We start from the raw sequence: 144,179 nt of genomic DNA, 5'->3' as shown, positions 1-144,179 counted from the left end.
TCGAATTTCAAACAAACATTTGTTTAATCATCTACTGTCAAACTATGGCCCCCTCTTTAAGTGGTCTTTTTGTAACACCATGGCTCCTCAGAGAGGGAATATATGCATACATCAACAAAGATTAGAAGACTAGAAAGACAGTAAAATCTTAGTATAGGTCGCATCTCTTGAGTGGTAGTATGGCAAGTGATTTTTATGTTCTTCTATGACTTTTTCTAAATTTTCCAAAATTTTCTAAAAATAAATACATCCTCCTTTTGAAATATGAAAATACTTACTTTTAAAAAGATAGAATTCTCCTTCTACTCCATCTCCTCATAATTCCCCGCTCCCATCAAGAACCTGAAGCCCTGATGTTGAAACTCCTCTTTCTTCTCAGACACTATTCCTTTTTCAAGGGCATAAACACTTTTAATGCCTGTCATCAATGCACTTAATCTTTAATTTTGCAACTCAACATTAAAATAATTTACTACATATTTCTGAGTAACTTTGCAATTATTCTAAAGCTTTTCATGACCCTCCTTTTTCAAGCAAGGGAGATGGTGTAGGTAACATCTGACAGGTGGAAAACTCAGTATTTTTGTCGGACTTTTCAGGCCTCAGGGTGTAAAAGTTAGTTTTGAGAAATAAAGTATCTTATCTTCCTCCCCTTAAAAGATAGTAAGCCATTTATGAGTTCTATGCTTTATCAGGTCAAGTGTAGGAAGTCCTTATGCTGAAGCCCTTCTTCTAGCAATAATTAGTGGGTCAGTTGTCTCTTAAGGCCACCTCTGATTCATGATCATAAAACCATGATGCTGAAACAGCATTTCAAAAAGTCACAGACGTAGTTCTGCCGGCAGAACAACAATGGCTCATCTTCTTTCTATCCCAAAGATGATTTAATCTTTTCCTTTATTTATTTCATTTGTCTATTTTCCTGTGTATACTCTTTCCATGAGAAGCATACCTTTTCCCTTCTAATGTCAGAATTGTATGGCTGACAACAAAAGACACGTAAAATGAAAGAGTAAAATAAAAATAGGAGTTAAAAAGTCAAGGATTGAGGAAGTTACAAATAAATAGTAATAAGTTTGTAATTAATTAACGTACGCCAACACAGGAGACATAAAAGACACGGGTTCGATCCCTGGATCAGGAAGATGCTCTGGAGGAGGGCATGGCAACCCACTCCAGTGTTCTTGCCTGGAGAATCCCATGGACAGAGGAGCCTGGCAGGCTACAGTCCATAGGGTCCCACAGAGTTGGACACAACTGAAGCATCTTTAGCACAGCACAGTACATCTTATAAACACATTTTTAGTCAACTTATAAGTAAGTAGTATAAGTTACAAATAGGGCTAGGAAGAGGAAAAGGCTTATAAAGGCACAGGTCTTGAAAAACTATAGAGTTGTTACAGTTGAGCTTAGTTTCACTCTAAACTGCCTGCAATTAAAGCTAAAAGAAAGAATCAGTATAATTTCATTTTACTTCATTAATTCAGTGGGGGATTCTATAGTAGATTAGAATCCACTATCAGTTCAGTTCAGTTCAGTTGTTCGGTCGTGTCTGACTCTTTGCGACCCCATGAATCGCAGCACGCCATGCCTCCCTGTCCATCACCAACTCCCAGAGTTCACCCAAACTCCTGTCCATCGAGTCGGTGATGCCATCCAGCCATCTCATCCTCTGTCGTCCCCTTCTCCTCCTGCCCCCAATCCCTCCCAGCATCAGAGTCTTTTCCAATGAGTCAACTCTTTACATGAGGTGGCCCAAGTATTGGAGTTTCAGCTTTAGCATCATTCCTTCCAAAGAAATCCCAGGACTGATCTCCTTTAGAATGGACTGGTTGGATCTCCTTGCAGTCCAAGATACTCTCAAAAGTCTTCTCCAACACCACAATTCAAAAGCATCAATTCTTCAGCACTCAGCTTTCTTCACAGTCCAACTCTCACATCCATACATGACCACAGGAAAAACCATAGCCTTGACTAGACGGACCTTTGTTGGCAAAGTAATGTCTCTGCTTTTGAATATGCTATCTAGGTTGGTCATAACTTTCCTTCCAAGGAGTAAGCACCTTTTAATTTCATGGCTGCAATCACCATCTGCAGTAATTTTGGAGCCCCCCAAAATAAAGTCTGACACTGTTTCTACTGTTTCCCCATTCTATTTCCCATGAAGTGATGGGACCAGATGCTATGATCTTAGTTTTCTGAATGTTGAGCTTTAAGCCAACTTTTTCACTCTCCACTTTCACTTTCATCAAGAGGCTTTTTAGTTCCTCTTCACTTTCTGCCATAAGGGTGGTGTCATCTGCATATCTGAGGTTATTGATATTTCTCCCGGCCATCTTGATTACAGCTTGTGCTTCTTCCAGCATTTCTCATGATGTACTCTGCGTATAAGTTAAATAAGCAGGGTGACGATATACAGCCTTGACATACTCTTTTTCCTATTTGGAACCAGTCTGTTGTTCCATGTCCAGTTCTAACTGTTGCTTCCTGACCTGCATATAGGTTTCTCAAGAGGCAGGTCAGGTGGTCTGGTATTCCCATCTCTTTCAGAATTTTCCACATGATAAAGCAATTATTGAAATTTAAAAAATGGCAGAAAACCTGTGACAGATAGGCAATTGTTTCTCCAGGCAAGAGTACTGGAGTGGGGTGCCATTGCCTTCTCCGATGAAACTAAATATAAATTCTATTATTAAGACTAAAAAATTGTTACCTTTTAACCAGATAATGGTTTAAATAATCTTTTGATTTTTCTCTGTAGATTATTTACCAGTCTTCCCTAATGGCTCAGCCATAAATAATCCACCTGCACTGCAGGAGACATAGGAAGACAAAGGTTCAATCCTGGGGTCAGGAAGATCCCCTGGAGGAGGAAATGGCAACCCAATCCAGTATTCGTGCCTGGAGAATCCCATGGATTCTCCTTTATGTAGATTGTTTAGATGGTTTATTTCCATTTTGACTTTAGGAGAATTTTTTTCTTTTCTGACAGTGTCCTAGTAAAGATTAGGGTTTAGGAAATGTTAACTAAAGTAAAAATATTTAACAAATTTTATTACAATTAATGTAGTTTAAATAATTTTGAATTATCCCTTACCCCTTCCTTCCTAAGGCTGTTTAGTCTCTCAAAACTGCAGAATTTAGACCTGAAAGAAAGGACTTTAGAACTTTTCTAGTTCTATCTCCTCATTTAGCAGTACTGGTCATATTTTCTTAGTGAATTAGTCTCTGAAAATGCATAAAGTACAATTTTCAGGTTTAAAAAAAAAGTGACTCTCAGATAAACAAAAAAATTAACATGCATTAAAGATTTTACTCAACTTGTTAGTTAATAGAGGAACTAGGAATTCTCTGGTAATCCAGTGGTTAGGACTCTGCTTTCACACTGTGACCTGGGTCCAATACCTGGTCAGGGAACTAAGATTCCACAAACCACCCAGTGAGGCAAAAAAATAAAAGGGACCAGAAGGATATTAAAATCAATACAAAGGGCAAATGAGAATTGACAAAGGCAGATGAATTGATTTCTGTCTCAGGTATAAAATTGGTTAATCCTTTAGCAGGGCAACACACCATGAACTACAGGATTCTTTTCATTGGTTAGAAATTACATGCATCTCTGCAAGATGAATAAAGTCAATCTTCGTTATTTGCAGATTCCATATCTGTGAAATTCTGCTCATTAAAACTTATTTGTAACTCTCAAATTAATATACTTACCACACTTTTGTGGTCATTTAAGAACATGCACAGGGCAGTGAAAAATTTGAATTGCCTGATGTGCATGTTCCCAGCTGAGGTTAAACCAAATGACATTCTGCCTTCTTGGTGAAGCTCTCACACTGTAAACAAATGTCTTTTTTGTGGTCTCAAAGTGCCATGGTTTTTACATTTCTGTGGGTTTTTTTGTTGGTGATTTCACTGTTGAAATGGTATAGTGCTCAAGTGCTGTCTAGTATTAGTAGAGCAAGCAGGCGTTAGTGTACCTTATATGTGGTGTGTATTAGATAAGTTTTGTTCAGGCCTGAGTTACAGTGCTGTCAGCCATGAGTTCAGCGCTAATGAATCAACATTATGTATGTATATATTAAATAAGGTGTTTCAAATATGAAAGGAGATTATATATTGATCAGTTAATGAAAATGTTGTAACCAGGAGCTCTCAGGAATTTAACATTGTATTTCCCATAAAAGCAATAGTTCTGTGTGTGTGCTAAATCACTTCAGTTCAGTTCAGTCGCTCAGTCGTGTCTGATTCTTTGTGACCCCATGAACCACAGCACGCCAGGCCTCCCTGTCCATCACCAATTCCCAGAATTCATCCAAACCCATGTCCATCGAGTCAGTGATGCCATCCAACCATCTCATCCTCTGTCGTCCCCTTCTCCTCCTGCCCTCAATCTTTCCCAGCATCAGGGTCTTTTCAAATGACTCAGCTCTTCACATCAGGTGTGTCCAACTCTGTGCAACCCTATGGACTGTAGCCCGCCAGGCTCCTCTGTTCATGGGATTCTCCAGGCAAGAATATTGGAGTGGGTTGCTATGCCATCCTCCAGGAGATCTTGTCATCCCAGGGACTGAACTTGTGTCTCTTTTGTCTCCTGTATTGGCAGATGGGTTCTTTACCACTAATGCACCTGGGATGCCATAGTCAGTATTTGCTAGTTCAGTGTTCACAGTAGTGCTATAGAACATTACCAGGAATAGTGAGACTCAGCTGTTTATTGAACTCTACAAGTTAATCCCTGAGAGTTATAAAACTCTCCTGGAACTAGGAAGTCAAACCCAGCACTGGACTGCAAGAACACCTGATAACACTTTTCCTTATTTCCATATTTCAGATAATATTTCTAGCAATATTTAATTAGCTTGTAAAATGCCTTGACCCCACTTGAGTTCTCTGCTGTTTTCTAAAGTTGCGAAACACAAAGCATTTTGATCAGTACTATGTGGACTGCTTTTTCTCACTTCTAACTCCAGAGATGCACTGTCTTCTAACATATAAAATCCAGTCTCCTGTGCTTTAAACATCATCACTTTAGTTCATATTTAATCTGTCGTTCACCGACTTAAATCCATTTCTGCTATTCCTAGTGTTTGGGAAACTTACATTTCAGTTATACAGTTATATATGATATGATTATCGTATTTTGCTCTCAACTCAAATATAAGATGGCAAATCAAACTTTTGCAATCCCTTAGATGGGTTTCCTTTTGGACGTTTAAAGGACCTTATTTAGGAAGTTTTGTTTAGGATAAGAGCCATCTGGCTAACTTAAAAGACCTGCTATATAGCATCAGAAGACAATTCATCAAGTTCTGCCACTCACTAGTTGTGTGTTGCAGGTAAGTCATGTCACTGCTCTGTGTCTCAGTTTCCTTGTCTCAATCTCAGTCTCTAAAATGAGGTTGAGAGCTACCGAACTTGTTTACCTCCCAGTATTTTTTTAGCAACCAGCTACACGTGCATAAGGCAGACAAAGTCTAACCTAGTTCCTGGGATCAGGCAGTGACATTTAAGCTGACACTGGAAGAAAATAAGGAGAAAGAAAGGGTAGCTTGTGAAAAGTCTCATCTGGAAGACAGAGTGTGAGGCGGACCCTCAGACTGCAAATCCAGTGTCACTGGAGGGCTGAGGAGGCCAAGGGTGAGGCTGGACTGAGACATGGGCTTGGTAACTGCCTTGAATATTCTTCAAGTCATTCCTTTGTTAAACAATTAAAAATAATCAAATTAACAAATCCCCTCTTAGATGAACATTTCCCTGCTTATTTTGGTCTATCTTAAAATTGGGATAGTAATCTAAGGGCTCCTAGTCTAGCTTTTCCAATTCCTAGCAGCGGTCATCAATTTTTTGCCATAAGTTGAAGAATATTTGTATATCTTTCGTTAAACAAGAGTAAGAACATATGAAAAGTAAGCAAGAATACCACTGACATCTCCTGCAATAACTCAATGAGATATTATAAGATTCCAACCAAATTTTAGGAGGAATTCCTAGTGACATAGTACAGGTTTTGACACTATTTTACTTGGTGTGGCAAATGACAAGCACACTTACACTCAGTGGAGATCTTAGCAGGCAGAAACTGGCCAATCCATTTTAGAAAGCAATGTTGTACTTTAAATTCAGTAAGCTGAATGCACAAATATACCGCTGCACTGCCATGAACTGAATTATGTGGGAAAACCTAAGGGTTCAGCAACAGCTTCCAATCAATCATTAGGAAGTTGTGTTGCCCTGTGAAAGGTGAGCTTGTGCCTGCAAATTAAAAACAAAACAAAACTGTTTAAACATCTGGCCTCACAACATAATCATACAAGTCTTCTAAAAACAGATTGGCATAAATCAAGCTGGAGAAATTGGGCCTGTAGTTAGAGAACACTTCTATTAAAAAATGGCTCCTTCTAAGGGAAATCTGAAAGAAAAAAGAAAGCTTTCATCAGGACCATGAGACACTTCATTATTCCCAAATCTAACCAAACCTATTTTAAATAGGAGTCATTTAAAGCAACTTGTGCTTACTGTGAATGTCTTTAGACTATAAACCAATTCCTACAGTGTTTAACAAAGAAAGACATATTGTTAACGGTGATGAATATGCTAACAAATTTTGAAGGAAGGAAGATTAGACAACCACATCTTACCACATCATCTGATTTTGTTAGAAAAATATTCTTCACATGTTATCAGTATCTTAAATGTTTTAAAAATGGGTCATATATAGGAGCAATGCCAGTTTGAGATCTTAAATGTAAGCTCTAATTGTAAAATGTGAATTTCAGTTTTAAGCTGTGGCTACTCTATGACCAAGGGTTCATGACTCTGAAATAACTATCTCTATTTTAACTTGAAGTGGTTTGTTTTATAAGAAAATAACTGCAAAGTTTCAGTTAAGGAACATAAAATGTTTAGTAGTACTGTATAAGTTAAAAGGCGTATAGTATATAGTAGCTTTTTTAAGGCTATGTTCCATCCAAATCCAAAAAGCTTAAAATATTTTACCATAAAAGTCACATTATACTATTTGGCTATTGCAGTTTCAAAAAATGCAAAATAAAATGCCATGTTATTCTACAGAGACAAATATACCAGTTCCTCAAATGAACATATTGATTGCTCATCACACTTAGCTCTGAGTCTCCTGTCAGCCAAAGCATGAAGAAAAATACAAGTTATGTAATTCTTACCATATGACTAAAAGAAGCATACTATTCCTTCAGGCAATCTTTTCCTGATACTAAAGTCTAAATGGAATTAATGTTTATTTTCTATCTTATGTATGCTGGGGAATTTACATACATGTTATGATTTTATCCTCTCAGTGGACATCATCATAATCTATTTTTTCCACTCTATGAAGTGTAGGTTCAAATCTAGGACTGCTTAATTCCAAGGCTTATGCTTTTTCCATATTTCCCAAGTTCTTTGCACTGAACACTTTAAATCCTGCAATGGGTCAGGATCCATCTTAAGAACTGTCCTAGGAACTCAGCAGCATTCTTCGTATTGTCATTTCTTCTATTTAACCTCTATAGAAATTAAGGACATACTTTTTTGTTGTCGTTGTTTGGCAGCTCTGAATCTTGGTTGTGGCACGTGGGCTTCTCTAGCTTCAGTGAGCAGACTCAGTTGCCCAGTAGCACGTGGGATCTGTTTCCTGACCAGGGATCAAACCCACATCCATTGCATTGGAAGGTGGATTTCTTAATCACTGGGCCACCAGGGAAGTCCCAAGGACATACATTTTTAAAATGCCTTACTAAGGTTCTGTTCTGGGCAAGATAGCACTATTCAGTCTGTTTCATCCACTGAATACTGCTATGAAATCTAGATAGAACACATGGAACAGCTATTTTAAGGCTCTTGAAAAGTAAATCATAGTAGATAGATTGGAGAAGAAGATAAGAACTGAAGGATCACTGAACTGATGCTGACTTTCCAATTTTTATCCCTCTAATATTTCCTAGCCTGAACTGAAGGCAGCCCCAAATCCAAAAGTATGATCGAAATTTGTAGCCTGAACCCAACCAGGTCAATTACCCACTAAAACAAAAAAAATCAACATTCTCCATAGGATTTCAAAAGACCCAGAGCCCTATAATATTCAAAATATCCAGAGCACGATCCAAAATTACTCAGCACTGAAAGAACCAGTAAAGTCTCAACTCACATTGGAAAAGACAATCAATAGCTGCCAACACCAAAATGGCAAATACATTAGAGTTATATGACAAAGTATTTGAGGTAGCTATAATAAAAATGCTTTAAAAAGTAAGAGTGAGCAGTCTTGAAATACATAGAAAGATAAAAATTCTCAATAAAGAAGTAGAAAATTTAAAGGACCAAATGGAAATTTTACAGAGAGAACAAGAAATGTTCCCTGTGCTCAAAGTGCTTGTGATCTAACTGGAAGGATAAGAAAATTTTAAGTTACAGAGATCCAAATGAACAGATTGAAATCCATTCATAGATTTCAACAAACTCAGAGCACTTACTAAGACACTTAAATCATAACAATACCTTACGGAAAGTGCTCTGACAACATGCTGAAAGAGCAGAAGGGCCAGATGGAGGGAGTGGTCAGTCCTTGGGGGGAGGGGATAGAAAAAGATTATCGTAGATGTCCTATTTAGGATGAGATTAGATCAAGAATGTCAGAGACTCCACAAATCACTATTTTTTGCTCTTATACAAGTCAGGATGAAAGCACTGCATAGCTGGTATAGAGAGTCTGCCATTTCAAACTGACTGCAACTTTCTACTTCACCGTCCCTAACTTATGGTGGGAACCTTAGCCAGGATGGAGTTATAGCCATCCTGTGTGCTAAGTCGCTTTAGTCCTGTTGGACTCTTTGTCACCCTATGGACTGCAGCCTGCCAGGCTCCTCTGTCCATGGATTCTCCAGGCAAGAATACTGGGGTGGGTTGCCTTGCCTTCCTCCAGGGGATCTTCCTGATCCAGGGATTGAACCTGCATCTCTTACATCTCCTGCATTGGGAAGCCGGTTCTTTACCACTAGTGCCACCTGGGAGGCCCCTTTAGCCATCCTAGAGACGTTCTAAGTAGCAGGAAGGAAGAGACAAGCAATGCAAAGATTTTACCCGCTATTTTTGTTTTGAAGGAAGATTTCCTGAAGCAGCCACTGATATATTATTGGCCAGAACTTAGTCACATTGTCACATCTAGCTTTGATGGAAATTGTGAAATTTTGTCTTTATTTTGGACAGCCAGATTTACATCTAAAATCTGGGAGTTATAAAACTCAGGGAGAAGACAAGAACAGCTATTAGGAGACACCCCGGGATGTTTGATACAGCAGGTTTCGTGTTGTAACCATTTGAACTTCTCTGGGTTTCTAATCCTTCCCTTTTCTTGGTTACTCTCCTGCTTCAAAGGCCTCTCTATCTCTCCTAACTGGTTTCTACTTGATTTTCAGTTCATTTCAGTCGCTCAGTCATGTCCGACTCTTTGCGACCCCATGAATCGCAGCACGCCAGGCCTCCCTGTCCATCACCAACTCCCGGAGTTCACTCAGACTCACGTCCATCGAGTCGGTGATGCCATCCAGCCATCTCATCCTCTGTCATCCCCTTCTCCTCCTGCCCCCAATCCCTCCCAGGATCAAGGTCTTTTGCAGTGAGTCAACTCTTCGCATGAGGTGGCCAAAGTATTCGAGTTTCAGCTTTGGCATCATTCCTTCCAAAGAAATCCCAGGACTGATCTCCTTTAGAATGGACTGGTTGGATCTCCTTGCAGTCCAAGGGACTCATCTGCATGTGTAATGACCATCTAAAACTTAACATTGGAAACTTATAACTGAGCTCCTGAGCCCCTTCTTCACCCTCCTAATATTTTATCCCACCTTCCACGTCTCAGTGAGTAACTCAGGTAAAAACCAGGCATCACCCTTGAGTTCTTTCTTCTCATGGTACACGTCCTGTTCACCGTCACACCTGGTTTTCTCTTCCCTTGAAGTGCCCAGAATCTGACCACTTCTCACCACTATGGCCTCTTTATTCCAAGCACCACTATCTTCTGCTGTGATCATTACACATGTATTTATTTAATAGAGTAATATCCCCTCTTATTATTCTGTTTTAGACTTTTCTGTCATAAATTTCATAATCATTTTAAAAATAGTATAGACAGAAAGTCCCACTAATATTTCAGTTTCAAAAGTCTTAAGCCTATAAAGTTGGGGAGAAATAAAATCTTACTTTTAATCTCTCCACTCAGGAATATGGCTTCCCCCCCCCATATTATTAAAGCCTTCTTTTATCTTTCAGTTGATTTATAGTTTTCTTTATTTATGTCACACATTTCTCTTGTAAATTTGTCCTGAGGCATTTCATGTTTTAGTTACCATTGTGGGTGACCTCATTCTTATCATAATGTTTTCTAGTCTACTATTGCTGGTATATTTGTCAAATGACTGGAGGGAATCATCGAATAGGTGGTGGTAGCCTGTAATTTATTTTTTGGGTGGTATTTGAAATTCAAGCTTTTGAAAAAAAAATTGAACTTAAGTAAAAGTCAATGACATGGAATATACAACCCTAAAAGTAAAGTATAGTCATTTAGACTGAAGATTTAAAAATCTATGTTCCAGATGTATGCATTTGTTAAAACTTGTCAAGTGGTACATTTAAGATTTGTGCCTTTCACTGTGTGTAAATTTTACCACACACACACACAAAATCCCTAAACAAATAGGCAGGCTGAAGTGTTTAGAGGTAAAGTGTGCTGATGTCTGCAGTTTACTTTGAAGTGCATTAAAAAAAAAAAAAAGGAGATGGATTGGTGGGTAGATAGACAAATTGATAGGTAAATGTCTATAAGAAAGCAAATATTGCAAAACAACAATTATAAAGTCTAGGTGGTGAATACATGAGAGGTTACTACAGTTTTATCAATTCTGATATGTTTGAAATTTTTCAAATAAAATTTCTGGAAAAAAATTCCTCATATCAACTACACATTTTGTTAAAATATCTTGGGCTTCAGTAGTGGTTGATATCTCAGTGGTTTTACCTCCAACAAAGAGAACCTCTGCCATTTGTGGCTTGCCATTTGTTTACTAGTGGTGAACTAAAAACATCTTTGATTTTCTGTTCTGTGTTTCTATTCTAAGACACTTATAATTAACACTGTTGGGAGCATAATGTCATTGCACCCAGTGCTATTTAGTGCCAGCAAGCAGCCGAAACACAGCCTTCAGGCTTCATGGTGGGTTGGCTCATTATCCAAATACAAGGATGCAAACATACTGTAGCTGCATTCAGAAGACTAAATTAGAGGGCAGTGGCTTTAAATTGTAGAATGAATCACAAGCCAAGCTTGTTCAATCTGTTTTTCATATGTTAGCAACCAAGATTTGAAATATTACTCCTGGCTTTCAACATTGCTTTCTTTTCCTTGTAAGATTAATAACAGAATAAGCTAAGTTGAACTAAACGAGGTGTGACAGAGCCTCCTAACCCTTTTCCCAATTTATCAGAGTTTCCAGGGATGGATGGGACAGGTAAGTTTTCATAACTGCTTTTTTTTTTTTTTGGTATTATAATCCTATTAATTCATATTGACCGTAATTCTGAATTTTCTAGTCTTGTTTGCTGTTTTACAAGTTTGTGCTTAAAAAAAAAAAAGTAGTGAAAGTCTTTATGCAGCTATCTTAGATGTAGCAAAGAGATAACATAACATTTTATAAAAATAACCAGATACCACCCTCTTCCATCTCTCACTCATGCCTAAGGTTAACCAGTTTAGGTGTAAAATATATCACAGGTAGAAATATAAATTCTGAATATATATGGCATGATATCCTTTTGTCCAAACAAAAGGAGCTGATAAGAGATTATAAAACTTACTTTGTGACTCTAAGCCCAACTCCTACCTCCAGTTTATAGGTAAGATAAAGACTGTTGGAGGTGAGAGTTACTTTTGGAAATAGTTATTAGAGCCCTGTGCTTTAAAATCTTCCCATCTGACTCCCACCTTAGATAACAGGTATAAGAGGATGGCTCAGAGAACTTGCCATGGGTCTTCAGGTGTCTGGAGGACCTGGAAACTGACTTGTACCTGGAAAAGTCTAAAGATAAAGGCTCGCTAGAGCTGCCCCTGGTGAGAGAGTGAGGATTGAAGGCTCTAGTGGGAATGGCCGGTACTTTCAGGATTTGGTGGAACAAAAATGAGTATTTCCAGTGAAGCAGACTGGACATCACATCACACATGCTGTTCAGCATGAGTTGTCTTAAAGTGTCTTCATTCTAGAAGCCTGTCTGCCTGACAAGATGGCCCTGAGAGGAAGAGTGGTCTTGGGGTGTAAATTGAGAAGCAAGAGCTTATAGGAACAGTGGTGGGGTCAACTGAAAGATGCTTGCCCACGTCTGGGAACAGTGCACTGGGGACCTCTAGCAGGGAGTCTTCAACAGCCCACAAAACATCCCTGAAGAGAAAGAGCCAGAAACTCTGCCTGTCTTAGGCAGAGGGCCTAAAGCCATGTGGCAAAACAATTAGGGAAATGGTAGAACATGTAGAGAAAAACAGACTCACTACAAGTGTCCAAGGGAAAGTCACTCTGTTGTGTCCGACTCTGCAACCCCATGGACTATACAGTCCATGGAATTCTCCAGGCCAGAATACTGGAGTGGGTAGCCTTTCCCACTCCAGTGGGAAAGATCTTCCCAACCCAGGGATCGAACAGATCTCTTGCACTGCAGGCAGATTCTTGACCAGCTGAGCCAGACGGGAAGCCCACAAGTGTCTTCAAACCTCAATCTGTTTAAGAACTGTGGAGGAGAAACGCTTTAACTAAATGAAGGATTAAAGTTTTTGTTTTGATCAAATCAAACTTTTAAGTCATAATAACAAGACCATGTGATAAAACCTCAAAGCTATAAGAAAATCATTCAGATCTGCCCATGATAATGTCATGGGGAAGAGGGTCTTACTCAGTCATATTTGAAAGACAGTAAGAAAAATAAAGCTATTTAATAATTTTGCCCACGAAATCCAGCTAGTTCATAAAGATGATACATGAAGAATAAGCCAAACACATGTATCCATAGGAATTTAAAACTGAGGTGGATTTTATTATTACCTCAACGACTCACTGGCTCGCCATGTGCGAAGACTATACTTCCCTACTCACTGATGTCAAGCTTGACCATGTTACTTGCTTTGGCCAATAAAATAGGAGTGGGAGTTATGTACAAAACTTTTAAGCAAAAGCTTTAAGGGTCATTACATGACTCCCCCAGCATTCTTCTCCCCCTGCCACAAGAATGGCATGTCCCAGATAGAGGCTGCTTCAGTCCAAAGTAAAGAGCATGTGAAGCCGATCCACAGCCAACCTGTAGTCAACATGAAATATGAGGGGGAAATGAATATTTTGTTGTAACCATTGATATTAGGGGCTTGTTTTCTACTGCAGCATAACTAACCTAAGCCAACTGATACTTAAAATATTTGGTAAAACCAAAACACAAGCTTATAAAAAAGTTAAATAAAAATATAAAGATAAAATAAAGTAGATTGTGATATAAGCGCACTGACAAACATTATGAATTTGGAGAAAGGAAAGATGGCATAATATTGAAATGGTCAAAGTTGTTCTTAATCCTGAAAATTGGAAATAACAGTCAAATACAACATAATGCTATTAGGTCATTAAATATTATGCTATAGAGGAGTCTTTAAGGGCAGAGGAAGAGATCCATGTTACAGTGTTTAGGTTTTTTTTAAAAAGTATGTTAAAACCCCAAATATACAATATGAACCTCTTTTTGTAAATAAAAAATGTTTTCTCTTCTCTCCCACTTCATTAGGAAAAAGTGGAAAATTATCCTAAAACACTACCAGTATTTATCTTTGAGTGATGGAATTATAAGCTATATTTTAACTTTATTCTCTTTGCTTATATGATACAGAGAAGGAAAATATTTTAAAATAAAAAAAATACAGTAAGAATGAGAAATACACAAAGAAACAGGAAGAGTGTCTGAGCTCTGGTGATAGAAATGACAATGTAAAGGAAGCTACAAGAAGCTTTATAAAAAGAATTGATAGGAACTTGGTTCACCAGCCTCTGAAACTCTCCAGGGCTTCAGCATCCATTCATGCTGAAGCAGTTTTAGGTCAACATACTGAGATCCTTGAGATTTGTTACTTTCTTCATGTTTCTCAAATGCAGGCTCCATATTCTCATCCCAATTAATACTCATCCATCTGTTCTTTTCTCTCTCATTTTTCCTCTCTAATCCTCTCTCTATTGTAAATAAACTCCTGCACATCATAATCTGTTGCAAACTCTTGAGAAAACAGTGTGCCTTTCACAGAGTAGAAGATCACTAGATACGTGTGTGTTGAATGAGTACTTTTTCCCTAGTGTTATTTCACTGGATACCTTCATCTTTGCTCCGTATTCTCCAGCCATTGCTTCTCATCTTGTGCTCCTATTCTAAGTAAATGGTGCCACCACCCACTTAGCTGTCAAAGCCTGAAGTCTGAGAGTGTCCTTGAGTCACCATCCATTTGCCAGTCCTATCAGTTCTGTCTCCTTCAAGTCTGTCAAGCCAGTTTTCTTCCCACATCTTTTCTGCCACTGCCCTTGGTTCAGGGATTCAGCATTTTTTCCCTGAATTATGGCATTAGCCTTGCCTCCAGATTTTTCCTCGCTCATTTCATTCTTATTCCCTGACCAATCTTACGGTGATTTATTAAAAGTGCAATTCTGATAAAACACTGCTACTGCTACTGCTGCTAAGTCGCGTCGTCAGTCGTGTCCGACTCTGTGCGACCCCATAGACGGCAGCCCACCAGGCTCCCCCGTCCCTGGGATTCTCCAGGCAAGAACACTGGAGTGGGTTGCCATTTCCTTCTCCAATGCATGAAAGTGAAAAGTCAAAGTGAAGTCTTTAAAATCTATCAAAGGCTTCCCTGAGAGTTCTGATAAAAAACCAAAATCTGTAACATGGTAAGTGAACAAAATTCTTCACCATCAGGCTTTTAATTATCTTTCTTCTTCTGCCAAACTGTGATACTCCACACACACTGAAAAATGTGCAGTTCTTGAAACACAACTTGCTTTCATTTATCTCTTATCTCTCTCTGCCTAGAATGTTCTTTCTCTCATTTTCATCCTCTTCTTCTCATGAGCAAAACCTACTCGCACTTCCTGCCTAAACTCAACTTAGGCATCACCTTCTTTGTGAAATTCTCCTTAACTAGAATTTTCTGTACTTACTTTATTCTTCCAAACCATCCCTGCCTATTTCAAGTATAGCACCTTACACCATACTGGGATCTTTTTTTTTTTTTTCCTGTGACTTCCCCACTGCAATATAAGCTTCCCCTTGGAGTCACCAATCATGTCTTATTTATCATGTACTTGGCATAAAGTCGATGCTCAAAAAAACATTGATGTCAAATGTAGTGATTGATAGAGTATGAAGACTAAGCAGAATGGAGAAGTCCAATTTGACCAAAGTTTTTATACTAAGTGATTAGTAGAACTAAGGTGCTGAGAACATATAGGGGAGTTTGGAGGCAGTTAGTTTGAGAAGAAGGCTGATGCCCTGACTTTATACATGATGAATTTCATCTGACAGTATCCAAATGAAAAAGACAAATATGGACATTTTCCTACATAACCACCATGCTCTTACCCACACAGACCCATGGCAAACATACCACATGGGGGACAGGTGGGCACAGCTAATTCCTCACTGGAGTGGCAGGCAGCATCCAGGGCACTGCAATCTCCCATGATCACTCAGAACTGAGTATGAAGGGGATAGGGTTAAAATAGATACTATCTGCTTATATGAGCAAAAAAAAAATGCTACAAACTTAAAACCAATAAAAATGCAGATGAAAGTAATTCTCCCCAGAGTGTACTTTATTATGTAATTTTAGCATCTTGTTAATATTTTAAATTTCCAAAAATGGATAAGAAGAAAAAGCAATCTCTAAAAGTTCAAAAAGAATTAAAATGAATGTTTCATTGCTTTAAACTATATATCAAGTTGGTGATATAACTACATTGAGAAAATAATTACTTCAAGTTATTAATCCAGCATTTTGACTGTATGTCATCAATGGAATATATTCTAGGAACAGATAGAGCTTCAGAGAAATCACAGACTTCATGCATTAAGTAGTTTTATTGTTAACAGTACTATTATTTTGCAGCTGTCTTTTATATTGCAAGATAAAGCAACTAGCTATGTTAATGTTGTTAGGAGTCAAGATTTTCCACAGTACTATATATTTATATATCCCTGTAATGTTAAATTTGAATTGGAAATATCAGTATGTGCCTGTGATTTTTTTTTTAAGTTTAAAGAAATATGTGTTTCATAGCTCTGACCACTGAAAAGGCCTAGATGTAATGACAGCACAGATTGTGACCTTTAAATATCATTTCCCACTCAAGAAGACAAGGCTTCTTGAAGGAATGAGTGATTCCAGATCTAAGACCTGAGATATGTGTGTGTGTGTGTGTGTGTGTATCATATATGTGTGATTATTGCCAAGAAATATGATTATCAAGCATGTCCTAGATGATGAGGTCCTGAGTTTAACCAAAAGATATGAATTTGTAAAGTCAGAATGCCTCTTTATTATTTGGAGAGGTGACGTGAAACTACCAAATAAACTGGGTATTTCATATTCACATTCTCTATCTGTGGACAGATCTTGGGAAACCCAATTATAAGCAGAAGTAGCATGAGGAGTACCAAGCCCAAATGAGTAGAGTTAGTTGGATAGTCATAGCAGATGTTACCAAGCCATACTCATCTGAAGCAGACATCTCCACCAGGTGACTCTTACACCCCTGTAGCGTGGAGTGGGTTCTTGTGCTCTGCTTACCTGGTATTGCAGTGTTACGGACCCTTGGCCTCCATTCACTCTCTACTCACTCTCCCTTCATTATTTTCTTCTGGTCACTCCTCTCCCCACAAGCAAGCTCTTTCGATGTGGTGAGATTATCAACTCTTAGGAGCAAAAGACCAGATCTATGGGTTGTCCCACAGATGTTAATGCACAACATAGTTGCCCACATTTCACAAGAAAATACAGATTTCTGGCTTGTCTCATGGGAAAAAGGAATTGGGTAACAATGAGCTGGAGTAATAGGAGCAGCATGAAATCCCCATTTCACCACGCAACCACCCAGCCCACATCACTCGTTTCTGTCCCCTGTCTCGCTGCTGTAGGCACTGAGCTTGCAGCTGTCATTTTCAGGGGCCTCTGTAGAATCAGTCACTCTTTTGAGCCACTGCCCTTGTTCAGTAGCTAAGTCTCAGAAAGTAAGCTTTCTTCCTAGAGTCTAGCTTCAAGGCCAGAGCAGGCTATCTCCCTGTTGGTCTACTGTCTGCATTTGTACCATCTACTGATGAGCTGGTTAAAGCCATGAAACAGAGTGACTTTACTGAAGAGAAAAAAACTGAGGCCTGAGCCTGGGGGAAACCCACAGCAGAAAAGTGAGAGAGAAGAAGCCTCTTTAGAACAAGATTCCCATTTGCTCTTTTTGTTCTTTTTAATCTTTTTTTTTTCTTTAACAAAATTTCCTGCTTACAGAGTTAAGAATCAGCGCTCCTTCTGGAGCAAAGTGTCTGAAGTCAGAAGCCCTGAAGCAAATCTGTAATGTGAAGTTTCCTCGCTGAGTTTTGCACACACTTACTGTGTCACACACACATGACTGACACAGGCCTGCGCTCTGGTACCTCTGTGTTTAAGTAGTGCACAGGCTGAACCCCAAATTATTCTTGGTCCCCATTGCAGATATTAGCCTGTGTTCCATTTTTAACTCTGATGGAGACACGTACACTGGTTGTCCAGGAGACAGGAATCTGGGCAACCCAGAAAGAGTGCCCTGAGTAAGGGCAAATTTTGTTTCTCTGTGATCCTGCTCACTCAAGCCTCCAATCTCACCCTCTCCTTCCCTCCCTCTCCCACAGAGACCCACAGTGAACACATCACTGAGGGGAGCAGAGCTGATCCTCACGAGTGGCAGTGCCAGGACAGTGGAGACCCCCTGACCTCCCCTCATCTGTGTGTTGATTTCACTGTTTATGTTTCATCAGCTCAAAAGAGCCACACCTACCCTCTCTGACTGGGTCAAATCTCATTATCCCATTAAACACTCAGTTCTGAAGGCCAGTCCTTAGTCAAACTTCTCCAGGCAATTGTCCCGTGTATTTATGTTTGATTAATGTCTGCTTCTGTCACTACAAGGGACCATGTCTGCTTTGTTTGTTGATGTATATCCAGCATATACTTCCTCTCAGAGTAGACACTTGACAGCCACTGCATAAGTGAATAAATTCTAGGCCATCGGCACTGGAAAGGACTTCTGGTGGCATTTGGTCTGCTTTCCTCATTTGATGAGTGAAGTGAAGCAATTTCCCCAGGTCACATGGATTTTCAGAAAGACAGCGTTAAGTAGTAGTTAAGGCCACGGATTCTGAAGGTACAGTGCCTGGATTCCTAGCCAGGTTCTACCTTTACTGGCCCACTAAGTTAATGTCTTTGTGCCTCAATAGCCTCATCTGGAAAATGGGGGTATTTATGAGGATTAAATGGTTGTGTGTGTGTGTGTGTTTGCTCAGTTGCTCAGTCACGTCTGACTCTTTGTGACTCCATAGACTGTAGCCCACCAGGCTCCTCTCTGTCAGTGGAATTTTCCAGGCAAAATACTAGAGTGGATTGCCATTTCCTCCTCCAGGGGATCCTCTTGACCCAAGGATCGAACCCACATCCCTTGCATCTCCTGCACTGGGAGGTGGGTTCTTTACCACTGAGCCACCTGAGAAGCCCCAAAGTGGTTTTTATAGAGTGCTTAAAATTATACTTGGTACACAGTAAGCACTATATGAGGGCTTGTCAAAAAAACAGAAGCTGGGATAGGACCAAAGTCTGTGTCTCTTGATTCCCTAAATGCTTTTTACAAAACTGCCTGAGATTACTTTGTTATTGGGATAGACCAGTGCCATACAGTTGAATTTTCTGCCATGATAGAAAGGCTCTACACTGCCCAGTATGGTAGCCTGCTAGCCACATGTGGCTACTGAGCACTTGAAATATGGCTAGCATGATAGAGAAAATTAATTTTATTTTAATTAATTAGAATTTGAATTTAGACTCAATGAGGGACAGTCAGGAGTTGGTTGCTTGCAGCAGCCAAGTCATCATGGCTGATGGAATTAGTGTCTGGCTACCCTGGGAGATCCTTCTGAGCATGAGAAGCTCAGTGTCTTGGAAGCCAAGAAATTTCCCACATCTCTGTTTTGGTCAGGCCTCCCCGACCGGGCACCTGGCATCCAGGCAGAGCTGCTATTCTGTCAGGTAGCTGTGCAGGTTGGCTTCCCCCCAGACCTTGGTTAAATAAACACATCTTTCCTTTTTTAGGGCCATACACTGCAAATTTTAAAATATCAGTTTACGGATAAACAAAAACTTTCAAAGCTCTAATATAAATCTTTTATTCAACTGGTTTTGGAATATATATTCTTCAAGAACACTTAAAATGCTTCTTTTGGAGAACTCCTTTCCCGTACGTATAGATATCTATTGCCATTAAAAAAAAAAAAAAATCAAGAAAAAGCAAGACCTCAACTGGTTGGATTCCAAATTAAGCTACAGCTTGAGCTAAAAATAGCTTGCCAGTGTTGAGAATCTGTTCTCTGAATTTAAATGGCTTCCTCACTCCCAGAGGACAGCATTCACTGTGTTCTGTGGCAGGATTGAACTTTGGGAAAGCACACTTCATGTTTTCCCTGGATTCATTTCTGCTTTGGGCACAAAGCAGAGTGAAAGTAACCGACCATAGTTTTTGGTTCTATGCTACATGTTGTTATGTGTAATGAACATAAATATCTATAATGTAGTAGGAGGTGTGTATGTGTGTGTGAATTCAGCTTTGTATTGATACTTCTAAAGGTATGCCTAAAACCTGAAGGAAAATTCTGAAGTAGGTTTTACCTTTTTTTTCCCCAACCGGTGTTATCATTTACTGTATAAAATTTATCTTCTAATTATCACTGAAAGACTCTGTTCTCTTTAATTTCAAGAACAATCTTTGTTTTGTCTCTGGAATTCTGAGAGAGCTTTCCATGTAGCAGTGAAGACTAGAAAAGAAAAATAAGTTGGAGACTCAATATGTGGCAAAAATTTTATTTCAAAAAGGATTGCATTACATACACTTAAAATTTTTTCAGTACCACAGAAAGTCAGTATAAGGCATTTATCATGCATAGAATTTTTTTTCAAGTTTTCATTTTTGTCAGTTATTCATGATGTTTTAAATAATCAAGGAATTCTAAAAACCTTGTAAATTATTTTTGGGGATGAGCCCCTCCGCATATGTACACACCTCAGTTGCCTCCAAAGTCCTCCTCCTTCACTGTCTTGGCCACACAGACCATGCGTTTTAGAAGTAATAGCCATGTTTCCTGACATTAATCTTTTTCTTCCCGCCTACCTCTTTTTAAAGATGTTTGAAATTTCCAGTACTTTTTCTTATTAAAAAAGCAGGGCATGGGCTTCCTTGGTGGCTTCAGTGATAGAATCTTCCAGCCAATGCAGGAGACACGGGTTAAATCCCCGATCTGGGAAGATCCTACATGCTGCAGAGCAACTAAGCCAGTGCACCCCAGCTATTGAGCCTGTGCTCTAGAGCCTGGGAACCAAAACTATCAAAGCCCAGAAGACCGAGAGCCTGTGCTCTGCAACGAGAGAAGCCACCACAGTGAGAAGTCCGAGCACCACAACTGGAGAGTAGCCCCACTCATGGCAACTAGAGAAACGACTGAGCAACACTGAAGACTGAGCACAGCCAAAAATAAATAAAGAAAATTATATAAAAGTCAGGCATGTAAATCAAAAATTCAACTGATTCAAAAATATAAAATGAAAGACCTCTGAAATCTCACTCCTCTAAGAATAACCATAGTTACACTTTGATATTTGTACTTCCAGATCCTTCCTACTCTGTCTGCTCCTGCCTGATTTTCACTGGCATGCAATTGATACTTCATTCGATTCATTTTTGGGGAACATCTATGCAGAATAAGGGGCTTCCCTGGTGGCTCAGTGGTAAAGGATCTGCCTACAATTCAGGAGACTGTGGGTTCAATCCCTGGGTCAGGAAAATCCCATGAAGGAGGAAATGGCAGCCCACTCCAGTCTTCTTGCCTGGGAAATCCCATGGACAGAGGAGCCTGGTGGGCTCCATGAGTCCATGGAGTCTCAAGAAGAGTTGGCTATGACTGAAGTGACTAAACAAAATCAGCAGCAGCAACATGTTAAATAAGGCTTTATTCTGGGGAAGGATTATGGCAGATCAATCAGAACTAGTTGGCACCCAGAGAACTCATAGAGGAGCCAAAACACAGGTTAACATGAAATGCAGAAAATGAAAAGTGCTGAAAGGGAGACTCCATACTTTGGGAGCTCAGCTGAGAAGAGAGGCTTTCCGTCAGGGACGATTGGCACAGGTTTCCTGGAGGAAGCTGCATCTCGGCTGGCTTCTGAGATATAGATGTGACATGGACACGTAGAGGTAGGGAAGGGCAATTCTAAGAGTAGGAACCAGGAAGACTACAGACAAAGAAGAACATACCTCAAGCAAAACAACTTATGATGAACTTTACTTAAATCTTAGAAGAAGCAGGACTTCTGGGTGTCCTGTGACTAAGATTCCATGTTCCCAATGCAGGGGGCCCAGGTTCAATCAGTGGTCAAGCAACTAGATCCCATACACCGCCAACTAAGAGTTTGCATGCCACAATTAAGACCTTGTGCAGCTGGATAAATTTTTTTAAAAAGACATGGAAGAAGCCTAGAAATGTGGTGGGAAGGAACCCTCTTAGTCATCATGACTTAGATTGGACCTACTTTCAAGCCATGGAGGAAAATAAAAATTTTAAGACGAGGGAACAAGATAGTGTGTTATGGATTGAATTGTGTCCCTGTCCCTCCCCACCTCACCAAATTCATGTGTTGAAGTCGCAACCTCCAATGTGACCTTTAAGAAAGTAATTAAGGTCAAATGAGGTCACATTAATGAACCATAATCCAGTAAGGCTGGTGTCCTTAGAAAAACAGATACCAGGAGTGTGCGTGCACAGAGGGAAAGGCCAGGTGAAGACAGAGCAAGGAGGTGGCCACCGGGAAGCCAGGAAAACAGGCCTCACCAGAAACCAACCCTGCTGGCACTTTGATTTAGAATTTCAGGCTCCAGAACTGCAAAAAAAAAAAAAAAAATCTGTTTAAGCCACTCAGTCTGTGGTATTTTGTGGAGGAAGCCCTAACAGACTAATAGTTAAGCATATTTGGTTTAGAATATTTCTTGGTTTTTACTGAAGAATAGGCTCTAGAATGGTCACATCTTAATATGATGAAGTTGTCCTTATCGCTTCATGCTTTGCTCCTCCATTTAGACAAGACGGACACCATTGCTGTGTGTTATTTAGTATGACAGCCAGATATTGAATACTCATTCATATTTTCAGCACCTGAGTTCTGTACAAATAATCAAAGGTCACAGTCTTAGCACACTGAGTAATTTTATAATTTTAGGTAAAATGGCTTGATAATAAAAATAATAGCAATAAAATCAACATAGCGGTTAATAACACCGCTTATAGTGCTGCAGACGCTATTTTAAGTGTTCCTTGTGTACTGACTCATTTAATCCTCCCAGCAATCCTGTCAGGTAGTTACTATTATTATCCCCATTTCACAGATGCGGAAACCAGACATGGGGGTTAACTATTAATAACTCATCCCAGGTTTTACAGCTGGGAAATGCAAACTGGGACTGATACAGCTAGAACTGACCTAGTTTACCTAGACATTTGTCCGTGTAATTAGCATCCTGATAGGAAGTATTGCCACTTGACAATGTGTTGAGGATGACTTGCTTATTTTCAGAGGCAACTCAAAATTTAAACTGAGTATAAGTTCTGTGATGAAACTATGTGCTGTGTGTGATGTTGTGAGTCTAAGGCAAGATATGAGTATTTAGCTTCAAACTGAATCTAAACTTTCTTTGCCACTTTCTGATACCAACGTTGGCGTCACTCGGTCTGCACTCAATATTTTTTCATCCTTTCTGAAACAATGGGAGAAGTTTTCTGGCCAATATTTGGCTTCAAATTGTGAAAGTCTTGGCTGAGAACAACTAAAAATCCTCCTCAGTATCACTGAAAACATATTATAGTTCAATTTGCAGATATGTGACGAAACAGTCCTCACAATTCTAATGTCTAAACAAAAACTGGAGTTTCTGGGCCCACAATGCTGAGGGCTACCTTTGGACCCTGGAAGGCCTTTCCCTAAAGCTCTGAGTGATTTGCTGACCTCTCTCCAGACATCTCTATTTCATTCTCTCCAACTCAACACTGTCTCTGCTATCTTTATTGCAAAAGTTTGAACTGTGCTTCTGTGCCAAGACCCTGTCAACTTACACTCTAGACTGAATTTTCTTAGTCTGGTTATATAAATTTTGAAAAACAGAGAACAAAATCTCTCTTTTCTATGTCAAGTAGTTCCTTAGATGATAAAGAAATCACAGTGTTGTACATATATAGAAGATCCTCCGTAAACAGTTCTGAGCTACAAAGAAATTATCTCTGATACAATTCCCAGTATTCACAGCAGCAACAAAAATTTAATTTTATTTATGAATGGTACAAATGGATATTGTAAAATGCATAAGAAGGCTTATGGGAATCGGGAGGGGAAATCTGTGAAGAGTTTTCCATCCCAGAAGCTAAGAATGCTGTGAATTTGTACATTGTTCTGGGAAAAGGGTCTTTAGCAATTAAAGAGTTAAGCCTGGAGTGAGGCAGGCAGCAGCTGGAGGGAGTGTTTATAGAGTAAGGCAGGAAGTGTGGAGTCCAGGACTTCTGCTGGCAGGAAGAGGTAGAGGAGAGGGGAGGGGAGGAGAGCCTGGAGGGGAGGGAGGATTTTTAGTTGTTGACAGCCTGGAAGACTTTCACAATTTGAAGCCAAATATTGGCCAGAAAACTTCTCCCGTTGCTGCAGAAAGGATGAAAAGACACTGAGTGCAGATTGAGTAATGCCAAAGTTGGTAGATTCAGGCCTTGTGCCCAGAATACATTTGGGACTTCCAGCATTTGAATGGACCTACATGGAAGTAGGAATTGAGATGCTTAAATATATAGAAACACATTGATAAAGCATTCTTAAATAATAATTGCAACACCTAACATTTATTTAGCAATTTTTATATGCCAAGAGCTGTATTAAATGTTTTATATTTATTATCCTGTTTAATTCTTAAGAACCCTATGAGGAAAATCCCTGTTTTAGAAAGTATTCCTCAGTGAGGCTTTCAAAGTTAAATAGTTTGGCCAAAGTATAAATTTAAATAGTATTGAGACTTCCCTGGCCATCCAGTGGTTAAGACTCATTGTTCCCAATGCTAAGATTCCACTTGCCCCTTGGCACCGCCGCCCCCCCAAAAAGGTACAAATTTTTAAAACTTATAAATATGATAGTCATAAAATGCATAATGTCCAAGATTTGCTGACCTAATTTGTGATGGAACCATCTGGTTCAGAGGGGAGGACAGAAGATTGTAGTGTGCACTTGCAACTTAACAATCTTCTGGATATTAACATCTACTCTTAAAGACTTGGAACCCTAATCAGTAAAACATAGTAAGTCAAAATTGCATTCCCCTAGACAATTGGGTGACCTCAGGTGGACTTATTGGACGATGTTGTCTCTAGCACTATCCGATGGAACTTGCCATGATACCGGAACTGCTCTATAATTGCACTGTCCAGTAAATAACCAGTGGTCACATATAGCTAGAGAGCACTTGAAGTGTGACTACTATAATTGAGGAACTGAATCTTAATTTAAATTTAAATAGTCACACCTGACTAGTGACCTCTGTATCAGATTATGTTAGGTGACACTGCCCTCCTCCCCTTTTTTGACATGACTCTTTGACTTGAAAGAGCACGGTCTGCAGAATCTGCACATGATTTGGATAAACAGTAAATATTGAGAGGCACTTTTTTTAGATGATACTGACAGAAATTGTCTATTTTTTAAAATTACAGTTGATTTACAATGTTGTGTTAGTTTCAGGTGTAAGGCAGTGTTTGTTGTTTTATGCTTTGAAAAGCGCTGCTCCAATCCATTCTCTCCTAGAATGCACTTTCTAAAAATGGCAAAAGTGGTATTATCGATCCCATTTAACAGACTGGTAACTGAGGGTCAGCTGTTGAAGACAAAATGATTAGTGGTAAAGTGGGATTTGGACCCAGGTGTGTCTGGTTGAAAGTTTGCAACCTCAAATGCCTACAGAGGCCAAGGAGGGCAGACAGATGGGTCAGGAGCTTTGGTTATAAAACAGACTAAAGCAACTAGTCTGGATCTGGTTGATTACAGTTTCAGAATTGCCAAATCACATCTTGTAATTGTTCAGGAAAATCCATAATTCCGGACTCTTGTGTATGATATTTCTGATTTGACCCCTGTATGGACCAACTAAAACAAACTTTCAGTCCTGATACTGCCCACAGGCCACCAGTTTTCAATTCTAATGAGAGTGCAACAGTGGGAGAGATTTCCTCTTTGCACAGCTGCATCTACAGTTACCTGAGATCGTGGGTTTGGCCTTTCCAGTCCTTTTCAGGCTGAATCAAGGGCTTCTCACAGCAGCGACCCTTTTAATATTTGTCACATATCTCTGCTGCTGCTGCTAAGTCATTTCAGTCATGTCTGATTCTGTGCGACCCCATAGACGGCAGCCCACCAGGCTCCCCCGTCCCTGGGATTCTCCAGGCAAGAACACTGGAGTGGGTTGCCATTTCCTTCTCCAATGCATGAAAGTGAAAAGTGAAAGTGAAATCACATATCTCTAGATGGTTATTAACATATTTGTCTTCTCAGCTAGATTGCAAGTCCCTGGAGGGGAGGAACATCGACTCAGCTATCTGTTGCCTATATAATACTGCAAACAGAAAATATTTAATACATGTTGCTTGAATGAATATGTATGAAAATTAGAAGCTTAAATAAATACAGCATTAATGGGCCATTTCTTCATTTTCACTTTAAAAATTAATTTTATTTATTTTTGACTGTGCTGGATCTTCGTTGCTGTGCAGGCTTTTCTCCAGTTGCAGGGAGTAGGGGCTACTTTATAGTTGCATTGTGTGGGCTTCTCATTGTGGTGCATCTCTTGTTGTGGAGCACTGGCTCTGGGGCGAGCAAGCTTCAGTAGTTGGGGCTCTCAGGCTCTAGAGCACAGGCTCAGTGGTTGTGGTACACAGGCTTAGTTACTTTGCCCGGCATGTGGGATCTTCTTGGATCAGGGATTGAACCCATGCCTCCTGCATTGGCAGGTGGATTCTTTATCTCTGAGCCACCAGGGAAGCCCCATTTTCATTTTAAATTTCTTTTTTTAATGTTATTTATTTTTTAATTGAAGAATAATTGCTTTATAGAATTTTGTTTGTTTCTGCCATATATCAACGTGAATCAGCCATAGGTATATGTAGGTCCTACACCTCTTGAACCTCCCTCCCCATCCCGCCCTTCTAGGTTGTTACCCTGTTTGAGTTCCCAGAGTCATACAGGAAATTCCCATTGGCTGTCTATCTATTTTACATATGGCAGTGTATGTTTCCATATTACTCTCTCCATACATTGCACCCTCTCCTTCCTCCCATCTTCTCCCCTCCATTTGCATAAGTCTGTTCTCTGTTGCCTGTGTTTTCACTTTAAATTTCTGTGGGCCAAACTGATCTATTTCTCTGTAGTGATGTTGTTGTTGTTATTGTTTGTAAGCCTAGACTCAGACAATAATTCAGAAATAATCTCAAAGTAGTAATGGCAACTATCTTTTTATTTTATTCTTATTAAAAAGTTTTTTTGGCTACCAGTTTTTTTAAAAAGCTTGCTGTGCTTAAGGTTCTTTCTGTACATTAGCTTAATTCCCTCCAATAAGCCAATGAAGTAAACATTGTCATCTCTATTTTATAGAAGAGAAAACAGATTCAGAATTGTTAGGTCATTTGTCCAAGGGCACATAGCTCTCATCTCTTTTGCTTCCCAGTATTAACACTCTGTGTGGAGAAGGCAATGGCACCCCACCCGGTACTCTTGCCTGGAAAATCCCATGGATGGAGGAGCCTGGTGGGCTGCAGTCCATGGGGTCGCTAAGAGTTGGACACGACTGAGTGACTTCACTTTCACTTTTTCCACTTTTTCACTTTCATGCATTGGAGAAGGAAATGGCAACCCACTCCAGTGTTCTTGCCAGGAGAATCCCAGGGGCAGGAGAGCCTGGTGGGCTGATGTCTATGGGGTCACACAGAGTCAGACACGACTGAAGTGACTTAGCAGCAGCATTAACACTCTGTGAGCTCTGCTCAGTGACTCACAGTGCATTTTAAATCTACCTGGTAAAGTTAATACATCTAATCCCTTTCCTTTGGTGGAAAGGCAGTGAGTGGAGGAGGAAGGTGAGCCAGCGGAGTTCCCTGGGGCTGGGGCTAGTGGTATGAGACTCTCTCAGTGGGTTCAGTCTGCCAGTATTAAGCAAACCAGGCAGTGCAGAGCTGATGTTGGTGAAGACTGGTAGGAGGTCTAAGAATGTCACTGTAAAAAGGAGGGCTAGAAAAAAGAACCCAGCTAGAAAATCTGTGAATAATAGGAGCTTAGGGAAGCACATATTGTATCGGCAGCAAAGAGTCCGTTAGGTTTTCTTTACATGGTCTCTGAAGTTTGATATTTGGGAAAGTCACAGGAAGGCACAAACTCTGTAATATTCCAGAGCAGTGCCAGACCCTAAAATAGGGGCTCAATCATGCTCAACAATTGATTAACTGTCATAAGTTTGCTTGTAAGGGATGCACTAATGGATGTTTCTTACCTTTAAAATTCAAGCAAAGCAGACGTTCAGAAAATTTGAGAAAGCCAACACAACCCATTGGTATTTCAAATTGTAACTTTCTCCTCCCCGCCCAATTCCCACACCAGCAATTTCTCAACCCCATGAAGATGTTAGCATTCAGCATCTATTAACCCATACATTTGTTTTAAGGACCCATTTGCACACTCTCCCGAAATGCTGATCACTCTCAAGGAAGGTATTGTGGACTTGGCAAAGTTCCAAAATAACCCAAGGAGACAGAATGACCTCCAGGGGTTTGGACTTTGAGTCCTGGGCCTCTAGTGGCGACTCAGGAAAGTGGTATGATCCCATCCCATGAAATGAGGAGAGGCGTGTACGCAGAATTTTCCATCAAACTCCATAGCAAAAGGGCACATGATTTGAGGCTTGACTCTTATAATTCTAAGATGTACAAAAAAGAGATATACTACAGTCTTACAAACTTGGTGCTAAGTTTATGGAATCTTTTGCCCAACAAGTGGTTCAGGCTGAAAATAGAAATTGTCTCAAAAAAAGGTAAAAACCTCAAGAGGTGTTTGAGGACAGATTTGTTTCGCACCCTCTATAATTGGCATCCAAGAGGACAAGCATGCTCATAAACAAAAAATCCTGTATCTCATATAAAACATTGAAAAATGTTTGTTCACACATAAAAAGATTTCTGCATCTTGCAAAGATCTCCTTAGAAAATGACTTTTGTTTCATGTTTGGACTTCATTTTAAAGGTAAATAAATGAATTTCAATAATGCCAAAATATACAGACTTAAAAGTATACAATAGTAAGAACTTATTTTGAAATAAATGAGCCATTAACAGAAATAGAATATTGAAGTTCATGCCAGCATGTAATTTTCTAATATTAGGGTGACTTCATTTCAAAACATAATGAAGTTCAACTGAGCTGAAATGAGTTCCTTCTCAACCCACAGTGGTTTATTTATTGCTGCCACAAAATAAAAATATACTTGTCAACGTGGAAAGTTGTAACATTTATATGCTTTTTATTGATGGAAAACTTAGAATTAGTGTGACATGACAAATCTGTCCCATTAGAAACATGTCAATTAATCATACTGATTGATAAACCCAAGTATTGTTTCTTAAGTTTTAAAAATCACATACTTTCCAAGGAACCTGAAATCTTCCTTTTTGAAACAGATCTCAATTTTTCCCATGCCTGCCTTTGAGGTAAACTAAGTCTTTCTGTTGACTTTACCAAAAATGATTTTATAAAAAATGACTTTTTTCCCCAGGAAAAAATATACGGCATATGTAAAAGCCTGTATGCAGTTTTCAAATAACTCCAGTCATTAAAAGCAGAGCTGCAAACACAGGACTGGGCAGGGGTGGGAGGGATTAGGGGAGTCCTTTTCTATACAGTGAAGTTTGGTTCTCTGTGAAGTCGAATTTCATCAAACTGAATGTGTTATGAATTTTAAATATATTGGATGCTAAAAGAGAAAAAATAAATATGCTGTCCTTTCTCGTGGCCCTGTCTTTAGATGTATCTGGTCATTACCTTGGCAACCCTTACAAATGGCAACTGACGTCAAGAGAAGAGGAAAAACACCGCTGAGAGCATACACTCCATGCATTATAGATCATCCTGAGGCCTCAGGCCCTTGCAGGCACTAAATGGCTTTGAGATGAGCACAAGCAATCTCTCATTTTACAAACATTCTTCATAAACTTTTTAAGGACTTAGAGATCTGAAAAGAGCATCTTCGAGTTTTTAATTTAAGCAAAATACAGTTCAGCTATTAGCTTAGGTGTTCTGACTCATGATAACTGCCAAGCCCACTAAAGTGTTTGTCACTAGTAAATCTTAAAAACGAACGGAAGCTGCTTTTTCCTTTTAAGAGTTTTCCCCCCCCCCCAACTTTCATTATGAAAAAGTTCAGATCATCAGAATTTGAAAGAATTTTACAGTGAACACCTGTATACTCATCACCCAGAGTCCTCCATTACCATTTAACTTTACTGGCCTAGTACATACCTGTCTGTCTGTCTGTATGTCTATCCACCTGTACATTCATCCATCCCCTTATATATACTGTAATCCATCTAATTTTTGATGCATTTCCAGCATCAAAATTACAGACATGAGTGTAGTTCTAGCCAGGAGTTTTAACCACTGGAAAACCAGGGAAGTTCCTATAGGTTTTCTTTTGATACAACATTTACAGTGACATGCACAAATCTTAAATGTACATTTGCCAGAGGTTTGAACAGTGCATACAAAGTCCCATCAAGATATACAGCAGTATTGTAATCACAGTGCCCATGTGACTCTTTCATTTAGTTCCAACCCCCAGCCACCCTCCAGAGGCAACCTCTCTTCTAATTTCTGAATTAGGGCTTTAGCCTAAATGAGGGCTTCCCCAGTGGTAAAGACTGCCTGCTAATGCAGGAGCTGCAGTAGATATAGGTTCGATTCCTGGGTGGGGAAGATCCCTTGGAGGAGGAAACGGCAACCCACTCCAGTATGCTTGCCTGGAGAAATCCATGGACAAAGGAGCCTGGTGGGCTATAGTCCATGGGGTCGCAAAGAGTCAGACATGACTAAGCACACTTACATACTTGACCTAAATGGGAAGGAAATCCAAGGAATAAGGGATATATGTATCCATATGACTGATTCACTTTGCTGTATGGTAGAAACTAACATGACATTGTAAGGCAATTAAACTCCAATAAAATAAACAAACAAAAATAATTTTAAAAAAGAGCCTTGTATTAGGTCTTATTACCTCTAAGAGCCTTTCCTCCTGAACTGTCCTAAGGACTTCATCCGTCCTTCAGATTACAAGTGTACATGTTCAGTGACACATAATACTTGCATAGCCAGCATTTATTTTTCTTCTTTTGTAGCTTTCCCCTGACTGCTACCATGTAATCACAAAACCTCTGCTCTAGTGATGAAAGGCAAGATCAGAACAGGCTGTGTAATTTTTTAGACTCAGTGCAAAATGAAAATGCAAGGCCCATGTTCAAAATTAATTAAGAATGTCAACATAGTGACAGCCAAGCATTAAACTAAATACAGGGCCCTTCTAAATGCAGGGCCTTTTCGACTGCCCAGGTTACACACTTGTGAAGCTGGCCCTGGTCAAAGATTGAACAATTGTTACAGTGCCGCCGATTGATCAAAGTGTTGTGCAGCCAAGCTGGGTTGTGGAGCTACTCATTTAGAAGTTGAATGGTGAGCGGAGGTCTGGGAACCTGGCAAAGGGTCAGAATAATCCACAGCAGAGAAGTACTTGGGGGATTCTAGCAGCAGTTATATATATAACAATATATATGGATGTATCAGGGTTTCAGCCTTGGAGATGGCCCTTCTGCTGCCCTCTGGCTGCAGATGTCCCTGGCAAGTGAATCTGGCTCAGTCTTTCTTTGTAGCCTACTCTCCCTGAGTCATGAAGGAGTCTTGTAACCCAAGCTAGACTAACTGGAGATTTTCCCTATGGTTTTTGTGCTTAGAGCTGCAGAGGCATTACCTTCCCAGCCTCTTCCTTACTTTTATTTCCACACTGTGCCACCTTGAACCAGGGATGGAACCCATGCCCCTTGCAGAGGAAGCATAGTGTCTTAACCCCTGAACCAGGGAAGTCCTGTACTGTAATCTTATAAGAGAACCAAAGTAAGATTTTTCAGGGTTTTGATTAATTTCAGAATTAAGTAGCACAGGTTTTATAGATTTATGGTCCATTTGCTCCAGGCTCTCTACACATAATATTTTTAAAATAAGCTTTGTTTTTAGAGTAGTTTTTTGTTTCATAGCAAAATTGAGCAGAAAGTACAGAGAGTTCCCATATACCTCCTGTGCCCACACATGCATAGTCTCCCCCACTATCAACACTGTGAATTACAGGGGTAAATTTGTTATCATCAATGAGCCTACTTATCACCCAAAGTCCATAGCTTACATTAGGGCTCACTCTTGGTATTTTGTATTCCATGACAAATGTGTGACGGTGTGTATCAAACATTAGAGTATAATACAGAACCAAAATCCTCCATGTTCTGCCTGTTCATCTTTTCCTCTCCCCTCTTCCTTGGCAACCATTGATCCTTTCATTATCTCCATAGTTTAGACATTTCCAAAATGTAATACAGTTGAAATCATATAGGATATTACCATTGTAGATTGGATTCTTTCACTCAGTGATGTGTATTTAAGGTTCTTCCACATCTTTTCATGGCTTGTAGCTCATCGTTTTTAAGTGCTGAAGAATATTCCATTGTCTAGATGTGCCATGCTATATTTAACCATTTACCTAATGAAGGACATCTTTGTTGCTTCCAAGTTTTGGCAATTATAAATAAAGCTGCAGAAAACACCTGTGTGCAAGCATTGTGTGGACATAAGTTTCAACTCATCTGGGTAAACACTAAGGAGCCACAATTGGTGGATCATATGCTAAGACTATGTTTAATTTTATAAGAAACTGTCAAACCGTCTCCCAAAGTTGGCTGTACCATTTTGCATTCCCACCAGTAATGAAAGAAAGTGCCTGTTGCTCCACATCCTGCTAGTATTTGATATTGTCAATGTTTTGGATTTTGTCCATTCTAATGCATGTGTAGTGATTTTAATTTGCAATTTTAAATTTAATTTGCAATTTCCTAGCAGAGACATTACTTTGCCAACAAAGGTCCGTCTAGTCAAGGCTATGGTTTTTCCAGTGGTCATGTACGGATGTGAGAGTTGGACTGTGAAGAAAGCTGAGTGCCGAAGAACTGATGCTTTTGAACTGTGGTGTTGGAGAAGACTCTTGAGAGTCCCTTGGACTGCAAGGAGATCCAACCAGTCCATTCTGAAGGAGATGAGCCCTGGGATTTCTTTGGAAGGAATGATGCTAAAGCTGAAACTCCAGTACTTTGGCCACCTCATGCGAAGAGTTGACTCATTGGAAAAGACTCTGATGCTGGAAGGGATTGGGGGCAGGAGGAGAAGGGGACGACGGAGGATAAGATGGCTGGATGGCATTACCGACTCGATGGACGTGAGTCTGAGTGAACTCCGGGAGTTGGTGATGGACAGGGAAGCCTGGCGTGCTGCAATTCATGAGGTAGCAAAGAGTCAGACATGACTGAGTGACTAAACTGAACTGAACTGAACTGAATGATCTATAGTGTTGAACATCCATCTTTTCCTATTCTTATCTTGCATCTGCATATCTTTTTTTCTTTTTTACTGAAAAATTTTTGTTGGCTTTGTTTTAATTTTTGTGTGTGTGTGTGTGCTGGGTCTTGATTGCTGTGAGCAGGTGCTCTCCGGCTTCTGTGAGCAGGGACCACTCTTCACTGTGGTGCATGGACTTATTGCGGTGGCTTCCCCCATTGCAGAGCACAGGCTCTAGGTGAATGGGCTTCAGTACTTGTGGCACATGGAATCCTCCCAGTCCAGGATTCAAATCTGTGTCCCCTGCATTGGCAGGCAGATTCCTATTTAGCGTACCACCAGGGAAGTCCTGTTGGCTTCTTCATAATTAAATTTTTTCGTTAATATGTATCTGACATATTATATTAGTTTCAGGTGTACTTTCTTGGCCTTTCAGAAAGAATCAGGAATTTATTTGCCAGGAATGATGATCCCATCATACTTCTGCTGAAAACAGCGCGTGGCCTATGTTCTAAGTCTGTGTTTGTCCCCAGTGCGGCCTGTTCTGCCCTTCTGTGATGCTGAAACCTGGCCAACCCAACACCACACATAAGCCCAGACCATAGGCGCCGGTGCTTGTGTCACATTTGATTGCCAGATCGATGTGTTCCTGGATCCCAAAGCCATTTCCAGCATCTGAGCAATTCTTTTTTTCTTAATTTACACTTCTGTGCCTTTAGACCTCTCTCCAGGATTTCTTCTGCCTTGGCCACACAATGGATGGCAGTCTTTTCATTTCTGCTGATACCAAAGGACCTGATGGCGTATCTAGCTTTGGAGAACACAGAGGTCTGGCCCGTGGGCTGCTCCTGCCCTGAGGCTGCCCAGGTCAGTTCGTGTCTGCTCTCCCTGCCAGAGATGTTGAGGCAGAGCTTACAGATGGGAAGTCCCCACATGGGGCTCTCCTTTTCACTCTGATTCTGAACTGTGATGGAAAACAGGAAGAGTATCTGTGTATCTTCTTTAGTGAGGTGGCAGGATGTTGGCCCATTTTTTAATCAAGTTGTCTTTTAATTGCTGAATTTTAAAGGTTCTTTGCCTGTTTTGGATAATAGTCCTTTATCAAATATGTCTTTGGCAAACATGTTCTTCCTGTCTGTGGCTTGTCTTCTCATTCTCTTAGTAATGTCTTTTGCAGAGGTATTCTTCTTCTTTTTTTTTTTTTCACTCAAGAGATAGTTCAGGGCTTCCCTTGTGGCTTAGTGGTAAGAAATCTGCCTACCAATGCAGAAGACACTGTTTTAATCCTTGGCCTGGGAGGATCCCACATGCCTCGAAGCAGCTAAGCCCATCTGCCACAATATTGAGCTTGTGCTCTAGAATCCAGGAACCACAACTACTCAGCCCACATGCCATAACTACTGAAGCCTGTGTGCCCTAGCCAACAATAAACAAATAAATAAAAATTTTTTAAAAAAAAGAAATAATCATTTCAACTGAGGGGATGACAAGAAGATCCTTGCCTTCATAAAACATACATTTTAATGGAGAAAATGACAATAAATAAATAATTGAGTAGACATATGCAGGCATTTATGTGGCGATAGTTCCTGGGGAGAAAATTTAATCGGGGTAAGGAGTTAGAGAGTAACTAGAGAAAAATCACTCTAGCTACTATGTGGACCTCCCTCTGAGCCACCAGGGAAATCCTCACTATGTGGACCTACCACTACTACTACTAAGTCGCTTCAGTCGTGTCCGACTCTGTGTGACCCCATAGACGGCAGCCCACCAGGCTCCCCCATCCCTGGGATTCTCCAGGCAAGAACACTGGAGTGGGTTGCCATTTCCTTCTCCAATGCATGAATGTGAAAAGTGAAAGAGAAGTTGCTCAGTCGTGTCCGACTCTTCGTGACCCCATGGACTGAAGCCTACCAGGCTCCTCCATCCATGGGATTTTCCAGGCAAGAATACTGGAGTGGGGTGCCATTGCCTTCTCCGCTATGTGGACCTAGCAGAGCCCAAAGTGGAATCAACTGTAGTGGGAGCCAGAACAGGTGGGGAAGCCAGGTAGCCATCTATTGCATTCATACAAGCTAGATATATGTGGGTATGGACGAGGTTGGATGCTGTGCAGGTGATGAGGAGTATCCAGATTGTTTGTTGTTGTTGCTGTTGTTTTGGCCACATCATGTGTCTTGTGGGATGTGGGATCTTAGTTCCCCAACCAGGAACTGCTGGGCCCTTAGCAGTGAGAGCACCAAGTCCTAACCACTGGACTGTTAGGGAACTCCCTGGACATTAGTTGAAAGTGGAGCTGAATTCTATCCATTAAACCACTGATGTCTCTGTCACACACACACAAAGTGGAGCTGACATACTTGCTTATGGATTGGGTGTAAGAGAAATCAATGATTCAGGGATGAAAGCTAGGTTTGGGCCTAAGCTATCAAGTGAATGGTGGTAAAACTGGGAGGGGAGTAGGGAAGGAGTAGGGAAGGAACAGAATAGGTAGGGACCAGGCCTGGGCATGGGACCCTCAAAATTCAGGGGGCCAACGGACCACTGTGATTCAACTCAAAAAGTTAAGGTTGGTACTAATCAAATGTGTGACTCTTCCACAGAGGAAAGCATGCTGGACATCTTTGCAGGCCTTCCAGATTCTTTCCCCACACCACTCCACCCTGCTCCCTGCCTCCGTACAGACTAATCCATAGTGATTAAGTCAGTGGACTCCAACCTTCTGGTGTCCAGCTGGATTCAGCCGCCGGCAGCACATCAGAAGAAAGGAGAGCAAGGTGGGGTGACTTATTCCCCAGCTCCCTCCCTTCAGTTCCCCTTAGCTGCCTGAGCCCCTCCATGAAAATTTACAGCTCCTGTCAGGCAGGCCTCCACGAAGCTGTCTCTCCAGACGCGGTCACTGCCCCCTCCTTTTACCCCTCTAGTCCTGGGGTAGAAGCAGCCCCTCCCTCCCCCTGCTGGCCTCAGAGTACTGCTGTCTGTGAAGTGTTAGTTGTTCAGTCACATCTGACTCTTTTTTGCCCCCACAGACGGTAGCCTGCCAGGCTCCTCTGTCCATGGAATTCTCCAGGCAAGAATACTGGAGTGGGTTGCCATTTCCTCCTCCAGGGGATCTTCCCGACCCAGGGATCGAACCTGGGTCTCCTGCATTAGAGGCAGATTCTTTATCATCTGAGCCACCAGGGAAGCCCTATTGCTGTCCTTATGCCTTTACAAATAGTCCTTGTAATGAGCCCTTCTTGAATTACTGTAATTTCAGTGAGCCATCTGTTTCCAATTGAGTCCTTGACTGAATTTAGAACCCTGAGACTGGGTACTTCCCTGGTAGTCCAGTGGTTAAGACTCTGGGCTTCCATTGCAGGAGGTGCAGTTTCAATCCTTGGTCAGGGAACTGAGATCTCACATGCTGAGTGGCACGGCCAGAAAAAACAATTAATTAAAAAACTCCTGAGATTGGATAAGATCACTTAGGGAGTGAGAAGAGATAGAATAAAAATTTGTGGACTGACTCTCAGGACTATCTTATTTAGAGGCTGGAAAGAGGAGGTGTATTTCCCAAAGGGAGGTCAGAGGGACAGGAAGAAAATCAGGAACTTGTGGTGATGTCTGGGTAGCAGCTCTGGGAAGATAACGTGCAAGAAAGGGCTCTCTTACAGGTGGGTCAGTGGTAAAGAATCTGCCCGCCAATGCAGGAGACATGTCTTAGATCCCTGGTATGGGAGGGAGAGAAACAGAGTAAAAACACCACGGAACACACACAGGCACACACAGTTACACCTGCCTCAGAAACTCTTCTGTGATTATGGCCATGTCAGGAACTATTTTATATTCACCCTAATGTTGAGGACCTGATATCACAGTGGCAGCTTAGTGGTTTTCTGGATGAATAAATGCTTTTTTTTTTTTTTTTTTTAATGGCTTATACACTATGCTTTTTGGTGCATGAAGGCCCCTTTACAGACTTGACCACTAATTCCTTGAATTGCCCTATTATAATATGTCCCTGATTATGCTTTTGTATACTATCTAATGCTTGGGTGTGAATGTACTTATTTTTTTCCCCAAACAGAATTGTATTGAGAAGATAACAACATAAACTCTGCAGAAACAAAGGCTGTGGATTTTTGTCACTTGGGCTCTAGTGCCATCAGATAAATCTATTACTACTGTACTTCTAAGAACAATCCTCTTTGTTTAAAGTGTGAAACTGCTCTTCACTAATATTTTGGTGTCATTCCCAGAAAGCATGCTTCGTGTAATTGGCAAGTTTTTGCAAAGGCTATTCGCTATTTGCAGCCTCTCTATTAGTGTGCTTGACTGATTTCCTCAACTCTGTTTATCCTATCCTGACTCAGTACTGGTGAAAAAAAAATCTTCTACAAAGTAAAATTTGAATCCTGGCTATGCTAACTTCACAAGCAGTGACCTTGTGAAAGATCTTAACTGCTGCAAGTCTTCGTTTCCTTATCTATAAAATGGGATTAATAGTACAGTTGATCCTTGTTACTTACAGAGTTCACATTTTATTTTTTTTATTCATTTATTTTTGGCTGTGCTGGGTCTTCATAACTGCTTGTGGGCTTTCTCTAGTTGCAGCAAGCAAAGGTTACTCTCTAGTTGCAGTGTGCGGGCTTCTCTTGCTGCAAGAATGGGCTCTGAGTCATGCAGGCTTCAGTAGTTCTGGCGCATGGGCTTAGCTGCCCTGTGGCATGTGGAATCTTCTTGGACTAGGGATCAAACCTTTGTCCCCTGCACTGGCAGGAGAATTCTTAACCACTGGACCACCAGGGAAGTCCAAGATTTCATATTTTCTAATTCATCTACTTGCTAGAATTTATCTCTGACTCCAAGATCAATACTTGAGGCACTTGTGTAGTCATTCACAAGCATGTGCAGTGCAATGAAAAATTTGAGTTGCTCAACATGTGTGTTCTCAGCTCAGTTCAGACTGTAAACAAGTAATCTTTTTATGGTCTATTTAGTGCCGTGTTTTTTTTTGTGTGTGTGCTTTTTCTTGTGATTTTGCTATTTAAAATGACTTCCAAGCATAGTGCTGAAGTGCTGTCTGGTATTCTTGGTACAAAAAGGCTGTGAGGTGCCTTACAGAAAAAATACAGTGTTAGATAAGCTTTATTCAGGCATGAGTTATGGTGCGGCTGGTTGATAGTTCAGTGTTAATGAATCAACAATGTATATTAAATAAAGACATCTTTAAACAGAACAGGGAGCTTTCCAGGTGGTACTAGTGGTGCATGTCTCCAGTGCAGGAGACATGAGAGATGCGGGTTCGATCCCTGGGTTGGAAAATTTCCTGCAGGAGGGGCAGCCCACTCCAGTATGCTTGCTTGGAGAATCCCATGGACAGAGGAGCCTGATGGGCTACAATTTGTAGGGTTGCAGAGAGTTGGACATGACTGAAGTGACTTAGCACGTGCGCATGTGCAGGCACAAACTGAACACACATAAAACAAATATATGTTCGTTGGTTGATGAAATTGTTGTAATCAGAGGCTCGCAGGAACCTAATCCTGTATTTCCTTTAGGAGAAATGGTTCAGAATAGTAGCTAATTCAGTGTTTGCAGAGACTTTATAAAAGATAGGGTTAGGGTTAAGGTTAGGGTTAGAGTGTACCTTAAAGACCTCGTTTTACCTTGTGTGCTTGCATGCTAAGTCGCTTCAGTTGTGTCCAACTCTTTGCGACCTCATGGACCGTAGCCCACCAGGTACATCTGTGCTTTTTGCCTTAATTACCTCATTAAAGAATATATCTCCAAATACAGATACATTCTGAGATCCTGGGGATTAGGACTTCAATATATAAATTTTGGGGGACCCAGTTCAGCTCGTGACACCACCTATCCATCCTCATCTCCCACACCTGCTTCTCTAGCCAGGTTTCCAAACTGGCCACTGATTACTCTGTGGGGTTTCCTTGCCAGGTTTTGGGACTTTGTTCATAATATTGCAACCTTACAGCATCCCCTATTTCTGCATGTCTAAGTCAAATCTACTTTTCAAAGACAAGATTACTGACAAGTGCTCATTAAGGAGGTAATTAAGTTAAATGAGGTCTTTAAGACTCATTGGTCCTAATCCAATATGATTGATGTCCTTATAAGAAGAGAAAATTGGGACAAAGACATGGATACACACGGAGGAAGGACCATGTGAAGGCAGAGATAGAAAGTGGTCGTCCAGCCAAGGAGAGAAGCTGACACCTTGATCTTGAATTTCTCTGCCTCCAGAACTATGAGAAATACATTTCTGTTGTTTACAGTTGACCCTTGAACAATAAGGGTTTAAACTGCATGGGTCCACTTACATGTGTGTTTTTTTCAATAGTAAATACTGCAATAGTACACAATTCCCAGTTGGTTGAATTCCAGGTGCAGAACCACATATACGGATGCATCTTGTGTAAGGAGGACTACCTATAAATGATACCTTGATTTTTGAATGCACAGAGGGTAGGTGCCCCTAATTCCTGCCTTGCTCAAGGGTCAACTGTATTAAGCTACTCATCTGATAGTATTTTGTTATAGCAGCCCAAATGGACTGAGACACCAGGCAAAGGACTTTGGGTTGGATTCTGTAGTTGGTAGGGATGACTGAATTTTTTAAAGAGTGATCTATGTTGTCCGTCAAGAAAGGAACTGGAACCATTTTCTGAAGAGAATGAGCTAAAAAGGAAGGCCAAGACTGGAGTGAATAGATTTGAGAGTCATTTGCCTGTGGGAAGCTGGGTAGATGATTACTGTTAGAGAAATTCTTACAGGTTTATACATCTACAGATGAGAATTTTATATTATGGTTTATTGTTGGGCTCTGTTACAAAAACATTTTCAGGATAGTAGTATAATAAGAAAGTTAAAGAGTCTGGGACAAGACTTGGAAAACATTCTCTAACAAAAAAAAATGATACTGCCTGAGTTCTGGAAAATCTTTTGCAGTAGCTTGTTTGAAACTTTTCTGTGGGGCCATGAGGACTCTGAAAGAATTTTGCAGCAGTGGCCCCTGAGCATATGTCCTGAGGATATCATTGCAGATATGAAGTACTGAGATCTAACTTGTGAAGACAAATAACAGGGGTCTAGCAGACATTCATCTGAGAGTTCTGAGCTGATGTATGTGCCTGGACAAGAGGTAGAAAACAAAAAGTTATTTCGGTTTGTATCTTTTTATTTAATTTTGTTTTTGGCCTTCTGGAATTTGATCAGAAACCCAGTTTCTATGGATACTGAAGCAATGATTGCATGAGTCTGCAAAATAGGTAATAAAAGCCCAAATTAGTATCTATGTTGGTAGTAAGGAGGGTATAGTTTGGAGAAGTACTGTAGGGTGATATTGATATGACATAGTAACTAATTGGACCTGAAGATACAGAGGAGAGAAACTGAGATTTCTCAGAATAACTCGGAACTTGAATTTTGAAAGAGCAGAATAATTTCACTTTTGGACATGGTGAGTATGAGGTGTTTTTCTAACTGGGGCATGTGAATGCAAAAGCCTAGCAGGCCAAAACTGGATTTGAGAGCCATTTGCTTGTGGGTGACAGATAAAGCCAAAGGAAGAGATAATCAGGAATCTGCACACTGTAAGAAAGGACAGGTAGACGCTGTGAACAGCTGTTCCCTGGTTGCAGTGGAAGGAAATGGAGACACAGGAGTGGTTGGAGATATTAGAGGAAAACCAGGACACAAACCACCAGGAAAGGAACAAGTGATATGGTTAAGTTTGGAAAGAGATGGATAGATGAAACTGCATAGGAATAGGGTATAAGTGGAGGATGTTCAAGACAGATGAATCTGATTTCAGAGAAGTTAAAGGCTAGCTCATCTTAGGGAACAGGAAGGGAATTTAGAGTAGAGAATGTCTGGGAAAAGGTGCCATGAGGAATACAATAGGAAGTAAATAAAGATGAGCAAGAGGAGTGCTGATCCCACTGAGAATTCAGTTGATATTCTCTAGGGTGAAAGTATAAGGGAAAATTGTGTGGTTTCCTGATGTTTCCATTAATGCTTTGCAGCTGTTTTAATCAGCATTTTTTTTTTCAGTTGCAAGTGACAGAAATCTCAATTCAAAATAAAGAATAAAGGAAATTTATTGGCTTACATCACAGGAAAGTCTGAAGAGTATAAGGATTTATGGCATGGCTAAATCCAATGCCTCAAACAATGTCATCAAAACTATATTTTACTCTTTGGACTTTCCTGGAGGTCCAGTGGTTAATACTCCCTGCTGCCAATGCATGGGGCATGGGTTTGATCCCTGGTCAAGGAACTAAGATCCCCTCATGCCATATAGCACCACCAAAAAAAAAAAAAAAGAACAGCAATGAAAACTTTTTCTACATTGTTTGCCTCCACTTTCCTAAGTATCCACTGACAGCCCCAAGAATACAGTCTACCTGCTTAAGCAAGTCCATACAAAAAAAAATTCTCTCCCAATTTTCCAGCCAAACCCTGATATAAACTACAGTGTCTAACTTGGGTGTGTGACCAACACTGGACTAATCGCTGGGGCCAAAGGGATGGGATAGTTTGATTGCCTGGGTCTGAGTCATATACTCACCCCTGAAGCCATGAATTACATAAACCCAAAGTGGGAAAGGGGTGGTTTTCAAAGTCATACTGGTTAGGTAAAATACCTGGTCCACTACAGACTGGAATATGAGTGGAGAAAATAGATGGTAGATTAGTATCTGTACAAAAACAACTCCCTAATCTCAAATGCTTCAAGCAACAAAGATTTATTTCTTCTATTGCTCCATGTCCATTGTAAGTTGGCTGGGGCTACTCTTCTCACTCAGAGTGTGTTGTTGGTCATGGAGGCAAAAGGAAAGAAAATATGGCAAAGAAAGCATTATCTCTTTACAAAAATTTTTTATTGTATATTGGAGTACAATTGATTAACAATGTGTTAGTTTCAGGTTTACAGCAAAGTGATTCTGTTATACACATACATGTATTTTTTCTTTTGCAAATTCTTTTCCCACTTCAGTTCAGGTCAGTTCAGTTCAGTCGTTCAGTTGTGTCTGACTCTTTGCGACCCTATGAACTGCAGCACTTAGGTTAATACATAATATTGAACAGTTGTGTGTGCTATACAATAGGTCCTTTTTGGTTATATTATTTTATTTAAAAAATTTTTTACCTTTTTATTTTATATTGCAGTATAGCTGATTAACAATGTTGTGATAGTTTCAGGTGGACAGCAAAGGGACTCAGCTATACATACACATGTATCCATTTCCCCCCAAACTCCTCTCCCATCCAGGCTGCCAGATAACATTGAACAGAGTTCCCTGTGCTATACCGTAGGTCCTTTTTGGTTATCTGTTTTAAATACAGTAATGTGTACAAGTCCATCCCAAATTCCCAATCTATCCCTATCGCCAGCCTTCCTGCTAGTAACCATAAGTTCATTCTCTAAGTCTGTGGGTTTGTTTTATAAATACGTTAATTTGTATCATTTTTTAGACCCCACATATGTGATATCATGTGATATTTGTCTGTCTCTGTCTGACTTACTTCACTTAGTATGACAATCTCTATGTCCATCCATGTTGCTGAAATGACATTATTTTGTTCTTTTTTATGGCTGAGTAGTATTCCATTCAGAGAAGGCAATGGCAACCCACTCCAGTATTCTTGCCTAGAAAATCCCATGGACGGAGGAGCCTGGTAGGCTGCAATCCATGGGGTCACGAAGAGTCGGACACGACTGAAGCGACTTAGCAGCAGCAGCAGTATTCCATTATATATGTACACATCTTCTTTATCTATTCATTTATCAGTTGACATTTAGGTTGAGGAAGCATTATCTCTTAAAGCTTCTTCCGGAAATGAGACTTTTCATAAATACATTTTGTTGGCCAGAGCAGAGAGGGTAGAAAAGTAAGACTCTATCAGTTACCTAGACCTAAGAGAACTGGAAGTTTTGCAGATGTCCTAATGATGACCCCAGGAACTACCAAATTTGAAATATTGGCCAAGAGAAGATGGCAGAGAAACCAAGATAAGAGAGAATCTAAAATGTTTGGAATGTCCTGGAGCCACGAGGGAAGGAAATAATGCAAGAAAAAAGCCTGTGGGGTAAGTGACTAGAGAACAAAGGAAGAAGGAAAATCCCATTTGATAACAGTAAGAGAGTGGCAGAAAGCTTGGGGGCTATTATCATATCTCATTTCATAGCTTGTCACAGAAAAGTTCACTGAAACTTGGTAGGGTAGATTGAATTGAAGCTGGACCAGTCTCCTTGCGTGAGCAGATATCAGGGATAAAGATCCAGCTGTTGGCACTGGGAGAACATCTAGCTAGACAGGCAGAACATAGTGGGCAGGAGATACATGAACCTTTAAAATTCAGGGTCCAAGCTAATGGTTAGCCTTAGCATGGATGTGGCTACTGGATTCTAGACAGAAGTAATGTTCCGATTTAAGATGACACAGAATGGCAGGTTTTAAGTGCCAGAAAAACTTGTTACAGATAAAACCCCAGCCCCGAGCTGGGGGAGGAACAAGGTCAGGACCCCTGGAGGCTTGTGGGGACAGAAGACTGTCACGGGTCTTAAACACAAGGGAGCAAGATGAAAACCATTTTTGTCACTTTGTAACTTCTTGACATCAAATCAAACCTCAGTTTCTAGAACTGAGAAAAAAGGTTAGAGTTCAACTGCAGGAAGGTCTATTTACTTTCAGTTCAGTTCAGTTCAGTTCAGTCGCTCAGTTGTGTCCGACTCTGCGACACCATGGACTACAGCAGGCCAGGCCTCCCTGTCCATCACCAGCTGCCGGAGTTTACCCAAACTCTTGTCCATTGAGTCGGTGATGCCATCCAACCGTCTCATCCTCTGTCATCCCCTTCTCCTCCTTCCCTCAATCTTTCCCAGCATCAGGGTCTTTTCAAATGAGTCAGCTCTTCGCATCAGGTGGCCAAAGTATTGGAGTTTCAGCTTCAACATCATTCCTTCCAAAGAACACCCAGGGCTGATCTCCTTCAGAATGGACTGGTTGGATCTCCTTGCAGTCCAAGGGACTCTCAAGAGTCTTCTCCAACACCACAGTTCAAAAGCATAAATTCTTCTGGGCTCAGCTTTCTTTATAGTCCAACATACACGACTACTGGAAAAACCATTGCCTTGACTAGACAGATAAAGTAATGTCTCAGCTTTTTAATATGCTCTCTAGGTTGGTCATAACTTTCCTTCCAAAGAGTAAATGTCTTTTAATTTCATGGCTGCAATCACCATCTGCAGTGATTTTGGAGCCCAAAAAAGTAAAGTCAGCCACTGTTTCCACTGTTTCCCCATCTATTTCCCATGAAGCGATGGGAGCGGATGCCATGATCTTAGTTTTCTGAATGTTGAGCTTTAAGCCAACTTTTTCACTCTCCTCTTTCACTTTCATCAAGAGGCTCTTTAGTTCTTAATTTTCTGCCGTAACGGTGGTATCTGCATATCTGAGGTTATTGATATTTCTCCTGGCAATCTTGATTCCAGCTTGTGCTTCTTCCAGCCTAGTGTTTCTCATGATGTACTATGCATATAAGTTAAATAAGCAGGGTGATAATATACAGCCTTGACATACTCCTTTTCCTATTTGGAACCAGCCTGTTGTTCCATGTCCAGTTCTAACTGTTGCCTCTTGATCTGCATACAAATTTCTCAGGAGGCAGGTCAAGTGGTCTGGTATTCCCATCTCTTTCAGAATTTTCCAGTTTGTTGTGATCCACACAGTCAAAGGCTTTGGCATAGTCAATAAAGCAGAAATAGATGTTTTTCTGGAACTCTTACTTTTCCAATGATCCATTGGATGGTGGCAATTTGATCTCTGGTTCCTCTGCCTTTTCTAAAACCAGCTTGAACATCTGGAAGTTCACAGTTCATGTATTGTTGAAGCCTGGCTTGGAGAATTTTGAGCATTGCTTTTGAGCTTTCCAAATGATGATACAAAGCTTCTCAAAGCCTTTGACCATGGAAGGTCAGGGCAGGATCAATGAGTGAGCATTACTGCACCCAGCTGGCAAGGGGAGAAGGCAAGATTAAGGAATTATATTGGTCCTCAGAAGAATTGTGAGGTTAGAATGTTGGGAAGTTTGTATGCAGCTTTTGAGGTTGATGGTGGTAGATAGGGTAGAGAGAAAGACTAAAATCCTGAAATGATCAAGGAAAGTGGAGTGTATTCTGAATTTCCATAGATAATTAGAGAAGGTGGGGGAAGGGATGTATAAGTGAATGGCTTGGGCTTCCTTCCAAAACAAATATGGTACTGAGAGCAGTGGTGGAGAAAAAGTAGGAAGTAACAATGAAATAAAATATAGCAATGCCTCCTTACCCTGTGAGCAATGAGGAAACACAATGGGATGTGGCCTACATTAGAGATGACAGTGGTATTGGTGGAAAACCAAACTCTAATCATACTGAGTCATGAACTATATTTAAGATAAATCGTGTTCAAGGATGTAGGGGAGCTTGTTGATCCTAGAATGGGGAGTTCCTAATACCCAAAAGTAGATCTTAGTTTTAATTAAAGGTCAGACAGATATGAGAATGGATGGAATTGAAGTATGAAAGAGGGCATCTGGCAGAGAGAATATGTGGTTGTGTAATTACAGAAATAGATCATTACAGAACTGTATTTGCCCTAATATCCTTTTCTGCCTCTTTTCATGGACATAGCTATTGCCTTTATACTAGTTTTAAACCCCCAAAATATTAATGGTGTTTTCCCATTAGTGAGTTATCCAGGCAAAATTGTAAAATAGATTCAAGTATGTGACTGCATTGGGCTTTGCAGGTGGCTCAGTGATAGAGAACCCTCCTGCCAATGTAGGAGATGTAAGAGACATGGGTTTGATCCCTGGATCGGGAAGGTTCCCTGGAGGAGGGGATGGCAACCCACTCCAGTATCCTTGTCTGGACAGAGAAGCCTGTTGGGGTCGTCCATAGGGCTGCAAAGAGTTGGACGTGACTGAAGTGACTTAGCACGCATGTGCATGTGCCTGGATTAGGACAAAATGTGGTCCCCCCAGAGAGGTCTGCATTCTAATCTCTGGACCTTTCCATGGCAGAAGGGACTTTGCAGATGCGATTAAGGTTAGGATCTTGATTCTGGGAGATTATTTTAGATTATCTAGGAGAGCACAACATAATCACAAGAGTCCTTATGAAACAGAGGTAGGAGTGTCAGAGTCAGAGAAAGAGATATATTGACAGAAGCAGAAATCAGAATGATGTAGGACCATGAGCCAAGGGTTGCAGGCAACCTCTGAAGCTGAGAAGGACAAAGCATGGGTTCTTCCCTTGAGGCTCCAGAAGAAACATGGCGCTGTGAATACCTTGATTTATTACTCATAAAATTCAGTTTTGGACTTTTGACCTTTAGCAGTATAGGAGAACAAGTCTGTGTTGTTTTTAAACCATCAATTTTGTGATGCAATGTTACAGCAGTAATAGAAAACTAATTACCATCTAAAGACGCGATTTAGGGAAAATCCAGACTCTGACATCCCAATGTCTCAAAAGGCAGGAAAACAAGGGCTAGAGTTAGATGGCAAAATCATGAGAGGTTATCATTTGCCATTCCTCATCTTTAAAATTTAATAGCAGTCATAGCCAAATTCTCTCAAAAAGAAATGCAATGACCCTATGTTTATACATAGATTCCAGGGTGATTTGAAGTTATTTTTGTCAGTCTACAAAGAAAACTGGAAATTCTTTGAAAGAGTCAAAGAAAGAGTTCTAAATGACAAAGAGGAGAGAAGATAAAAGAAAACAATTACTGCATTTTAGAAATACTATTCCATGTGTTTACTTTTTACAAGATATTCTGTACAATTTGTGAGAAAATGAATTCCTAGGAGATCAAGAAAACAACCTGTGGCAATGAATTCTCATAAACTTCATGAAAGAGTATTTTTTAAAGTTTATTGAAACTTCCACACTGTTCTGTAAATTATGCTGTAATGGCATCCTCTAGGTCTTCTGAATCAGTTTATTTTCATTAAAAAATAGCTAGTTTCAAAAGTTAACTTTATTAATATAGACACATCCTCCCCTCTCTCTTGCCCTCTGCAGATCTCTTTGTGGATGGTATTAGACGTATGCTGCTGCTAAGTCGCTTCAGTTGTGTCCGACTCTGTGCAATCCCATAGACGGCAGCCCACCAGGCAAGAATACTGGAGTGGGTTGCCATTTCCTTCTCCAATTAGACGTATACTGTGATATAATTTTGATATTTGAAAGTACCTGTGAGGCATTAACTTCAGGGGGCTAATTGGATTTTTCTTAATAATGGATTTTTTCTTGAGTAACAAATACACATTATTCCAAGTTCCATACACTGAGAACTATTTGAAGGGGAATTTCATTTGGCATTGGTTCTGTTAGCCTGTCTGAACTGGTGACCACACAACAGACAAGGCAGGCCAAACATTAAAAAGTTGCAGCCCAGGGTGAGAGCCTAGTTTGGAAAGCGTGAAAAAGTATAGCGTTCAGGAAGCCCAGAGACGTTGGCACTCTGTGAGTTCAGCTGTGCCTGGCTAGCTAGAGGCGTGGGCAGAGTCATGGGAAGGTGGGACCCGAGGCAGTGTGCCAGTCAGAATTTGGATTTAGCCTGGAGATAGAGTTCAGCCAGAGCCTGGGAAGATTAACCCAGCCATCAGTCAGAGCACAATCAGAGTGGCTGTGTCATGGGCAGCTGCTCTCCCCTTCCTGCTCTTGTTTTGAGCCATTTTCCTGGTATAAATGGAAAAAGAATGAGCAGGGCCATCCAAGTACATATTGGAGAATTCAACAGCAGGTGAGATTTGCTGAAAAACAAGCAAAACAACAACAAAAAAACCCCAGTTCCCAGTAGCTATCCACCTTTCTATGCATGATACTAAACACAAAAATTATAAAAGAAATGACTGACGTATTAATATCAATGCAAAAAAGTTTTAAATTTGTGTATATCAGTCAATATTCACAAGTGTGCAAAGACACAGACGTCCAAAATATCTGTAATACGAGATCAAACTATCATTTAATCTATATGAATATTTATAACAGCAGAACATTAGAAATGATTGAAATGTCAATCAATAGGCAATTGCTTAATGATGCACTATCCTTACAGTGAAATTTGAAGGCTTTTTTGTAAAATGTCAAGTAATAAATATTTTGGGGTTATGGGCTATAAAATCTCTTTTGCTACTACTCAATCTGCAGTTATAGCATGAAAATGTCCTTAGAAAATATGGAAACAAAAAAGCATGGAAAACAGTTCATAATGAGGTTAACACTCAACCCTTTTCTCCTGTCAGGACTAAGAAGACCTTCATTTAGCGTTAACCTAATGTGATGGTGAACGTTTTATTATCTCAGGCAGTCTATACGTATTAACCCAACCAAGGAACTTAGTCCATTCAGTTAAAAAATAATAGCATGGAGTGTTCCAATAAAACTTTATTTACAAGACTATGTGGGTGATCCACTGGTCATAGTTTACTGACCCTTATTTTAAACAATCATTTTTTCAGATCAGATCAGTCGCTCAGTCGTGTCCGACTCTTTGCGACCCCATGAATCCCAGCACGCCAGGCCTCCCTGTCCATCACCAACTCCTGGAGTTCACTGATGCTGTGAAAGTGCTGCACTCAATATGCCAGCAAATTTGGAAAACTCAGCAGTGGCCACAGGACTGGAAAAGGTCAGTTTTCATTCCAATTCCAAAGAAAGGCAATGCCAAAGAATGCTCAAACTACCACACAATTGTACTCATCTCACACATTGGTAAAGTAATGCTCAAAATTCTCCAAGCCAGGCTTCAGCAATATGTGAACCGTGAACTTCCAGATGTTCAAGCTGGTTTTAGAAAAGGCAGAGGAACCAGAGATCAAATAGCCAACATTCGCTGGATCATTGAAAAAGCAAGACAGTTCCAGAAAAACATCTATTTCTGCTTTATTGACTATGCCAAAGCCTTTGACTGTGTGGATCACAATAAACTGTGGAAAATTCTGAACAAGATGGGAATACCGGACCACCTGACCTGCCTGTTTAGAAACCTGTGTGCCGGTCAGGAAGCAACAGTTAGAACTGGACATGGAACAACAGACTGGTTCCAAATAGGAAAAGAAGTACGTCAAGGATGTGTATTGTCACCCTGCGTATTTAACTTATATGCAGAGTACATCTGGAGAAGGCAATGGCACCCTACTCCAGTACTCTTGCCTGGAAAATCTCATGGATGGAGGAGCCTGGTGCGCTGCAGTCCATGGGGTCGCTAAGAGTTGGACACGAGTGAGAGACATCACTTTCATTTTTCACTTTCAGGTATTGGAGAAGGAAATGGCAACCCACTCCAGTGTTCTTGCCTGGCGAATCCCAGGGATGGGGGAGCCTGGTGGGCTGCCGTCTGTGGGGTCGCATAGAGTCGGACACAACTGAAGCGACTTAGCAGCAGCAGCAGCAGCAGAGTACATCATGAGAAATGCTGGGCTGGAGGAAGCATAAGCTGGAATCAAGATTGAGGGGAGAAATATCAATAACCTCAGATATGCAGATGACACCACCCTTATGGCAGAAAATGAAGAAGAACTAAAGAGCCTCTTGATGAAAGTGAAAGAGGAGAGTGAAAAAAGTTGGCATAAAGCTCAACATTCACAAACTAAGATCATGGCATCCAGTCCCATCACTTCATGGCAAATAGATGGGGAAAGAGTGGAAACAGTGGAAACAGTGGATGACTTTATTTGGGCGGGGGCAGTGGGGAGAACTCCAAAATCACCGCAGATGGTGATTGCAGCCATGAAGTTAAAAGATGCTTACTCTTTGGAAGGAAAGTTATGATCAACCTAGATAGCATATTGAAAAGCAGAGACATTACTTTGTCAACAAAGGTCCATCTAGTCAAGGCGATGGTTTTTCCAGTGGTCATGTATGGATGTGAGATTTGGAGTATAAGAAAGCAAGCACCGAAGAATTGATGCTTTTGAACTGTGGTGTTGGAGAAAACTCTTGAGAGTCCCTTGGACTGCAAGGAGATCCAACCAGTCCATGCTAAAGGAGATCAGTTTTGCGTGTTCATCGGATGGACTGATGTTTAAGCTGAAACTCCAATATTTTGGCCATCTGATGCAAAGAGCTGAAAAGACCCAGGGTCATTGGAAAAGATTCTGATGTTGGGAAAGATTGAGGGCAGGAGGAGAAGGGGACGACAGAGGATGAGATGATCAGATGGCATCACCGATTCAATAGACATGAGTTTGGGTGAACTTCGGGAGTTGGTGATGGACAGGGCGGCCCAGTGTGCTGTGGTTCACGGGGTCACAGAGTCAGACACGACTGAGCCACTGAACTGAACTGAACTGACCTGACATTATCAGAATCTAACAGTTGGTAACCAAAGTGAGTAATCTTAGAGTAGTGTGGTGTAGTGTGATTCTATATAAACTATCAACGGAACGTATGAAAATAATTTCCCACAGAATAAAGGCTTTCCTGTAGTCAGTTTAGGGAGAGCTGGAAGATGGCAGTTGTTAGAATCTGCTTCAAATACTGATGTTTTCACAATTAGTTTCTTCTGTTTCTCATATGTTAAAAAAAAAACAAAACCAAACTTTGATATCCTTTTCTTGCCACCCAAAAAAGGACGAAAAAAAAAAAAAAAACCCTTTCTCCCCACTCTCCAAGAACATAAACCCTATAGCTTGTTCCTAGGCTAGAGATACAGAGCATACTGCAATTAAAATGTGAGTACCACCTATTAGGTATACCAAATGCTTTCTATTTTGTTTGTAACTGTCTTATTCATATGACAGAGTGAAGATAAAAGGCATCAAGTGGGAGGGTTGTACACCACCACAACCCCCCGCTGCCCGGCATCTTCTAAAGCTTCGGTGGAAGTCTAAGCCTTTTTGGTAAAGAATCTGCCTGCAACGCAGGAGACCGGGGTTCGATCGCTGGGTCAGGAAGATTCTCTGGAGAAGGGAATGTCTATCCACTCCAGTATTCTTGCCTGGAGAATCCCATGGACAGAGGAGCCTAGCGGGTTACAATCCATGGGGTACAAAGAGTCATACACGACTGAGTGACTAAATGAGCATATGGGATCCATTCTCCAAGTAGCAATTGAAACGTGCTTGAAGCCATTTTCACCAAAACGTGGGGACAGTTATAGTCCCTGAGTGGAACCAGGGCTCATTTATCCCTGTATTCCCATTGCCTGGCCTAGAGTAGGTACTAAATAAATTAGCTGATCAAAGGTTCACCTTGCTTTTGTCGTCCAGAGTGAATGAATTTTGTCTCATGAATGTATTCCTGAGTGTGGTACACAGTGAAACAGTAGATTTAATCCATAAAATCAGAAACTCTACCTAAACAGCTAATAAAGGAATGAAACTCCATCTTGACAGAAGTTTGATAAAGTTCTGTGTTGGTGAGGTTTGGATGAAAAAGTGTACTTTCAAACATGTTAATGAGGAAATGTAAACTGTACAACCTCTGTAATTTGGCAACGACCATTGAAATAAATGCATATGCCCTATGACTCAACAATTCTACTTCTGAGAATTTATCCTGCATAAAACCTTTCTCACATATGTACACAGAAGAGGATAGTCATCAAAGAATTCTTCACACTAGCAGGAGACAAGAAATAATGTAAATGTCCATGCATAGAGAACTGGTGAAATAAATTATGGTCTTCACATGTAACAGAATTCTGTCTGATGTTGAAAGTGATTAAGATAGAATTACACAAACTAACATAGAATGATCTTCAAGATATTATGGTTGAGTGAAAGAAGTCAGGTGCAGAACAATGTGTTCAGTTTGCTGTTGCTTATGTAAATAAACAAAATATACTGGAGGAAGGGATACAAATACATGTTTTTATTTGAAAAGAAGATATATGGAAGGTTCCAAAGGAAACTGGTAACAGTGGTTCAGTCTGGCAGGAGAAATTGAAGAATTTCAAGGACTGGAGGAAGAGACTTGCTTTTCACTCTGGATTGTTTCAGTTTCTAGCCATGTGTAAAGACTATCCACTAAATTTTTAAAAATAAAAATGTTCAAAAGTAAACATCTTAGTTTCCAAGGAGAATGCTTTTTAAAACTCACTGGCATAATGTGAGTTACCATTTATATCAGAAAAATTGGGGAGGGGAGTGTGTACCTACATAATTACTTGTAGAAACATAGAACATCGCTGAAGAGGAGGTTTGGCAGCTGGGGACTCAAGTAGGAGGCAGATGTTTCTTTTTGTAATTTTTCATTAAAAAAAAATATATATATATAATAAAAATGAACACTTTTGTTGTTTTTAAAGTATACAGAAAATGCAGTGGAAATAGAAAGGAAAATGTATCTTAGGAAGTAGGAACAGCGTGCTTGGTAGTTTAAAATCCTGACTCTCTCAATCACTGTTGTTACTGTGTGCATACTCAGTCACGTCTGACTCTTTGTGACCCCATGGACTGTAGCCCGCCAGGCTCCTCTGTCCATGGGATTCTCCAGGCAGGAATACTGCAGTGAGTTGCCATTTCCCACTCCAGGGGATCATTCTGACCCAAGGATTGAACCTGCATCTCCTGCACTGGCATTTGGATTCTTTACCACGGCACCACCTGGTAAGCCCTGACTCTTTTAATAGCTGTGTCATATTGGGCAACTTGCTGAATCTCTAGGCCTATTATGTAAAACCTTCATGGGGATGTTGTGTAGATTACATGGAAAATATATATGTAAGAGCACATTTCCTATTAGGATCTATTAGCATCTATTAGGAGGTCAGTAATTTGTAGTCATTATTATCACATGGATGAAATTCTTCTGATTCCAAAATGGTTTCAATTGTTCTAGTGAAGCAATTGAAGAGCATAAAGCTTTGACTCTGTTCAGTTCCTTGGGCTGTGTAACAGTCCCATAACATGGTGTTGGCACTGACCTATATAAGTGGGAAGCCCAAGAGTTGCTGCAAAGCAACCCAAGGCAGCATAGTACGTCTTTATGTCACCAGTTGATTAAATGCTGACATCGTTTACTTGTGATTACAAAAGATGTATCAAATGAACAAAGAGATTTTTTAAATGATAATGAAACAGTAAAGACTTGTAAAATCCAGAGAGGATCCAGCACTTCATCTGTTTTCCTTTTTTGTCTTTTCAGGGTCACATTGTTAATACTATAACAAACCTATTAGTATGTTATAAAGGTACTGCTGCTGCTGCTGCTGCTAAGTCGCTTCAGTCGTGTCCGACTCTGTGTGACCCCATAGACAGCAGCCCACCAGGCTCCCCTGTCCCTGGGATTCTCTAGGGAAGAAAACTGGAGTGGGTTGCCATTTCCTTCTCCAATGCATGAAAGTGAAAAGTGAAAGTGAAGTCGCTCAGTCGTGTCCGACTCCTAGCAACCCCATGGACTGCAGCCTACGAGGCTCCTCCATCCATGGGATTTTCCAGGCAAAAGTACTGGAGTGGGGTGCCATTGCCTTCTCCTTATAGAGGTACTAACCATGATCAAATATAATTTCATTTTCTGTCTTGGTCATATTGTTTGAAATGTTTAGCAGATCTCTTAACTATTCTAAAGGCAAATAGATGTACGAACCTGACTGATGATATGTCAGTTGGTAATAAAATTCCAGACTCCAGATATTTATTCATTCATCTCAGTAGTGCTTGCATGAATGTTTTATTTTGGGAATTTCCATAAAAAGAGGAGGGTACTTATGATGACTCTTTATACATACACATATCCACATAAAAATGTTTACACTGAAAGTTTGTTTTCATAATTGCTTATGTCATGTATTTTGCAGCATGAAATAATTCTAAAATGTATGTAAGTTTTTATGTTATTCTTAATAGATGATAATCCCTTGAACTTGTTTCCTAACTTGCATGGATAACAGTTACATTTCTTCTTTTCAGCTGTAAACTTGATAAAGGCTAAGGTAGAGGACAAGAGCAGTAACATTTTGTAATGACTTCTCTAATCTGAATTCTGACAGAGCTGGTGAAAAGGAGTTAGGATACAGCATTAGATTCTTTCTGGGGCAGCGTTACAATAATAGAGGACCAGCGACCCAATGAGGCAAAACCGAGGGTTGCACCAAGTACACAGGAGATTCTTGATGCTTGGAGATTACAAAGGATTCCGGAAAGGACACTTATATTTATAGATCTGGATTCAGAGTCAACCACTGAGGATCTACTGTGGGTAGATAAATTTACATACATGTTACTTCAGTATCTTTTATTTTTAGATTGACATACAAAACATGCTGGCTTAGGTGGGGAAATACCAAGTGTTTTTTGGTATATTATGCTCTTGAGAACTGACACACAGACAATAACCTTGAGTTGTTGTTTAATCTGAGTAGCTATCAGTAACAATAATGTAGGCTGAGCCAAGACTTTAGAGAAAATATATTAGGCTATCAAGGAGAAATATTAATTAAAAAAAAAACCCCTCAGATGTTTTATATTTCATAAAGTAGATTCTGCTGGGTCAGTATTTTTCTTTTAATGTATATTTTACTATTTTTCCTAATTATGGAAAAATGCAAGAAAATAAGCTGCCATGGAGTAAGTCTTGCCTTAAAGGAAACACTGTCATGACTTCTGAGAATGCACAGCTCTCTTGGCATGCTGAACAGGTTTTCTTTCTCAGCAGTCCCTTCCTCCAATACATGAGGACCAATACATTCATTGTCCTATTACATCTTTTGCTGATTAAAATTTATGAAAGTCTTACGTGTGCCCTTTTATCTGCATTAACATGTGATTAGTCTTGACATACGGTGAAGGTGATGGCACCCTACTCCAGAACTCTTGCCTGGAAAATCCATGGATGGAGGAGCCTGGTAGGCTGCAGTCCATGGGGTTGCTATGAGTCGGACATGACTGAGCGACTTCACTTTCACTTTTCACTTTCATGCATTGGAGAAGGAAATGGCAACCCACTCCAGTGTTCTTGCCTGGAGAATCCCAGGGACGGGGGATCCTGGTGGGCTGCCGTCTATGGGGTCGCACAGAGTCGGACACGACTGAAGCGACTTAGCAGCAGCAACAGTCTTGACATATCAAATATATTCTTAAGTTCATTTCATTGGAAGTGTATTCATGTATTTTATAAAACAATGTGTCTCCACTGATACATTAAGAGAATAAGCTGACCTGAAATTACAAATGATCTGGTTCTTTTAAAATGAAGTATAATTGATTTACAATATTATATTAGCTTCAGATGTTCAACACAGTGATTCAAAAAATTTTCATAGATTACAGTCCATTTAAAGTTACCATAACATGTTGGCTGGTCCCTGCTTTTATCTGTTTTCCAATAACTTTCCAAATTAACAAATAAAGCAGAACCCTCACTTTAAGTAAAAACATCTAACTGTGACTTTTCAGTATTTTCTCAAGCAATCTCTTTGTGCTGTCAGATTGAAGAGTCCCCAGCACTCCAGTGTGTTATCTGTAGAAGGAGACAGAAACTGCATCTCAAGCCTCCCTGGAGGCTAGCCATGTGGTCCTTTGTAACCCTGAAGAACTCTTGTTTTCTGATGGACTCTCAACTAGTGGGACAAATATTTCAGTCTTTTTCAACCCAGATGGTATCTTAATTCCATGGGAAATGTTAGAGACAATATTGAGGTATCAGTATAATCTATTGATATTGTGCTATATGAATTACTCTTCATTTAAATGGTAAATTGATAAAAATGGATTATTGTGCACTATAAATACAGTGGAAACAGTGTCAGACTTTATCTTTTTGGGCTCCAAAATCACTGCAGATGGTGACTGCAGCCATGAAATCAAAAGAAACTTACTCCTTGGAAGGAAAGTTATGACCAACCTAGATAGCATATTCAAAAGCAGAGACATTACTTTGCCAACAAAGGTCCATCTAGTCAAGGCTGTGGTTTTTCCTGTGGTCATGTATGGATGTGAGAGTTGGACTGTGAAGAAAGCTGAGTGCCGAAGAATTGATGCTTTTGAACTGTGGTGTTGGAGAAGACTCTTGAGAGTCCCTTGGACTGCAAGGAGATCCAACCAGTCCATCCTAAAGGAGACCAGTCCTGGGTGTTCATTGGAAGGACTGATGCTAAAGCTGAAACTCCAATACTTTGGCCACCTCATAAGAAGAGTTGACTCATTGGAAAAGACTCTGATGCTGGGAGGGATTGGGGGCAGGAGGAGAAGGGGACGACAGAGGATGAGATGGCTGGATGGCATCACCGACTCGATGGAGGTGAGTCTGAGTGAACTCTGGGAGTTGGTGATGGACAGGGAGGCCTGGCGTGCTGCGATTCATGGGGTGGAAAAGAGTCGGACACGACTGATCGACTGAACTGAACTGATAAACACAAATAGTATCTCTTCAATATTTAACTACCAAAGGAATAGTTTTTATATTTTATTCATTTTTACAACTCATTAGCTTTATTAGTCTATGCTATGCTAAGTCACTTCAGTCGTGTCCGACTCTGTGCGACCCCATAGACGGCAGCCCACCAGGCTCCCCCGTCCCTGGGATTCTCCAGGCAAGAACACTGGAGTGGGTTGCCATTTCCTTCTCCAATGCATGAAAGTGAAAAGTGAAAGTGAAGTCGCCTAGTCGTGTCCGACTCTTAGTGACCCCATGGACTGCAGCCTACCAGGCTCCTCCATCCATGGGATTTTTCAGGCAAGAGGTACTGGAGTGGGGTGCCATTTATTAGTCTAACACAATATAAAAACATAGAGTGGAAATAGGAAGTCCCCAGTGGCTTAGATGGTAGAGTCTGCCTGCAGTGCAGGAGACCTGAGTTCGATCCAAAATGAAATTATTTGGGGGGTTTTCTATGTATCCACAGTGAGAGCTGTAGTCACAGGGACCACAGTTAACACATAGTACCTGGTGCATGTGGTATGTGTGTTTCATGCACTGTCTCAGTAAACTCTTTCTGTAAGGGATCCCATAGTAAATATACCCTCCAGCTTAGTGTGCCACACAGCCTCTGTAGTAAAACTCAATCTGCCCTTACAGAGCAAAAGCAGCCATAAATGAATAAGCTCCACTGTGTTCCGGTAAAACTTGGTTTATCATCACAGAAAGGTGAATTTCATATAATTTTTGTATGTCACAAAATGTTTTTCTTAAAAATAATTTTTTTAAATGTTAATGGAATAATTGTTCTTAACTCACTGCACTGGCCATACAAAAACAAAGCAGATTGCAGGAAAGTATAGTCATTATCTTGTAATAACTTATAATGGAAGAGTATGTAAAAAGGAATATATATTTATATGTGTATGTAACTGAACCACTTTGCTGTACACCTGAAACTGACACATTATAAACCACTATATTTCAATTAAAATTTTTTTAAAATTAACATTAAAACAAACAAAGACAAGGCAGGGTAATTTGGTCCTGGGACCATACTTTGCTGACTTATGTGTTATCTCATTGGGTAAACGATGTTTCTAAATGATTGGGATACCCTGGTGCTAGGAAAGATTGAAGGCAGGAGGAGAAGGGAAGGCCAGAGAATGAGATGGTTGGGTGGCATCACCATCTAGTGATGGAGAAGGAAATGGCAACCCACTCCAGTGCTCTTGCCTGGAAAATCCCATGGACGGAGGAGTCTGGTAGGGTACAGTCCATGGGGTCGCAGAGAGTCGGACACAACTCAGCAACTTCATTTCACTTCACTGACTGGATGAACATGAGTTTGAGCAAACTCTAGGAGATGCTGAGGGACAGGGAAGCCTAGTACGAGCAGTCCATGCAGTTACAAAGAGTCAAACACAACTTAGTGAGTGAACAACAACCGAGATTATACTAACTGAATAGTAAAGGGTTTTCTCACTAGCCTTGTTCCCTATCCTATAATCACTTTCTGCCACTCTGCTGGCACTGAGATTGATAGTTATTTAATTGTTCTTAAGGTTAAAAACTACCTATATGTCTAGACTCTAGACAAACTAATTTAAGGACGGCTATTAACCTCAAGGATTTACAACCCATCTGAAGAGTTTTAGTCAGTGACATGTCCGTGATTTGGGAGTTTTTATAGACTCATTGGAAAAGACTCTGATGCTGGGAGGGATTGGGGGCAGGAGGAGAAGGGGACGACAGAGGATGAGATGGCTGGATGGCATCACTGACTCGATGGACGAGAGTCTGAGTGAACTCCGGGAGTTGGTGAGGGACAGGGAGGCCTGGCGTGCTGCGATTCATGGGGTCGCAAAGAGTCGGACACGACTGAGCGACTGATCTGATCTGATAGATCAAGCTGCCTGCCAAAAGGCAAAGGGACAAATTGTTGTAGTAATCTTGGAGGAGGGACAACGGTGATCTGACTGGGTTGGTAGACGCAGGGGACTAAGAACAGACCGTTCCGAGATGTATTTAGGATTAGGTGCTCGCTCAGGTGAGGACTGATTACATTGCATTACACCTGCCTCACAGGATAAAAGGAATTGATGACACATTTTAAAGCGCTACTAAAGTTAACTGGGATACTGTATCATCTCCTTAACCACTTTTAAAATTTCAGGGTCTTATCGGTTTGTCTGGTTTACTGATGCCCTCTACCCCAAAGTGGAGCATAACATTCAAGTTTTTCAGTTAGTTGAAAATACTTCTTCTGGAAAAAAACAAAAAACCACCAACCCTCATTCACTACAAGCCCAAACCATGGGTACTCCTGGTGGAGACACTTTCTCAAATTCCAGACTTTTTTTTCAGAGGCTTATCTTGCTCTACCGGATTCCCACCTCTCCTCCGCGCCCCGCTACACCCTAAGCCAGCCCGACTCTTGCCTCCAGCCTTCCTTCTCTCCTTCCAGCTCCCTCCGCCCCTCTTTCCCTCCCACTAGAGACGGCCCGCCTCCCCGGTTCCGCAACCCAACTCCTTCCCTCCTTCCGTCGCTTTCCTCTCTCCCCGCCCCTATGGCTGCCTTCGATTGGCTAAACTGGCTGTGCCGCGACAAGGATGCGGCACAGCCTTATTTTTATTGGTTGAAGTGTAGCCGGGCCTCTTGTGATTGGCCGATAGAAGGAGACAGCAAGTGTGACTGCGCTCCGGGTGTGTGTGGCCGCCGCTTTGTTGCCTGAGGGGGGTGGTGGTGGAAGTTAAGGGAGTCGGGGGCTAGCGCTTCTGCAGACCCGCAGTCGCAGCCGTTGCAGTCACTTCGCCAGGTGGCCTTTACGAGTAGAAGTCTCGTCGACAGCAACCATGAGCGGCGGGGTATACGGGGGAGGTGAGTGCGGTCGATCGGGAGAGCGCGCCTTTTTAGCTTGTGGGGTTTGTAACCGCCGCCCCCAGCCCTCCCCTTGCCGGCGGCCCTTCCGGTCTCCCCCTGGGGACCCCGGCCTCCCCGCCCTATCCCCGCCCCGCGCTCTGCCCGCCTCCGGAGCCCACCCGGCTCGGCGATCGCTACCGGCGCCTGGAGTCGCCGCCCCCTACGGCCCCTTCCAGCCTCGGGCCGCGGAGGAGCCGGCTTTTGGGGCTGCGCGCGGTCCCGGGCTGGCCGGGCAGCGGGCCCGGTGAGCCGCGGCTGGAGTGACTGGCCTCAGGGTCACCTCTCTCCCAGCCGGCTCTGTCGCGGTGTGCGCGTCCGTTTAAAGTTGGGAGGTCCCAGCAGTTCGTCGGCGTGGCTGGAGGGTTTCCGCGGCGTCTCCGAGGTGGCACAGCGAGCCGCGAGGAGTGGAACTGATTGGAGGAATCGTGGCCACTCAGGACACAGCCTCCTTCTCCGTCCGCGCTCACGCAGCCTCACGCCTTTCAATAACTTCTCCCTATTTGTTGACTGTGGATGATCCGGAGTTTTTGGTGGGCCACTCTGCTCCGGCATAATTTAGGAACATATGCAATTTAAGGTTGCTTAAAGATGGGTGGGATCCGGTGTAGTGAAAGATTATCACGGGCCTGGGTTGTAATATCAGCCTCACCATTTAGTAAGCTCATTGGCCTTCGGTAAGTTACTTAACTTTTGCCAACTTCAGGTTCGTCGTTTGTAGAATAATTCCTACCCATTGGGGTGGTTGTGAAGATTAAACGGGGGTAATGCTACACTTATTACTAAAAGTATGATCCAAGGAGCAGCAGCCGCAGCAGCACCTGCAAGCTCTTTAGAAATGTAAAATCTCAAGCCCCATTCTGCTGCTGCTGCTGCTGCTGCTAAGTCGCTTCAGTCGCGTCCGACTCTGTGCGACCCCATAGATGACAGCCCACCAGGCTCCCTCGTCCCTGGGATTCTCCAGGCAAGAACACTGGAGTGCAAGCCCCACTCTAAATCTACCGAATTTGGAGCCTCCGTTTTTTCGAGATGCCTAGATGAAGCATTGGTGTATATGATTCATGTTTTGTGTTTGATGAATTAGAGAAGAAAGAAACCTAAAGTCGTGCTTTTGTTATTGTGTTTAGTAAGGATACTGTTTTCTGAACGGATGGAATATTATAGGTAGGAGATGAAAATAAACTTTCCAAAGTTTTTAGTAGTTTTGAAGTGAAGCTTGAGTTTCTGCTCAGGTGACACGCTGGCCCTCACCCTCTCCTTCTCCATATATGTTTTTGGTTTTGATTTCTGAAGTGTAAGAATCAGCTTTTCATTTTTACTTTGGAGAAAGCCTAGTGGATCTTCATGATTTACTTTTTCCCCATCTGAAGATGTAATTCTGACAAAAAAGCTGAGTATACATGCTCATGGAGGCTGCAGACTCTGTTTTTTGTTTTGTTTTTGGCCTCACCATGCAGTCTGTGGGATCTTAGTCCCCAGATCAGGGACAGAACCAAGCCCCCTGCGTGGGAACCACAGAGTCCTCATTACTGGACCACTAGGGAAGTCCCTGCTGATTGTTTTGACTCTCAGGTTCACTCATCCAAGGACCTAAAGGTTGTCCACTGAGTATTCCCTTACAAGGCATTGTTTAATGTGACTAAGGTAGAAATGGATACTAATAATTCCAACAGTTAACATTTATTGAGTGCATCCTGTGTACCAGGAACTGTTCTTCATGACAGAGGCTTATAATGCATTGTATTTAATACATGCATTGTCAGTTAATCCACAACAGACATGGGAGGTGGTTCTACTTTTCCCCATATTAGTAAAGAAGAAAATAAGGCATAGAAAAGATTAACCAGGTTAGAGTTACATAGATTAGATCAGATCAGTCGCTCAGTCGTGTCCAACTCTTCGAGACCCCACGAATTGCAGCACGCCAGGCCTCCCTGTCCATCACCAACTCCCGGAGACCACTGAGATTCATGTCCATTGAGTCAGTGATGCCATCCAGCCATCTCATGCTCTGTCGTCCCCTTCTCCTCCTGCTCCCAATCCCTCCCAGCATCAGAGTCTTTTCCAATGAGTCAACTCTTCTCATGAGGTGGCCAAAGTACTGGAGTTTCAGCTTTAGCATCATTCCTTCCAAAGAAATCCCAGGACTGATCTCCTTCAGAATGGACTGGTTGGATCTCCTTGCAGTCCAAGGGACTCTCAAGAGTCTTCTCCAACACCACAGTTCAAAAGCATCAATTCTTTGGTGCTCAGCCTTCTTCACAGTCCAACTCTCACATCCATACATGACCGCTGGAAAAACCATAGCCTTGACTAGACGAACCTTTGTTGGCAAAGTAATGTCTCTGCTTTTGAATATGCTATCTAGGTTGGTCATAACTTTCCTTCCAAGGAGTAAGCGTCTTTTAATTTCATGGCTGCAGTCACCATCTGTAGTGATTTTGAAGCCCAGAAAAATAAAGTCTGACAGTTTCCACTGTTTCCCCATCTATTTCCCATGAAGTGGTGGGACCGGATGCCATGATCTTCATTTTCTGAATGTTGAGCTTTAAGCCAACTTTTTCACTCTCCACTTTCACTTTCATCAAGAGGCTTTTTAGTTCCTCTTCACTTTCTGCCATAAGGGTGGTGTCATCTGCATATCTGAGGTTATTGATATTTCTCCCGGCAATCTTGATTTCAGCTTGTGTTTCTTCCAGTCCAGTGTTTCTCATGATGTACTCTGCATATAAGTTAAATAAGCAGGGTGACAATATACAGCCTTGACGAACTCCTTTTCCTATTTGGAACCAGTCTGTTGTTCCACGTCCAGTTCTAACTGTTGCTTCCTGACCTGCATACACATTTCTCAAGAGGCAGATCAGGTGGTCTGGTATTCCCATCTCTTTCAGAATTTTCCACAGTTTATTGTGATCCACACAGTCAAAGGCTTTGTCATAGTCAATAAAGCAGAAATAGATGTTTTTCTGGAACTCTCTTGCTTTTTCAATGATCCAGTGGATGTTGGCAATTTGATCTCTGGTTCCTCTGCCTTTTCTAAAACCAGCTGGAGCATCTGGAAGTTCACGGTTCACATATTGCTGACGCCTGGCTTGGAGAATTTTGAGCATTACTTTACCAATGTGTGAGATGAGTGCAATTGTGTGGTAGTTTGAGCATTCTTTGGCATTGTCTTTCTCTGGGATTGGAATGAAAACTGACCTTTTCCAGTCCTGTGGCCACTGCTGAGTTTTCCAAATTTGCTGGCATATTGAGTGCAGCACTTTCACAGCATCATCTTTAACTTTCTAGCAAGTGGGCAGCAGGAACTTCTGGGATAAAGAAAAGGCATTTCAGTAAAACCTTTTCTCATTAAAATAATTTTAAGTCATTTTTCAAGTATATAACCATAGCATATTCATGTATGATTTAGATATTCAGAATAAACGTCCCTTTGTTCATGTAGAGGAGTATATCTTAAAGCCTGTTTTACATATAAAGTATTTAAAACTGACAAAAATAAGTGTATGATTTTGTGTTTGAGCTACTACTGTATGACCAGTATTTATAGTGGGTCATATTTTCCAAAAGGTTTACTGTGAAAGGCAACGAAACCTCCCACCCACATTTTGTGTGTAATTAACTTAGTAAACTGTATTTTTAACTTAAACTTGCTTATAAAATGAATGTTTGTAGTTTAATTTTTAAAATTGGTAGCTCTCTTATTCCAGTGTTTATTTCTGATCAGATCTAACACTCAGCTTTAGATATAATGCACAGTTCATCCAGATTTTCATACTTGCCATAATTGGTTTCTGGGCCTACTCGTTGCTCCTGTGTCTGTCTTACATGGTACTCCTCTGCTTCAGTCTCCTTTCCTTGACAGAAATAAACAGGTATACTACAGGTCCATCTTTGATACTTCATTGCTTTATCACTCCACCGCCCCCCTCCCCATCTCTAATCTTAAAAATTTCTCAAAATCATCTTCCCTGTGAATTGGGGCACCCTTGTCCAAACAAAAAAGTAAAACAACCTTCTCACCTCCTCGCAGTCATTAGCTTCCAGTATCGTGTTGGAATGTTTTTAAGGCCAGGTTAGCAAATGGCCCTCATTGCTCCATGTTTTCTCAGAAATATCACTTCACCCCTAAACTTGGAAGCCATTTACTCAGGAGTAAAATGTGTGTGTGCTCAGTCATGTCCATTTCTTTGTGACTCCATGGACTGTAGCCCACCAGGTTTCTCTGTCCATGGGATTTTTCCAGGCAAGAGTACTGGAATGGATTGCCATTTCCTTCTCTAGGGGATCTTCCCGACCCAAGGATCAAACCCAAGTCTTCTTCATTGGCAGGCAGATTCTTTACCACTGAACCGTGAAGGAAACCTTAGTTTTTAACAGAACAATAGACCTATACAGGATTATAGAATAGACATAACTGATAGACTTAATAGAACTACAGGAAATAGACTTACTGGAAAATGAACATATGGAAAATTTCCAAGAATCAAGAGAGTCTTCCTCAAATTAAAATTCTACTATGTCCAGTTTACCACACTAATTCAGTTAAGTTCAGTTGCTCAGTCATGTCCGACTCTTTGCCACCCCATGGAATGCAGCACACCAGGCTTCCCTATCCATCACCAACTTCCGGAGGTTGCTCAAACTCATGTCCATCGAGTCAGTGATGCCATCCGATCGTCTCATCCTCTGTCGTCCCCTTCTCCTCCTTCCTTCGATCTTTCCCAGCATCAGGGTCTTTTCCAGTGAGTCAGTTCTTCGCATCAGGTGGTCAAAGTATTGGAGTTTCAGCTTCAGCATCAGTCCTTCCAGTGAACATTCAGGACAGATTTCCTTTAGGATGGACTGGTTGGATCTCCTTTCAGTCCAATGGACTCTCAAAAGTCTTCTCCAACACCACAGTTCAAAAGCATCAGTTCTTTGGCGCTCAGCCTTCTTTATAGTTCAGCTCTCACATCCATGGAAGTGATGTGAAAAACCATACTTTGTTGGCAAAATAATGTCTCTGCTTTTTAATAATCTGCTTTTTAATGTCTCTGCTGTCTAGGTTGGTCATAACTTTTCTTCCAAGGAATAAGCATCTTTTAATTTCATGGCTACAGTCACTATCTGCAGTGATTTTGGAGCCAAAAAAAATGAAGTGTGTCACTGTTTCCACTGTTTCTCCATCTATTTGCCATGAAGTGATGGGACCAGATGCCATGATCTTAGTTTTCTGAATGTTGAGTTTTAAGCCAACTTTTTCACTCTCCTCTTTCACTTTCAAGAGTCTCTTTAGTTTTTCACTTTCTGCCATAAGGGTGGTGTCGTCTGCATATCTGAGGTTATTGATATTTCTGCCTGGAACGTTGATTCTAGCTTGTGCTTCATCCAGCCCAGCATTTCTCATGATGTACTCTGCATATAAGTTAAATAAGCAGGGTGATAATATACAGCCTTGATGTACTCCTTTCCCTAAAGACAGGTATAACTGACTTGTTAGATTTTTGTTTTCACAAAAATTTTTTGAGTGCTTGTTGTATGCAGAGTATAGCTTCTGTCTTCAAGAAGCTCGAAGTCTTACAGGTAAGTCAGTCAAATAAACAGACACTGTATTTCATGTAGTTTTAGTTGTACAACCACCCCACCCCGCATACATTTAAAGAGCTGAAGTTGGAATAATATTGGTGGCATGGCAGAGTTTAATTGGCAGCATGTTTTTTTTCTTAGTGGTACGTGAAAAGTCTTTTATTGATGATAAAGGATATTGACTAATTCAGTGGAGTATGTTCAGTAATGACAGTATATAGCAGGTACAAAGATAACACAGAGTAGAAAGTTCTTAATGTGGAGGAGTCAAGGGACCTTACAAGGGAGGTTATGAGGATGATGAAAGAGGAATAGAGAGGGACAGCGTATGAGGAGTAAATGGTGTGTTAGGAGACAACATAATCTTCAGTAATGCAGGTATATGAAGTGGGAGGAGAGACTGCTGCCAGATTATGCTAGGTCTTGTATATCACTTGGGTGGAATGATTTGAATTTTATCTTGCAGATGATGATAAAGCACTGCATGATTCTACCCTTTCTTTTCATTGAAGGATTTATGTACCAAAATGTTCAGAGTTACAGTTTTGAAAGGAAAGGTGGATCCAGAAGGTAAAGATGGAAGCACAGTACCATAGGGAATTATGGTAATTCCCAGTTGCAATAAGAACTTGACTCAGGCAGTGGCAATGGCATTAAAGAAGAAGGGATTTGAAAAATGTTTAGCAGAAATCATTGGCAGAATTGGATGCTGCTGCTGCTATGTTGCTTTAGTTGTGTCTGACTGAGATGGCAGCCCACCAGGCTCCCCTGTCCCTGGGATTCTCAAGGCAGGAACACTGGAGTGGGTTGCCATTTCCTTCTCCAATGCATGAAAGTGAAAAGTGAAAGGGAAGTTGCTCAGTCGTGTCCGACTCTTAGCAACCCCATGGACTACAGCCTACCAGTCTTCTCCATCCATGGGATTTTCCAGGCAAGAGTACTGGAGTGGGGTGCCATTGCCTTCTCCGGAATTGGATGAGGGATATGAAATAAGAAGGTGTTCAGGAAAGTTGTTGCCTCTGATGACTGGGACCACTAACTGTGATAAGCACTGCTGAGATTAGATTAGGCAGGGTTGGGGAAAGGAGACAATACTTCAGGTATGTTGAATTTGAGGGACCCAAGGGACATCAGGTGGAAGTAATGTACAGTAAGAAGTTTGAGATATGGATTAGGTGAAGGTGTGAGGGCTTGAGGGGTAAATTTGAGATTGGAAGTATCACTAGGTAGAAGTTGAGGCTGTAGGAGTGGAGCAGATTACAAAGGCCGAGTTAGAGCAGGGGCTCCTGATAGGGGGTCCTTGCCCTCCCTAAGGAGTCGATGGTTATAACTATCTATATTCATCTTTTTTTTTTTTTTAATAGTCTATCTGAGAACATTCTAAGAAGACATTCATAAGTGTCCTGAGCTGTGTGTATTAGTTTGCTGCCATAACAAAGAATGAGTGACTTAAACAACAAAAATTAATTTTTTCACAGTTTTTGCGGGTGCAAGTCTGAGATCAGGTGTTGCCAGGGTTATTTTCCTTGTAGACCTTTCTCCTTGGCTTACAGTGGCCATTCCTGGTGTCTTCACATGGTCCTCCCTCTGTACATATACGTGTCCAGGTTTCTTCTTCTTGTGAGGATATTAGTCATACTGGATTAGAGTCTACCCTAATGATCTCATTTTAACTTAGTCATCTCTTTAAATACCTTATCTCCAAACATTCAGTTACTTGGGGTTAAGACTCCAAAATCACTGCAGATGTTGACTGCACCCACAACATTAAAAGATGCTTGCTTCTTCGAAGAAAAGCTGTGACAAACCTAGATAGCATATTAAAAAACAGAGACATCACTTGGCTGACAAAGGTCCGTATAGTCAAAGCTATGGTTTTTCCAGTAGTCATGTACGGATGTGAGAGTTGGATCTTTAATGAAGAAGACTGAGCGCCGAAGAATCGATGCTTTCATATTGTGGAGTTGAAGACTCTTGAGAGTCCCTTGGACAGCAAGGAGATCAAATCAGTCCATCCTAGAGGAAATCCATCCTGAATGTTCATTGGAAGGACTGATGCTGAAGCTGAAACTCCAATACTTTGACCACCTGATGTGAAGAGCTGACTCATTGGAAAAGACCTTGATGCTGGGAAAGGTTGAAGGCAGGAGGAGAAGAGGGTGACAGAGGATGAGATGATTGGATGGCATCACCGACTCGAAGGACATGAATTTGAGCAAACCTGGGAGATAGTGAAGGACAGGGAAGCCTGGCATGCTGCAGCCCATATGACTGAACAACAGCAGGACTTAAGCATATGAATTTTAGGATGAAACAGTTCAGCCTCTCTCATTGTCCAAGGGTCCATGACACAGAAGAGGTTAAAAGCCCTGGTGCAAGGTAAAAGGTTGATCCTTGAGAGCAGGAGTAGAAAGTTTTGGTTAACCAAGCGATTAATTCATTTAGTTAGGATATTTCTTTACCCAAGAGTATTCTGGTTAATTAAAGTCTTAGAGTTTACCAATCCATGTTCATTGGAATACTGCTTTTCCTACTTTATACTTAAGTTTACATGCTGTGGTGAAAATAATTCCAGTGTACTGCTTTTAAGGGCCTTTTCTTTAAGACAAAATAATTTGAATCAGAGATTATGTAGAGAAAAGTTGATTACTTTGGGAAATGTAACAAATGCAGAAGATTCCTTTCAAATTAGAAATAAACATAAGTGCCTCTTCATTTTATTTCAACAAAAATGAGGTTACTGTGCTATAAAGAAACCATCTCTCAACTGTGATCATTGCAGTGTAATAATCTTTATTTTAAAACTTATTATTTTAGTTTTTGAATACTTAATATTAAAAATAAAATTTATGTAAGTTTGTATGTGATACTTCTGTATTCACTGCTGAGATTAAATAAATGTAATATTTTGTCATATTTGCCTCAGATATTTTATGAAATAAGATGTTGTTGGTATAGATTCCTCCTCTCTGCTTCCTTAGAGGTAACCAGTGAGCTGAAGTTGGGATGTAATATTCCCCAACCCTATATATATTTTTATACTTTCATTAAGTGTGTATGAATCCATAATGAATTAAATAGTATTAAAATAGTGTGCATAGTAACTAGGTTTTTAAAGTAATTCTTTTGAGATTTATCCATGTTGATACATGCAGATCTGGACTATTCACTTTTAACTGCTGTCTGGCAATAGTAAATATTTCACTGTATGAATAAGCTGTAGTTTACTTCCCTGCTGAGAGACCGTTTAATCTACCTTTTCCTGCGGCAAGCAGTGTGATGATAAATATTACCCCAGTACACTTATGTGCTTATTAGGTACCAGGCATTGTCCTAAGTGCTTCCATACTCGAACATCCACTGAGATAGGAACTGTTAGCACACATTTTACATATGAGGAAACTGAGGCAGAGAGGTTAGTAAATCACCTGAGGTCACATATATAGCTAGTGAGGGTTCCTGTACATGTCTGCTCGTGATATACATGAGAGAGTTTCTCTAGAGAAGATAATAAGTGTAATTGCTATGTATGCACATTTTCAACTTTAGTAGATATGACTAAATTCCCCAGAGTGTTTGTATCAGTTTATAACTTTTGCTGGCAAATATGTAAGAGCTTCTTTTTTTCTACTTCTTTGACAATACTTGGTCTTACCAGACTTGACCTTGTCAATTTAATCGAGCTAAGCAATATTCATTTTTAATAATTCATTGAAAAATTGCTTCTTTCAAAAATCAATGCCTAGAAAACCCAAGTGCTTTCTTTTAGGAAGTGTGCTGTTTTGAGTGAAGTATTTTTAAAGTATGGCGCTTCTCTGGTGGCTTAGTGGTATAGAACCCACCTGCAGTGCAGGAGATTGGATCCCTGGGTGGGGAAGATTCCCTGGAGAAGGAAATGGCAACCTACTCCTGTATTCTGGCCTGGAGAATCCCATAGACAGAGGAGCCTGACGGGTTCCAATCCATAGGGTTGCAGAGAATCAAACATGACTGAAGTGACTGAGCACGCATGTATGCACACACATTTTTAAAGTATTCTTAGAGGCTTTTCTCTGAATTTGAATATGAAAAAAAAAGACAGCTTTCTCTCTCAGCATTAAACTTTTATCTCCTACAAATCTGTGAAATGTGTAAACTTTGGTACCTTCATTTTAATGATTTTTACCTGGCCCACGTTATACCTTATAACATTATACCTTACCTCTGGTTCCTTATTTTTCTTGGGGTTTTGCTAAATTTCTTCCCAAATTCCATGAAATATAATGTTGTTTAATGTATGAAAAAAATGGTGTACCTCTGTGTACTGGATACCTCTCCTTGGCCCTTCCAGATCCACTTTACTCCTATGTCTGCCCGCTCTGTCCCTTAAAGGTTGACCCTGGTAGACTATCTGTGGACTATTAACCTTTGGTTTGGCCCGTGGTACAGAGAGGCCTGGTGGGCTACAGTCCATGGTGTCGCACAAAGGCGGACATGACTGAGCAGCTAAGCACACACACGGTCACGGGGCTTCCTGCTTTGTGCCTCTTGTCCTGGTTTGATTATTTACAGCGGCTTCTATCACGTTTAGAAGTAGCTCTGTTTGGATGAGAAATGATATGATCACCCTAGCCAGTGGGGAGAGGTTGGCAGATGTGTTAGGCTGACTCCATCCTCAACTGAAGATCGCAGCTCCTGTCAGGTACCCTCCCAACACAGGTCTCTCTCCCGGTACTAGTAACAGTTCTTCCCTCGTGTTTCTTCAGTTCTAAGTGTGGCAACAGATTTCTGTTATCACTCGTCCTAGGATATCATACTGTCCTTTCTGGTTTTCCTGTATAGTTCTTGTATCTTTGTAAGTAGACCCTATAATAAGTAAACTCTCCTTTAGTTCAGCTCAGTTCAGTCGCTCAGTCGTGTCCAACTCTTTGTGACCCCATGAATTGCAGCACGCCAGGCCTCCCTGTCTATCACCAACTCCCGGAGTTCACTCAGACTCACCTCCATCGAGTCGGTGATGCCATCCAGCCATCTCATCCTCTGTCGTCGTCTTTTCCTCCTGCTCCCAATTCCTCCCAGCATCAGAGTCTTTTCCAATGAGTCAACTCTTCGCATGAGGTGGCCAAAGTACTGGAGTTTCAGCTTTAGCATCATTCCTTCCAAAGAAATCCCAGGACTGATCTCCTTCAGAATGGACTGGTTGGATCTCCTTGCAGTCCAAGGGACTCTCAAGAGTCTTCTCCAACACCACAGTTCAAAAGAGTCAATTCTTCGGCACTCAGCTTTCTTCACAGTCCAACTCTCACATCCATACATGACCACTGGAAAAACCATAGCCTTGACTAGACAGGCCTTAGTTGGCAAAGTGATGTCTCTGCTTTTGAATATGCTGTCTAGGTTGGTCATAACTTTCCTTCCAGGGAATAAGCGTCTTTTAATATCATGGCTGCAATTACCATCTGCAGTGATTTTGGAGCCCAGAAAATAAAGTCTGACACTGTTTCCACTGTTTCCCCATCTATTTCCCATGGAGTGATGGGACTGGATGCCATGATCTTCGTTTTCTGAATGTTGAGCTTTAAGCCAACTTTTTCACTCTCTACTTTCACTTTCATCAAGAGGCTTTTGAGTTCCTCTTCACTTTCTGCAATAAGGGTGGTGTCATCTGCATATCTGAGGTTATTGATATTTCTCCCGGCAATCTTGATTTCAGCCTATGCTTCTTCCAGCCCAGCGTTTCTCATGATGTACTCTGCATAGAAGTTAAATAAGCAGGGTGACAATATACAGTCTGGACGTACTCCTTTTCCTATTTGGAACCAGTCTGTTGTTCCATGTCCAGTTCTAACTGTTGTTTCCTGACCTTCATATAGTTTTCTCAAGAGGCAGGTCAGGTGGTCTGGTATTCCCATCTCTTTCACAATTGTCCACAGTTTATTGTGATCCACACAGTCAAAGGCTTTGTCATAGTCAATAAAGCAGAAATAGATGTTTTTCTGGAACTCTCTTGCTTTTTCCATGATCCAGCGGATGTTGGCAATTTGATCTCTGGTTCCTCTGCCTTTTCTAAAACCAGCTTGAACATCTGGAAGTTCACAGTTCACGTATTGCTGAAGCCTGGCTTGGAGAAAAACTCTCCTTAAATTACCTAATTTTAGCATATCGTCTCTTTGCTGATTGAACCTCTACTAATATACTATATTTGACTTGCTATATTTTAATTAAATAAATCTTTAAGGCTATTTAAAACTAGGTTCAAAGTAGTAGTAACATGAATATAAGCACATTAAGTACTCTTTAATTTTCATATGGTACTTGTAAGTTGTTAATGTTAGATATCTTTTCATCTTTTCAGATGAAGTTGGAGCCCTTGTTTTTGACATTGGATCCTATACTGTGAGAGCTGGTTATGCTGGTGAAGACTGTCCCAAGGTCAGTGTAATGTTAGAGTTAATCAGATATACAGGAGCCATTCATGCAGAGTTAAATTCACGCAGAAAGTCTGACTCAAATATGGTAAAAGACATTAGTTGGTGGGAATGACTCCTTGATAAGAGCATGTAAAACTTGCAAATCATGTTTTTGACTCTTCCAGGTGGATTTCCCTACGGCTATTGGTATGGTGGTAGAAAGAGATGATGGAAGTACACTGATGGAAATCGATGGTGATAAAGGCAAACAAGGCGGTCCCACCTATTACATAGATACTAATGCCCTGCGGGTTCCGAGGGAGAACACAGAGGCCATTTCACCACTGAAAAATGGGATGGGTACGATAGTTTTTCCTATGGATTTGATTATAAATGTAGAGTATGTATAGTATATTTCAGATATAAAGCAGTGGCTGCTTATAAGTTGAATATCAGCTATCTTCTTGTTTTTATTCCATGAACTGATGTTCCAGGCACTGAGAATACAAAGATGCGTAAAACATGTTTCTTTTTCTAAGAAACTTATAGGTATAGAAGGTAGATTTGTGTATATAACTGTGTTTGATAAGCGGTGGGGTTACAGAGGAGAGATATTTAACTCTATGGGGGTCGGAGATGGTTTTCACAAGGGGGTAACTGTGCTGAATCTTGATCACGGAATAAGAATTAGCCTGCCTGACAAGTCTGGGTAAAGCAGAGCAACCAGCATGTATGAAGAGATGGTATTGTGGGAGAAACTTACATGTTTGGAAATGTCATCAGTTAAGTATGGCTATAACAGTAGGTGCATTAGGGCCGGTTGCAGGAAAGGCAGGCAGAGAGCAATCATAAAAGGGCTTGGAATGCCAGGAGTATATCAAGCAGGTAACTGAAATATTACCCTAAAGGAATTTTTAAACAGAGACGTGAAACGCTCATATATGCCAAATGGAAAGATTATTCTAACAGTAATACATGGGCGTGATTGGAGAGAGATACTAGAAACAGGAAGATCAATTAGGGAGGTGAGTCCAAATGAGAAATGAAGAGGTTTTAAATTTTAACACTGATGGCAGAGATCCTGAGGTGGCTGTCTGAGATATCCAGGACAAATGGTGCTAAGAATTTAAACTTTCAAAAGTTTAAAAATAAGTTTCCTAGATTTTTGGAGTTACTGAATAAGGGGTACCATGCACTAGGGAAGGGGCAAGCTTTATGGTCTTAAAAAGCAAATGTCCACTGTCACTCTTCAGTTCAGTTCAGTCGCTCAGTCGTGTCCGACTCTTTGCGACCCCATGCATTGCAGCACGCCAGGCCTCCCTGTCCATCACCAACTCCTGGAGTTCACTCAGACTCAACGTCCATTGAGTCGGTGATGCCATCCAGCCATCTCATCCTCTGTCGTCCCCTTTTCCTCCTGCCCCCAATCCCTCCCAGCATCAGAGTCTTTTCCAATGAGTCAACTCTTCGCATGAGGTGGCCAAAGTACTGGAGTTTCAGCTTTAGCATCATTCCTTCCAAAGAACACCCAGGGCTGATCTCCTTCAGAATGGTCTGGCTGGATCTCCTTGCAGTCCAAGGGACTCTCAAGAGTCTTCTCCAACACCACAGTTCAAAAGCGTCAATTCTTCGGCACTCAGCCTTCTTCACAGTCCAACTCTCACATCCATACATGACTACTGGAAATAGGTCCAGTTATTTACTAAAAAGGATTCACAAGATTCAGCGTGTAATGGTACCCATAGCTAAGATTTATTATGCCAAAAGGATACATAGCAGAATTGGCAAAAGGAAGAAAAGGGCATGCAATGCCCAAAGGAAAGCAGCACAAGCTTCCAAGCGCTTACAGTGTAGTCATAAAGGATGTGCTTAAACCTTCCAGCAGCGAGGAACATGTGTATGTGGTCTATTATACGTGCTCAGTTATATCCAACTCTTTGTGACCCCATGGACTGTAGCCTCCCAGGCTCCTTTGTCCATTGGATTTCCCAGGCAAGAATACTGGAGTGGGTTACCATTTCTTTCTCCAGAGGCTCTTCCCGACCCAGGCATCAAACCTGTGTCTCCTGAGTCTCCTGCATTGGCAGATGGTTTCTTTATGACTGAGCCACCTGGGAAATCCATGGTCTACTAAGGGAGCACATTAAAGACTCAGCACTCTGCTTCACACTTACAGGATAGCTGTATTATAAAGACAGACAATAGCAAGTGTGATGAGGATATAGAGAAACTGAAACCTCCATATCTATTTCTGGGAGAGAACATAAAATAGTACAGCAGCTTTGAAAAATAGTTTGACAGTTTCTTAATAGATTAAATATAAATTCACCTTATAATCCAAACAGTTCACTCCTAGGTATCAGTACAAGAGAACTGAAACCTATGTCCACACAAATACTTAAATGCAAACGTTCGTAGCAGCATTATCCATATTAACTGAAAGGTGGATATAGTCCAAAGGCGCATTGTTGGATGAATGGGTGTACACAGTGTGCTGTATCCATAAAATGAAGTCTTAATACTATTTGACAATAAAAGAAACAAAATAACTGATACAAGTCAAAATATCAGTTGGGTTTTGATGAACCCCAAAAGCCTTATGCCAAATGGAGGAAATCAGATGCAAAATTCCACATAATGTGGAATCACTTACTCTAATATGGAATGACCAGGAAAAGCTAATTTATACAGACAGAAAGTAAAGTAGCAGTTGCTTGGGGCTGTGGATATTATGAGAAGTGACTGTTAAAGAGCATACAGTTTCTTTTTGAGGTGATGGAGCTATTCTAAAATTATGTTGTAAAAAGAGTCACACAACTGTGTAGCTTTACAGAAGAAAATCTCTTCATTGGACACATAAAATTCATTATATCTCTGTAGAACTGCTAAAGAACTAGAAGGATATTTTTTGTTACAAATATTTTATTTCTTATATTATCCTGATACTTGGAATAAATACCTATCTTTTGGATTCAGAAAAAAAAGGACTCAGTACCCATGGTTTTTATTGGTGACCGGTCATGTAGGTACCTTGTGCCCAACATGTTCCAAAACCCCAGACTCCCAGTATAAACCACACTGTTTGTATAAATGGTTTAGGCACAGTGATCTACTCTTATTTGGGGAAAGTTTTATATCAGTGTAGGAAACTGTTTACCAGAGAAGTTCCCAGATGCCAGCCAAGGGTCAGCCTTGCAAGCAGGCCTTTCTCAGGTTTGCTAAGTTAACTCTTTCTGCATAGCAAGTGAGTTTATTAGTTCAAAGTGTTTGAGTATAGATGCTGGTTTAATAAGCAAGTGAGAATGATTTTAAGACATGGAATTGATTTTTTTTTCCACCCAGAGTTTGGGATGTGAAAACAGGATTGAGGGTGAGATTCCTTATGGAAACTTACTCTGTATTTAACCAGTAGAGGTGCCTATGAAGGGGAGTGAGATGAACAATTAGAGAAGTAGGAGAAAATTCAGGAGAACACCAAGAAAAGAAAAAATTCGAGAAGTAAAGAAGTCCTGTGAGTCTCATTGTTCTTAACTGTGGCATTGAGATTTATGCTAAGAAGGGGAAAGAGAAGGTAAAGCTATAGAGGAAGTGCCTTGACCAAAATGTCCCATTCTGGACTTACCCCGGTCTGCCTGCCAATGCAGGGGACGCGGGTTCAATCCCTGGTCCAGGAAGATTGCACATGCTGCAGGGCAGCTAAGCTCACGTGATGCAGCTACCGAAGCCCGTGCACCCTAGAGCCTGTGCTCTGCAACAGGAGAAGCCACCACCACAGTGAGAGGCCTGAGCTCTGCAACTAGAGAACAGCCCCTGCTCACCAAAAGTAGAGGAAGCCCATGGGTAGCAACGAAGACCTAACACAGCCCCAAAAACAAAACAGTGAATTAAAAAAACTCACCCTGATAGGCCTATAAAAATATTAATATGATGTACAAATGATGCCATTTCTTCGTTGGTCTGTGGCAGAAAAAGTCTGTAAACTCTTAAATCAATGGTATCAGTAATTTAGAGAGGTTAGATGAGATTACAGATGCAAAAGATCCACTGGATTTACCTGTTAGAAGATCATTAGTGACTTATGTGAGCAGTTTCAGTGTAATGTTTTAATGGAAAGCAAATTGAAAACATATTCTTCTTTAAATTTTTTATGATGTTTTTAGAGTCTTTTTTCATACAGATTATAGCTGTTAGTTCCAAATCATGCTATTCTGTTTCCTCTTAGAATTTGAATTGTGTTTTGGGCTTTATAGTTACTACTTAACCGAATACTATTTATTTGGTATTTTAGGTCTGTTAGATACCTTAATTTTATCTGGGTCAGGTCTAGGGGTTATGGTACTGTTGGGGCCGGAGGAGCCATATCTAGAAGACAAAGCTAATATCTATATGAAGTACTGTTTTATGAGGTAGAGCTGTAAAATAAGTCAATTCTGTATATTAAAGTATTAGTGCTAAACCATTAGAAACAGTCTCTCGGAAGATGCTGTATTCATCTTCAACTAAGTATTGTTTTCAAGGTATTTATCTTATATTCTAGTTGAAGATTGGGATAGTTTCCAGGCTATTTTGGATCATACCTACAAAATGCATGTCAAATCAGAAGCCAGTCTGCATCCTGTTCTCATGTCAGAAGCACCGGTAAGACAAACTTTTTCAAGTTTTCTAGGTTGTTTTTTTACTCATTTTACTTTTTCTCTAAAGAAGTATAGAAATTCATATTTTGAAAATGAGGGAAAGGGGGATTCTTTTTTAAATACTCTTACAACTTTTATTATTTCAATAATAAAAATAATCAAAGAACAACAGTAAAGCACCCTCTGGGTTCTGGCGGTTATTTATCTATTTTTTTCCAGGAATTGAATATCTAATTTCCTTTGACTGCTTCCCATTTTGGTTCATGAATTGTCCCTTATCCCTCAAGGGCAGTGTATATCTGCTTTTATACTCAATCTTAGGAGTGACTAGATTCACTCTTAAGATTTAATACTTCATGTTTATAAGAATCCTGATTACTCTATATTTTGAAAAGTCTATAGTTTCTAGAATTCATAGCAGCAGTTTTACTTTTCAAAAAATAAACTTTATTAAGTTTATTACAAATACATAGAGATAAATGTTGTAAAGATATTATGAAGATTTTCCATGGTAATTTAATGTTTTACATTTTTGTTAATACAGTACTGAAATGAATTTTAAGATAAATATGCATTTTAAACAATAAGTAATTTGGATTTCTTTTTCCCTCCTCTCAAGTGGAATACCAGAGCAAAGAGAGAGAAACTGACAGAGCTAATGTTTGAACACTACAACATTCCTGCATTCTTCCTTTGCAAAACTGCCGTTTTGACAGCGTATCCTTGAAAGAGTAATACTCAGCTTCTCTTCAGGAGTAACTGTGGTGTTGCGAAAGGTGATGTGCTCAGCAGGAAGACAGGAGTCAGTTCTTGCTTGTCAGAAGTTGAGGAGGTTGTCCCCATTGCTTTTTAGATACCTGTCTTTCAGTATTTCTTACTGGAACTGATGTGCAGGAAAGTGTGAGAGGGAGATGGGAAAGAAACACTCAAATTCTGCTTGTTAATTTAACAAAGTTTTTAAAAAATTGTGTTTTTAGAAGGGGAATGTGAAGAGAAGGCCTAGATGGGTTCAAAGAGTGTCATTTCCTTCCTCCTCTCCAATACCTGAGAAAAGTGGAAGTTGTCTGTAAATTCATTTAAGATTTAATCACCAAATATTTTTTATGAGCATATTAAGGGACAGACAAGGAAATATTATGTCCTGACCTCAAAGAATAATGTAATATTCTTGTTGAAAACTAAATAACAGATTTAAATAATATTTCAAAATAGCACGGGCAAAAGTCATAAAGAAGTACATGATTCATTTGAAATTTTAAAATAGCAATTATAGTTCAGTGGAGGAAGATTGAAGCCTTACAGACCTTGTAAAGAAAAGAGAATTTTGAGATTTCCCTGGGAGTCAGTGGTTAAAGACTTCGCACTTCCAGTGCAGGGGACATGAGTTCAATCCTTGACTGGGGAACTAACATCCTGCACGCCATGTGGCGTGCCCGCCCCCCCCCCGCCCACCCAAAAAAAAAAAAGTGAGGGGATTTAGTTGCAAGGTGAAGGGGAAGGAGTCCTTTATTTAGAGTTCAAGTAACAGTGCTTATAAACTGATCTTGAGTTAGGTACTTAAAATCAGCCTCACCTTTTACACATTTATCCTGTGTACCTCCCTGGATTGCCATAATAGTCAAGTGGATTTTACATGTGTGAGAATCACTGTGGTAGCTGTAATCTAACATTTGTCTGTCGTGCTGTGTCTTGGAGATGACTTTAGCAAAAGTGTGGAGGTGGAAAGGGTAAGCATTCCTCACAGTGAGTTTAGAGTTGAAGATTTATATTCAGCTTTAGTGAGAGTTGTAAAAATAGGTTTAGGTCAGACTGTGGAAGCCTTGCATGTTGTATTTTAAAAATGTGAACTTTAGACTTGAGAGAACCATTGCAGGTTTTGAGTAGAGGATGGAGAGCACTAGCAGACTCTCTGTGTGCATTATCTCATTTCATTTTCATAATAACCCTGTCAAGAGTCAGAGTCAAGATAAGCAAACTGGTCCCAGTCCACAGCTTGAAAATGGCAGTTATGAATTTGAACATAAGATCTGTTTGGCTGCTTCCTTACAAGGAGTATGTAAACGGAATTGGCATTATTTTTTAACTTTTTATTATAGAAAATTTCTTATGTAAAAGAAGGTAGAACATTATATTGAACTGCCATGTGCCCGTCACCCAGGTTCAGTCATTTTCAACACAGAGCTAAGTTGCATTAGCTATATAACCATATCCACTCCCCCTCCTTCCATGGTTTTGAAATAAATCCCAGACATTAAGCATGTCTCTCTAAAAGATTTCACCATGTCTTTTTTTTTTTTTAAAGATACAGCCACAATTTATTTAAAAACAAACAAACAAAAAACATATTTGAATCGGTACCCAAACAACAAGGATCATACACTGTATTTGTTTGATGTGTCCCTTGGGTCACTGGTCTAGATTGTAACCACTGCCTCACCCCCTGCTTTTTTCCATCTTGTAATTATCTGGTAAAGGAAGTAGATTGTCCTGTAGAATTTATAACGTTTCTGGCTTTTGTTGACTGGTGTTTTTTACTATGTTCTTCTAGCCCAGTGGTTCTCAAACTTTTATACATAGAGCTTTTATTTATGTGGATCATATCGGGATATATTTGCCATATTAGTAATTAAGCTTAAAAATTATATTTGCTTATTTTAAGTAAATTAATAATAAGTCAGTTGCATGTTAATGTAAATAAAATATTTTAATGTCAAATAACTGTTTTCCAAAACCAAAGGTATTAATAAGAAGAGTGGCTTCGTTTTGCAATTTTTCAAATCTCTTTAACGTTGGACTTAATAGCAGAAGTTGGATTCTCATATCTAGCCTTTAGATTCAGTCTGCTGTGTATCATATATGACATAGCCTCTGGAAAACTCTCTTGTACATTCATGAGAGAATGACAGTGAAAAGGGCAAATAACATTTTAATATTATTCTAAAGATTGTTTTGACTTCTCAAACATGGTCTTGGGATTCTTTTACACTTTAAAAAATTACTGGGGGACTTCCCTGGTGGTCCAGTGGTTGAGACTCTGCCTGCCAATGCAGGGGACACAGGTTTGATCTCTAGTCCAGACAGATCCTACATGGCACAGAGCAGTTAAGCCTGTGTGCCACAACTACTGAGCCCATGTGCTGCAGCTACTGAAACCCGTCTGCCCTAGAGCTCATGGTCCGCAGCAAGAGAAGCCACCGCAGTGAGAAGCCTGCACAGCACCATGAAGAATAGCCCCCGCTCACCACAACTGGAGAAAGCCTGAGCGCAGCAACAAAGACCCAGCTCAATGAAAAATAAATATATAAATAAAATTATTAGAAAAACAAGACACTGGAAAAGTGCAAGAAAAAATACTAAGGATACCACAGAGCTTTGGTTTTTATAGGTTATAGCTATCAATATTACTGTTTAAGAATTTAAAACTAAGACTTTTAACATTTTCTTATTAGTTTAAAAAAAAAAAGGATAGATACATTAATGTCAACACAAGTAACAGTTTTATGAAAAAAATAACTTTTTTCAACTTTTGTTTTTCCAAAACAAAAACATTAGTGAAGAGATTAATGTTTGTTTTATCTGACTTAACTGATAGCTGGCTTCTCATCTGCCAGCCTCAGGCTCTGCCCTCCTGACACCTCAGTTTGAGAGGCAGGCTTTAGCTAGCTGTCTGCTGGCGGAGCTGCATACTTGTGGAAAATTCATTTAGTTACAAAGGTAGCAAAATCATTGGTGCCCCTCATTTTTCAAGAATGCATTATTCTCCTGTTCTCTCTGCATTTTATTGGTTCCCCTGAAGTCCTGCATTTGAATAGTTCAGTTGTCAACCAAACGTTCGGGTAGATTCTACACTCAGGTTTTATGTTTTGCCCATTCTGTGGTTCTCTTGCTTCCAGAGTTTCTACCTTTAATGTCCAGCTTTTCTTCCAGCCCTGAACTCTCTGTGTAGACTTAGGTGGTAAGGCTGTAGTTCTTTACTGTTTTCTTGAGCTGTAGCCTGGAAGCTGGGAAGCACTTTCAGGAGAGGAGGCTGCAGACTTGCACTTCTTACTCCTTCAAGTTGCAGTTTCATGAGGATTAGTTTTGGCTGAATTTTGACTACTTTTAAATACTTTGCAGTGTTTTGAAATGGTCACTGAAAATAATTTGTCCAGATTTTAGAATTGTCATCTATAGGAGGGCTTACATACTTTTAGTCTGGTGTTACTGTATCACTTTGTACTAATAGAGATAAAATTAGTGTTTATATATATAGTCCACCAGAGATCAATGAAGTAGCAGTAATAGCAAAGATAAATTATTAACCTACCTTTCTGGCCACTTATTCTCAGAGCTCTTTTCTCTGTTCATTCCTGCCCATGCCTTGGTTTTCTGCTCTTAGTCTTTCATCTCTCTTGACATGTTCTTTCTGATTTTGACATGTTCTTTCTGATTTAACTATTTCCTTGACTTCAGATACCACTTATACACTGACCAATTCCAAATCATATCTGTATCCCAGATCTTTCTTGTGAGCTCCAGGCCCATGTCCAGCTGCCTACTAGAACTTTTTCTATTAGTTATTTGTTTAAGCACTTTAAACTCAATATATCCAAAATTGAATTCATCTTCTCTCCCGTCAAATTTATTCCTTCTCCTTTGTGTCTTATCTTACTCCCAGTTGTCTAGACCAGAAATCTTTCTCATTAATCCTTCAGATTAAGTAGTAATCAAGCCCTGTGTAATCCAGCCTCCCCTGACTCCAATCCAAACCCACAAATCCATTTATTTCTCTGTGCACTGCCATTATATTAAGTGTAGCCCTTCCTCTTGCCCATTATTCACACTGCAGCTCTAATCATCTTTGTTGATTGCCAACCTGCTGATTTAAGCCCTAATCATTTCCCACAGTCTTGCCTTTCTTATTCTTTCAGGCTCTGCTGAACTGGCTCTGCACTTCCCAGACCTCTTCCTGTGCTCTTGCCTCCTGGCCTTCCCACATGTTTCAACTCTTCACCATGCCCCCCTCCTCAGCTTTCACTTGGGTTTCCTAGGGATGGGTTATACTCCTTTATACTCTCCCAGGGCATCCTGAACTGTTCTTTGTATAGCTTTATTGGTCTCCTCTTCACTAAACAGGATATCCTTCAGGGCACAGACAGCTTTGGTTCACCCCTTTGTTCTTCTGTGCTTAAGGAATGCTAGTAAGAGACTGCTTCCCTTCTTTATTGAGCACCAGACTCATCACTAGGCACACGATAGATGCTCAGTAAATATTGGATGACCCAATGAATGGCTGCACTCCTAAATGTCGATTGTGATGTTCATGTCATGTAGGCCTTCTGCAGCACAGAACTGTGGAAAATGGGATAAATTCTGTCTGCTGATATTCACTGGCTGTTGAATCTACCTGGAATAGCTCTTCGTATTGAGCTGGGAGAGATGATAACTGCCACTCAGCTGCCAAACTGCTGAAATGGTTCTTTAATCCTATGTGAGAATGGTTTCAGTTTTTAGCTCAGATGGCACAGCCTCCCACTGCTCTTACCAAGTTTCTGTAGATTTTGTTAAATGCTTCTCAATTTGTTGGAAGCCCTTTTGATCTGTGCCAGAGACTTTGAATAATTGTGCTAATTTTGACCAGCTTAACAGATGTCTGTCTCTGGGATAAAGGTTTCTCTGACTTTCTCATACCACCATTCTGAAAGTCCTGCCTGTTGTCATTTTTTTTTTAAACCAGAGTTATTATTTGATATCAACTTTCATCCCTGTGTTTACTTTAACACATTTTTAAGCCATGATGCATGTTTTTAAAAAGCCATAATAAAAACCTTCCCTTTACAAATAAACATTATTTTAGGAACCTTGATACTTTCTTTTCCTTAATGCTTTAAACTAGATTTGCTAATGGTCGTTCTACTGGGCTTATTTTGGACAGTGGAGCCACTCACACCACTGCAATTCCTGTTCACGATGGCTATGTTCTTCAGCAAGGTAAGTTTTTAACCAGGGTTCACTGAGGACAGAGATCATGAAATAAAGCAATGACTTGGGCTATCAAAGTCATTTCCAAGTCATGTTTTTTTTTTTAAATCTGTAGTATATAGCGTATATTTAAAACTGATGCATGGCTTCATTCATGCTTGGAGGATACTTCGGTTAGTTCTACTTGAAAGAACTTAATCGTGTAAAAACACAGGAAATTCATCCCAAGGAGCTTGGATGGAATGCTTTCTTACTGAGTCCTGTGTAATCTGTTTCATAGGCATTGTGAAGTCCCCTCTTGCTGGAGACTTTATCACTATGCAATGCAGGGAACTCTTCCAAGAAATGAATATAGAACTGATTCCTCCATATATGATTGCATCAAAAGTAAGTGATGATTGAATCTTATTTCTGGGGCTTACCTTCAACTCCGCACCCCCATGTTGTGAACTCTTAACCTAGCACTTGTTCTTGGCACTTAGGAAGCTGTTCGTGAAGGGTCTCCAGCAAACTGGAAAAGAAAAGAGAAGCTGCCCCAGGTTACCAGGTCTTGGCACAATTATATGTGTAACGTAAGTAATCCTGTTCTCGTCACAAAAGCATTATATAGGCTGTAAGTCTTTGGACAGAGTATGAGCATTTTATATTTTCAAACTTATATTTTTAATGATATTTGCAAACAAAACTAATAGCTTTTGTCAGGGGCTGGGGGAAGGGTATGCTTTTCATGCTTGTCAGATATCAACAAACTACTCTGTATTCATTTGGACTACTGTGGTGAGACCTGAAAGGAGCTTTGGGGTAAAAACAAACTAGTGTGGCTCCGTTAACATTTTCTTTGTTAAACTTGAATCAGCTATATAAAAAAATGTATTATTGTTTATAGCAAGGAGCCAATGAAAGGTTTTCTTTACTGAAAATCCATCTCTGACCGTGAATGACTTACTAATGGGGGAGAGGTTAGTAAAACAACCTCTCACACCACAATATGCATTCTTTTTTTTTTTTAATATTTGTTTATGGCTGTGCTGGGTCTTTCTGCTGCACACAGTTGTGGCGAGCAGGGGCTCTCTTCACTGGATGTGTGGGCTTCTCACTGCAGTGGCCTGTCCTGTTGTGGAGCACGGGCTCTAGGGTGTGGTGACTTCAGTAGTCGCGGCTTGAAGGTTCTAGAGCACAGGCTTGGTAGTTGCACGGGTTTAGCTGCTTTGATGCATGTGAGATCTTCCCAGATCAGGGATCGAACCTGCGTCTTCACATTAGCAGACAGAGTCTTTACCACTGAGCCACCAGGGAAGCCTAATATGGCAGTGATATAATATATTTGAATATTTGACAAGTTTTTTACACCCAAGGATAAAGATTTTTTGTGGGTGTTCGATACAAGGAAAAATTGTGAAGATGATTAATAGCTGTACCTAGACCTTAGAAGATTTTTCCTTAGCAGCTCAGAGGTCCTATGTATTTCACTGCATGTTTTGTAACTGTTTTATACTATGTCAGTCATTAAAAGTACCATAAGATACAATGTATATGCATTTTATGTATGTATATTCAGTTAATGAAGTCTTGCTTTTAAGCTTATTTTAAAGGGAAAAACAGTAAATCAACTATATTCCAATAAAAAAATTTTTTAAGTAAAAAAAGTTTTATTATGCAGAACTGTGATACAAGGGTTTCCACTTATTTTTATCTCATCATTTTTTTTTTCCATAACAGTTGTAATTTAAATGTTATATAATTTAGTTCATAATACAGGTGTTAAGAATTAAGTTTCTTGATGCTCAGAGTCCTTGGCTGGGTAGATTTATACGCTTGAAATGAGTTAGCCATCCAGGAACGTGGTCCAGTTTCATTAAGAAAAATGTTTTGGATGGGAAAGGGAAGAAAAAGAAGAAAAATGTTTTGAAAATAATGTTATGAAAGTATAGATTATAAAGACAGATCTCAATAATCTTGTTTCTTAACCTTTTTTTTTTTTTTTAATTCATAGTGTGTTATCCAGGATTTTCAAGCCTCAGTACTTCAAGTATCAGATTCAACTTACGATGAACAGTATGTTTTTTTGTTTTTTTTGTACAAGACTTAAAACTTAAACTGTATACTTCACATATATATAAAACTGAATCAATTTGCTATACACCAGAAACTAACACAACATTGTAAATCAACTATGCTTCAATTTTTTAAAAAAACTGTGTATTTCGTAAATGAGGAGAGAAATTGATTTGTTTAGTTAAAAATGTGTAGAATATGCTTAACTGGTCTAAAGATAAAAGGTTAAATACTGAATAACATTTTGAAAGAAAATAAGGTTTTACCATTCTGCTTTCTTACAAGCTGATAATTCCTCAATATTGTTTATAATAGTTTGTAATTCTGAAGAGGATGTTTGTCTCTGTTTAATATTGTCTGATACACTTTCAGAGTAGCTGCACAGATGCCAACTGTTCATTATGAATTCCCCAATGGCTACAACTGTGATTTTGGAGCAGAACGGTTAAAGATTCCTGAAGGATTATTTGACCCTTCCAATGTAAAGGTATAAAAGTTTATTTCATAATCACCCTGGTTTTTTCCTTTAAAGATCTCTTGTAATTACAAAAGCTAAATAAGACTATAAACTTTTTTCTATGTGCTTTATGGTTTGAAGGTCTTCTGTGTGACTGCTGGTTTCTGTTTTGTTGTAGGGGTTATCAGGAAATACGATGCTGGGCGTCAGTCATGTTGTCACTACAAGTGTTGGAATGTGTGATATTGATATCAGACCAGTAAGTGCCACTCTTGTTTATGGCATAAGGGTATCTTTTAGGGCAAACCAGTGCCCCCGGTATTTATGGCCATCATTTTTTTAAAGTTGGCAACTTTGGCCACTGACTCTGAAGTCCATTTTATGAAAGAATATGTAAAAAAAATGAAGTTCTACTAGAAAAGGGAAAATGCAAAACTCAAAAGCTGTCGTGTCCAGTGTAGTTAGCTTTTGGCCACGTATGGCAGTTCAACTAAAATAAATAGAAATTTACATTTCAATCCTTCAGTTGCACGAGCCACATTATAAATGTAGCTAGAACATTTTCATCAGCACGGAAAGTTCTTTTGGACTGTGCTGGTCTAGAGATTTCCTAAAATGTGACAAACCAAACTATATTAGTGGTTTTAGTGTATGTAGTACAGATTTACTTTTTAAGAAGGTGTGGTTTAAATTATGTAACTTTTACATGGAGTTTAGATATAAACTTCGTATTTTTTTTACTTTGCCAAGGTTTTTATTTTTTCATCAGTTTGTTTCTTGCCAAGTTTTAAGGACTGACTCCATATTCTGTACCTCTTCCCTGGTGGCTCAGATGGTAAAGAATCTGCCTACCAATGCAGGAGACCCAGGTTCAATCCCTGAGTTGGGAAGATCCCCTGGAGGAGGAAATGGCAGCCCACTCCAGTATTCTTGCCTAGGAAATCCCATGGACACAGGAGCCTGATGGGCTATAGTCTATGGGGTCACAAAGAGTTGGACACAACTCTATATTCTCTACCATGCTATTAGATAGACCATATCTTATTTAAACCCTAGATTTTAATTTGTAGCCAACGTGTTACCTCAGTTTTTTAGTTCCTTCATTTGCTTAGAGCTTAGTGCTAATAGCTAAGGTTATATAGACATTTGGAATACATTTTTTTAAACATGGACTAAATTTTTAAAATATGAGCTTAGCCACTAAAAAGGCAGGCTGATATTTAACTTTCTGATGCATACATGCAAATTAGAGGTAAAATATACTCCTTATTTGGGCTTCCCGGGTGATGCTAGTGGTAAAGAACCTCACCTGCCAATGCAGGAGACATTCAGTCCCTGGGCCGGAAAGAGATCATAGCAACCCACTCCATTATTCTTCCCTGGAGAATCCCATGGACAGAGGAGCCTGGTGGGCTACTGTTTCTGGGATCGCAGAGTCAGACACGCCTGAAGCAACTTAGCACATATACTCCTTACTACTAGGAATTTGTTTTTGATGGAGGAAGCCTCAGCATATGGATTTTGAAAAAGGTCATCCCCTGCAGAAGAGAAAGGTAGCAGTCATTTTGGCCAGGACTATTGTCAGAGTATGTATTGTCCTCCATAATCTGTCCAATTTTAAATGCCATAGCTTCTAGATGAGAACTCTGAGATGATGTAATTAAGAAATAAACTTGTTAAATACTGGCTGCTATCTGCCAAAAAATTATGGTTGGCTTTTAGAATAGTTGCCTTAAATTAGTGGTTCTTAAACTTTAATACATGAATCATCTGGGGAGTTTTAAACAAACCAACACAAAACTTTTCCTAGACTCCATCCCCAGAAATTTGTATTTAATTGCCCCCAGCACTGGTGTTTTAAATGCTCCCTAAATGAGTCAAATGTGCAGCCAGGATTGAGAACCACTGGATGAAACTACTTGGTGTGATAGAAGTAAAAAATTTAAAAAGCGAAAACTGTAGTGGAACACATGGTTTTATCTGAAGTTGTGTTTAGAATGGTTGGAAACATTTGGAGCTCATTTATTTTTGTTTCATTCCAGGGTCTCTATGGCAGCGTGATAGTGGCAGGAGGAAACACGCTAATACAGAGCTTTACCGACAGGTTGAACAGAGAACTCTCTCAGAAAACACCCCCAGTAAGTTGTGTGTGTTCTTCAGTGGTATTTTTCAGTCATATATATCCTCCTACTGGTGGAAAATCTATGTAGATACAGTTTGTTTTTCAGTAGATTGATGGTATTTGTGTGTGCCTGGTATAGTATTAATACTCCTTATTAATAAAGTTTTTCTAGATGACATCTATTAGTTACTCCCATTACTGTCCATTACTATTTGAATCTTACTTTATTCATTGATTCCATACTTAAGTGCCTACAGTCTGCTAGGCACTAGGGATAGAAAATATAGTCCCTTCCCACCAAGGGCTTAGTCAGCTAGGAGGACTAAACCTACAAAAAAGAAAACCTGTAATGTGCTAAGTGGTTCAGTATGTCGTCAGGCACTTTGGAGTGTCAGGGGAAATCCTCCTGAAGAGCTGTTTCAATGAATGAGTTCAGCTGGTTGACAGTTTATGAAACATCTAGGTGAAATATGTGCAAAAATATGAAGGGAAGAGGGTATATTCTAACATTTTGAAGTAGTTGGCTTGTAGTCTGTATAGAAGTGGGGCATGCTATATGGCTGAAAAGATGAATGCAATGGTGTATTATGTCCTAGGGCTGCTGTAACAAAGTGCCACAAAGTAGATGGTTCAAAACAACAGACATTTATTACCTCTCAGTCTGGAAGCTAGAATTCTGAAATCAACATGTTATCAGGGCCGTGCTCTCTGAAACCTACAGAAGAGAATTTTTCCTTCCCTCTTTCCGTTATCTGATGATTTGCCAACAATCCTTGGCGTTTCTTGGGTTGCAGTTATAGCACTTTAGTGTCTATCTCCATCATCATATGGCATTCTCCCTTGTGGGTCTGTCCTCTTCTTGGAGACTATTTCTAAATTAGGTTACATTCACAGGAACTGGGGAGTATCAACATACCTCTTTGGAAGATACAGTTCAACCCAGAAAGATAGGTACCAGTCATATCACCTACATAGAAAATTTACAGGGTAAAATCTAGCAGAGGACTGAAGAGCTTTTATATTTTATTAAAAACATCCCTTGGTACACTATGATAACTTTCAAAGGGATAGAGGAATCTGGTTTAGAGAGAAGGTAGTGTACATGGTACATTAGTAACAGAGGAATTTTTAGATTTTTAAACATCCATCAAGTAGTTTTTTGTAAGGTATTCTGCAATAAATACATTTTAAAAAATTTATTAGAGGTTATATAGGCCCTAACAGAATCTATAGAATCCGTGTATTTGAATGTTTTACATATGCCACAATCTTTATATTTAAGTATTGATACAGGCACAAGATTGACACCTCCTTACATTTTTGGAGATACAGACTGATCTGGAATATACCTTGATTATAGTACTTTAGATTTCATAGAAAGTCCCAGAATAATGAATATATAGACATGGGCTGTCCAAGGTCTGATCAAGACCAGGTAGATGCTATCCTTGTCTTTTCAGGAGGCAATTAAAATGTAATGAAATCCATTGTAATAGGATTTGAGCAGTTCCTCACCTATAAACCCCGTGTTCATCCCTTCTGTTCCCAGCACCCCTCCTTCCCATCCTACATACTCCACCCCTACTGCATGCACAGACTCAAACTGAATGTTCATATATAGAGTAACTGGTAAGTAAGTATCAACAATCTGGAGTTCTCTCCATACAGAAGTGAGATAGGGGTAGTGCTGAGCCATAAAACCATGTTTATGGAGAGGGTGTTCAAGCGTAACAGAAACACTAATCTGAAAAGAAAAGTGTGAATAAACTTCCCTGAGTCTGACGTCTGCATTTTGATTTGGATGGGGGCAGGAAGGAATGTGAGGAGGGGGTGAACCAAGATAGTACAAAGGCCCAAAGAATAAGTTAGAAAGTTGAGGAGGACTGCAGAAAGGGCAGCTAGTTGGGGTAGTAATTATACTCGGTGTTGATAAAATGCAATAATATATGAAGCACTTAGCATACTACTTGATATATGTTAAGTGTTCAAGTACATATTTGCTGTTTTAAGATGAAATTCTGAGTACTGTACTCTAGCATGCAGTTTTCTAAGGTTTATATAATTTACTAAATTACACAAGACAAAGTACTTTAAAATCCTATACAGTAGTTCAACTTATGCCTATTGTTAACCTAGCTACTACACAATAATCATGTATAATTAGTGCTTGAACCAGAGCCACTAATAAGTCATCAAAATTGAATTTCCAAAATTGAGGCCCTTGTTCTATTTGATCACACTAATACTTATTCTTCCTTTTCTGTTTTAGAGTATGCGGTTGAAACTGATTGCAAATAATACGACAGTGGAACGGAGGTTTAGTTCATGGATCGGTGGCTCCATTCTAGCTTCTTTGGTTAGTTTATCTACTTTGCAAAATAGTTTAAGATTCTTATTTAACTTGAATGTATCACTTAAAATACTAAATTTAGTAAAAAGACTAAAATAATTCCTATGCATCATTTATCTTTGCATTTTAAATCTATCACATTTGTAGAGGACCTGATGCTAGTCTTACCTATAATGAAATGACAAAAATGCCTCATTGCCTTATTAGTGGGTATTGTCAGTCTGATTACAGTTTCCCTCTCCAAGGTAGGAATCTGTTAACTTATCCATGCCTCTTCTAACACTACTCACATTAGCACTGGTCAGGACTTATCTGCAGCCCACTTAAAATTAAATCATTCTTCTTAGATTCTGGTTGCTCCCTGGCCTATTGCTGAGGCAGAAGTCAGGAATTGGTGCCTGGGGCAGATGGTGAAGTCATGGTATTGAGGTTTACATGTTGCTTGGACTGGCTTCCTACCCTTGAAATCAGGAGGAAATTCTTGCACTTACCTGTATCCTAAGTTTAGAAAATTTCCCCTTCACCTCAGAGCAGCCAAAGTAAATGAGTACTTACGCTAAATATTTTTAAAAGCTATTAACTATTAAATGTTTTTAATTGCCCATTTATATATTTCTGGTCTATGTTTTATTTCTAGTCTCTTAGTTCAAAACTGAATACGTACGAATCCACTTGAATAGTCACAGGGAACGGATTTCTCCTGCTTACACGTCTGAATAGTAACGTAGTCCAGGATCCTTCCCCTTTGGTCATTTTCCTTTCACCTTCTATTTTGTATAGTGCATGTGTATTGTTGTTTGTGTACTTGCTAAACTTTATCCTAGTCTGAGTTCTAAATGTTACCATTAATCAAATGCTAGAACATTGCATAAACACTGTACCAGGATCAAGCCTTCCAACAATTTCTGTTGTTGCCGTTAACCAAGCCATCATAGCTAAACTCTTCCTTCATCTTCCTTTCCTGGCATTTTCTAAGTCCTCAAGACAGTATAGAAAGATTTAATATCCTATGTAAACTTAGGTAAGGCTAAATAGTGTCTTTGGGTATTCTAGAGGAGGGCAGAAATAAGAAGGGTGTAATCTGAGTACTATTTGGGGAGAGGTATAAGAGCTCTTAAAAGATTCAGAATTGTGAAAATGAAGATATTAAAGAAATATCTTTATTTATTTCCCAATATTATTTGGGAAATATTTTTCCCAATAGAAAAGTACATATATGTAATTTTTCTTTCCTTTCACAGGGCACCTTTCAGCAGATGTGGATTTCCAAACAAGAATATGAAGAAGGAGGGAAGCAGTGTGTAGAAAGGAAATGCCCTTGATAAGTTCCCAAACCTCTACCTTCTATGTCACCTTACGTTTCATAGCTTTAGTATACTCAGGAAAAGAACCACCATCTTTTGTAGAATGTTTATACATTTTTGCATATTTCAATTCCACTTAAATTTTTTAAGGCTTTAACTGGTTCTATAAATTAAAATAAGTTTGTGCTTTCCTTGAAATGCACTTATTCTTATTACAAGCATTTTATAATTTTGTATAAATGTCTATTTTCTCTAAATATTTTGCTTTCAGTAAAATGCTTTCCAACTCTGTTTAGTATATTACCAGTGGATTGGTAGAATTGCTTTTTATTGACTAGTAAAACTTATTGCCTATACTTTTTACATTAGGCTTTTAAAATTAAATAAAAATTACTAGCCATTCCAGAAATATGTTTTTGGACTGTTGTGTTGTAACTTGCTACTTTAAATACTAAATGTGTTTATCATTGTACCCACTGTTTATTTAAACAGAATTCATAGCTCCTTCATATCTAGTAACAATAGTAGTTAAGGTTACCTGAATTCCAAAATTACCTTTTTGCCTATTTGTTAAAGCAGTTGGTATCACTTTCCCACTCTAAGTTGCAGGCAGTTAATTAAAAGTCTGCTTAGACACAGAATTTATAAAATGGAAATTTAATCTGAACTTTATATCTGATTTTGACCACTTCCAAAATTAGCATGCCATAATAACTCTTAAAACAATCGACAGTCCTTTGACTAAAAACACAAGTTATTTATAAACCACTTAGTATTTACTTTTGTATGTAATCCAAGAAAAAATAGTAAATTATGGTTAAGATGTCTTAGGCAGCACTTGACTTCTGGGCTTCAGAAAAATGTGGAAACTTTTTCTGAAGAAACTTTTCTTTCTTTTGTGCTAAACTTATCTTCCTTGCTTTGATGCGGGCTTGCTTCTCAATTCTCAATCTAGGAAAATAAAAGCATAACAGCAATTTATACAAAATGATTTCCCTGTTACTCAGTACTGTCAACATGTCCAAATCAATTACTTAAAGACCTCAATCATGCCAGTCTCTGTATTAGGTGTGCCATGTTTATTATTAAACTTGAATAACCACTGTAAACCTACACAAGTCAAAGATAAGCATGAGGTCTAGTGGTTAAGACTGTGCTTCCATTGCAGGTTCGATTTGGGGAACTAAGATCCCAAATGCCATTTGGTGCAGCCACAGAAATTGATTGCATCTATAACCCTGCACCAATTCTCTTTGCTACTTTCTAACTGGAAAGTAAGAACAGATCTCATGAGTCTGCAACAAACTGGGCTTTCTCCTTTATTTAGAAATAATGTAATTTTATTGAATACATTAGATTTATGTCCTACCTCCTGAGACATTTAGAAATTTCCTAATTTCAAATAGCACCCAGTCCAGCATCATTTCCCCTATGCTGAGAGAATAAAACCATGCTAAGAGATGATGCTTAGTGCTTGTTGGACTTGCCACTGAGTTGGCCTCTACCTATCAGCATCCTGGGACATTAGGCCTTCATGCCTCAGCTAAAATGTTGACCTCTAGAGTCATTTTGAAATCATCAAAATTGCAAATAATAAATTCGTGGATGCCAGGCCTCTACTGTATTTAAACTGAAATATAACAATGCAGTTAAGGTATTGAATTTCAGCTGCCATACATCAATGAAAATCAGCCACAACTATACCTATCCCTGCCCTCTTGAGACTCCTACGCAAGGTTTACTATTCTTGAGAATGTTCAATAATTCAATTTGATGAAGACAGATTGCACTAGGGCAGAAACTGAGAGTAGAAAGGACAAATTCTGGAGACACTCTTACAGGAAGTTAAATCACTGAATATAGTGATTTCTAGGAACTAATGGAGGTAACAGAATTCCAGATAAGTGATTTAAAATCCTAAAGGTTGATGCTGTTAAAGTGCTGCACTCAATATGTCAGCAAATTTGGAAAACTCCGCAGTGGCCACAGGATTGGAAAAGGTCAGTTTTCATTCTGATCTTGAAGAAGGGCAATACCAGAGAATGTTCAAACTACCGTATAATTGTGCTCATCTCACATGCAAGGTTATGCTTTTGAAGGTCCTTTTGTTTTTTAATTATGGAAACAAGCTTTGAGAGGAAAAAATTAGTCTTTAAAAGAATTAATGCTGAAAGGTGGCTGCATTATCTAAGGCAGTTGTTAAAAGCTGTGGTTCTTGTGCTGCTAGGATTTTCCCCTTAAATTCCCAGCTGCTTTTCTGCCTTGAATTCTCATCTGTAGCACCTTTAGCCAGTAACTGGGCAATTTCCCCACCTTGTTTCTGCAGCCACAGCCCTGGATGTTAAGTGGCACCCTGACCCCAGAAAGCAGACACTGGCAATTACTTTCCTGTTCAACTGCAATTCTGGGGATTAAAGCTCTTCTCAGGCTTCTGTCTGTTTTTGGATGTGGATCCAGTGTTTCAAATAGCTGTTTCTAAAAATCTTGTTGTTATAGTTCTCAGCTTGTAACCATTTCACTCATCACCCAGGTAACCACTTCACTCCTCTACTGCAACAGAAGCCCTATTTCTCCCTCTTCAATAACAAACCTGCTATGCAAAGTATCTAGAATCACCATCTTGCAGGATAACATGAATTCAGATATACTACAATTGGCTCCTTTCCTCACCCAAGCACCCTCTCATTTCATCATTCCTGCAATAACATGAGCTCACATTCTATGCAGCTGAAGTGTATGGAACTTTAACATTACAAAAAGATTTAAACAACTACTTATATATATTGATGAAGAGAAAGATAGTAAAACTTCTGAAAGGATATACATTAAAATGCTAGCAGCTATTTCTGGATGGTGAAATTATGTAAGACATTTTTTTTTAACCTATTTTTCTAGTTTTTCCACAATAAACATGTATTAGTCATATAAAAGCTTAACACACACTGTCTGATGTGAAGACGTGTTTTAGTGCTAAGGGTACTTGTGCTCACCTGACAAAACGTTCCACGTAGGGCATTGCAAAGAATCGTTTTCTATTATATCTTTTATTTAGGTACCAAGGTATAGGCCACTGCTTGAACTTGTGCCTGCCACGACAACAAAAAGGTATCACTCTACAGAAAACATGCAACAGATTTTCACTTTTTACAGATTTAGCCTTCTTTGGACTAGATATGTTTTCAATAAATTGTAATTGGCTTTTTAAAGCTTTTAAAATTTTTATACAGTTCACATTATGAAATAGTCTAAACTAAGAGGTATCAGACACTCATGAAGCCACTATAAAACTGCAAACATTAATATTTTGCAATGTTTGCTTCAGATCACTTTTAAAAATACATATATAAAAGTTTAAAAACACAACTTAAGTTCTCTACTTTTACAATAGCTTCCAGTGATAAACTGGAGTGTATCATTACCAAATGTATTTTGTAATTTTCCTACATACATATATGTATGTACTAACTTTATATATGTACACATATACGTGTATATACACATACAATTTGAAACACTGATACTCACATGTATACATTTTATGTTTTTAAAATGTAATAAATTTCACCAAGTGATTTAAGTATCTACCTATGTATGCCTCAACATAACAAAACCTAAAAAATAATGCTAAGTGGGAAAAAAGGAAATTGTGAATTCATACTATAACATTGGAAAATATTTCAATTAAAAAAGTAACAGAAGGATTAATTTCAGGGCATTTAACCAAACTTTTGGAATTGTAATGTTTGATTTTAATAAGCTACATTGGTTAATAAGATGATGTAACTGCTTTGTTTACTACTCTAACTCCAGAAAAGTTAAAAAGCAAGAATTTTTAAACTTTAACAAGATTAGCACTCTTACACATTCTAAAATTGACACTTTCTCTCCCCTATCCTCAGCCTTTCTATCTAACCTCAGCTTGGATTAATCTCAATAAATATTTGTAGAAAAGAAATCAAAGTTCTTAGGCAAATGTTTTGGCAATTCCTCTTTTCTGCACTGAATCACACAGTTACAGACTACACAGCCACTCACCTAAATTTGGCTCCAAGCTACCCCATTACCACAAACTCCATTAAAAGAATTACATGGAGTTAAAAGAATCTACCAGGACTTTCCAATGCAGGGCACACGGGCTTGATCCCTGGTCCAGGAGGATTCCTCATGCTGCAGAACTAAGCCTGTGCACCACAACTACTGAGCCCCCACTCAAGAGCCTGCGAGCTTCAACTGCTGAGCCCCCGTGCTGCAACTACGGGAGCCCCGGTGCCTAGAGCCTGTGCCCTGCAACAAGAGAAGCCGCCACGAGAAGCCCACACGCTGCAACGAAGAGTAGCCCCCACTCGTTGCAACTAGAGAAAGTCCATGTGAAGCAACAGAAGACCCAGCTCAGCCAAAAATAAAATTAATTGAAAACAAAATAATCTACCAAATGCATAAGCACTATTATGCAGTGTAATTTCAAGAGTACAGAGAAGGTCTCCAACCACCCAAAATTCCTTCCTCATCTTGACTGATGTTTAAATTTCCTAATGATGCTTCCTTTCGGCAGTTCAACCCAAATGCAAATAAGCCCCTGGAAGACAGAATACACTGGGTCGTCTCAATTTCTCATAGCTCAGTGTGAATGTTTATTACCACATTCTTTCCCAAAGTCTGACAGGACTTTGGAAATGGACCCAGGAGACAAGATGTCACAGAAGTGGAAAGATGTAACGAAAATAAATTGTTTCAACATTGGACTAGGGCCTATCCTAAGGGCAATAGGGCAAACTTGAGACTGGTCCACATGGTCTTATTCCTCAAGAACTTCTTCAAATAGTTTCAGGTTCTCAATGGGTGAAGAGGATAGGTGTGTCCTACAATGAGCTTCATGGGATTTATAACCCTCTGAAATTACACGTGCATATATAAAGTTTTCTGGGGAAAGGATTTATAATTTTCATCAGATTCTCAAAAGGTCATATGATTCACTTAAGATTCAGAACCACTCCTATGAAGAACCTATAAATAACTGAACCATGGGAATGGGATGCCAAGGGATACCAGACAAAGCTACCTTCATTCATATCCTGAAGTTCCAAAGGGATCTGGGGACCTCTGTTTATATTAGCTACATCTCTATAATGTATCTAGATATTCTTAGAAGATACTGGACAGAGGATGAGGCATGGGACTTCACTCTCATCTCAGAAGAGCTACTATGTACCAGATGATTCTTCCAAAGATGTCTCTTCTCCAAGCACCGGGTCTAGGCTTTTCTTGACCAGTCTGAAGAAGTCTGAGGGCATCTTCCCTTTCCTGGACAACTTTATCTAATGCATCCATGGAGTCTACTACCTGAGAAAAGAATACAGAAATACAGTTTCAACAATCATCCATGACAGCATTCCAAAGAGAGAGAACACATAAGGACTATGCTACAGAAAATCTATGATGAATCTTTTTGTCAAAGAACCATTCTGTCAAATATTTTCTAAAAATATTTTTGGCTTAGGTATGCATATACATAGGTGTCTGTAGTATCACTTTCTGTAACTTTTTTTAAAGTTTAATTAAAAATTATTGAGCTCAAATTTCCGTATGTTATTTTTTTTGAATAGGATACACTTGCACAGATTCCTTTTGGAGACCCAATTTGACTCATCATTTCAAAACTCAATGAGCTATTACAAAATGATAACAATTAGTGACTTTTCAAATAGTAAAACCTATGTTCTGGCCTTAATTAGTCAGTGTGTCCCAAACACTCAGACACAGATATTTTGACCTGCTTAACTCAAAGCCACACTGAACAGCTGAATCCACATGCTACTTCCTTTCAACCATATAAAAATTCATGAGAAATAAGACGGGTAAGAACAACAAATCCTATTTTGAGGACAAACTTTAGAGGAGTGAAGGGATCACAGTGATCAGAGCCTAATACAAAGTCTCTGACCCTCAGGAACTCAGTAAACCTGGCTGCTGACTGACTACATTAAAGAGTCTGCCCAAGGTCAGAGCTAAGGCTCCTAACTGAAATCTAATGTTAGCTCACACAGACAGAAAATAAATGGTTACTAAGAACACAGAGCTAACATCCAGTTATTCATGTTACTGCTAACAGATAAGAAAGAAAATCAGAAGTATCAATTAGATACACCTCCTTCAAAAAAGTCACTCTCAAAGAGCTTTCTTTTCTAGTTTATAACTTTCCCAGAGGCAAGAGCGTCCTTGAATAGTTCCCAAAGTTTCAGCTTCTATCTTAAATTGAGCATAATTCTTTTAAAATTTTTCTTGATAAATTTTCGTTAGTAGTATGTCACAAAAGTGCTGAGAAAATTGCATAAATAATAACTTTCAGTTTATCTGGAGAAAACTTTTATATTTTAAATTCTAATTAAGAAAATACTGTACATATGATCTACTGGGCTGAAGTTCACCTCTAAAATATATCTTTGAAAGCAAGGAGAGGGAATCATCTACTATTGAAGTTTAATAAAAGTCTTAGAACAGCACCATTCTAGCAAGAGTTTTTTCATCAAACAAACAATGAGCTATTTATAAACAGCCAATCCACTTAAAAGTCTCTGAAGCATAACTTTCCTTAAAAGCAGAGTTGGCAAACATACCTAAAAATAAAATCACATTACTTTACAAATGTTTTGCAGCAATGAAAAACATTCAAAGGAAGCAGGGTTCCTCTGTAAAATGGCTGATTCCAGGGCTGAGGCAGAAAAAGTACAAGATGAATCCAGCATATCCTGCTATTCCTCATCAAAGACTGATGAGAACACAGAGGCCAGCCAGAATAACCCACAATGGCCAAATCTGGAATGACAATACTAAAGGATTTTAACTCATTGAATCAGGTTGGAATTCTTAAATCAAGAAAAAAAAGGGAAAGGAAGATACAAGAAATGGAGAAAAGGAAAAGCCCTTCCTTACAGAAGAAAGCTAACTAATAAGTAGAATGAACAATGAAATTAGACAATCACCATTTAGCAAACATCACAGTAATAACTGATTGAGGCATGAATCATCATGCCTCAATGGATGGATGCTAAAACCAATGAGTTACAAGTTTGGGGATTTACATGTTCTCAAAATAAAGAAAAGTTAGTAACTATACAGTGAAGAAACCTAACACCACAATAACCAACCTACTAATGCTAAGAACTTCAATAACAGAATGTATCAACACTGCATGCCTCCTCACCTGATGCACTGAGAAGGATACAGCATCACATCTATGACATTCCTGCCAATCATGATTATTATCATGAGAAATATCATACAAGCCCAAATTGGCCCATTCTCTTCAACAATGTCAATGTCACGAAACACAAAGAAAGACTGAGTCATCAGATTAAAGGAAAGTCAAGAGACAAAACTGAAAACACATCAGTCAGGATTTTCTTTGCTATAAAGGATATATTAGGATAACATGAAATTTCAATAAGATCTTTTTTGGGGGGCAGGGCAATATACATTTAAATACCTACAGGTAAAGGGATATCACATATAGAACTTATTCTTAAACAGTTGAGGAAACTGTATTTTTGTAGAGAGGAGGCAGAGAAGGATAAAGCAAACGTGGTTAAGTATCCACACAGGGAATCTGGCTGAAGGAGGCCTTTTTGTATTGTTCTCATAATTTTTCTGTCAGTCTCATATTTTATTAAAATAAAAAAATCCAAATATGATGCAACTCAATTTTTATAAAGGCAGATTAAACTTCCCCATAATTAGGGTAAATAACTGAGATTTTATCCCACCCCTTCTTTGACCCTCTGCAGGGATACCCAGATCCTAACAGTGGTGAGCAGTGTGGGGAAAGAAACCTGAAGCAGTTGAGGTTAGGAAGCAAGACTGAAGCAATTACAAAAAGCTGGGTTCCAATCTCACTGCCTTACTATGGTATGGAAAAAACATCAATAAAGAGCTGACCTTGAAAGCGCTCTATGGATAAACAAACAAATCTAACTAAATAAAAACCTCTAAATGGAAGAAATAATTGCAGATCTGCATTTACTGATGTGGGAAAATTTCTAAAATATATTAGTAGAAAATGTAAGTCTCAGAAGAGTATATACAATATAAATAAATGTATGTAAATAAAAATAATCAGGCACATTTCTATTTGCAGAGAAAAATTCTGATGGATATATAGGAAATACACAGGATTGATTACCTCAATGGAAATAAAGGAATGGAAATAACGACACCAAGTGATTTCTTGTTAATGATGAAGAAAACCTAACTTAAGTAACAGTGACCTTTTCACAGTAATGGGAAAGTACTCAAACTGCTGAATACAGGAGGGGAAACGATGGTGGAGGAGGAGGAAGAGGAGCTCATCTCCCCCCACACACACAATGTGGAACAATTCTCAAAGAAAACTAACTGGAAACTGCAGATCTCCTGTACCACCAAAGCTGCATGGAAGATCTCCACGTAACCAGAGAGAAGGCCTCAGGTCCAGTATCTGTGCCCCTGGGAGGGATCTATAAGGAAGAGCAGGTCCACATGGGCAGACCCTCAACGTGGAGAGGGAGTGGATCAACCTACAATTTGGGCACTCCCATGCCAGTCAAGGATCCTACATGAGGAGTCAAGCCCTCTAGCCTGCTGGGTAATCTGCAAAGACAGAATAATGGAAAACACCCAATCAAAACAGCAGACAGACAAATGAAAAAAATGAAAGCAACATATGAGGTCTATGGGATGATCACAAAGTGTTCCAACTTGTGCATAACAGGGATTCTGAATCCTAACAGATTGGGATTCTGAAAACAGAGAGGGAGAAGGGAATCAAAAAATATTATTTGAAGAAATTACCCATGAAATTCCTAAACTCAAAGAAGGAAACAGATATCAAGGTACAGGAAGCACAGAGAGAGGGTCCTAAACAAGATGAACCCAAACACACCCAAACTAAGATATACCATAATTAAAATGACAAAACTTAAAAGAATTTTAAAGGCAGCAAGAGAAAAGTCAGTTACTCAAAAATTCATGGAGCTCCCCTAACACCAGAAGGGAGTGCCACAATATACTCAAGCCCTGAAAGGTGAAAATCCTGCAACCCAGGTATTCCACCCTGCAAGATTATGATTTAGAATAGAAAGAGAAGGAATTTCTCAGAAGAGTAGCAAAAACTAAAATAACTCATACACCATATAAAAAATACACTGTATAAAAAAAAATGAACTCAAAATGGTTTAAAGGCCTAAATAAAAGACAAGCCATCATAGAACCCCTAGAAGAGATCACAGGCAAAATGTTCTCAGACATAAATTGTAGCAGTATATTCTTAGGTCAGTCTCCCAAGGCAAAGGAAATAAAAGCAAAACTAAACAAATGGAACATTATCAAATGTAAACGCTTTTACCCATCAACAAAATGAAAAGACAACATATGGAACCAGAGAAAATATTTGTAAATGATGGGACTGACAAGAGGTTAATATCCAAAATACAAAAGAGCTATACAAAAGAGCTCACACAACTCAATATCGAAAAAACAAACAACCCAATCAAAATATGGGGCAGAAAACCTAAATAGACATTTCTCCAAAGACAAACAGATGACCAACAGTCAACATGAAAAGATGATCAACATCCCTAATGACTAAACAGAAGCAAATCTAAACCACAGTGAGGTATCACTTCAAGTTGGCCAGAATGGCTACCATCAAAATGTCTGCAAATAATAAGTGCTGGAGAGGGTGTAGAGAAAAGGGAACCCTTCAAAACTCTTGGTGGGAATGTAAACTGGTGCAGCCACTACGGAAAATACTTTTCCTTAAAAAAAACTAAAAACAGCACTACCGTATGACCCAGCAATCCCACTCCTGGGCATATTTCCGGAAAAAAGAACTGTAATTTGAAAAGATACATGCACCCCAATGTTCACAGCGGCACTATTTGCAACAGCCAGGACATGGCAGCAACTGGAGTGCCCACCAACAGACAACTGGCCTAGGAAGATGCGATATACATGTATACACACACAACGACACAATGGAGTTATTACTCAGACACAATGAAGAACGAAATACTGTCATTTACAGCAACACAGGTGAACCTAGGAAATATACTTAGTGAAGTTAGAAAAAGACAATTATGGTATCCCTTACCTGTGGAATCTAAAAAATAATACAAATGACTCTCTAATATGAAACAGAAACACACTCACAGACACAGAAAACAAGCTTATGGTTACCAAAGAGGAGAGGGCGTGGGGAGAAAAGTAAATAAGGAATATGGAATTAACAGACAAAAACTACTATACATAAAATAGATAAGCAACAAGGATTTACTGTCTTGCACAGGAAATTATGTTCAATTTCTATAATAACCTATAATGGGAAGCAATCTGGAAAAAAAAAGAAAAATACATATATAAAAATGAATCACTATGGTGTACACCTGAAACAATTTTATAAATTAACTATACTTTAATTAAAAACTTAATTAAAATGGTTAAGATGGGGCTCCCCTGGTGGTTTAGTGGTTAAGAGTCTGCCCCGCAACAATGCAATGGACACAGGTCTGATTCCTGGTCGGGGAAGATCCCACATGCTGCAGAGCAGCTAAGCCCATGCACCACAGCTACTGAATCCCACGTGCCCAAGAGCCCGTGCTCCGCAACAAGAGAAGCTGCAGCAAAGAGAAGCCCATGTACTGCAACTAGAGAAAGTCCCTGCATAGCAACAAAGACCCAGAACAGGCAAAAATAAGTATTTTTTTTTAATGGTTAAGATGATAACACTTCTGTTATAGGTTTTTTTAAACCAATTATTAAAAAAGCATTAAACAAATTTGACCTAGTGGGTGCAGAAGTAGTTAAACCAGAATTAGAAATCTAAGATGGTGCAGGTACTTCAGAAAACAGCTGGACTGTTTCCTAAAATGTTAAACACTGATTTAGCACACAACACAGCAATTGACTCCTAGGGATCTACCTAAGATAGGTCCATGCACATTTGGGGGTTATAGGTAGAAATGGGAATGACTGAAGATGGGTCTGAGATTTCCTTTTGGGAGGATGGAAATGTTCTAAATTAGATAGTAGTAATAGTTGTTTAAGAATGTAGATCTCCTAAAAATCAAGCAGAAATTGAAAGAAACCTACTTGCCAAGAATTGTAGGAACCATACGCTCACACGTTTTAGCTTTTACCCCACACTCAGCAGTCTCCAGACTCCCACAAATCTCACCTTTTCTAAGCGCTCCGGGCTTGGCATTGGCAGCCTCTGCCGCTTAGCTTCCTGCTCTAGAGTTAGGAGCATGTTTCTTTCTTTCAGGAGAACATACCTATATCAAAAACAGAACTAGTAATGCTATTCTGTAGTTATATTAATAAAATTGTGGATTTTGACATCAAAATTAATAATCTGTACTCAAAAGTCCTTTAGAATAATCCTTTAAACAGAGCTATATCTAGTCTCACTCATTTGTTCACTAAATTTTCCAAGTGCCACATACTGTATTAAGGAAGTACCAGAAGAGTTACAAACAAGCATACAATATAGTCCACACATTCCAAGCGGAAAGAGCAGATGGAAGGCAACTAACACCTGTTCAATTCCTATTTTAAGCATATTATATACATTTATTTCCGGAGAAGGCAATGGCACCCCACTCCAGTACTCTTGCTTGGAAAATCCCATGGAGGGAGGAGCCTGTTAGGTTGCAATCCATGGGGTCGCTAAGAGTCGGACACGACTGAGCGATTTCACTTTCACTTTTCACTTTCACACATTGGAGAAGGAAATGTCAGCCCACTCCAGTGTTCTTGCCTGGAGAATCCCAGGGACGGGGGAGCCTGGTGGGCACCGTCTATGGGGTCGCACAGAGTCGGACACGACTGAAGTGACTTAGTATAGCATACATTTATTTCACTGAATTCTCACAATAATTCTGAGGTTGGAATCATTTCCACTTTCTAAATGAAGAAACTAAAGCTAAGACAAGTAAGGTATTTGGCGGGCATGTAGCTAATTCAGCTAAATCAAATCATGAACTCCTTGTGTATAAATCCATTCTATTTTTAGCCCATATGCCCCCTCCACAACTGTAATGTGCTGTGGTGTATTAAGTGGTATAGACAACAAGTACCAGAGAATTAAGTGGGAGAGATGAGACATTCCTTCTGGCCAAGATAGTCAGGGAAAGCATCAAAGAGATGGGATAAGTTAGGCTGGAAAGAAAACCGAAGCAAACACAAATACTGAGATCAAAACATGAAGTGGCAAAGCTTGAATGGGAGTGAGTTTTGTGAATAAATTATGTTTGACTGAGAAGTAGAGCTGGAAGAAAGGAAATAAACATGGGGGGCAGAGAACACGACACAAAGGAACTGGGCTACTTTTTGGTGTGGAAGAAGACAATTTGGAGGGGAAAAGTGGCAGAAGATAAATGATTTGGTTTTAGCCAGGATGAATTGAAATTGCCTTAACTATCCCTTTACCAATAAGCGGCAGTAAACACGCTGTAAGACAACAGTTTTCTTATAATGAATCTGTGCTGTTCCATGTAACATATCTGACACCAAATGAGGGTTTGTCCTTCTTATATTGTCTTTTCTAACACAACTTTTCCAACTCCTCTGATACTAACTACCTGAAGTTAGTGCCAGATTCCACAAACGTAACGACTCAGTCCCACAAGAAAGACTGCCCCACTTTAGATGCCAATAATGATTTCTAGGCCTTACATGTATCTGACAGACCTGCTCTAAGTTAGGGGTTCCAAAAACCCTCTCCTTGGGTTTGATAATGTATAGAACAGCTCACAGAACTGAGGAAAGCACTTTACTCTCTGGTTTATTATAAAGGATACAACTCAGAAACAGCCAGGCGGAAGAGACGCACAGGACAAGAAACAGACAAGGGGTGCAAAGCTACCCTGCCTTCTCAGGGCACAACACCCTCCCAGAACTTCCATGTATTTACCAGCTTAGAAGGTCTCCAAACCTAGTTGTTTAGGGTCTTTTAATCATGCAGGCATGACTGATTAAATCACTGGCCACTGGTGACTGAACTCAATCTCTAGACCCTCCCCCCTCCCAACTCCCCCCAGAGGTGGGCATGGTAGTGAGGCTGAATTCTTCACCCTCTAATCATGCCTTGGTCTTTCCTGAAGCTGTGCAACAACGCCCTCCCTGCCCACTTCACCTCTGAGAGTTGTTTAATTGGAACAAAAGACACTTACATCACTCAGGCAATTACAAGGAATTAAGGAGCTATGTGTTAAGCCATCAGAGACAAAGACAAAGTATATTATTTCTTATTGTATCACAAGAACAAGCTTGTAGTATTAGTGATCTTATAAGCATTTTACAGGTCTTTAATCTGCCATGAAAAATAAACCACCCTTTAAATCAAGGGATAAAACTGTAACTGCCTTCTACAGTGCCTGCACAAATAGCAGCGCTGAGTGAAGGGGGCTTGGTGAAAGAACAAGGTGGGTAAGAAGTGGTAGGCACCGCTCCATTTAGACCAGCCAAGTGTCCCCATGTTGGTGACCTACATGTAGGAATGTAGGTTCAGTGCTGCAACACCACAGGTCTGATTTTACAAGAAGAGCCAGAAGTCCTTATTTTTGTGTTAAACTTCCCAATTTTTAAAACACAGTACAGTCCAAACAAATATATCTTTGGGCTAAATATAGTCAATAAATGCAGAGGGTGGGGGTGGGGTCAAAAGGTACAAATTTCCAGTTATAAAAGGAAAAAGTCATGGGGATGTAAGGTACAGCATGGTGACTATAGTTAGTAATACTATATTGCATAACTGAAAGTACCTCAGAGAATGGATCCTGAAAATCCTCACCACAAAGAAAAAAAATTGCTGTATTAACTGGACTTATTGTGATCATTTTGCAATATATACCAATACTGAAGCATTACACTGCACATCCAAAACTAATAATGTTATGTCATCATACCTCAATTTATACTCAATATATGTATATATACAAATCAACTGTCTTAAATCCTCTCAACTCTTAATTCATCAGGAGAACCTGCCAGCAAAACCTACCTACATTTCTAGTTAAGTGCATCCTCCTACACACTTTCTCAAAGCAATTAAGCTAAAGCTTCCAGGCCATGCAAAATAATTAAAAGGAAGAAGACGACATGTGGCCAATTCATCCCCATTCTGTCTCATTAGTTCCCTGGAATTGGTAGTATGACTGGTAGCAGTTACACTAAAACTTCTGAACTCCCAACTCACTCTGACACATCTCTCATAATGTAACTTAACCTCTGGAGTACTTATAAAAATTTCAATGATCTTATATATCACCAATGGTACTATAATCATTCACTTAATTTCTTACATCAGATCAAGTTTATATCTCATTATTATACTATAACTGCCTCAAACTCTTAGATGTTAATGCACTCAGTATACTTACCAAAGTTTATGTAAATCTTCATTACTTTTGTTCCTTAACTGCTGACAGGTCCACGAAGCTCCTATTAAAGTGATAAACTCATAACGTGAAATAATTTTCTAGTTACGTGTCCTTTGACAAATTACTTAATCTCTCTAAACCTGTTTCCTTATCTATAAAATACATAATAGCTTTTGATACTATAGTACAATATATAATTAGGACTTAATTGTGATTAAATTAGATATTAGTAATGTGACTGGCAATAGCATTCAAAACATGTCAGTACTAGTATAAAATATATTTCAGTCTAATGTCAAAATACTATTCTTATAAATTAATATTCAATTATCTCTAAAAGAGTGAAATCTAGAACAAACCCCAAACCTCACTTCAGTTAATATTTCAACCTGCTTCTCTTCTAAACCTTTTGTCAACCTGCCAACGAATAGTTTACTATTATACTGTCCTTCTATTTTTCTCTAACAGACATTCCCAAAGGAACTGAAAAAAGAAAATAACATAAGTAATTCCCAAACTGGATAAATAATCCAAATATAATAGAAGGTTTAATAAATATATTTAATACTGGTCAACCCAAATATCTCACCAGATTTCACCTTTTCTTCCCCCCAATTCTTTGGGTCATCAAAAAATTCTTCCAGTCCTCTCCTAGACAATGTGGTCTGAAGTAATCTACACTGGTGAAAAGATGTGACATTTGGTGTATTCTTAGTCAACAGACTCAGAGAAAACCTGCAACTGAACATATATGAACAAGTGATTAAAGTTTCATGACATCTGGATTTTATAGGCAATAAATGGAATTATTTCCTCATTTACAATGTCAAAAAACCAACTTAGGGTTTCTGCACAAGAAACAATAAACTCATAAAATGCTTTAAAAATTATTTTTAATATCCCCAGTATAGATGCTGCTATCCTGTAATTTAGAACATAATTTCAGAGATAATATATTGACTAATTATATTTTACGGTAACATTTTTAGCTCCTTCATATGCTGCTGGTGGGCATATAAGTAGATAAAAGTATTCTGAAGTTCAATTTTGCAACACATCTGAGGCCCAGTGATTCCTCCTTTAAGCCAGTAATTTCACTGGATTTAGAAATTTCAACTGAAGAAAATGATCACATATGGGAATTGATAAATCAAAATGTCTATTGTGGTGATCATTTTGAAATGTATGACAATATTAAATCATTTGTTGTACACCTGAAACTAATATATGTCAACTACACTTTTAAAAAGTCTAGTAAAGCATTATATATAACAAAAAACTGACAATAATGTAAATGTGCAACTTGGAAATGGTTAAAATAATTATTGTGCATCTGCATGATAATTTATTATGTAGAAAAATCTAAAAGTCATACTTATAAACAATATTTAATGACCTGGAGAAATAATTTAAAATACAATAATGAAATGTATCACAAACGCTGTATTCCTACCAAAAAAAAAAAAAAATCTAACCTGAATCTAATCATGAACAAACAAGCAGACAAATCCAAATGAATGAATATTCTAAAAAGGTTGACCTTCTAAAGAGATATTAATAACATCAAAGAGAAAAAAAGAAACTGTTTTGGATTAAAGTAGACTAAAAAGATATGACAATTAACATGATAAATGATCACTGATTGGATTATGAATAAAAAAAGTAAGAAAGAAAAAATATTCCCAGTGTGATCATTGTAGTATTGTGGTTAAGACATTTCTTGTTTTCAGGAAATTCATGCTGAAATGTCTCGATGCTTGCAATTCTGACACGCCTCAAATATTTCAGAAGAATAAAAGCACGGATATAAAAAGTATAAAAAATGTGACAAAATACTGGGGAGTGATTAATATAAGTGAAGAGTATATGGTTATTCTTTGTACTACTTTTACAACTTTTCTTTTGGTTGGAAATTGAAAAAAAAAAGTTGATGAAACAAGGGTAGAATATAAAAATGCATGTAAATATGATTCTGACTTTATTTAAAAATTACATGTATGTGTATATTCTGAAAGTGAAAAAGAAGAAAACCTGTTTATCTCTGGATGGTAAAACAACAGTTGATATTTACTTTCTTTTCAAAACACTTTACCTTATTTTCCAAGTGAAAGTGAAAGTGAAGTCTCTCAGTCGTGTCCGACTCTTTGCGACCCTATGGACTGTAGCCTATCAGGCTCCTCCGTCCATGGGATTTTCCAGGCAAGAGTGCTGGAGTGGATTGCCATTTCCTTCTCCAGGGGATCTTCCTGACCCAGGAATCGAACCCGTGTCTCCTGCATTGCAGGCAGACGCTTGACCGTCTGAGCCACCAGAACATGAATGTGAAGTTGCTCAGTCGTGTCCGACTCTTTGCGACCCCAGGGACTGTAGCCTACCAGGCTCCTCTGTCCATGGGATTTTCCAGGCAATAGTACTGGAGTGGATTGCCATTTCCTTCTCCAAGGGATCTTCCCAGCCCAGGGATCGAACTCGGTCTCCCCTGTCGTAAACAGACGCTTTACCGTCTGAGCCACCAGGGAAGCCCTTATTTTCCAAAGTGTCTGTAATTGAACGGATAACTTAATAGTAATGATAAAAATCTAAACTTATTTTTAAGGAAAAAGGGTGATGAGATGGAAGAGATAATTGGTTCAAGTCTGCTACTTTTCAAGTTACAACCCCTGAATCTCTGCAAAAAAAAAAAAAAAAAACAAACTCAAACCACTGCTTATCTCTGAGGTTAATATAAGGTATTACATTATAGCTGAGGGATGCCCAATAACTGTGCTGGATTCAAGAGCACACACATTACTTCCTTTTGGGGAAAAAACCCCAATAATTTGTAAAATTCAACTCATTAAAAACAAAAGCTAATAACAAGGAGGTAATCGTACAGCTTAACGTCAAACATGATCTGTCTGTCCAGAAGACAAGCGGTCTTTCTAGAAATAACCACCGTGTGTAGTATATTCTTTTCTCACACCTGCAAGGCGACTTTCAGTTCACTCGGCTTTCATTTATCCACTCAAAATTTACTGAACACCTCTTTTTGACAGGCTCTGGGAGTACACATCCCGTTCCCCCCTTTTAATCTATTGAAACCTGACAGAGCGCTCAGTTCCACAGCCAAAAGCTTTTAAGTGAATTTTTCTGAAAACTCAGTCAAGCAGGATGCTTCCGTACCTCCACATTTAATTAAACAAATACTGGGTTTCTACAGACCCTGAGAACTGCCTGGTCCACAGTAAGTGGCAACAAAATGTTTGAGGAAGACACGGACATGTCGCAGGTGAGAGACTTCTCCAAGGTCACTGACTCCTCACGATGGTGGGCTCGCGTCTAGCCATCAAAGCCGCCTTCCCAGCCCAAAGCGTTTTCAGCATGTCAACAACCAAACAAGATCCAAAGTTGGGGAAGTGGACAGACCTACTCCTCAAATAACTTACCCTGTGCTAGCAAGGGTCTGAGAACTTATTAACGACGTAGAAGCCTTCAGAGCGGCTGAGACTCTTCTGCAGAAAACAGCCAAACTGGCAGCAGCCATCTTTTCGCATCAGCAAGCACACCGCATTTCCGCCAAAACGGTGTCACTTCCGGAGTCTCACGCCGACCGGAAGGCGAGAACGGGAGTTGACTTTGCCCTCAGTCAACATGGCTCCTTTCCGGCTTCGCCCTCTTGGGAAGATTGGCTCTCTCGGCCTCCGTTACTCTCCCCTGGTGTTCTCTTGCCCGTAGTAGCCATGGCGGCCATGAGTCTTTTGCATCGGGCTTCGGTTTCTGCAGTGGCCGCTCTGTCCGGCCGCCGTCTTGGCACCCGACTTGGATTCGGAGGCTTCCTCACCCGTGACTTTCCGAAGACTGTCGGTGAGTACTAGCTCTGGGAGAAAGCGAGATTAGGGAACGCGGGAGGAGAGATGGAGGGCTCTTCCCGGGTGACCTTGGTGGAATCCGAAGGGAGCCGGGAATGAATTGAGGACTTGGGGTTTGTGAGAAGGAGCATGAGGAAACTGAGGGCTTTCCTGAAGTAATCAGGTCGATCGTATTTAAGTAATTAGAATTTTTGAGACGCTTTGTCATTCACCTATCCTGTTGCTAATTTGTGGATGAAGCTGAGATTAGAAAGAGGTTAGAAAGCAAAGAACTAAGATCTCTATTTCTCAGGCACACGATTCTTTGTATTTTGCACCTGCGCTAGATTTTACTCTCACAAGGTGGGAAGTCATGTTGCTGAGGATCCTGCCGATGCTAATTCTAATATATGGTCAGGTGGAGAGCTCGGGGCTAATTCCTTCTCTAGGCACAGTGATCCGTCTTTATGATACTTTAAGGTGTCCACGAAAATGTTTTCATTTACATTTCTTTTAAAATCAGAAGGTAAAGGACTGTAATGTTAATGCGTATGTGATGGTAAATCTAGCCTGAATTGTATTCGTTTTATATCAATGCAGTCACAAAATAATTATTCTTAATGTTTGGTTAGAGAGAAAGGGACCTATATGAAGATCGTAGGTCTTTTCCTAGGTCCTAGGAAAGTCAGGGCAGTCGTGGAAGGGTTATTTGGAGCCTCTTGGAGACTGTGGATTGAACTCAAGGGGAATGAATAATCATAATATTAATAGCAAAGCATCAAATGCTTTGCATTCATTCTGTTTGATTCCCTCTTGGTTTCTGCAAAGTGAATACAATGTTATCCCCATTTTACAGATGAGGAAACTGTAACTCAATTATTACAAAGATAATTCACTACTGTATTAAACTGAATAATAATAATGACAGCTAACACTTATTGAGCATGTATTATGTGCTGGACATCATATAGATATTAATGATATTCATTTAATCCTCTTGATCGAAAATGTGCTGTGAGCTATTTGTCCTATACAATAGATGTAGATACAGAAGAAGTGAAATTTAAAGGCAGAAAGGTTCCTCTCCAACTTAAAAATATCTTTTTCTGTTTACTGCTCTTCTCCCAATTTAATTTGAGTTATGCCATTTCACATGAAGAGGCATTATACATAGGGACTTAATGGAAAAATGATGGAAAGGACCAATGGTATTCAACGAATTTCCAGCAGGAATTTGAACCTGCTACAAAGCCACATGTGCTCACATTCCTTGATAAAAGACCTTTGTAAGTCTTTTCTGATTACACATATCGTCTTCACATACCCCCTGCTGCCCCATAGTGTTTGATCATGCCTATCTGGAGATTCAGTTCAGTTCAGTCGCTCAGTCGTCTCTGACTCTTTGCAACCCCATGAATCGCAACACACCAGGCCTCCCTGTCCATCACCAACTCCCGGAGTTCACTCAAACTCACGTCCATCGAGTCAGTGATGCCATCCAGCCATCTCATTCTCTGTCGTCCCCTTCTCCTCCTGCCCCCAGTCCCTCCCAGCATCAGAGTCTTTTCCAGTGAGTCAACTGTTCGCATGAGGTGGCCAAAGTATTGGAGTTTCAGCTTCAGCATCAGTCCTTCTGAAGAACACCCAGGACTGATCTCCTTTAGAATGGACTGGTTGGATCTCCTTGCAGTCCATGGACTCTCAAGAGTCTTCTCCAACACCACAGTTCAAAAGCATCAATTCTTCGGCACTCAGCTTTCTTCACAGTCCAACTTTCATATCCGTACATGACCACTGGAAAAACCATAGCCTTGACTAGACAGACCTTTGTTGGCAAAGTAATGTCTCTGCTTTTCAATATGCTATCTAGGTTGCTCATAACTTTCCTTCCAAGGAGTAAGCATCTTTTAATTTCATGGCTGCAATCACCATCTGCAGTGATTTTGGAGCCCCCAAAATAAAGTCTGACACTGTTTCCACTGTTTCCCCATCTATTTCCTTAAACGGAGGTAAAATTTCACTCCTAGATTCTGTTTATACACTACTCCCCGTTCTTGAAGTTCTGGAAGGATCCTTGCAGGTACTCTACACCCTTTCCACTGAGAGCAGCAAAGGATATAATAGCTGTAGCGAGTGTTACTGTGTTTTAGCTGTGTACCTGCTTTCAAAAGTATTTTGCGTGTGAAGCCTAATCTGTCACTGTGGAGTAAAAGTTAATAATCTGCTTTTTATAGTTTATGCCTGCCTCTGGGCTTCCAAGGTGGCACAGTAGTAAATAATCTGCCTGCCAGTACAGGAGATGCAAGAGATGTGGGTTTGATCCCTGGGTCAGGAAGATCCCCTGGAGAAGGAAATAGCAACCCACTTCAGTGTTCCTGCCTGGGAAATCCCATGAACAGAGAAGCCTGGCCGGCTGCAGTCCATGGGGTCACAAAGAGTTAATACGACTAAGCAATTGAGTGCATGCAGGCACACCTGCACACATTCTCTGCCTCTCTGAGAACGTAAGATCCAGCAGAGTAGACAGCCTTTGCTGCTTTTGTTTCCTCTGGAGCTGGACTGCCTAGGTTTCAATTCTGGCTCCAGAATTCAATAATTCTGTGAATTTGGGTCATCACATCTGGGAAGTTAAGTAAAAGGTACTTAATTACTCAGAACCTACAGTTCTTCATCTTCAAAAATAGAGGATTTTTTTTTAAGAGGATTTTTACTACAAATGTGCTTATATTCTGTTGACTTGACAGGGAAATAAAACCAGTCTCATTCTCACTGACAAGTATTTATAACCCTGAGATGTGCTTCCGCATAATTTTGCATCTTTCTAGAAATGTTATTTTGAAGTAAACATCTCTTACCATAAGAACTGTTTTAAAAAAAAGAGTGATAATTTTAACTTACCTCAAAGGTAGTGGTAAAGAGTGAGTGGGGAGGGTCTGCAGCCCGGAGCATTACCTTCTTCAAGGCCCCGTGGCCGCAACTTTCTTAAACATTTAGTGCTGCCATGTTATCATCACCCTCAGCACAGATTAAATATTCTATTTAACTAAATTATTAAATTTCTAGAAATGAGCTTAAGTCCTCTCCTCAGCTGCAGAGAGCTTTTTGTGTTGAAGGCTGATGTCGGTATATTATGACTTGAAAACCTGAGAAGAGTATTAAAATGATTTTATAAACAAAGCAGTGTGGACTTAGTTCAGACATGGATGATGGGGCATGTTAATAGGTTCTAGGGACAGTTTTAAGAGGTGTAATTGTCAGAAAGATAAAGGATGTGTTTTCTGATACATCTGAAAATGGGGCTCTTGGAATTGGTAGGTGTTGAGAGAGAAGGCTGCAAAAAGGGAAGTTAGGACCACATTAGGGCAGCTGGTAAATATAAAAGGGCTTCCCAGATGGTGCTAGTGTTAAAAATAAAAAACCCGCCTGCTGATACAGGAGATGTAAGAGACGCTGGTTCGATCACTGGTTAGGAAGATCCCTGAAGGAGGTTGGAAGATCCCTGAAGGAGGGCACAGCAACCCACTCCAGTATTCTTGCCTGGAGAATCCCATGGACAGAGGAGCCTGGCAGGCTACAGTCCATGGGGTTGCAAAGATTCAGATATGAATGACTGAAGCGACTTAGCACATACACGCTGAATACAAAGCCAGAATATCTTAACAAGTTGGTAGGCAGCCAAGAATATTTAGCAGAAGAGCAGCATCAGTAGTATGTTTTAGGAAGATGCCTCTAAATATTTGGTGGACTTATCAAGCGTGTTGATTACTTAAGCCAGTGAGGTGAAATGGGCATGGAGAGAAATGGAAAGTTTGAATTTTAGAGTCAAGAGGCCTTGACAACTGATGGATGAGGTGTAGGAAGACAAATGAGATTTTTAGTCTGGGTAATTGAGTTGGTGGTACAATTAATTGGGAATAGTCAGAGAATGAGGGAAAGAAAATTAGTTTTGGGGGTTGTCTTAGAGACACACACAAAAATCTTACATTGAACTATTTGATCCTCACAAGTATCACAGTTGTCCACAACATAACTTTCCTGAAGTTATTTACATTAAAAAAAAATGGTTATTGAAACCTTACTTCCACATAATTAATGAATTAATTAATTAATTGAGAAATTCCAGGCTTTAGGGAGTGGTAGGAAATGCCTGTTTTTGTGGCAGAAGGATCTGAGTTCCAGAAATCCTGCCAGCCAGCTGGTTGTAAGCAGTGTTCACGCTAATGATTTTAGACTGTAAGCAGATGGTCCTACTGTTAATACAACAACAAATCATGAAAAGAGTTTAGTACTATAAGGTATCTTTTAGAACAGTTAATAGTATAACAGTTATCTGGTACATTTAATGACATGAATATTTGTTGTTCAACAGTAGAGTAATTATATGTGATGAAAGCAAGAAGTTTACATTACTGTTTAATATTGCTAGAATGCAGCCAGTCCAAGCTTTCCTCCATAATTTTTTTTTCTGTTATAGTTTCTGTATTTGTTAATACTTGTATTCATAAACAGTTGTCCCTAAAACCCCACACAGAGTTTAATCCTTGTATGTATGTTTGTGTGTATATGTTTCTGTCTGAAAGGGAAAGTTGAGACTGTACTGTCTCTTCTGAATTTACTTTCAGGGCCCAAAAAAAGGATTCCCTCCCAACTTTTTATCTACTTAAGAAACGTAAATTCAATGATAGGGAGCTCCTGCCACTTGCAGACACTAAAGAGCACTGGAGATACAGTACTGAATAATTCAGTTTAGCGCTCATTGTTCTAAAGGAAATAACCAAATGACATTAAGGAGAATAAGTAGGCGACCAGCTTTGGATAGGGTAGTCAGAGAAGACTTCTTTGAAGAGGTGACATTTGATCTTATCTCTGAAGGATGGGATGAGGAGGTGGCCATTCAAAGAGCCTAAGGAAAAGCTTTCAGGCAAAGGAGAAAGTAAGGGCAAAAACGTGAAGGCAGGAAGGAGTTCTTAATGATGGAAGGAAATCATTCAGATTGACCAGTAGGAAAGATATGTCTTTTTATTTTATTCTAAGAGGAGCCATCTGTCAGATTCTTTGAGAGAAAAGATCTTAGAAATCTTCTAGGCCAACCCCCTGTAGTATGCATTGTTATATTCCATTATTGACACTCAAATAACTTCAGAGTGGGGGTTGGAGAGGCAGTTCAGTTTTATTTTCAACTGCTAAAATTGTCAGAAACTTCTTTCTTGTATTAAGCTAAAAATACTCTTTCACACATTGATCCTAGTTCTTCCTTTCAGTTCAGCACAGCCCTTGTCAGTTGACAACCCTCAGCTATTTAAAGACACTTGTCTGGTCTCCACCCTGACTTCTTTTTTGTAGACCAGTAAGCTTCCATGTTTTCAGCAGGTCAGTTTCCAGCGTGTTTGCCATCCTAGTTGCCTAACTTGGGGCATGCTCCAGACTGTCCCTCTAAAACAGTGTACTCGAGGATGGACATGCTTCAGCAGGTCTAGTTAAGAGGTGGGTTGAGGGTTCCTTCTGTTTTGACCCTGTATTTCTGGTACATCAGATTAAGATTGGATTACCTTTGAGGTTTTTTGATAACCACATGACACCAGTGACTTTTCTTTTCCTTTCTTTCTTTTTGCTCGCACCACAGGGCTTGCCAGATCTCAGTTCCTGGACCAGGGACTGAACCTGGGCCACAGCAGTGAAAGCCCAGAATCCTCACCACTGGGCCATCAGAGAACTTCCACCAATGACTTTTCTTAAGTTTGTGAGCAACTAAATTTCTGGATGGTTCAGGCAGGACTTCCCACTTACTATACTTAATCCTTTTAGATTCAGCCTTTTGTAAATGCAGTAGGAGGGATTTGGGGAGGATCCTATTTCGTCATTGGTGTGGTAGCCACTCTTACAGCAGTAGCTCTGTAATGTCAGGAATACCATCTCCACCTCATCTAGGCCATTCATAGAAATCATGAGAGAACCCTTTGGCAGGTTACTGCATGATAATCTGTAGCTTTTGGGTATGATCAGCCAGTTACCCGTTACCAGTTTTATCTAACTTGCTACTTCTCTCGGTTTATAATGTACCTTCCTTGTACTCCCCTAAGACCCCACCAACCTGTCTAAAGAGGAACTTTAATTGGGGCCTGTTCTTTTCTGATACTATATTCCTTTCTTTCCTTTGTTGTCCTTATAGATTTGTAATTTTGTTATCTACTTTTTCTCTCCCAGCAGGATCTATATACCTTTTATGCTATATACCTAGCAAAGACCTGTACATAGTGGGCACTTAAATATTTATTGAATTAGTGAGTGGTTTGTACTATTATCCAGCCCATTTTTTTAATCTCCTCCACAAAAATTTCTGTTGTATCTTTCGAATGATTTATCGAACTACATACTTACCTTGTCAAATTCTCTTGTTATTTTAGAGGCCTTAGTAGTGTGATTTATACTTAGTAAATTCACGCTAGCTTCTAATTCTCTTGTGAATTAACCTTCTAAGTTCATTGCAAGCTGCTGCAGGTAATAGCAAATTTTAAAAGACAGTTCTTGTTTTCAAGGTACTTAGATTTCACTGGGGCAATCAAAGCAGGTTTGCACACCAGTAGAGTATACAGCAGTTCAAAGGTAGGAGAGCTCTCGTCTTAGCTGGGAAGCATTTGGTTTTTTGGAGGATAAGATGTCATCTGGGTCTAAACAGTAGATTTCAGGAGGAGGGGAGGTCGTCCCTGACATTTAAGTTTGAGCAGTGGGTACAATCTTTCCGACATCTATTATGACTGAAATTCCTTTAATAATTCAAATTCCTGCTGGATTGAATAATTATCTTTCCATTTATTTTGCATCAAGTCCCTAATGTATATTGCCTCATCATATCAGACAATTTAAATTCTTTTGCAGCATTAGCAAATATTTATTGCAGAGATAAGTAAAGAGTTCTGTGATCCACCAAGAGTCTCTGATCTTCCTACCTGCTACTGGAACAAATTCTAATAATCATTTAGATATTTTTTCAATAAATGTCTTGAATATTGATGAATAAAAATGACAATGTTGAATAAAAATGAGGAGAGTTAAAGTTTAGAACAGTACATCTTAAACACACACATATATATTTTGGCAGAGAAGGGACGCTTTATGATGATTCATATTAAACATTTATGCATGTACATTTTCTTATAATCTGATTTTTATCTCCAAATATAACAATATATTCCATATAAGCCTTGTATATAACAGGACAACTTAATATTTTTAGCTCCTGTGCGACACAGTGGAGACCATGGGAAAAGACTGTTTATTATCAAGCCTTCCGGATTCTATGACAAACGTTTTTTGAAATTACTGGTGAGTTAAAACTTTTGTTGAACTAAACTCTACGTATAAACAGGAATTTTTTTTTTCCTATTTAGTAAACATCTTTCTTTTACAAAAGATTCTGTTTTGTAAATGCATATTCCTTTTCTCAAAAAATATCAAGGTTTTGTAGTAAGGTCTGGTTTGTTATTGAATTTATTTTTAAATTAGTGAGACTCCTTTTTTCAAGAAAAATTCAGACATATTGGAGGTATAAATTGAGCTATTTCTTTCTTCTCAAGATTATGGGGTTTTGAAATAATCAGCTGTGTTCTCTACCCCCCTCCCAGTCTATAAATTTTAAAACTGAAAGTGGATTCATTTGGTAATAATTATTTGTGTTACTAAAATATTCTTTAAATTAGCAAAGAACTCATTGAAGGACTTCTTTAAATATATAACTCCATTATTTTGAGATGATTTTTTAATTCTTTGTTGTTTAGGAACATTGATCTCAGAGAGTGAAGCAGGGTATTAACCATATATTTGTATCTCAATAGTCTATAAGGAAAAGTAAAGACTTAGAAGGTGGAAGATTGTCCGGACTCTGCCACTGTTCCTAAAGCTATGACCCACTGGCTGCCCCTTAGACCTTCCCCTGCCTCCTATTGTACGTAATGCCCTTCTTATTGCCGGTGGTTGACCTCCCCCTTTTTTTGTGATGACCAACTCAAACTCTAGAAATCATCTTCATCTTCTTATATTTTTATTCTTAATATAAAAATTTCTGGGACTTCCCTGGTGGTCCAGTGGTTAAGAATCCATCTTGCAATGTAGGGAATGAGCATTCCATCCCTAGTCAGGGAACTAAGATCTCTCATGTGAAGCAGAGTAGCTAAACCTGCAAGCCACAACTAGAGAGTCCATGCACTGCAACAAGGTCCTGTATGACTCAAGAAGATCCAGTATGCCACTGCTAAGACTGGACAGACACAGCTAAATAAATAAATGTCCCTTAATACATTGCTTTAACTAGAAACTGAAAAATCACTTAAATATATATTGCATTATACTTGTGAAATCTGACTTTTTTCTTTAATTTTTGATGCTAAATGTAGGCATCTAAAAACTAGAGCAAAAGGAAATTATAGAAATATATCGCTTTATATCACATCTCCAATTTGGCAAGTTTATTTTATAAGAAATATAAGGAAATCATGTAATGAGGGTAGTTTGAGTGTGAGGAAAGATAGGAAACGGTTATGTGAAAACTTTTTTTTTCTTTTTTAATCTTAACAGAGATTCTACATTTTATTGACTGGGATTCCAGTAGCAATTGGCATAACTTTGATAAATGTATTCATTGGTGAGTATCTTCCCCACCAACTAGACTAGTAAGTTTTTAAGACCTGTGTACATTAATATAAAAAAGAAATTATGGATATTAGAAGGGAAAGTTCTTTAAATAAAAACTTAAGCATGAGAATTCATTTCAACCAAATCTTAATCTGCAGTAATGTACGGTGGTTCTTTTTCTAACTGTTTTCCCCAAAAAACCTTTAAGGTCACTGACTTTATAGACCACATTAAAGACCTGACTTCTTCCTCCTTCTCAAACCAGCTTTGATAAGTCTGAATGAGGAAAACAGAAATACAGGTGGAAAACAAGCTGAGGGATAGAACAAATTTTTTTATCCATCCTGGAATATAGAAAGTTATAATCTTCTTAAAAGATGGATTTGTGAATGACAGTAAATACTAGGTTTTCCTGGGAAATTCTGCTCGAAGTACTTCTAAAACTTCAATCCTTGAATATTTTGCTTAGGAGGTTTAGGGAAACTCAGAGGAATAATTTGTTTTTTATTATATCTTGTTACACTAAATAAAAACAAAATGAGAACTCTTGTATAATACCTATATGCAAAGCCTTACACATAGAAGACATCTAAAAAAATATATAGTGAATGATTTTCCACCAGATTGAAGTGAATTTAAAATATTAGACATCTTCATTGCTGCAAACCAAAAGGTTCTTTAAAACCACAAGAGATAGGTTTCTTATTTAAATGGTGAAAAATTAACATAAACTCCTGTTACTAAAGTTGAACATCAGTGTTTTCTCTTACTAGGTGAAGCTGAGTTAGCAGAAATTCCAGAAGGCTACGTCCCAGAACACTGGGAATATTTCAAGGTTGGTATAGGTCACTAAAAGTTATTTGCAGGGTTAGGTGCCTTGTCAGTGTACTGGTTAATAGCTTAATTTAGCAATTGTGATACAGTTTTAAATTCAGTTTTTTATATCAAATAAATGATGCATTTTGTATTCACTTTTTGTAAGCAATTTCTTTGGGTAATTATCTGCATTGTTATATTACCTTAAGCTTCATGATTTTTTAAAGACCGACTCTGTACTATGTTATTAACCTAGCATAGTAACAAAATTTATCCTATGTTCTACACCATAGGAAAAATTGTCCTGATACTAATGCTGGCTATGATTTGTTGAATACTCACTGTGTAGCAGGCATTTTGATAGTGTTTTACAAATATTATCTCATTCCATGTAAATAGTACTATTATTTTTCCCACTTTAAAGCTAAGGAAGCTGAATCTTAAAAGGAAGTAGGTGACCTGTTTCAGGGATAGGGTCAGTATTGGAACCTAGAGGGTCTTGACTCCAGCACCTGCACTATGAATTAATCATTTTACCATACTGCCATTGCTACTAAAGTCCCAGATTAATTCTGTTACTTGTCTTTATAAGTGTTGTAGTAAGATGGCCTTGATTACAGTGTGTGTTTCCATGTTTTGTTATCTGAATGAATTACATTTTAGAAAAGAAATATTTCATTATTAAATCTTAAGGTAAAGCCATACAATTAGCTTATCTTTGCTCACTGGTAAAAACAGCTCCATTTTGGGATCACCAAACCCCAGCTTTCACGCTGAAATCTGCCGCTTAAGATACTCAGAGCATAGTGTAATAAGAACGAGCACAAGTTTTGGAGTCAGACTGGCCTGAGTCCAGACACTGCAACCTAGTAACTGTACAGTCTTATAGAATTTGCTCACCTGTAAATGAAGACAAAAACAGTATCTACAGAACAGATTACATAAAAGTATTACTGATTAACCTGAGATGGTCCTTTTAGGAAAACAGTACACTGGAAAAGTGATGTACTTTTTAGACACTAATCTTAAAACAAATTTTCACTTGTAGCATCCTATATCAAGATGGATTGCCCGAACTTTCTTTGATGGTCCTGAAAAGAATTATGAAAGAACAATGGCTATCCTTCAAATTGAAGCTGAAAAGGCTGAATTACGGTAAAAGAAGGGTGGGGGGTGGAGTGCAGGGAAGAAAATCCTTTCCTACAGTTGCAAACCACAGGAAGAAATTTAATAAAACAATTTCTTCAACACTGTAAGATGCTCTGTGTAAAAGGGTGAAGATGGCGAGAGGATCTTCGCCATCTTTAAAGATGATGCATTGGAGACTAGGAGACTATTCGGGATAATATCTGTCACATTATTACAAGGAATTCAGGAAATGTCCTGACTCTTTAAGTGCAAAGCAGGCCTCTCCTTCCCCTTCTCCCTGCGATTCCCTTTTCTTCTGCACCCAATCTGATCCTTTAAGGTGACCACTATTTAATAATGATTTCTTGTATACATTCCTAGGAAAAAGTTTTTACATTAAAAATATATATTGTATATATCATTTACAAAATGTATTAACACAAATGGAATCCTGTTACCAACACTGTTCTGTGCGTTTTTTCATTTCATGTAAATACATAGTCATCCCTTGATATCTGTGAGAGATTGGTTCCAGTACCTCCAGCAGATATCAAAAATCTGAGGATGCTCCAGTCTCTGTATAAAATGGTGTAGAACAGTCAGCCCTCCGAGGATAGGGAGGGCCTACTGTATCTTGATGATCTCCTGTAATAACATATACTCCATTCTTTCTAATAGTTGCACTGCATGGATGTGCCTTAATTTTTTTAACCAGTAGGGGACCTCTTGTTGGTTTTTAGGCTCTTTTCAAGTTTTTTGATATTGTACATTGTGCTGTGCTGAATATCCTTACGTATGTATTTTGCTTATTTATTCAGTATATCTGGAATATAAATTCCTAGCAGTGGCTCTGTTAACCACATGTTATGCTTTACATTTTTAAAAAATGTATTTGTTTATTTTTGGCTGTGCTGGGTCTTCTTTGCTGTACAGGCTTTTCTCTGGTTGGTGACAAGCAGGGCCACTCCCCAGTTGTGGTGCATGGGCTTCTCATTGTGGTAGCCTCTCTTGTAAAGCATGGGCTCTAGGGGGCGCGGGCTTCAGTGGTTGGGGCCTGCGGGCTCCAGAGCAGTGGTCCAGAAGTTGTGGCACACAGGCCTCGTTGCTCCAAGGCATGTGGGATCTTCCCAGACCAGGGATCGAACCTGTATCTCCTGCATTGGCAGGCAGATTCTCTACCACTGAGCCACCGGGGAAGCCCATGCTTTACATTTCAGATAGCTCTTGTCAGATTCCTCTTTAAAAAGTTGTACCAGTTGTCTTTTCTGTCATCAATACATAGAAATTAATTCTGTTTCTCCATACCTTTCCCAGTAAAGGAATTTATCAAACCTAAATATTTTTGCTCATAAGATCATTGAAAATGTTATCTCATCATTTCAATTCTGTATTTTTTGGCAGAGTTGAGCATTTTTTCATCATCTATTGGTTATTTGTATTTCTTTTTTATAAATTGCCCATTTTTCTACTAACTTGTGCATTGATTAAAATAACCCCTTTTGTTTTTGTTGCAGATTTGTTTTCTCTGGCTTGTCATTTGTCTTCTGACAGTATAGAATTTTTTTGCAACATAGTGTTTTTATGTTTCAGATAAAAAAAGTGCAGTAATACCTAATATATTTTGAACACTTACTAGATACTGACACTCTAATTACTTTATATAAATTACTTGTTTAATTATTGTTAGGTTTGTCAGTCTTTTTCTTTAGCTTCCAGAATTTTATGTCATGTGTATGCCTTTGTGAGTAATAAAATAAGTAAATATACAAGTGCCAAATTATTTTTTTAATGTTTGCTCATATTTCCTTTGGCTACTTTTAAATATGATCTTATTTGAGATTTATTTTGCTATTTGGAGTGAGGTTTACATACAATCAGATGTACCCATTAAGTTCAGTGAGTTTTGACAAAAATAAACTGAAATCACCACAATCAGGTCATTTTGATCACCTAGTGAGTCCCTTTCCTGTCCCTTCAGTCAACCCCCTTCCTCAACTCTTGACCCCAGGCTACACTGATTTACTTCCCATTCGTTCTGTTTTAACTTTGTAGTTTACAAAAATTGCTATGGTATTGAAGAATATTTAAATGATTAAATGAACATATGATTAGCTTGTTTTCTGGATGTAAAATTACATGTATATGTAGTTACCATATAGAACTGTTACTAAGTATTTAAGAGTGTGTTCAGCATTATGCCTCATATTTGGTTAACTTTGGACATTTTTGAACTTCAGACATATACCTTTGGTAAAACACAAGATTCTAAAATTTCTTAGACATATGGAGATTGTGAATAATTTCAAAACAAAGTAAAAATAAAAGCAGGACTCTGACTTTTACCCCTAAAATAAAAATGCCAGTGTGAGCATGGAATGGGGAGTATCTACAGTTTTTTAAAAAATACATGTTTAGGTGTATAGCAAACTGAATCGTAAATGAAAGGCATAAAATAGGAAGGGACTGTCTTCCATAGGGAGATAACTGTTAGTTTCAACCCTCCACAATTTTTAATACTCTCTTCATGTGTATATATACACAGTCACAAATGCTTTTTTCTGTTTTTTAATGAAATGGGAAGATGGTACACATATTCATTTTATACCTTGCTTTTTTAACCTAACAGTATATCTGGCCCCTCCTTTCCATGTTACTATTTACGTAGATTTCCCTCATTCTTTTTAACAGGTGCGTAGGCTGTCCATTATATGGGTGAACCATAATTTGTTTAACCAGTCTCTGTGATGAATATTTTAATTACTTTCATTTTGAATAATTACATTCTAAAGAGTAAAAAAGAAAAAGATTGTATTTAATCGCCCCAAAAGAGAAATATATTTTCTTAATAAATATAAATATATTATCTTATACCACCGCAAAGATATATTATCTGTCATAGATTGGGTTGGTAAGCTGGTTAAGGTTAATAAAGTTAATAAATAACTATGATAAATTTCCAGTGATGTAAAAAGTTAGTATCTATGTAGTCTATAAAAATGGAAAGTAAAAGGCCTGATGGAAAAGGGATTATTCCAGGAATGTGTGGTAGTTTACACAAAGGCTTGGCTGTGAAAAAATGAACCTATCTTTCTAGACCAGAGATTATTCAGTTTGTAAAGAAGGCGGAGGACGGATAAGTAGATCTTAGAGTTGGAGAATGTTTTTCTTTATCCTGGTTTTCCTTTTCTTTACCAGTATTGATGGTCTGTCCAGTGTTGACCAGGCTCAGTGTGATGTTGGTGGCTAGTGAATGAGACACCGTCCCTGCTCTCGAAAGGTCTTCTGTCCTAATAGTGATGGGCAGCCAGTGTAGACGGCATGTGCGCTCCTCAGGAAGGCCTGTTCCTCTTTTAATTCCTAGCATTTGGCACAACAGATAGTCATAATAGTAGACATTCTGTAAATGACTCTCCTAACATTTAAAAGGCAAGAAGACAGGAAATGCATTACCGTTGTTCAAGTGAAAGTGATTTGCCCAGACAAAGAACAGGGACAGGAGGAGAGAATTCATTATCATTTCAAGTGATGCTTGAGGGATTAAAAATAATATTCATTGGCTAACTACATAAGCAAGATAATAAAAGCCAAAATAAGTCCCAAATTTTGCTTATAGGTGTGTATCAATGGATCTGTGGAGGGACATTATATTTTACACAAAAGCAAGACTCTCAAGTGGTTGTTCTTTACAGAGATAATTCATTACATTTATAATTGGAAATGCTGTAATCACAACATCACTATTCTATTTCTTACAGATTAAAGGAGCTGGAAGTACGAAGATTAATGAGAGCAAGAGGTGATGGCCCCTGGTTTCACTATCCAACCATCGATAAGGAACTTATTGATCATTCTCCAAAAGCAACCCCTGACAACTAATCTTTTGTTTCTCTAAGTACAAAGTATATTGTCTTTAGGTGAAAATAAATTACTAAATATATTCTGTATTTTTTCTGTGTGATAAATGAAAGATCATTTTCAATGCTCTGTTTCTCAATATTGGTTCAGATTAAGGCGGTTTTGTGTGCGATTTCATTTTTTTCCTCAGCTTTACTGAGGTGTGACTGATGAAGTTGTAAGATGTTTAAAGCGTATATCATGATGACTTGATATATATTGTGAAAGGCAGATTCAGGTTTCTGGTTTGGGGCTTTCAGTTTCCTCTTTTAAGAAGGTTTGAATATGATAAAAAAAATTCAGAGAAATCGGAATTTGTGAACTTATAAAGGTGTATTGTTTTACTTGTCTGATAAATGGAAGTTAGAGAAACCTGTGTTGAATATCAGGAAATATGCAATTTACATACATGTGAGTGTTGTAGATACCTAGATTACTCAAGGGCAACTCAGAATTTTAAGTTATACAAATGTTGAATCAACTATATAAAACATTAACACCTTAATAAACAATTTTTCAGTGAACACATCTCAAAGTTTAATGTTTTCATGGTTTTTAGCCATAAATTGTTCTTTTTAAATGTATACACATGTTCATTTCTTTTTAAGATGCAATATACAATATTCCTTAGGGTCCTTTTTTGTAAACACTGGAGGGGTTCCACAAGGTAAAATAATCACTGCAAAAATTGTGAAATGAGTAAAAGCTAAAATAATGCCTGTCATTTATTAAGCATTTACTGTCTGCTGAGCACTGTGCTGAATAACTGAATTTACTCACTTTATTTTCAAAATGACCTTAGGAGGTACTATTACTTTCTGCATTTTACAGATGAGAAATTGAAGCTCAGAGACTTTAGACACATACTTAATGCTTCAACTTCCAAAATGAACTTTTAGCTTCAAAAATTCATTTTCAGTGAATAGCTTTTGAATACCCTTGTGCCCTAAGGGCCGTTTACAATCCAGCCATCATCCTTTGGTGTGGTTGCATTTTCTTATTACCCCAGAAGAGGGCTGCCTCACCCAGCTACTTGCAGATTTTGATCTGAGGATTCCTGAAGCAATCGAATTACCACCTCATAGTTCTGCCAGAGTATTTGGGAGAAGGATGTCCTATCCCTGAGCCCCTGCTTGCAGGAACCATTCAGTTTTGTAGGAGAAGGGGAAGGAGCATGGAAGCAGATAAGTCTTGTCAGAGGACATTGTTCATGATGCTACACCTACGTACCTTTATGTTCAGTATTTTTAGACTTCACATGTTATTTTTCAACACTAATAACTTTTGTTTTCTCCTTTCTATTATTATATACAAAAACTTCTAGAAGATATAGAAAGTGTTACAAGAAATACTGATAATCCCACCATCCATAAAGAAATCTGAGAAATTTTCTTGCATCTTTTTTTTTTTTTAGCATAGCTGGGGTCATATACAGATATAATGGAGAGATTTTTTAAAAGCAGTTTGAAAGTGTTCTTGGAGGAAAGCGTTAATAAAACTTTTTTTTATTATCTCCAGTGGGTCACGAAGATACCCACTGGAGATAAAGTGGTCATCACAGTAGACATTTTCCTCCAAAGAGTTTACTCTTCAGCACCGGCAATAGGCATTAAATAGGAAATTACATGCATTGGGGAGAAAGGGCACTATAGCAACCTGTGGCATCCTGAGCTAGTCTTCGGAGACAAGGGATGGTTGGAAGCTCTTTCTATAGCATCTGGAACATAGTAGACAGGGACAAAGATCTACTTAGTGAATGATTCATAGCTTTAACATGAATCTTAAATTACGTTTTTTCTTTTCCTGTGTTTCTATAGGGCCCATTGTGGTGGTATATAAAGACATGGGCTTGAACTAAACAGACTTAAGACTAAATCCTGAGCTTGCCAAACACTGTGACAATAATCATGACTACTTATCTATTTGCTATCTGCTGCACCAGCCAGACACCAGAAGCTTTATATTTAATCTTCCCTCTATCTCATACTGCAAAAATTCCTTCACTGCTCTAAGCCCTATCTCTAAAATGTGAATTCTTCATCCTACAATACTGTTGTGAGGATCACTGGATGACGCATGCAAAGCACCTAAGTTACAGTTCAGTTGCTCAGTTATGTCCAACTTTACAACCTGATGGACTGCAGCACACCAGCCCTCCCTGTCCATCACCAGCTCCCGGAGTTTACTCAAACTCATGTCCATTGAGTCGGTGATGCCATACCCTGCTTATTTAACTTAAATGCAGAGTACATCATGAGAAATACTAGACTGGATAAAGCACAAGCTGGAATCAAGATTGCCGAGAGAATTATCAATAAACTCAGATATGCGGATGATACCACCCTTATGGCAGAAAGTGAAGAAGAACTAAAGAACCTCTTGATAAAAGTGAAAGAGGAGAGTGAAAAAGTTGGCTAAACTCAACATTCAGAAAACTAAGATCATGGGATCTGGTCCCGTCACTTCATGACAAATAGATGGGGAAACAGTGTCAGACTTTTATTTTTTTTGGCTCCAAAATCACTGCAGATGATGACTTCAGCCATAAAATTAAAAGATGCTTGCTTCTTGGAAGAAAAGTTATGACCAACCTAGACAGCATATTAAAAAGCAGAGACATTACTTTGCCAACAAAGGTCTGTCTAGTCAAAGCTATGGTTTTTCCAGTAGTCATGTATGGATGTGAGAGTTGGCCCATAAAGAAAGCTGAGTGCCAAAGAACTGATGCTTTTGAACTGTGGTGTTGGAGAAGACTCTTGAAAGTCCCTTGGACTGCAAGGAGATCAGCCAGTCCATCCTAAAGGAAATTAGTCCTGAATATTCATTGGAAGGACTGAGGCTGAAGCTGAAACTCCAATACTTTGGCCACCTGGTGTGAAGAACTGACTCATTTGAAAAGACCCTGATGCTGGGAAATATTGAAGGTGGAAGGAGAAGGGGACAACAGCCTACTACACACCTTTTCAAACTTAAGTAATAGGTGATAAAGACCTTGGTCAACAAAAGATTGAGATGTTGCATTCCTTTTTCAAGAAAATTGCTGAATAACACACACTATCTCGGCTTCAGGCCTGTTGACTTTAAAGAGTAATGGGATTACAGTTAGACTACAGCCAATGAGCAATGTTTTTAAAATTATTTCCAGGTTACAGAAAAGTCAAATGTATAAAATTCTACAATGTAAATTCACCACTGTTTTTATTAGAAACAAATACTCTCTGCTGGAGGTCACAAGGAGTTAGCAGTATAGCAATAAATTCCCTGGGCTTAATCTCTTCTTTCGTAATTATTTCCAAATTGCAGTCCTCACTTTCATCTGTCTCTGTTTTTACTTTCACATATAATATATACTTAGTACCTTCTTTAATTTGACCTTTTCAAACTTACATTTTAAAAAAATGTTATATTATGACTATGAATAGAAAATAAGTCCTTTGTCATAATTAAATGGCAATCACAGGTATAACTATGGATTATATTCTACCTAGATTTTGTTGCCTAAGGCCTGGCTCTCTGTTAAGAGGGACAATTTTAAAAGGTTAGTGGTGTCAAAAACATTAGTACCAAATGGAAACTTGCCTTTATAAAATCAAATGGAGAATTAAAAAGGCAATAATTTGGTCATGATGGGATGAATTATTAATATATTCTCCAGGTACATGCCCAGATTTTGGACATTTCTTGTATATTGCATTAAGATAGTAGTGCCATTGACATCGGAGAAGGCAATGGCACCCCACTCCAGTACTCTTGCCTGGAAAATCCCATGGACAGAGGAGCCTGATGGGCTGCAGTCCATGGGGTCGCTAAGAGTCGGACACGACTGAGCGACTTCACTTTCACTTTTCACTTTCATGCATTGGAGAAGGAAATGGCAACCCACTCCAGTGTTCTTGCCTGGAGAATCCCAGGGACGAGGGAACCTGTTGGGCTGCCGTCTATGGGGTTGCACAGAGTCGGACACGACTGAAGCGACTTAGCAGCAGCAGCAGCCATTGACATTGGAAATTATCCTCTAATTATCGATTATAATTAACCTTAATCACATTTTTATTTTTCAAATCACTCATCATGACATTTTTATTTATTTTTAAAAATTTATTTATTTTAATTGGAGGCTAATTACTTTACAGTATTTTAGTGGTTTTTGCCGTACGTTGACATGAATCAGCCTTGGGTTTACATGTGTTCCCCATCCTGAACCCCCCCTCCCATTTCCCTCCCCATCCCACCCCTTGGTCATCCCAATGCACCAGCCCTGAGCACCCTGTCTCATGCATTGAACTTGGACTGGCGATCTGTTTCACATGTGATAATATACATGTTTCAATGCTATTCTCTCAGATCATCCCACCCTGGCCTTCTCCCACAGAGTCCAAAAGACTGTTCTACGCATCTGTGTCTCTTTTGCTATCTCGCATATAGGGTTATTGTTACCATCTTTCTAAATTCCATATATATGTGTTAGTATACTGTATTCACGGAGAAGGCAATGGCACCCCACTCCAGTACACTTGCCTGGAAAATCCCATGGACAGAGGAGCCTGGTAGGCTGCAGTCCATGGGGTCGCTAAGAGTCGGACACGACTGAGCAACTTCACTTTGACTTTTCACTTTCATGCATTGGAGAAGGAAATGGCAACCCACTCCAGTGTTCTTGCCTGGAGCATCCCAGGGATGGGGGAGCCTGGTGGGCTGCCGTCTGTGGGGTCGCACAGAGTCGGACACGACTGAAGCGACTTAGCAGCAGCAGCAGCATACTGCATTCATGTTTTTTCTGACTTACTTCACTTTGTATAATAGGCTCCAGTTTCACCCACCTCATTAGAACTTATTCAAATGTATTTTTTTAATGGCTGAGTAATATTCCATTGTGTACATGTACCACAGCTTTTTTATCCATTCGTCTGCTGATGGACATCTAGGTTGCTTCCATGTCCTGGCTATTATAAACAGTGCTGCGATGAACATTGGGGTACACTTGTCTCCTTCAATTCTGGTTTCCTTGGTATGTTCATCATGACATTCAAGGAGTGTGGTGGGCTACAGTCCATGGGGTTGCAAGAGTCAGACACGACTCAAGCAACTTAGCATGCCCTACATCTAATTAGGTTCAAATATTTGTGTGTTTATATATATATATATATATATACACACACACACACACACACACATACAAATGGGTTGAACTGTGCTCCCCACAAAAAAAAATCGTATGCTGAAATCCTAACTTCCAGCCTCTCAAAATATGACTATATTTGGAAATAGGGTCTTTAAAGAAGTTAAAATGAAGTCATTTGGTTGGCCCTAATCCTATATGACTGGTCTTTTAAGAGGAGGTTAGAAGAAAGATATTTACAAAGGGATGATCATGTGAAGACACAGGGGAAAGATGGCCATCTAAAGCCAAGGAAAGAAGCCTCAGAAGAAACCAACCTGCTGACACCTCTATCTTGGGCTGGCTTCCACAGCTGTAAGAAAATAAATGTTAGTTGTTTTAGTCACCCAGTCTATGTACATCTATCTTCGTTCTCCTCCTCCTTTTCCTTTGTCTTTTACCTTCTCTGATTAGTTTCATAGGACAAATTTTTCTTGAGAAATAGGTACTTAATCTGTTCTTGCAAACTGCTTATATTTATTGGGGGTGTCACAGTGACAGTGGAAATAATACAACACAATTCAGATGAATGACGCTGTATTTATCTGTCAGAAGTTTCATTAGAATATCATGACTTCTTTGTATACCTTGGAACTTTCTCTGTGGTCTTTTGTCATGTCATCATTTCAAGAGAATTTAGGAGATATCTGAGATTTTTAAATTATTATAGTTGATTTATAATGTGTTATTTTCTTCTGTACAGCAAAGTAATTCAAAGGTATTCATTCCTTTTTATATTTGTTTCCATTAATGTTTATCCCAGGTTATTGAATATAATTCGCTGTGCTGTACAGTAGGACCTTGTTGTTTATCCATCCTGTATATATATGGGGTTTGTTAACCCCAGACTCCCAATCCATCCTTCTCCCACTCTCACCCCTCCTTGGCAAGTCTTCTCCGTGGCTGTGAGTCTTTCTGTTTCATAAGTTCGTTTGTGTCATATTTTAGATTCCACATCGGAGAAGGTATCTGAGTTTTTAAAAAAATAGAATAAGAAAGAGGCAATGAGAATGAGAAGAAAGTGAGGGAAAAGTACAATTCTTACATGACTTTTTTCTTCATACACAAAGTTTTGGTGTGTGTGTGTGTTTTTTTTTTTAATCTTCCTAACATTTTACCAATTTAGAGACCAAAGTATGGAACAGTTAATTAATTATCTCAGGTGGTGTAACTAGGAAGTAGAGCGGGATAGCTGTAGCTCAAAGTAACACTGGGGACTTCCCTGGTGGTCCCTGACTAAGACTCCACACTCCCCATTCCCTTTTAGTTGCTTCATGAGAACTCTTCAATCCCTGACTGGGGAACCAGATCCCACATGCCACAACTAAGAATTCGCATGCCATAACTGAAAGATCCTGCATTCCACCACTAAGACCTGGCGAAGCCAAATAATAGGTAAATAAATATGCTTTAAAAAGTAACATTGGCCTTTTATCTCCCCCATCAATGTTCTGTCGATTTTTACAAGTTCCCTCACAAAACATGATTTCCATTGCTTCTCCCTGGCTGGGTCACTTCTTGCTGCTCTTTCTGCAGCAGCCACCCTCCTTGCAGCCTGTGCTACACTGGATCACCAGACTTACCTTCCTCAAAGATCACTTTCATGTGAGTCACTTTCCTGTTCAACAGCCTTCAGTGACTCTCCACTGCCTGTGAGGAGGAAGACCAAAGTCCTTGTCCCAGTCCAGACTGCCTTCCATGTCACATTCTTTTCAGTAGTAAACTTTCTGAACTCTCAATTCTTGCAAAACCAGTCTATCCTTTAATTTTATTTTGTGCATTCCCCCCGTAGGTGAGTTTTTATCATGTAGTCAGTGACTAATCACGTGTATTTTGTGGAATATTGCATCTGAAGTGGGCAAAGGGAAAATGTGTGAACTTACACATTTACCAAGTATATTCTGGGCATCTAGAGAGTCAGGCATGAGATGTTGGGAGGTAGGAGTTAAGAAGTGAAGTGAAAGCGTTACTCGTTCAGTTGTGTCTGATTCTTTGTGACCCCATGGACAGAGGAGCCTGGGGGGCTATCGTCCATATAGCCAGACCATATGGCTAGACTGTAGCCTGCTAGGCTCCTCTGTCCATGGAGTTCTCCAGCAAGAATACTAGAGTGGGTGGCCATTCCCTTCTCCAGGGGGTCTTCCTGACCCAGGAATCAAACCTGGGTCTCCTGCATTTCAGTCAGATTCTTTACCATCTGAGCCACCACAGGAACAGAAACAGAAAACAACAGGTGGTTTTTGGAAGAAAACCATTAGTTCCTCATTAGAAGAGAAGCAGAAAGGTAATTCAGGGTGCATCAGTTTCCTCTGACTGCTGTAACAAATTACCACAAACTTGGTATTAAAATGGCAGAAATTTATCCTTTCAAGGTTCTGGAAGCCAAGTCTGAAATCAGTATCACTGAGTGGAAATCATGGTGATAGCAGGTCTCTTCTCCCTCTGGAGGCTCCAGAGGAAATCCCATCCTTGCTTCTTCCATCTGCTGGTGGCTGCCAGCTTTCCTTGGCTTGTGGTCACTTCAGTCCAATCTCTGCCTATGTGGTCAATTGCTGTTTCCTCTTCTGTGTGTCAAATCTCATTCTGCCTCTCTCTCTCTTTTTAAAAAGATTTATTTATTATTATTTTTGTTGTTGTTGTTTATGTTCTTTCTTCATTGATGTGTGTGGGCTTTCTCTAGTTGCAACGAGCGGGGGCTACTCTTTGCTGTGGTGCATGGGCTCCTCATTATGGCAGCTTCTCTTGTTGGGGAGCATGGGCTCTAGGCCTGAGAGCTTCAACAGTTGCTGCACTTGAGCTCAAAAGTTGCAGCTTGAGAGCTCTAGAGCACTGGCTCAGTAGTTGTGCATGGGCTTAGTTGATTCAAGGCATGTGGGATCTTTCTGAACCAGGGTTTGAGCCCATGTTCTCTGCATTGGCATGCGGATTCTTGACCAGGGAAGCCCCTGCCTCTCTTTTATAAGGACATTTGTGATTACATTTGTGGTTCACCCAGATAATCTAGATAATCTTCCTATCTTAAGATCCCGAATTTAAATCACACAAGCCACACACAGACCTTTTTTTTTCCAGATAATATTCACAGGAATTAGGATGTGAATATGTTTGAGGGATCATTATTCAAACTACTATACATATCTGAAATAATAAAAGTAGAAGATTTTCACATGTTAAAAATAGAGTACTTAGTCCTAAGTAATAAGAATTTTTAAAAATTAATCTGTATTTTTAAATTCTCTAATGTAGTTGTATCATTTAGAAATTGTATTCAACTACTTGTAACAAAGCATTTCCCACTGTCTCTTTCAAAAATGGTAACTTAAACAGATACAAATTTAATTTTCCTTTATGAAGACCATTCAGTGGTAGGCAGCCCAGGGCTGACTAGTATGCAGCTTTAAGAAACCATCAGAGACCCAGTATATTCCCGTGTTCATGCTCTGACTCCACCTTCAGGGTCACTTAATGGTCCAAGATGGCTGCTGGAGCGCCAGGCATTACATCCAGATCAGAATGGCATCAGAAAGGTATAACACTTTCTCCTTACATCTTAATGTGTAAACTATACTAGATGCACTCAGATGCAAAGTTGGAAAATATAGTTTTCTACCTGGGCATACTATCCAATTTCTTTTTCATTAAAAAAAAATTTTTTTTATTGTCATATAGTTGATTTACAATGTTGTGTTAGTTTCAGGTGTACAGTAAAGTGAATCAGATATATATATATATGCACACATATATATATACTCTGTTTTAATTTAATTAAATTACTATTATTTTTTTTGGCCCTGTGGTACAGCTTATGGGATCGTACTTAGTTCCCTGACCAGAGATCAAACTCAGGCCCTTAGCAGTGGAAGCATGAAACCCTAACCATTGGACCACCAGGGAACTCCCAATCCACTTTTTTAGCTTCATTTTTTCATATAAATCAGAGTATTGAGTACAGTTCCCTATGCTATGCAGTCAGTCCCCCAATTTCTTTTTCTAAGAGAGAAGGAGGGACAGATATTGAAAATAAAAAACATTTTTTTGAGCAACTTCTATATATAAAAGCTCAGCTTAGAGCAGAAGTGTGTTATGATGGTCTCTGCCCTCAAGTGACTTGAAGTCTAATCAGGGAGACAGAGTGGATAAGTAAAAGATTTTTTAAAAATACACTTAGTATCTAGTGAGTGATATAGGCAGTAAGCGTATGCTGTAGACTTTCTGAAAAATGTGAAGCAAATTGGCTTTAGAAACACCAGATGAATGAGGGAGAATATTCCAACTGGAGTTCATCATGAGCAAAAGTATAAAAGCGTGACTGGTCCTGAAGTGATTGGTAAACACTTCGAGAACCATTTAGTTAGCTACATGTATGGAGGAAAGCAGGGTCCCACAGTAACATACAGTCCCTCCCAGAGAGAGGAAGGAAGGGGTCCAGTTTTATGTATAGTGAAAGAAATAATAAGAATAGTTAGCCTGTTCCAGGAACTCTATTAAAAGCTTTACAAACATTTCACATTCTTGTAACAATTCTGCAAGGTCAGAACAGTATTTATTTATTGAATTTTGGTCTGCTCAGCATTCCTTACCCCACTCCAGTACTCTTGCCTGGAAAATCCCATGGACAGAGGAGCCTGGAAGGCTGCAGTCCATGGGGTCGCTGAGGGTCGGACACAACTAAACGACTTCACTTTCACTTTTCGCTTTCATGCATTGGAGAAGGAAATGGCAACCCACTCCAGTATTCTTGCCTGGAGAATCCCAGGGATGGGGGAACCTGGTGGGCTGCCGTCTGTGGGGTAGCACAGAGTCGAACACGACTGAAGTGACTTAGCAGCAGCAGCAGCAGCATTCCTTATTTCCAGTTATAGGCATGGACACATTCAGAGGCTCAAACAAGCAGACTTTCTCCTAGAAATCTGGATCGTGACTAGTGACACATGTGGATGGACTGAAATTATTGGTTCATTAAGTGGAGGCACCGTTTGGAAAGGTGCACAAGTGGCCGCTACTGTGACTTTGGAGCTTTGTCTTCTGATAGTTTAGCCTATTCTTCGGTACCAGGAGTCAACCAATACTTTTCCAAAACACCTCTTCTGATTGCTTTATTTTGGTCAGAGCTAGTTTCTTTTGCTTACAATAGAAGAACTCCAGCGTTTTCACTCAGAGAATGTTTTAAAAGCAACAGATGCTGGGGCATACGAGGTGGGTATTTGGAATTGCTTTTCAATTCAAAATTGGGTAGCAGGCAGTTAGATGTCCATTCAGCTTTCAAGATAGAAATGAGCAGGCTGTAGTACTCAGTGGTGAAATAGTTCAATTAGGTGAGTAATTGTGTTGTGTGGGACTATGTGCCCAGAGCCATAAAGTTCTGGGAAACGTGACTGGGGTTCTGTTTTAAAAGACATCAGATAATCTGATGGACTAAGAATGGACATGCTCAAAACTTTAAAGTCTTCAAGGAACAGGATGAATCTCAAAATATTTAAGTAATCAAGATAAAAATAATTGCTTCCTGCTTGCAGCTGTAGAGTAAGAGTCCTGAACATTAAATTCTACCACTGAAAATTCTGTCTTTTTTACTTTAATATCCAAGTAATGGCACATGTGAGGAAAGAGTAGGATTCCTGAAACTGAAATAGAGAAATCTAGGAGTATATAGGGGACTGCTGCTGCTGCTGCTGCTAAGTCGCTTCAGTCGTGTCCAACTGTGCAACCCTGTAGACGGCAGCCCACCAGGGTCTGCCATCCCTGGGGTTCTCCAGGCAAGAACACTGGAGTGGGTTGCCATTGCCTTCTCCAATATAGGGGACTAGGAATCCTGAATTCTGAAACCCTTCTAACTTCTCCCCACACTCTCTCTTTTTTCCCTTCCTTCTAAGAGAGCCATATTCCCTTTCAGGAGTAACTCAGCATTTTTCTCAGTGTCTGATCCTTTAGTGTTTTCTACTGATAACCATTTTCCCTGATAACTCAACATGGTCTCCAAGAGTAAACTGCAGAATCAGAATGGAAAAGTTCAGCAATTAAACTTCAAGTTGTCACAGGGATCGATCAGCAAATTCTACCCAATCGGGCAAATGTCTGTGGGGATGTATTTTAAGGATCTCAGACCAAAGACGGCAAAACACAAATTTGGATCAGGCCAAACTGATCGATACGGATTTACTCAGCAGACGTTCCTTATGAAATGTGTTAGTGTGTGGCATTGTCCTAAAGTAAACTTTGATTGTTCAGCCCAAACCTACGCTGAATGTTTGCTCAGACTAAATGATGACAGAGGGCTAGAAATTCCTTGGCACAGTGTAGAGTAAGGGACTCAGGAGATAGAAATGCTGAATTTGATCTGTCAGGTGTGTCTCCAATAGGGCCCATAATCTTTCAAAGGCAATTTACTAATCATTCCAATAGGCTCTAATACTGCTTACAGCAGTTACCCATGAAATGGGCTTTTTGATTCCTGTGGGGCTGGAGGAGTCTGGGGTGGATACCCCAGGTGGTAGTTATTCACTACCAGGAGTAAAGCTGGCACAGTTTTGATATGAGGCAGAGTTCAAATGTGATCAAAAGATATTAGGAAATGAAAATTAGAGGTACCAAGGAAGATTTCATGCAAAGATGGGCACAATAAAGGACAGAAATGGTATAGACCTAACAGAAGCAGAAGATATTAAGAAGAGGTGGCAAGAATACACAGAAGAACTATACAGAAAAGATCTTCATGATCCAGATAACCACAATGGTGTGATCACTCACCTAGAGCCAGACATCCTGGAATGCAAAGTCAAGAGGGCCTTAGGAAACGTCACTATGAACAAAGCTAGTGGAGGTAATGGAATTCCAGTTGAGCTATTTCAAATCCTAAAAGATGAACTGTTAAAGTGCTATACTCTAAATGCCAGCAAATTTGGAAAACCTAGCAGTGGCCACAGGACTGGAAAAGGTTAGTTTTCATTCAAACTACAGCACAATTGCACTCATTTCACATGCTAGTAAAGTAATGCTCAATATTCTCCAAGGCATGCTTCAACAGTACGTGAACTGTGAACTTCTAGATGTTCAAGCTGGATTTAGAAAAGGCAGAGGAGCCAGAGATCAAATCGCCAACATCCATGGGATCATTGAAAAAGCAAGAATTCCAGAAAAGCATCTACTTCTGCTTTATTGACTATGCCAAAGCCTTTGACTGTGTGGATCACAACAAACTGTGGAAAATTCTTAAGGAGATGGGTATATCACACCACCTGACCTGCTTCCTGAGAAATCTGTATGCAGGTCAAGAAGCAACAGTTAGAAATCGACGTGGAACAACAAACTGGTTCCAAATCGGTAAAGGAGTACGTCAAGGCTGTATATTGTCACCCTGCTTATTTAACTTACATGCAGAGTACATCATGCTAAATGCCAGGCTGGATTAAGCACATGCTGGAATCAAGATTGCAGGGAGAAATATCAATCATTTCAGATATGCAGATGACACCACACTTACGGCAGAAAGCGAAGAACTAAAGAGCCTCTTGATGAAAGTGAAAGAGGAGAGTTAAAAAGTTGGCTTAAAACTCAGCATTCAGAAAACTAAGATCATGGCATCTGGTCCCATCAGTTCATGGCAAACAGGTGGGGAACAATGGAAACAGTGACAGATTTTATTTTTGGGGGTTCCAAAATCACTGCAGATGGTGACTGCAGCCATGAAATTAAAAGACGCTCCTTGGAAGGAAAGCTATGATCAACCTAGACAGCATATTAAAAAGCAGAGACATCACTTTGCCAACAAAGGTCCATTTAGTCAAGGCTATGGTTTTTCCAGTAGTCAGGTATGGATGTGAGAGTAGGACTATAAAGAAAGCTGAGTGCCGAAGAACTGATGCTTTTGAACTGTGGTGTTGGAGAAGACTCTTGAGAGTTTCTTGGACTGCAAGGAGGTCCAGCCAGTCCATCCTAAAGGAAATCAGTCCTGAATATTCATTGGAAGGACTGATGCTGAAGCTGAAGCTCCAATACTTTGGCTACCTGATGTGAAGAACTGACTCATTGGAAAAGACCCTTATGCTGGGAGATTGAAGGCAGGAGGAGAAGGGGCTGACAGAGGATGAGATGGTTGGATGGCATCACTGACCTGATAGACATGTGTTTGAGTAAGCTCTGGGAGTTGGTGATGGACAGGGAGGCCTGGAGTGCTGCAATCCATGGGGTCTCAAAGAGTCAGACACGACTGAGTGACTGATCTGAACTGAAATCCATAGACAACTCTGCATTTTACCACGGGGTTCCCAGGAGTGTAAGCACTAGATCTTCCACTAAGATATCATACGCACTGTCCCAAATGGCACGTTTAGCAAGCAGAGACTTCGATCAAGCCACCTGGCTAGATAGTCAGGAGGAGTTAACTGACACCCACAGAGCTCCTTGATTGGAGTGGAGGCTGGGTCCCTTAGGAAAGATGCTATAGTATTCTCAAATATGGACATTCTGAATCTACCTCCTGGGCTTCCGTGTAGCAGCTTCCCTAGTAGCAGTGCCCTGTGAGATGGGAGATATCCAGACTCTTTAAAGACCATTGCAAATTGGCTCTGATTGAAACTATAACTTCTGAAATGCCGCTCCCATCTGCCAGAGTGAAGGCTTACGGGGAGCAGATGGAATATGGACTTCTGACTTAGTTCTACTCAAGGTACCCCAAGCGGGACTCCAAGCTCATTCTGTGGCTGGAACTCCAGTTCCTGAGAGCATTAGTGGAACACATGACCTTAGCAAATTGTAGAATCTCCACACTGGCTCCCTGAACTGTGGAGTAAGAATTACCATTGGAGGAAGTTTAGCAGCAAGGGATTCGGTTGCTAGCTGCTCAAAATTCAATAAAGAGGCAAGTTGGTGGAAAGCTAAGTTTGCTCTATTTTGGATGCTGGCACCCCTGGGGTTGGGGGTGGATGGGAAGGTGAAGGTTGACTCCCCCACTGACAATCAGGGGGCTAGAATTTTTACAGACTAAGGGAGGGGGGGCTACGTGTAGAAACAGCACAGTCATCTCTGACAGTCATTTTAATTGATCATGTGGTGGTCTAATCAGCATCATCTTGACCTTTTTAAGTACAGCTAATCTTCTGTTCCAGGGTTGTTCTTTTCTCATTTCCTTGAGGCCAATTCTCAGAATTGCAGTAGCTTAAATCATGGCTTCCCTGATAACTCAGTTGGTAAAGAATCTGCCTGCAATGCAGGAGACCCTGGTTCAATTCCTGGATTGGGAAGATCCCCTGGAGAAGGGATAGGCTGCCCACTCCAGTATTGTTGGGCTTCCCTGGTGGCTCAGCTGGTAAAGAATCTGCCTGCAATGTGGGAGACCTGGGTTAGATCTCTGGGTGGGGAAGATCCCCTGGAGAAGGGAAAGGCTACCTACTCCAGTATTCTGGCCTGGAGAATTCCATGGACTGTATAGAGTTGGACATGACTGAATGACTTTCACTTTTCAAATCATAGCTTACAGTTTGGTCATCAAGTAGTTAACTTCTTCCACCTGGTGGGGGTTTCAGTCTGTATAACAGAGCTCACAGCCTAGGGTTCAGAATATTCTCTATGGTACTTGTGGAGGAACTGGAGATCCTTGACTTCGCTTAGTGACTACATTATTATTATTTGGTTTCCTTTCACGGTTTCCCTTTGTTTCTACATTTTCTCACTTCTCTGATGAAACTTATTCTTTGGCTAAAGTTTTTCCACAGACAAAAGGCAGGAGGAGGACTTGGTGGGGGGCGGGGGCGGGGAGCAAGGACTATAGTGTCTTGCTCTGTTTCAGAAGGACCAAGAAGATGCCACTCGTGTTTCCGTTCCCTGAAAAAATTATAAATGTGAATTAAAGCTACACTTTGAGTGGAGCTGCAGAAATTTATGCCAATAGCAAAGATCAGGAAGACATGGACTTGATGATTTCTGTCACCTTCCCCATCATTTCCTGTCATTTTTCTAGAATGAAGACTGAGAGTGGACTGTGGTAAAGTGAACAAGGTGGTGATTTCCATTTGGTTGAGGTTCCACGGATGATCTCCGTATGAAACAAATAAATACGTCTCATGGCATTCAGTTTGCAGCTACTGATGTGGTTGAAAGCATTTTCTCCATTCAGATAAACAGGTTTGCCATCACTCGAAGGATAAGTAGCACAGCATAACTCTCTTGCTTAGGGTTGTGACAATTCTGGTTCTGAATCATAACACATGGCCTGTAGGGATCTTGATCAGGGGTGGGCAAATGTTTTCTGGAAAGGGCCAGATGGTAAACACTTTTGGCATCAGTCCATGTGGTTTTGGTTGCATCCACTCCACTTTCCTGTTAGAGTGCCAAAGTGGCCACAGACAATATGTAAGTGGATGAGTATGGCTGGTTTCCAGTAGAACTTTATTTACAAAAGCAAACTGCAGGCTGGCTTTGGTCCATGTGCTTCAGTTTGCCAACTCCTGATCTTGACCATCAACATCTATAGGACATCGTGCTGGTCCTACAGTGATGACAGTGTGTAGACAGGACCCGGAGAGAGAAAGTGCCCCATGACAGAGGGTGAGGGGGAGATCCTGAGAAATACAGGGGTTTGCCATCCCACTGAAATCCAGAGGGAGGCCTAATAATAAAGAAAGGTGAAGGTCAAGTTCTTTGTCTCAAGCTCCCTCCCACTAAGAATGTGGCACTAGGTTTGCTACATGTCTTTGATTTCGGGGCCAATTTGTACCATGTTTAGGTAACTTCCTTTGTCCCTTATTAGGAAATCTGAAGAGCAGCCTGTGGCTCTATGATTAACTTTTTTTTTTTTTTTTGGCCATTATCGCATGTTATGTAGGAAATCTTAGTTCCCTGACCAGGGATTGGACCTGTGCCCCTGCAGTGAAAGTGCAGAGTCTTAACCACTGGGCCACTGGGGAAAGTCCTGGTTTATATATATATATATATATATATTTTTTTTTTTTTTTTTAAACTCTGTTCACACCAGGTTTGTCTACACCTGAGTGGAGGCTACATCTTTCAGTGTGTGCCTGGAAATGGTGGTGGGCATGAGTAGGGATGGTGTCAGATTGGCCAGAAAGGCACCTTGCCTATCCCTGTGAGTAACTTATGAGTCAGTCTCCTGGAAGGACTGTGGTATTACACATCATGAAACTCTGAAAGATGAATAGAGATCTCAGATTTCCTCTTAACCAGAATAACAGTTTACCTTATCTTGATGTTAAGAGCTTGTCAAGGAGCTTGCTCATTCCAAACTGAACCTCCATTCTATTTAGGCAGATTGTCTATAAACTTAACGCCAGAAACTTGCTGAGTTTTATATGGAAGGTAAAGGGGATAAGAAAGTAAGAAAGAAGGCAGGTGGAAGAGAAAACTGACATAATCAATGGTAATGTAAAAAGTTAACCTCTTATTTAATGTAAAAAAAAAACCTCTTATTTACAAAAGGAAATGGAGACTTAATTGAAAACATTTAAATAACATGGAAGAGGACAAAGAAAAAAGAAACAAAAATAATTTTTTCTGCCAGAGATAAACACCACTATCAGACAGCTTATTCCAACCTAATATTTTTTATGCTATGACTATGTATATATGTGTGTATACGTATTTAGACATAATGACAGTGTATATGCTCATTGACAGTCTCTTCTTGTTGTTTGCATTACAGGGATCATTTTTCCATGTCAATGAATATTCTTAAACCATATGAATTTTGATTGTTATATAGAATTGCTTCAAGCAGAAAATGCCTTACATTTCTTAACCAGTGACCTATTGTTCTATATTAATAACCAGCACTTCTCGCAGGGGCTCTCCACAGGACAGAAAATTTTATGGATGTCTCCACAACAAGCTGTTACCATATATGGCTTTAACAGATCACTGCACATAATTAGAGGGCATCTGAGGTCAAGAGCTTTTCCATTAATTGACATAATTAAGACATCTTTTTCTCTGTAGATTTACCCAATTCCCCTTTTTGGCATTAGTCACAGTAACTAATATTCATGTCATGTTTTAATGTAACCTCTGTCAGTTCTGGGAACATTTATGCAGCAATGAATTTTACCTAAAAGGAACAAAGCTGACTGCAAAACATATCTATTACAATGTCACAGATGTGAGTCATACATTCGGTAGGTACTTATTGAGTGTCTAAAATAAGCAGACAACTCCATTCTGGGTGGGCAATATTCCGTAAACACTGAGCTTCCACGATGTGCAAGGATGCTAAGAGATATAACTTCTCTTAAAAGATTTTTCTCTTGGGGACTGTCATTTTTAAAAGATTGATCCCTGAGGGCTGGAGCATTCAGAAAAGGTTTCATGGAAAAAGTCTTGAAAGGATTGAAAAGATAGAAATGAGAGGAGAGAGCTTTCAACCGAGGCTAGGAGACAAGTACATTTATCCTTGGGGGACAGTAAATTGTGTTCACCAGAAGTGTAGGAGTGGGAGTAAAGTCTGAAAAGAAGGAGTGCTAGTTGGGAGAGGTCCCTGAGTGCTAGGCCAGGGGAGTCTGGGCTCCACCGAACATCATGGGAGGAGGCCTGTGAGCTGTAGAGTGACTTGATGGTCTGACCACCTTAATGTGACAAAGTCAGTTCATCTTTAGTCCTCTGAAATCTCTTTGGTAAGACTTTAAATTTATGTTGGAAGTTAAAATTGTGTACCCATAACCACTTTATTCCTGCTCTTTGATCAAGAGCCACATGTGGAAACTGACCCAATAGTGAAACAGTCTAGTTATAAATTCACATGTAGAATTTGCAAAATTGGGTTTAAAAATTCCAGTAACAGAACTAGAATTTTTCCTACAATGCACAATTAAGACATTATCTCAGCTTTTTTGCCTTAATAAATTTTTTTTTCCGTTTTCTTTTTTTAAATTATTTTTTATTTTATTTTATTTTTAAACTTTACATAATTGTATTAGTTTTGCCAAATATCAAAATGAATCCACCACAGGTATACATGTGTTCCCCATCCTGAACCCTCCTCCCTCCTCCCTCCCCATACCATCCCTCTGGGTTGTCACAGTGCCTTGATAAATTTTTATAAAACAAATGTAGCATCATTGTAGACATTTTAACAATAGAAACAAAATCTTATAACCAAATCCTAAATGTAACTAATTTTACATGTCTTTCCAGTTTTGTCAAAAATGCATAATTATTTTTAATTAAAATCTTACAATAATATTGTATAATTATTGTAAATAGATTAAGCTAACATACTACAAATGTATTAAAACAGTCATTTTTACAAAAATCATTTTTAAGATTTATATAAATATTTTTGAATAGATATACCCAATTTAATCATTTGTCCATAGTTAGATGGTGTCATTTTCCCTTGTTTTGATTCAAACTTTCCATCCAGTGTGCCATTGACATTTTGATATACAGAGATGGCATTCAGGTTTGATAAGATCTCTTTGATCCTTGGGAGTACATGGGTGGGGCTTGGGGTCACTGGGGCCAGACTAGTAGCCCCAGGCTTCATGAATTGAAGTAATTGACCAATTACTTTAGTGGGCTGTACAAATATTATCATTTTCAAAGTGTTTCATTGCACGAAAAAATTTGGGATATATTTTTATAGTGGTGCAGTAATTGTCCTCAACCTATATTAATATTACTGGTTACTGAACTTAGATTGTTTTCACAATTGAGTTTTAATTACTTTTTAGAGCAATACTTCCACATGATAAAAATCGTTAATGGTACAGAAAGGTAAAGAGTAGTAGTAAGTGCCTCTTTAAACCTAGGCAATGTGTTTCTCTCCACAGAGCCCAGTTGTCATGAATTTCTTTTGTATTCTTCCAGAGGCTTCCAAAGGCCAAACAAGCACCTATCTATCTACAATGTTGCATAAATTTACTAATATAATACTGACATCTAAATCTATAGCTATCTAGGGGCAACATTAAAAATATTTAGCACAGTTATCGACACTTAGAAGGAAGGCCCACGGTATATAGGATGTGCAGTAGGCATTCCGGCACATCCTTAGCCTTGAACGCATGGTCTTGCTTTTACACATTAATTCTCACTCGGCTCTTTTAATCTAGTAATATGATTTGGAGATTATTCCACATCAGCACATACAGGGTGCTTTATTCTTTCAGCGGTACTGTGTTTTAACCACTTCCTATAGATGGATTTTTAGGCTCTTCTTAAGTTTTTTGTTACTATAGCAATGCTCCAACAAATATCCTTATATAGTGTAAACTTATCTGTAGCATAAATGTCTAGATGAAGAATTGCTGGGGAAAATTGTATAGGCATATAAAATCATACTTAGTATTAAATTTCCCTTCAAAGAGATTGAACGTTTTCAGTCTATCGACAAAGTATATGAGGGCCTATTTCCCAAACCTGGGCCAACTCAGCATATCTGTATTAATGTGAAGGGTGAAAAATGGTGTCTTGATTTAATTTGCATTCAACTTAAAAATACTTAAAATATTTTGAAGGTTCCTGAATCAAGTTTTTCTCTGTAATTAGACAAGCAAGTTTCATCCTTGAACCTGAAACAGGCACAGATACTACAGAAAGTGATAAGTGGGTGAGGACAATAAAAAGCAAAAACTCCTTGAGAGTATCCTCCCAAGCAGGAGGGTAGCAATAGTGTTTACTTTTTTGCTTTTGTCTCCTCTTCTCCATTTCCATTAGATTGAGTTAGAAAGTTGTGAGTTACATAGATGTGTTGTGTGTTAGAGCCTTGCTTGAGGTATGGAAATTTAGAAGTGCAGAAAGAGCTCATCCATCTATTCCAGGTAACGCATGTCAAATTCCAGGTACCATCATTTCTCCGTAGCAGAGCCAGCACATCTGCAGAATCAGAGAGAATGACAGAAATAATGGAAGAAAAAAGAAAAAGGAATTAAGTACCATTTGACCTGGGAAAGGCTTATAGAAATCAGCATGTTTCTTTGTTTTTTTTTTTTAATTGAAGTATGGTTGATTTACTATGTTGTGCCGATTTCTGTCATATAGCAAAGTGACTCAGTTATACACATACATACATTCATTTTTTAAAAAAGATATTCTTTTCCATTATGGTTAATCACAGGAGATTGGCTATAGTTCCTGTGCTATACATTAGGACCTTGTTGTTCATCCATTCTAAATGCAATAGTTGGCATCTACCAACCCCAAATTCCCGGTCTTTTCTCTCTCCCCTGCCCTTGGCAACCGCAAGTCTGTTCTCTATATCTGTGAGTCTGTTTCTATTTTGTAGATAGGTTCATTTGTGCCGTATTTTAGATTCCACACGTAAGTGATATTATATGGTATTTGTCTTTCTCTTTCTGACTTACTTCACTTAGTTTGATCATCTGTAGTTGTATCTAAGTTGCTGCAAATGGCATTATTTTGTTCTTTTTCATGGCTGAGTAGTATTTCAATGTATATATGCACCACATCTTCTTTATCCATTCATCTGTTGACAGATGCTTGGGTTGTTTCCATGTTTTGGCTATTGTGAATAGCGCTGCTATGAACATAGGGGTGCATGCACCTTTTTGAATTATAGTTTAATCTGAGTATCTGCCCACAGGTGGGATTGCTGGATCATATGGTAATTTCTATTTTTAGTTTTCTGAGGAACCTCCATACTGTTTTCTACAGTGGCTGTGCCAACTTATAGTCCCACCAACAGTGTAGGAGAGGTCCCTTTTCTCCACACTCTCTCCAGCATTTGTGCTTGTAGACTTTTTAATGATGGTCATTCTGACCTTCTGTGAAGTGGTACCTCATTGTAGTTTTGATTTGCATAAAAATCAGTGTATTGAGTCACTTTTTCTGTTTCATTAACTGGTAGGTGTCACTGGTATCCTGCCCCTTAGATGTAGTTAGGGAAGCTCAGTGGAACTGAACTCATGTTCTGAGTTTCTTTTTGTTTTTTAAGGAAAATAAGAGTATGCTGTGACACATGCTCTGTTTTTGCAGATTATTGTATCACTTCCCACCCCAACCTATTCCCATTTATTATTTAAGGAACTGGACATGCAAAGGCAGGGAAGAAGTATGTATGCAGTAAGATCCCAAATCAGTCAACTGAAATGGTTCATGCAGAGAAGACTTTGCAAAGATAGAGAAAAATATATCCTCCCTCAAATAATCTTGATA

General features: G+C 39.5%; 3 protein-coding genes and 1 pseudogene across 5 annotated transcripts; 2 read left to right on the top strand and 2 right to left on the bottom strand.

Annotated features, from left to right (window-relative positions):
• Nucleotides 1–33,526: 33,526 nt before the first annotated feature.
• LOC784777 (large ribosomal subunit protein uL5-like) lies at nucleotides 33,527–53,610 on the bottom strand (annotated as a pseudogene).
• Nucleotides 53,611–59,185: 5,575 nt separating this feature from the next.
• Nucleotides 59,186–90,607, top strand: ACTL6A (actin like 6A). Of its 2 annotated transcripts, none has more exons than NM_001105035.1 (14): nucleotides 59,186–59,319; nucleotides 71,261–71,337; nucleotides 71,501–71,675; nucleotides 75,853–75,953; nucleotides 76,569–76,666; nucleotides 81,825–81,919; nucleotides 82,191–82,297; nucleotides 82,393–82,482; nucleotides 83,904–83,965; nucleotides 84,338–84,452; nucleotides 84,601–84,681; nucleotides 86,465–86,560; nucleotides 88,814–88,900; nucleotides 90,136–90,603. In NM_001105035.1, the coding sequence occupies exons 1-14, from the start codon at nucleotides 59,295–59,297 to the stop codon at nucleotides 90,214–90,216; spliced, it is 1,290 nt and encodes a 429-aa protein (NP_001098505.1). In that variant the 5' UTR covers nucleotides 59,186–59,294; the 3' UTR covers nucleotides 90,217–90,603. The 2 variants fall into 2 exon arrangements, with proteins under 2 accessions (NP_001098505.1, XP_005201696.1); XM_005201639.5 differs by lacking the exon at nucleotides 59,186–59,319 and adding an exon at nucleotides 59,632–60,035 and having other exon boundaries at nucleotides 90,136–90,607.
• On the bottom strand, nucleotides 90,135–108,191 carry MRPL47 (mitochondrial ribosomal protein L47). 2 transcript variants are annotated; one of them, NM_001076901.1, is given in 7 exon segments: nucleotides 90,840–91,149; nucleotides 93,189–93,284; nucleotides 95,408–95,538; nucleotides 101,405–101,501; nucleotides 104,610–104,670; nucleotides 105,199–105,350; nucleotides 108,035–108,191. In NM_001076901.1, coding segments are annotated over 7 exon segments (759 nt in total). In that variant the 5' UTR covers nucleotides 108,133–108,191; the 3' UTR covers nucleotides 90,840–91,025.
• A 131-nt stretch (nucleotides 108,192–108,322) lies between these two features.
• Nucleotides 108,323–123,430, top strand: NDUFB5 (NADH:ubiquinone oxidoreductase subunit B5). The gene is given in 6 exon segments (NM_176656.4): nucleotides 108,323–108,452; nucleotides 115,671–115,759; nucleotides 117,008–117,074; nucleotides 117,838–117,899; nucleotides 118,929–119,035; nucleotides 122,764–123,430. Coding segments are annotated over 6 exon segments (570 nt in total). The 5' UTR covers nucleotides 108,323–108,328; the 3' UTR covers nucleotides 122,885–123,430.
• Nucleotides 123,431–144,179: the final 20,749 nt, after the last annotated feature.

Source organism: Bos taurus, chromosome 1 (assembly GCF_002263795.3).
Source record: "Bos taurus isolate L1 Dominette 01449 registration number 42190680 breed Hereford chromosome 1, ARS-UCD2.0, whole genome shotgun sequence".
NCBI lineage: Eukaryota > Metazoa > Chordata > Mammalia > Artiodactyla > Bovidae > Bos > Bos taurus.
This window is presented reverse-complemented; position numbering and strand designations above follow the sequence as displayed.

What these genes read in the sequence shown, in the direction of transcription:
- MRPL47 (XM_024990320.2), bottom strand. Translation starts at nt 108,132, where the DNA reads ATGGCTGCTGCCAGTTTGGCTGTTTTCTGCAGAAGAGTCTCAGCCGCT. An exon ending in GCCCGGAGCGCTTAGAAAAG is followed by an intron (nt 95,539 to 101,404) that starts GTGAGATTTGTG and finishes TTCTTTTCTCAG; the next exon opens with GTAGTAGACTCCATGGATGC. An exon ending in TACGTGGAACGTTTTGTCAG is followed by an intron (nt 91,150 to 93,188) that starts GTGAGCACAAGT and finishes TTATTTTCCTAG; the next exon opens with ATTGAGAATTGAGAAGCAAG.
- ACTL6A (NM_001105035.1), top strand. Translation starts at nt 59,295, where the DNA reads ATGAGCGGCGGGGTATACGGGGGAG. An exon ending in CTGGTGAAGACTGTCCCAAG is followed by an intron (nt 71,338 to 71,500) that starts GTCAGTGTAATG and finishes TGACTCTTCCAG; the next exon opens with GTGGATTTCCCTACGGCTAT. An exon ending in GATTCAACTTACGATGAACA is followed by an intron (nt 83,966 to 84,337) that starts GTATGTTTTTTT and finishes ATACACTTTCAG; the next exon opens with AGTAGCTGCACAGATGCCAA.